The 144,179-nt window shown below is 47.7% G+C and overlaps 2 protein-coding genes and 2 pseudogenes across 2 annotated transcripts in view; 1 reads left to right on the top strand and 3 right to left on the bottom strand.

Annotated features, from left to right (window-relative positions):
- The window catches only part of LOC142584189 (uncharacterized), a 12,200-nt gene extending 1,769 nt beyond the window's left edge, over window positions 1-10,431 (top strand). Inside the window, exon 2 of the mRNA XM_075694351.1 lies at window positions 9,002-10,431. Within this exon, the coding sequence (XP_075550466.1) occupies window positions 9,021-10,334 (1,314 nt within the window). The 5' untranslated portion in view covers window positions 9,002-9,020 and the 3' untranslated portion in view covers window positions 10,335-10,431. The remainder of the gene's footprint in view (window positions 1-9,001) is intronic.
- A 15,938-nt stretch (window positions 10,432-26,369) lies between these two features.
- Window positions 26,370-79,392, bottom strand: LOC142584816 (putative RNA-binding protein CG14230). The gene is made up of 14 exons (XM_075695097.1): window positions 79,017-79,392; window positions 78,847-78,925; window positions 77,877-77,937; window positions 76,164-76,367; window positions 72,769-73,098; window positions 69,412-69,621; window positions 55,553-55,649; window positions 51,364-51,487; window positions 48,672-48,743; window positions 46,003-46,181; window positions 35,945-36,128; window positions 31,004-31,107; window positions 27,664-27,746; window positions 26,370-26,498 (listed from the first exon to the last, which is right to left on the bottom strand). The coding sequence occupies exons 1-14, from the start codon at window positions 79,201-79,203 to the stop codon at window positions 26,394-26,396; spliced, it is 2,019 nt and encodes a 672-aa protein (XP_075551212.1). The 5' UTR covers window positions 79,204-79,392; the 3' UTR covers window positions 26,370-26,393.
- A 16,239-nt stretch (window positions 79,393-95,631) lies between these two features.
- LOC142586480 (U2 spliceosomal RNA) lies at window positions 95,632-95,811 on the bottom strand (annotated as a pseudogene).
- A 7,491-nt stretch (window positions 95,812-103,302) lies between these two features.
- On the bottom strand, window positions 103,303-104,839 carry LOC142584188 (speckle-type POZ protein pseudogene; annotated as a pseudogene).
- Window positions 104,840-144,179: the final 39,340 nt, after the last annotated feature.

Raw genomic sequence — 144,179 nt, 5'->3', positions numbered from 1 at the left:
AACGTTATCTAGTGAGGCGGGTCTAGCAGTGCTATTGGAGGAATTAGCGGGCATTAAATGAGATATGATAGAGCTCAGTGAGATTAGGAGGACAAATGAAGCATATACAGCGCTAAAAAGCGGGCACGTTCTGTGCTACCGGGGCTTAGCGGAGAAACGAGAACTAGGAGCCATATTCGTGATTAATAAGGATATAGCAGGTAACATACAGGAATTCTATAGCATTAACGAGAGGGTGGCAGGTCCTTTTGCGAAAATTAATAAGAAGTACAAATTGAAGGTCGTACCGGTCTACGCGCCTACATCCAGTCATGATGACCAGCAAGTCGAAAGCTTCTATGAAGACGTGGAATCGGCGATGGGTAAAGTAAAAACAAAATACACTATTCTGTTGGGCGACTTCAATGCCAGGGTAGGCAAGAAGCAGGCTGGAGACAAGTCAGTGGGGGAATATGGCATAGGTTCTAGGAATCGCAGGGCAGAGTTATTAGTAGAGTTTGCAGAACGGAATAATATGCGGATAATGGATACCTTCTTCCGCAAGCGGGATAGCCGAAAGTGGACGTGAAGGAGCCCGAATGGCGAGACTAGAAATGAAATGGACTTCATACTCTGCTCTAACCCTGGCATCATACAAGATGTGGACGTGCTCAGCAAGGTGCGCTGCAGTGATCATAGGATGGTAAGAACTCGAATTAGCCTAGACCTGAGGAGGGAACGGAAGAAACTGGTACATAAGAAATCGATCAATGAGTTGGCGGTAAGAGGGAAAATAGAGGAATTCCGGATCAAGCTACACAAAAAGAATTCGGCTTTAACTCAGGAAGAGGGCCTTAGTGTTGAAGCAACGAACGACAACCTTGTGGGCTTCATTAAGGAGTGTGCAATAGCAGTCGGTGGTAACTCCGTTAGACAGGATACCAGTAAGTTATTGCAGGAGACGAAAGACCTGATCAAGAAACGCCACTGTATGAAAGCCTCTAACTCTACAGCTATAGAATAGACCTGGCAGAACTTTCCAAGTTAATCAACAAGCGTAAGACAGCTGACATAAGGAAGTATAATATGGATAGAATTGAGCATGCTCTCAGGAGCGGAGGAAGCCTAAAAGCAGTCAAGAAGAAACTAGGAATTGGCAAGAATCAGATGTATGCGTTAAGAGACAAAGCCGGCAATATCATTACTAATATGGATAAGATAGTTAAGTGGCTGAGGAGTTCTATAGAGATTTATACAGTGCCAGTGGCACCCACGACGATAATGAAAAAGGGAGTAGTCTAGAGGAATTTGACATCCAACAAGTAACGCCGGAAGAAGTAAAGAAAGCCTTGGGAGCTATGCAAAGGGGGAAGGCAGCTGGGGAGGATCAGGTAACAGCAGATTTGTTGAAGGATGGTAGGCAGATTGTTCTAGAAAAACTGGCCACCTTGTATACGCAATGCCTCATGACCTCGAGCGTACCGGAATCTTGGAAGAACGCCAACATAATCTTAATCCATGAAAAGGGGAACGCCAAAGACTTGAAAAATTATAGACCGATCAGCTTACTGTCCGTTGCCTACAAAGTATTTACTAAGGTAATTGCAAATCGAATCAGGAACACCTTAGACTTCCGTCAACCAAAGGACCAGGCAGGATTCCGTGAAGGCTACTCAACAATAGACCATATTCACACTATCAATCAGGTGATAGAGAAATGTGCGGAATATAACCAAGCTTTATATATAGCTTTCACTGATTACGCGAAAGCATTTGATTCAGTCGAAACCTCAGCAGTCGTGGAGGCATTACGGAATCAGGGTGTAGAGGAGCCGTATGTAAAAATACTGAAAGATATCTATAGCGGCTCCACAGCCACCGTAGTCCTCCATAAAGAAAGCAACAAAATCCCAATAAAGAAAGGCGTCAGGCAGGGAGATACGATCTCTCCGATGCTATTCACAGCGTGTTTACAGGAGGTATTCAGATACCTGGATTGGGAAGAATAGGGGATAAGAGTTAGTCGAGAATACCTTAGTAACTTGCAATTCGCTGATAATATTGCCTTGCTTAGTAACTCAGGGGACCAATTGCAATGCATGCTCACTGACCTGGACAGGCAAAGCAGAAGTGTGGGTCAAAAAATTAATTTGCAGAGAACTAAAGTAATGTTTAAGAATCTCACAAGCGAACAGCAATTTACGTAGGTAGCGAGACACACTAGAAGTGGTAAGGGAATACATCTACTTAGGGCAGGTAGTGACTGCGGATCCGGATCATGAGAGTGAAATAATCAGAAGAATAAGAATGGGCTGGGGTGCGTTTGGCAGGCATTCTCAAATCAAGAACAGCATGTTGCCATTATCCCTCAAGATAAAAGTGTATAACAGCTATGTCTTACCAGTATCCACCTACGGGGCATAAATCTGGAGGCTTACGAAAAGGGTTCTACTTCAATTGAGGACGACGCAACGAGCTATGGAAAGAAGATGGGTGTAACGTTCATCATCGTCAGCCTGGTTACGCCCACTGCAGGGCAAAGGCCTCTCCCATACTTCTCCAACAACCCCGGTCGTGTACTAATTGTGGCCATGCCGTGCCTGCAAACTTCTTAATCTCATCCACCCACCTAACTTTCTGCCGCCCCCTGCTACGCTTTCCTTCCCTTGGGATCCAGTCCGTAACACTTAATGACCATCGGTTATCTTCCCTCCTCATTACATGTCCTGCCCATGCCCATTTCTTTTTCTTGATTTCAACTAAGATGTCATTAACTCGCGTTTGTTCCCTCACCCAATCTGCTCTTTTCTTATCCCTTAACGTTACACCTATCATTCTTCTTTCCATAGCTCGTTGCGTCGTCCTCAATTTGAGTAGAATCCTTTTCGTAAGCCTCCAGGTTTCTGCCCCGTAGGTGAGTACTGGTAAGACACAGCTATTATATGCTTTTCTCTTGAGGGATAATGGCAACCTGCTTTTCATGGTCTGAGAATGCCTGCCAAACGCACCCCAGCCCATCCTTATTCTTCTGATTATTTCCGTCTCATGATCCGGATCCGCCGTCACTACCTGCCCTAAGTAGATGTATTCCCTTACGACTTCCAGTGCCTCGCTGCCTATTGTAAATTGCTGTTCTCTTCCGAGACTGTTAAGCATTACTTTAGTTTTCTGCAGATTCATTTTTAGACCCACTCTTCTGCTTTGCCTCTCCTGGTCAGTGAGCATGCATTGCAATTGGTCCCCTGAGTTACTAAGGAAGGCAATATCATCAGCCAATCTCAAATTGCTAAGGTATTCTCCATCAACTTTTATCCCCAATTCTTCCACTCCAAGTCTCTGAATACCTCCTGTAAACACGCTGTGAATAGCATTGGAGAGATCGTATCTCCCTGTCTGATGCCTTTCTTTATTGGAATTTTGTTGGTTTCCTTATGGAGGACTATGGTGGCTGTGGAGCCGCTATAGATATCTTTCAGTATTTTTACATACGGCTCGTCTACACACTGATTCCGCAATGCCTCCATGACTGCTGAGGTTTCGACCGAATCAAACGCTTTCTCGTAATCAATGAAAGCTATAGATAAAGGTTGGTTATACCCCGCACATTTTTCTGTCCCCTGATTGATAGTGTGAATATGGTCTATTGTTGAGTAGCCTTCACGGAATCCTGCCTGGTCCTTTGGTTGACGGAAGTCTAAGGTGTTCCTGATTCGATTTGCAATTACCTTAGTAAATACTTTGTAGGCAACGGACAGTAAGCTGATCGGTCTATAATTTTTCAAGTCTTTGGCGTTCCCCTTTTCATGGATTAAGATTATGTTGGCGTTCTTCCAAGATTCCGGCACGCTCGAGGTCATGAGGCATTGCGTATACAGGGTGGCCAGTTTTTCTAGAACAATCTGCCTACCATCCTTCAACAAATCTGCTGTTACCTGATCCTCCCCAGCTGCCTTCCCCCTTTGCATAGCTCCCAAGGCTTTCTTTACTTCTTCCGGCGTTACCTTTGGGATTTCGAATTCCTCTAGACTATTTTCTCTTCCATTATCGTCGTGGGTGCCACTGGTACTGTATAAATCTCTATAGAACTCTTCAGCCACTTGAACTATCTCATCCATATTAGTAATGATATTGCCGGCTTTGTCTCTTAACGCATACATCTGATTCTTGCCAATTCCTAGTTTCTGCTTCACTGTTTTTAGGCTTCCTCCGTTCCTGAGAGCATGTTCAATTCTATCCATATTATACTTCCTTATGTCAGCTGTCTTACGCTTGTTGTTTAACTTCGAAAGTTCTGCCAATTCTATTCTAGCTGCAGGGTTAGATGCTTTCATACATTGTCGTTTCTTGATCAGATCTTTGGTCTCCTGCGATAGTTTGCTGGTATCCTGCCTAACGAAATTACCACCGACTTCCATTGCACATTCCCTAATGATGCCCACAAGATTGTCGTTCATTGCTTCAACACTAAGGTCCTCTTCCTGAGTTAAAGCCGAATACCTGTTCTGTAGCTTGATCTGGAATTCCTCTATGTTCCCTCTCACCGCTAACTCATTAATCGGCTTCTTATGTACCAGTTTCTTCCGTTCCCTCCTCAGGTCTAGGCAAATTCGAGTTCTTACCATCCTGTGGTCACTGCAGCGCACCTTGCCGAGCACGTCCACATCTTGTATGATACCAGGGTTAGCGCAGAGTATGAAGTCTATTTCATTTCTAGTCTCGCCGTTCGGGCTCCTCCACGTCCACTTTCGGCTATCCCACTTGCGGAAGAAGGTATTCATTATCCTCATTTTATTCTGTTCCTATATTCTGTTCCATATTATTCTGACGTTAAGGGGGGATAAGAAGAGAACATATTGGGTGAGGGAACAAATGCGAGTTAATGACATCTTAGTTGAAATCAAGAAAAAGGAATGGGGGCATGGGAAGGGCATTTAATGAGGAGGGAAGATAACCGAAGGGTTACGGACTGGATTCCAAGAGAAGGAAAGCGTACCAGGGGGCGGCAGAAAGTTAGGTGGACGGATGAAATTAAGAAGTTTGCAGGGACAGCATGGCCACAATTAGTACATGACCGGGCGAGAAGTATGGGAGAGGCCTTTGCCCTGCAGTTGGTGTAGCCAGGATGATGATGATGATGATGATGATGATGATGAGGATGATGATGATGATGATGATGAGCGAGGCGAGCGTTTGATTAGTCTGTTCAGAGAACCCTGCGGGTGATCGCCCGATCCTTGCATCGGCGGTTACGCAAATTTGACGTCAGGAGATTGGAATAAAAACATATTGGAATAGTTTGACGTTATAGGGCCCATAGAGTGATTCCGTAAAGAGCAGAGCCGTTAACCGGCACATACGTAGCGGTGCCGCAGCCTTCTCCTGCACCAGGGGGAGATGGAGACGGGAGGAAAGGCAGATACCCGAGCGCTCCACCACAGCAACTAAACTTTCCGATGCCCCCCAAAGCTCTCATGCGACAGCACGCACACCGGCAATCGCGGCCCCATTAGCTTACATACCCAAATCTAATACGCGTCTAACAGACGAGGCTCGGAAGGCATGCGTTCGGAAGCCACAATGAAGCCGAGTTCTACCTTCGCACCGTCGCCCATTTTAACCCATTTTAAAATGAAGTTTTAAAATGGGCGACTATCTACCACCAGATGGCAGTCGCCTTCGCGCATCCCCGCCGGTGCCGTCGCAGGCAGGTATGCGTAGTTTGCAGGCGCTGGTGGTCGTGTGCTGGCCTGTGATACCGTCAATCGTCATCACCGTCAATTATCGTCAATCAAAGCAAACAGCGTACAAAGCTTCGCCTACATCCGTTTCCACAGTGCATGGGATCCGCATATTTTCTTTCATTCACAACTTCCGTAACGTCTCTCGATGTTTTAAGAAATCTGACAAGATATTTATTTTACCTTTTCGAATGTCATCACTATGGAACTCGTAAGCTTGTTTGAGAGAGTTCTTTATTTGCATAATAATAAGGTTACAAATGGGGATTATACATACATACAGAGGCAGGTCCCATAGTCAACAGACTGTACAGGTGACCTCCCATTACAAATGAGTAGGATATATAAATACAAAGCAGCTATATGCAAACACAAAAGACACCATATTAAGTTAGTCACTAGCTTACGCTGTAAAATATTTAACGACACAAAGCACTTATTAATATAATGATAAAGATCAACTTGTTATATTGAGTGCAAAAATTTACAAAGGTTTGATTTGAATGTGTAAAAATGAGAGAATATCTTAATATGACACGGTAATGAGTTCCAAAGTAGTGTGGCTGAGAAATTAGTAGTAAATTTACCATAATTAGTTCTAGGTTTTGGTAGTAAATAGCTGCTGGTAGAAGCGAAACGGGTAGACGTGGAATATGGATACTGGCTAGTAGTAAATATAGGGAATAGGAGCCTTCCGTTAACAGATTTATAAACAAGTATTCCAAGTGAGTATTTATTTAGTTTCTGTAACGATAAAATGCCGTTAGATCTGAGCGGTGGAGATGCTTCCGATGTGTAGCTGCTACGTGTAATGATGCGAATTGCTTGATTTTGGGTATGCTGTAGTGGAGATAAATGTGTGGAATACGTGTTTCCCCATGATGATATGTAATAATTAATATGCGTGTGAATAAAAGCGTAGTAGAGGGGGATGAGTGTCTTCATATTAAAGAAATTTCGAACTTTAATTAATATTCTAATTCCATATGCTGCCTTCTTTGTTAAGGATAAAACACGCTCGTCAAATTTTAGGTGTTTATTTAATATGACGCCAAGAAAAAGTACACTATCAGAAGGATAAAGTACACTCGAAGCAAAGGTTAGCGATGGATACACTGAGATATGTTTTTGTTTAGCTGAGAAGATGACGAAGTTAGATTTGTCAGTATTAATGTGTAGTCTGTTTAGTTGGCACCAGGTTACAATATTAGCCGCGTCGTGATTAACCTTACACATCAATGAATCAAGACTTTTGTCTGAGGAGAAGATGGTAGTGTCGTCAGCGTAAAGGATACAGTCAGAGAACTTTGGGTACTTTGGGAGGTCATTAATGCATACTAAAAACAAGAGAGGCCCTAATATAGATCCTTGTGTACACCAATGTTAGTTGTTTTAGGGTGCGAGTAAGTGCTGGAGATTGATACAGTGTATTCTCTATCTTTCAAATGATTACGTAGTAATTGCAGTTCCGGGCCAGTTATAGCAATATAGTCTAATTTAGCAAAAAAGGATGTTATGAACTAGTGAATAGAATGCTCTAGAAAGGTCAATAAATAATACGCCAGCGAAATTTCCAGTGTCAATTGCCTGCCGAATCTTGTCTGTTAGAAATATTAATGCCAAATCAGTTGAGTAACCTTCCCGAAACCCAAATTGATTTGGTGATAGGATGCAAAATTTTGATAAATAGGTCGATAAACGTGTTCCGATTAGTTTTTCAATAATTTTACTGAAGAATGAAAGTATAGCTATAGGGCGGTAGTTAGATGTTAGACGCTTATCTCCCTTCTTGAAAACAGGGATTATTTTGGCTTTCTTCAAAGAACTTGGATAGATTCCTGTTTTAAAGATAAGGTTCACTATATGACAGAATATTTCAGATATTAGGTACGCTATCGTTTTTATGAGAGATGGACTGAAGTTATCGAGACCAGGTCCTGTATTTTTTAGGCTGGAAATGAGTGTGACTATGCCTTCAGGTGTTGCGGGATGAAGGAAAAAGCTATGGGGCACACGGGGGTAAGTCTCGGTCAATGAATCTTCGCACTCTTCATTATCCGCACAGAAGGAATTGATGAAGGAGTTTGCAATGTCCAAGGGATTATCAAGGAGAAGATCCCCCGATTGTATCATAGTTATTTCGGAATTATGATTCGACCGACCTAAAAAAGAGTTAAATACTTTCCATTGCTTTCTGACATCATTACCTGCAGACTTAATTTCATTTTCATAATACGTCGTTTTTAGTCTGCAGACTTAATTTCATTTTCATAATACGTCGTTTTAGTCTGAGTAGTTTTCCTAGTAAGTTAGAAAATTTATTATACTTTTCCTGAAGTGCTGTGTTAAATGGCTGTTTTTTTGTTTTTCTGTAAAGGTTATCTTTTTTCCTTAAGCAATTTAGCAAACTAGTTGATAACCATGGGTTACGAGGAGCTGAAAACGTTTTTTTACACTTCATTAGTACCGTGGAACCTGAAATAGCATTAGAAATTATTTGTGAGAATGTATTATAGGCAGTTTCAGGGTTATCACATACCATTACTGGGGACCAGTCTGAAGCGGCAATTAATTCAATAAAAATTGACGAATTAAACTTATTTCTGGTGAAGCTTGCATCGGTAGTGCCAGCAGTAGAAGTTAAGCGCACGAATGTTGGGTAATGATCGGTTATTGAAGCTTCGACAACACCACAGTCAGGGTTAGTAAGAAGATTGGATACTATGTGGTCGATAAGCCGATTATCCGTGGGACAATGAGTTGGAAGAGTACTTAGGTTTCCATATCCGAACCCATTGAGGCAGCTAACGTAATCATTAAGTAGTGTGTTGGATGTATCTAAAAGGTTAATATTAATATCGCCCATGATAATGACATTTTTCTGTTCGAATGTTAAATTATGTAGCAAATTACCTAGGGCTAAGCAAAACGCGCTTCCAGATGATGAGGGTGAACCATAGATGCAGCCAACCATTAGGTTTTTCTTATCTTGTGAAAAGAATGTATCGTCAAACTCGACCTAGACAGATTCACAGAATTACATTCGCATCAAAGGTTTTTGAATTTAATATGTTTCCTGTCGGTGATAGGCAACGAACGCTCTCCGCAACTTGGTCGCTCGAGAGCACACGCTCTTTGCATCGGCACCTTTGAATTCAAAGCGACACCGAAAACGGGTGGAAGAGCCGAAGAGAGCTATTCGCTTTAATAACGCTCGCGTATCGTACTTTGGCGGGCACATAAAAAGAGCCGCAGGTGATCGAAACCAATTCCAACGGGCGCAGTGAGCGCGGACCTACGAGCATGGCGGAAGGGGCCTTCGTGGAGGGCGACCAGGCGCCCAGGGACAAGGACCCCGAGGAGGACCTGCAGGAGCGAGTTCCGTCGCGGCTTGTCGAAGAACACGGCGACGATGCGCTTCGGCAGCCGCCGCACGCGGAGGTCGATTCCGCCACGCTGTGCCTGCAGCCTTTCCAGGAGGCGGCGCTCGACGAGAGCCTCATGGTCAGGGAGCTACTGAAGAAGGGCCGCCTCAAGAACCCAACGCTGACCGAGAAGGGGGCGCCACTGCTGCTGGAGGACAGGCGCCTGTCCGTGCTCCTGGAAGCCACGCAAAACGTCGCGCTGCGCTACCAGCTGCGCGGCAAGGTCCAGCAGCAGAAGCCGCTGTCCCCGGAGCTGAAGTCGCACGATGTACCCGGAACATCCGTCGCGGCCATCGCCGATTCTCACGACACGGGCCACCTCGAGGAGAAGGTGCACAGCGTTCCAGGATCTACCGCGCGGCGGGTCGACGCCTCTTGCTCTGGCCTGCCGACCGACGGTGCCATAACCGACGAGAATGTCCGGAAGTCCCCTCCACCAGCGGCTGCCACGAAGAGCGCGCTATATTCGCCGTCGCAAGCAGACGCCAGACGTGTCAAGTCGCGGCTAGCCCAGTTGACCGTCGAGAAGCCGAGCCAGTTGCGCGCCGGCGACGAAGTCTGTAGCAAGCTCTCGAAGATTACGCAGATCGTCACCGGCGGCTGCTGCGCCGAGCCGGCCACCACTCCGCAACTTCATGAACACGACCCGCTGTCGTCGCCGTCGCGACTCGAGCAAGAAGCCCCCGTAGACCCGTCAAGCGAGGGGCCATCAGACGACCGCATCCGGGACATGCCCGTGCTCGAGGTCCTGGACAAGTGCGACCTGGTGGAGCTGTCAACGGGCACTAAAAGGGCGCGCCGCCGAATGCGGCGCTACTGCGGGACCGACGCGGAAGTCGCGGCCGACGCCGGTTTGTGCAGCAGCGACAGCGAGCGCAGCCTGGTTAAGCTGGACTTTTCTACATTGCCGACAGAGGCGAGCGAGATGGTGGCCGACCGGCGATGTGGGGCCGAGGTCTGCGACGAGCCAACACGCGCCGAGAAGTCGTCGACGTCGACGTCGTCGTGGTACTCGTTCGATCCACCGTCTGCGGCCTCTCGCCAGTCGTCCGCCGTTCGAGCTGCGGCGTCGGCCAGCGAGTCCGCCGGCAGCTGGGCTGCTCGTCGGCAAGGATCTCCAGCGTCCCCGGATGTGCCCAGAGAGCGCTTGAAGGCGTCGTCCCTGATTCGCTTCTTTGAGGGCATAAATTAAAGCCGTATTACCGTGCGGTCGTTGCACTGTGTGTTTGCCGATGCAATAATAATAATAATAATAATAATTATTATTATTATTACGAAACTATGGGCAAAATAAGGGTATCGAGAATAATTTAAGCTCCTATATGTTATATATATATTATACACATGAAAAACTATTTGAACTATTGAAGACTCAGCATAAACTGTTCAAATCTTGACCTTGCTTTGCTGTGTCGGCCATCAGTGTACGCACGACGATCATGAAAGAATCTCAATGGCATGCAGGTGAGGTCACAGAATTCTTGCTCCACCGGCGAGGTAATGCGTTGACATCGCTCTCGTCGTCCATTCTTCGAGCCTGTGTCTCTGTGATTTCGCGCTGTAAATCATTAATCTTTCAACTCGTCAAGTTTTCCATTCTTATTCAAACAGAGTATAGTAACTCATGTGCTGGTATATAGTTCTTAAACGACTTTTGTCCAGGGTTTAAAAACAGACAAGCGCGGCGCGTATGTCGCAACCGCTTGCGATCGTGAAATGGCAGCGCATTCGCCTCGTACGCGGGAGATACTATGTTCGAATCCCGGTGCCGTCAGTATAATCCACTGTTTTTTTTTCTAATGAGTAGAGATGTACCACGACCTCTTGGGCTCTAATCTCAAAAGGATGCCATGTAGATATTTTCGAGGGTCTCTGGGCACCCCTTCTCCTCAACACAGATTTGGTGAAATAGCGCAGCATACGCCACTGCTGTGGGAGGCAAACTATAGTGCTGCCGCTGGCTACCTACTGGTAAAATACGTACAATTAGCGCAGGCCCGGCCAGATGCTCGCCAAATACGGAAGTTCCAGACGCTCGAAGGACACCCACCTATAGGGAAGTTGGCCGGTATGGAACCGCCAGACTACAAACCAAGTTTAGTCGAGCCGGTCGTGCCAGCAAATTAACGAACCACTGCACGGCGTCTGTTTTGGAGCCGTGCAACAGAAATTTCAAACAGAAGCCCGTGCCTTCACCCTTTCTCGAGGGAGCCCCGCTTCCTGCCAGAGAGTCAAGGTCACGATGTTGACGGCCACACACGCAAACTCGTCGACGTCAGGCCATAACCAGACGCACTGCCTGCAAGGTCACCGATCATGGAACGTTAGTCATCCAACGAGTCAAGGTCACGATGTTGACGGCCACACACACAAACTCGTCGACGTCAGGCCATAACCAGACGCACTGCCTGCAAGGTCACCGATCATGGAACGTTAGTCATCCAACATAAAACACGCGAAACCGGCCACTGCAAGTGCGCAGCGCCGCAAGAAAGCAAGAGAATTGCGAGGCTCGTGAGGTAAAGCTGGATTACTACGACTCAAGGGATCGCTAATTCAGTCCGCAGACGAGCATGGCGTATCTCTGTGCCGTCGAATCAAGCCGCAAACAAGGACGCCGCATACAAGCTCTAGCGGCGCTGTTCGTTGTACTGCAGGCCCCTCACGCACATCTGGGGTGATGAGCTTCTAGTGCCTGCGATCGGCCCCCTCGCGATCCGCCCCGTCGTTCGAATCCAGCTTAACTTCACACAGCCTGGCCTTTTTCTTTTTTTAAAGAACAAACGCTTCAAATACCCTGAGAAATTATGTGATTTTAGACCATCCACAATTAGTTTCACTCCATCGGCGACAGATACTAATAATTCATTTCTAATTCTCCCATTTTCGCCCTGTGCGAGCTCTGAATTGACGGGCTAACAGTTCTTAGTGCACTAGCGTTCTTTGGGTACTTCACGCACTTTTCGAGGGATATCTATGTTTGCTTGTTTGTTTCTGTTTAACCATTTCCCCGCCTATAGATACATGGATCACTCCATGGGTAGTCAGTGATCGAACAGGTAGCGCATCGGGCTGCTGCACTGGGGTAATAGGATTGGAAAGCAAATATCAGACCAACTTGGCTCAGTGAGTATGTATCAATACGTGTATCTACCGCTCATCAACGAATCTCTCTCACGACGACATGGGTCCCTCTAGAACATGGACTAGCTGGAGACTGCTGTTCGAAGAAACACTTTGACGCCGACTTGGAGTAATGGGTATGTGCCAATCAGTCTGTGCTGATCTCTAATGAACCGCTTGGGCCCAGACGAGCAGCTCTGGGCCATCCGGATGGCCGAAGACGCCGCCAGAAAGCAAGGACTGGCCGCCTTCTGAGGAAGGTGGGGCACTGGAGGTTAGTCTCCCAAGCCCCGCCACCCCTGAACTCTATCAAGGACATGATAAAGTTTTATCCCTCTCTCTCTTTGATGCCAACTGACTTGGGTCACTGGGCATGTGTCACTAGGTGTGTGCCACTCTTCAATGAAACTAGGTATGTGCCATTGAGAATGTTCGTCATTGCATACAATGTCGAAAAATATCCGTTGAGTTCATTCGATGCTGAGTGGAAACAAGCCCGGGTCACAAGGGTTCCCCAAGGAGAGCAGCCCGACAAATTAGCACGCTGCACCACAAACGCACTGCAGGGTGTGTGCCGCTTTTCAATGAACACCTTCCACGCCAACGCCTTATCGCGAGCTGCGCCATTAACCCACTGGATGTGTACCGCTCCTCAATAGACCTCTCGCCATCTCGGGTCACTGAATATGTGCCATTGAGTGTGCGGCCAAGCGAGGGAACGATTCTCAGCGTTCGCAAGCACTGGCGCGCCACGCCTCCCGTCTCGGAGTCCATGCGCGGACTTCTCGGCAGTGTTACGTTTCGCCTACGACGCGCGGTTTAGCCGGCGCGGATGCAACGGACGCTGGGGCTTCGTTCAAAGCGGCAGACATTTTGGCCCGTTCGGCGCCGCCGCTACGCCTCCCCGCCAAGCGCGTCCAGGCATGTTCCAATGCCACGTGTCTTCGTGTGCGTGTGTGTGTGTATGTGCATGTTGGTGCCCACGCTTGTCGAAGCGCGGCAGCCGGGGAGAGGAGCTCCCCCAACTGTGAAGCGAGGAGGTCTGACCGGCGCCGGCCCGTCGGCTGCGCCACCTTCTCTTCCCAACGTGCCCGAGCGGCGCCGGCCCGGCGGCTGCGCCACCTTCTCTTCCCAACGTGTCCGAGCGGCGCCGGCCCGGCGGCTGCGCCACCTTCTCATCCCAACGTGCCCGAGCGGCGCCGGCCCGGCGGCTGCGCCACCTTCTCATCCCAACGTTCCCGAGCGGCACAGTCACGTGCGCGTCTATAGAGGCGTTCCTTCTTGCCCTCAACTGCGAGAGTATAAAAGCAGCTGCCCCCGGACGCCGAAGAAGGCTCCGATTTCTTCTGTTGAGTTACGTGCTCTCCCGTCTCTCTACTTCGGTCGACCTGACCGCCCACTCTTTGCGATGCTTGAATAAACAAGTTGTTCTGTTACGAGTCGACTCATGCTTTGCTGGGACCTTCGGATGCTTCCAGTGGTGCCCCAGGCCGCCAGGCCAACGCTACCCTTGGGGCTTGCGACCCAGGTGCAACAACGGGCGTCAGCGCTGAGGTTCCCAACAACTTGAGGTTCCCAACAACTGTCTGCCAGCGGTGAGATCGCGACAACGGAGGCCAGCAGCGAAGAGATGCAGTTGACTGTATGCTGAGCAGCACAACGACCATCCGGGAGCAGTGCAACGAGCCCTGTGTGATGACTGGTTGCCTGCAGCGGAACGACTGCGCTGAATTCTTGGCTGCGAGGTTTGGTGAGTGCGGGACTTTCTTCTTCTGAGTTTTTCCAGGCTTTTGTTAGTGTCAGAAACAGAGCTGGTAATTGTGGTTGTCGTTGCTGCCGGGTTAGTTTGCGGCAAGACAATAGTAGGCAGTAGAGAAAGCAGCATTCAGAGCAGCCATGGATTTGAAGTCGTTGCGCAAACCGAAATTGCTGGAGCTTGCAAGAGAGTTGGGTCTGGATGTCTCAGACAAACTCAGAAAACCAGAACTGCTAAGGGCTATTCTTGAGTTAGAGGCTGAGGATGACGAGCTGTCGGAATGCCTTGAGACCATTGAGAAGAGGGCAAAAAGACAGGAGCGCGAACTTAAAGAGCAAAAAGAGAAACAGGAGCGCGAACTTAAAGAACAAAAAGAGCGAGAGCAACAAGAGAAAAAAGAAGAGCGCGACCGTCAACACGCTTTGGAAATGAAGCGTCTTGAGGTAGAGATGGAACGCGCTCGTAATGGAAGTCAGGCACACGGTGCAGGAGAACGAGTATCGTTCAAAATGACTGACCTGATGCGGCCGTTTAAGCTTGGAGAGGACATTGGTTTGTTCCTGGTTAACTTTGAGCGAACGTGCGAGAAGCAGAGGTTCTCTCGGGAAACGTGGCCACAGCGCTTGCTCACTTTGTTACCCGGCGAGGCGGCCGACGTAGTCGCTCGCTTGAATAGAGAGGAGGCAGAGGATTTAGACAAAGTGAAATCGAGTCTGCTAAAAAAGTACAGGCTGTCAGCGGAGGCGTTCCGTCGGAAGTTTCGGGAAAATGAGAAAGGCAGAAGTGAGTCATATACAGAGTTTGCCTACAGGCTAATGTCAAACATGCAGGAGTGGCTCAAAGAAGAGAAAGCGTTTGGTGACCACGAGAAAGTTCTGCAGTGTTTCGGGCTAGAACAGTTTTATAGTCGGTTACCTGAGAACGTGCGGTACTGGGTCTTGGATAGGCCAGACGTTAGTACAGTGGCTAAAGCCGCTGAGCTAGCCGAGGAGTTTGTGACGCGTCGGGCTCGCGGAGCTAAGGACGGTCAAAAGGGTGAATTTGGCTCGAAGTTTGAGAGGCCGAAGTTCACGCCCATGAGATTAAAGGGGGACACGCGTAGTGCGGATGCGAGTGAAAGCAGTCCGACAGAACGTAAGGAGACGGCGGCAGCCGAAGCCGAACGCAGAAAGCGGTTCGAGACGAGGCAAGCGCGCGTGTGTTATACGTGCCAGAAGCCGGGTCACTTTTCGGCGCAGTGTCCGACCAAACGTAAGGAGACGGCGGCAGCCGAAGCCGAACGCAGAAAGCGGTTCGAGATGAGGCAAGCGCGCGTGTGTTATACGTGCCAGAAGCCGGGTCACTTTTCGGCGCAGTGTCCGGAAACAAAAACAAAAGTTGTGTTTTTGTCAATATGCAGCACTGACGAGAACATGAAGCTTCTCGAGCCTTACATGCGAGACCTCCTCGTGAACGGGAAAGAGTGCCGAGTGCTTCGCGATTCCGCAGCTACAATGGATGTAGTTCACCCCTCTTACGTAGAACCCCATATGTTCACGGGCGAGTGCGCATGGATCAAGCAAGCCGTGGAAGCTCATAGCGTGTGTCTGCCCGTAGCAAAAGTGCTTATTGAAGGACCTTTCGGAGCGCTTGAGACGGAGGCGGCAGTGTCATCTATGCTGCCCCCCCAGTACCCGTACCTATTTTCTAACAGGTCCGATCACCTCCTGCGCGAGAAGGGGCTTTTGTTTGGTGAGGCTAGCGTTCAGGCCTTAACCAGATCGAAGGTTCGGGAGCTCGCTGCAAAGGCGGTAGTTGCGGGGCCGACGTTGTCAAACAATGAAAAAGGGTCAGAGGCGCAGCAAGCTGATATTCAGAGCACGCCTGAACTGAATAAAATTGAGTCTGTAACGTTAAAGGCACCGGATACCGGAGAGGAAATGCCCGATAAGGGAGAGTTAGAAGAGCTATCTGCGGATTTGCTCATCGCGCCTACGTCAGACGGACTTAATAGGTTGCTAAAAGTCAGCCGGTCGGCTTTGATAGCCGAGCAAAAGAAGGATGGCAGCCTAGAAAACGTGCGCTGCAATGTCAAGGAAGGTATCGCCAGGAAAAATGTGCGTTTTGTGGAAAGAGGTGGGGTCCTGTACCGGAAGTATCTAGACCGCAGGGGAGTGGAGTTCGATCAGCTGATCGTGCCTCAGTGCTACCGTCAGGATCTGTCGCGCTTGTCGAATGGGGGTTCGTGGTCCGGACACCTAGGAGTTAAGAAAACTAAGGACCGTCTCTTGCAAGAGTACTATTGGCCAGGGTGTTTTCGGGACGCAGACCACTTTGTGAAGACATGTGACACCTGTCAGCGGGTGGGCAAACCAGGGGACAAATCGAGGGCGCCGTTGAAATTGGTACCTATCATTACGGAGCCTTTTAGACGGCTCGTTATTGATACAGTGGGACCTCTGCCGGTAACAGCCACGGGGTACAGACACATTTTGACTGTGATCTGCCCAGCGACAAAGTTCCCTGAAGCAGTGCCGCTTAAAGAACTCAGCTCAGTTGAGATAGTCAATGCACTACTGTCCATATTTGCGCGAGTTGGTTTTCCGGCGGAAATTCAATCAGATCAGGGCACAGTGTTTACTAGCGCTTTGACGACAGCCTTTCTCGAAAGGTGCGGGGTAAAGCTGTTACACAGCTCAGTGTACCACCCCCAGTCGAATTCCGTTGAGAAGCTCCACTCCGTCATGAAGCGCGTGTTGAGAGCATTGTGTTTTGAACATCAAACTGACTGGGAGCTGTGTCTGCCTGGGGTGATGTTTGCATTACGGACCGCGCCGCATGCGGCTACGGGGTTTTCGCCAGCTGAGCTGGTGTACGGTCGCTCGCTGCGATCTCCGCTTCGCATGCTTCGAGAATCGTGGGAAGGCAGGGGCGACGACCCAGTCGTGGTGGAGTACGTGCTTAAGCTCCTCGAACGCTTAAGAAGGGCACAGGAGTTGTCAGGTGAAGCAATGGCAAAGGCCCAGCAGAGGGCCAAGGTTTATTATGATCGGACAGCCAGGGCCCGTCGTTTTGAGGTGGGGCGATGAGGTCATGATATTGCGCACATCGCTAAACAACAAACTAGACGTGCAGTGGGAGGGCCCAGCACGAATTGTTCAGAAACTGTCGGACGTTAACTACGTGGTGAGTCTGCCAGGAAAGCGGAAAGCACAGCAAGTTTACCACTGTAATCTGCTCAAACCTTATAGACAAAGGGAAGCAGTGGTGTGCATGATGGTAAACGTTCCTGAAGAGCTTCCGGTCGAGCTTCCGGGACTAGGCTCAGTGACGAACAGGGAAGACACCGATCAAGTCATTAGTGACTTAATCAGTAAAGCACCGCTGTCGCCTGAGCAGAAAACCGAACTACACCAGCTCTTACAAGAGTTTCAAGGTCTGTTCTCTGAGAGGCCTGGTAGGACTTCTGTCCTTACTCATGATATAGAACTTACCTCCCCAGAGCCAGTACGATCCAAGGCGTACCGGGTGTCACCCCGCCAGAGCGATATTATGGAGGCTGAGGTAAAGAAAATGCTACAGCTCGGTGTTATTGAGGCTAGTGAGAGTGATTATACCTCCCCTTTGATTTTAGTTGAGGTACCGGGCAAGGAACCTCGTCCTTGCGTCGACTACCGCAGGCTTAATTCCATCACTAAGGATCAAATTTATCCGATCCCTAACATCGAGGAGCGCCTTGAGAAAGTTAGTAGCGCTCAGTTTATTTCCACCCTAGATCTTGTCAGGGGTTATTGGCAGGTTCCACTTCCAGAAGAGGCTAGTAGGTATGCGGCGTTCATTTCACCAATGGGAACATTCCGTCCTAAAGTGTTGAGTTTTGGTTTGAAGAACGCGCCATACTGCTTTTCAAGCCTCATGGATAAAGTGTTGCGGGGACAGCAAGAATTCGCTTTACCGTATCTAGACGACGTAGCGATATTCTCCGCATCCTGGTCTGAGCATATGGCCCACTTGCGGGCAGTGCTAACCCGCCTGCGCGATGCGGGCTTGACAGTCAAGGCTCCCAAGTGCCAGTTAGCACAGGCCGAGGTTGTCTACCTCGGTCACGTGATTGGTCAGGGTCGTCGCCGCCCCTCTGAAATAAAGGTGGCCGCTGTGCGAGACTTCCCGCAACCGCGCACGAAGACCGATATTCGGTCGTTCTTAGGTGTCGCCGGCTACTATCAGAGGTACATCCCCAGGTACTCTGATATCGCGGCTCCCCTGACGGATGCTCTAAGAAAAACAGAGCCGCTAACGGTCGTCTGGGACGAGACAAAGGAAAGAGCTTTTAGCGCCCTAAAGAGTGCCCTAACAAGCCAGCCTGTACTACGATCGCCAGACTATACAAAAGGGTTCGTTGTTCAGTGCGATGCTAGTGAGCGAGGCATGGGCGTTGTACTGTGCCAACGGGAAAATGGAGAAGTAGAACACCCCGCCCTGTATGCTATTCGTAAGCTGACCAGTCGTGAGCAGGCGTACAGCGCCACCGAGAAAGAGTGTGCGTGTCTCGTGTGGGCCGTTCAGAAATTGTCATGCTATCTAGCCGGCTCGAGGTTTATCATTGAGACGGATCACTGCCCTCTCCAATGGCTGCAGACCATCTCTCCCAAAAATGGCCGCCTCCTGCGCTGGAGCCTCGCTTTGCAACAATATTCCTTTGAGGTGCGTTACAAAAAGGGGAGTCTCAACGGTAACGCCGATGGCTTAAGTCGAAGCCCCTAACGTAGGAATCAGCCTCAAAATTGTTTGTTACTGATGTTTTTCTTCCTGAGGCAGGATTTTTAACATATTGCTTTTGTTTAGTGTTTCAAAGTGATGACATGGCTTTCTAGTGCAATTTTCCAATTTGTGGACGCGTTCTGAGTGCTGCTAGACTACTGTAAGGAACTAGGCAGTGGTATAAAAGGGGAAAGAGCCTGGCAGGGCTTAGTGAGGGTTGTGCCGTGCTTGCTGACTGAGCGGTTGAGTTTCGGCGTAGTTCTAACGCTTGCCGGGAACGAGAACAAAAATGTGAACTCTCCCGAAGTCACTTTGCAGTGTCCTGTGTGAACCTGAACGAGAGAACGAGGCCTTCTCTGTTCGCTGCGCTCAAGAAACGTCGAGGCACGCCCGACTTCGGTTATGAGCATCATCGAGCGACATCCCTCCGGACAGCGGATGCAGTCCCCTGACCATCGGGATCTCCTTCCCCCGGCGGGGCGGTCTGTTACGTTTCGCGTACGACGCGCGGTATAGCCGGCGCGGATGCAACGGACGCCGGGGCTTCGTTCAAAGCGGCAGACATTTTGGCCCGTTCGGCGCCGCCGCTACGCCTCCCCGCCAAGCGCGTCCAGGCATGTTCCAATGCCACGTGTCTTCGTGTGCGTGTGTGTGTGTATGTGCATGTTGGTGCCCACGCTTGTCGAAGCGCGGCAGCCGGGGAGAGGAGCTCCCCCAACTGTGAAGCCAGGAGGTCTGACGGCGCCGGCCCGACGGCTGCGCCACCTTCTCATCCCAACGTGCCGAGCGGCACAGTCACGTGCGCGTCTATAGAGGCGTTCCTTCTTGCCCTCAACTGCGAGAGTATAAAAGCAGCTGCCCCCGGACGCCGAAGAAGGCTCCGATTTCTTCTGTTGAGTTACGTGCTCTCCCGTCTCTCTACTTCGGTCGACCTGACCGCCCACTCTTTGCGATGCTTGAATAAACAAGTTGTTCTGTTACGAGTCGACTCATGCTTTGCTGGGACCTTCGGATGCTTCCAGTTGTGCCCCAGGCCGCCAGGCCAACGCTACCCTTGGGGCTTGCGACCCAGGTGCAACAACGGGCGTCAGCGCTGAGGTTCCCAACAACTTGAGGTTCCCAACAGCAGTTCCACTCGATGGCGCTCCGGTTGCGCTATGACGCGTTTCTCGGCATTCGTACGCAACGGCACGCCATGCGCAGGTTTCGCGGCGGCGCACCTAGATGGCGCCGAGTGTTCCTGGAGTGTTCATAGCATTTCCTTATGCCGAGATGGCGACATGCCGAAATGGTTTCGTCGGATGACTACATATGACGTGAGAATAAGGCTTTGTCTCGCTTAATTGTCGCATTCCAATTTAGGAGCTCAGATACGGCATGTCGCGAAATCAGAATATGTATTCTAAATGGAGCTATAGCTATATACGTGACGCGGTCCCTGGGCTCCGGTATGGGAGAAGACAGAAAAAGAATGTCGCTTGCGAATACGAGCACCGGTAATAAAAGGCGACAACGCACTGAAACTGCAGTAAAGCTCACCTCCAGCCAGTATGACAATGCATTTGGTTTCTCCTATATATATTTCTGAAGGCATAGGGCAGTAGGAATCGTGCTGGTGAAAAAGACGACGACGACGAGACGCGTTTGCTTGCCCGTTTCGCTAGCACCGACTTGGCAATCCAAAATTACCTCATTGAAACCAATCGATTTCCATGTTAGACTGATCGTTCTCCCTCCCAACCATAGCTTTCTTTTATTTCTTATCTACTATTAATTATTATTATTATTTTATACCCGGTTTTCTTCTGATTATTTCCTTTTTTCTCCAAACACAAAACGTTTACTTTTAAACTCCAACGCTCAAATTGTTAACTCCCTTGTTATTATTATTTTATGCACCTAATTGAACCACCCGATTCATGGCCCCACTGTGGGTATGTACCAAGGCCACTCAGGATAACAACGACGACTTGGAGCATAAATTTCCTATATATGAAATTAGCACTGAATTTGGAATAATCCACCCATTTCTTGGCCAATCCCCCATCGTGGGTAGGAGCCACACGTGTGACAGGCTACAACAACAACAACAACAACCCACTCCGTTGCAAACCAAGAACTAGTACTGCTAGGCGAACACCCCCTTCGTAACATATATATATTCTCATACTGATAATTCAGTTGCCGCTCGACGCCAGACAGCACAGAAGTTCAGGCATTCTGCAACAATGACCTGCGGGAGACAACAGCAAGAGTTGTGTGCGATGAACTACGAAATATGCTTTCAGCGTGCCAGTCCCGGATTACTTCAGTTTCTGACATTGTACGCCAGGAGATCCAGCATTCTCTAGTTCTAGAACTACAGCTTGAGCCACTGCAGCCAAAATCGAGGACGGTGACTAACGCCGTCGCCCGCCGTCACGCTCCACCTCCGCGCCTGCGTCGTGGGCCCTGCATGTATCGCCGCAATTCCGTCGTCAGCTACCGCTGCGTGCGGCCCACCCGCGGGGTATCGAACCGGAAGTGAACCGCAAACACACAAATAAATAAAAGAGACCGTGATTTTTGCGCGAACCAGAACTGAACCGGAACGTTATCTTTTTTACAGCGAAGCTATATACCTCTACCGTCGAAGGCAATTTTCGTGTCGTAAGCAAGAAACTCAGTGCCCTACCACTCTGTGAAGAAGGATGACCAGCGAAGCTGTGTATGTTGGCCCCTTATGGGCGAACTGCACCTCCGCCGCGGGTCGGCCAGGTATTGCACTATCTTCGGGATGGGCCCACGTATGGAGAGCGCTTAACGCCTGCTTCACCTCCGCCGCGGGTCGGCCCGGTATTGCACTATCTTCGGGATCGGCCCACGTACGGAGAGCGCTTAACGACTGCTTCACCTCCGCCGCGGGTCGGCCCGGTATTGCACTATCTTCGGGATCGGCCCACGTACGGAGAGCGCTTAACGACTGCTTCACCTCCGCCGCGGGTCGGCCCGGTATTGCACTATCTTCGGGATCGGCCCACGTATGGAGAGCGCTTAACGACTGCTTCACCTCCGCCGCGGGTCGGCCCGGTATTGCACTAACTTCGGGATGGGCCCACGTACGGAGAGCGCTTAACGACTGCTTCACCTCCGCCGCGGGTATGCCCGGTATTGCACTATCTTCGGGATGGGCCCACGTACGGAGAGCGCTAAACGACTGCTTCACCTCCGCCGCGGGTCGGCCCGGTATTGCACTATCTTCGGGATGGGCCCACGTATGGAGAGCGCTTAACGCCTGCTTCACCTCCGCCGCGGGTCGGCCCGGTATTGCACCATCTTCGGGATGGGCCCACGTACGGAGAGCGCTTAACGACTGCTTCACCTCCGCCGCGGGTATGCCCGGTATTGCACTATCTTCGGGATGGGCCCACGTACGGAGAGCGCTTAACGACTGCTTCACCTCCGCCGCGGGTCGGCCCGGTATTGCACTATCTTCGGGATGGGCCCACGTATGGACAGCGCTTAACGCCTGCTTCACCTCCGCCGCGGGTCGGCCCGGTATTGCACTATCTTCGGGATCGGCCCACGTACGGAGAGCGCTTAACGACTGCTTCACCTCCGCCGCGGGTCGGCCCGGTATTGCACTATCTTCGGGATCGGCCCACGTATGGAGAGCGCATAACGACTGCTTCACCTCCGCCGCGGGTCGGCCCGGTATTGCACTATCTTCGGGATGGGCCCACGTACGGAGAGCGCTTAACGACTGCTTCACCTCCGCCGCGGGTCGGCCCGGTATTGCACTACCTTCGGGATCGTCCCACGTACGGAGAGCGCTTAACGACTGCTTCACCTCCGCCGCGGGTCGGCCCGGTATTGCACTAACTTCGGCATCGGCCCACGTATGGAGAGCGCTTAACGACTGCTTTACCTCCGCCGCGGGTCGGCCCGGTATTGCACTATCTTCGGGATCGGCCCACGTACGGAGAGCGCTTAACGACTGCTTCACCTCCGCCGCGGGTCGGCCCGGTATTGCACTATCTTCGGGATGGGCCCACGTATGGAGAGCGCTTAACGCCTGTTTCACCTCCGCTGCGGGTCGGCCCGGTATTGCACTATCTTCGGGATCGGCCCACGTATGGAGAGCGCTTAACGCCTGCTTCACCTCCGCCGCGGGTCGGGCCGGTACTGCACTATCTTCGGGATCGGCCCACGTATGGGGAGTTTTTTTTTTGCTTACGACATGAAAATTTCCTTGGACGGTAGAGGTATATAGCTTCGCTGTAAAAACTCCCTACAAAGAACACAAGGGCTGCAACAACTAACGTTTAACTCGCCTAATGCCGAAATATTTAAATTAAAGGCCACTTGAATTTTGTGGTGCTCTCGTATGGAATGAAATTCTCAATAATACGAAGTTCAGTAAGGATCTTGGGTAACCATTTAAGCGTTAGTTATTAGGCCTCTAAAAAACTAGGAAACTACTCAATGAAATAAAAATTAGAATTTTTCACTAGTTTAGTGTACAATTTGAATATTTCAGTTCTGGTGCGAAGCCCGAGCTTTTGCTTTCCTCACTGGATGCAAGAATATTTTATGCACATGTGATGTCTATCGCCACCCTTTTATTGTTTTGTGTGCCTATTTTGCCATATATCTACTAGCTAGCCTTGTGGATATGGGTAGACACTTGTATGTTCTGAGTTTGTGCAAAAATATACAATACAGATATACTAAACTCTGAGGAATAACTGAGGGAGAAATGTTCCTAACATTCTCGCTAAGACTGTCAAGATGATTTTAAAGAACCGTAGAGATTTTAGCACACTATAATATAGGCTAACATGATCTGAATCATCTACCGAGTAGTTTCATGTTTATCTATGTTTGCAGGTGACGATCAAACAGTTAATCTAACAGCAGGGTGTAGAGGGCTCCTACCTTGCTAATATGTTTTTATAATGGATGATGACAGCTTAAATTCTGTGTTTGCCTTCAGACTGCAAGGTTACAAATACAACCTGGTGCAAGAGAACACAATTAACCTAGCATTTCCAGCACAACAAAGCACTTAGTCTACATTATTCCTCAATTTCTCATGGTGCATGAGCGTTCGTGTGTGCTTGAATTAAATACCGTGGAACACGCTTAGCAGTTAACACAGCGATGACTATTACCCAAGTTAAAACACGTTGGCGGTCTAGTTGGTTAGAATCCATGGTAGAGCGTATAAGCGCGACTGGACGAGGACGAAGAAAGAAACAGAAGCGCTGTGTCTGTGTATCTGTTTCTTTCTTCATCCTCGTCCAGTCGCGCTTATACACTCTACCATGTATTACCCAAGCTTTAATTATACAGGTTAAATACTATGCTTCCGGATCTACCCGAAAGCTGCCATGTAATACTGATTGGTCCAAAGGCCGTGAGAAATGGAAGCGATTTGTTCAGATTTAAGTAAACGAGCTCAACCGCTTTGATATCTACACCTTTCTATGCAGCTGATCAGTGTTATTCACCATCTGTGTTCTCGTCAATTAATTTAGTCCTACGCTTGCGAACATCCACCAATTGACCAGAACCCGCAGTGCTTACACCCATTTATTCAACATCAATTTTATGAGTGCAATGTGAATGAAGCTTAAAACGACAGAAAGCTGAGCTAGTTGGTAAGTATTCATTATGCAAAATAGAAGTGAGGCGCGCAGACAGGACACGAGTAGAGAAGTGGCGTTCGTGTTGTCCACTTCTCTACTCTTGTGTCCTGTCTGCACGCCTCACTTCTATTTTGCAATGTGAATGAAGTCTGCGATGACTACTGTGTTGTGAATTGCACAACAATGTGAAGACTACCACAGTGAAGGCAACTGTTGCATTATCATGCAAAAAGCCTATGCGTCGAGCAGCAAGGCACGGCTCCTTACATGTAGTTCTTCAATAATAAAGTGCTTTCTAGAAGGACATTTTTTGGGCAACTTTCCTACCTTTGAAGTCACTAAAATGATGTAAATTGTTCATTAAAGTTGCTAAACAGAAAACTTTGCTGCTAAACATAAAAGAAAGTCACTAAATCTAGCAACAAAATTGCTAAAATGGCAACACTGATTATTACAGAGCGGTAAATTATCAAAAGCAATGGTGATTTTGTGTTTTCAGAGATAGTTCAGAGCACCGCACACAATATGCGAAGACGTGGGTTCATGCCCCATCTGCAGCCAGTTTTTTCATCCACTTTCCATTAATTTATCATTTATTTAATTCAATTAATAAGTTCAAGCAGCTTCCCCTATGCTGTCCTTAGTATCTTTGTTTGTTGGCTTATGATATGAATAATAAATATCAGACCCACGGTTTCTTTTCTTCTCATTCAGAGATGGTTGGGTTACACTTGGCCTCAGCTGTTGTTTTGTTGGATTTGCCAGTGTGCAGTCAACAGTGCCCCTTTTCAAAAGTAGCGGGAAGGGGCGCAAATTGGCTACCTTGAGCCCCCCCCCTTCCCCTCTTCGGATGGTGGTGGTGGGGAGGTCAAGTGCCTCCTCTGCCTCCCTTCCCCTCCAGTAAATACATCTATGCCCATGCATAGTACATGGGTGTTTTTACATTTCGCCTCCACCAAAATGCGGCCACCGCGGCCAGTATTTGATCCCGCACCCTCGGACTTAGCACGCCAAAGCCACTATGCCACCACGGCAAGTGTCCATATGTAACACGAAGTTAGAAACATGAAAGGCATGGCAATTGTTTGTTATTTAAAGGAGTGCTGACATAATAATAATTTTGGCAATTCGATTTTTTCCTTTAACCAGAGATCAACAAAAAAATTGACAGACACTGCTTACCTTTGGGAATGTGAAAGCATTACAGTCGCTTTGGTGAAATGCTTTTTTTTTTCTGTGCGTTCCTTGTCCACGCAAGCACTAGCCTGCGTTCTAACTGTGCCTCGGTAAGGTCAAATCAAAATGCGCTAAGAGTGTCAACGTGCTCACTTAACCTCGAGGAGTTCATAACTCGAATGACTGCTCAGTGGCCTTCAATTGGAAATTAATGCTTTTTATTTTATACACTCATCTTATAAACTCAGTACATGGTGCCACCTCCCCCCATTGGTTGTGCCATCACGTGCCCAATGATGCATGCTCTAGGCCGCACCTTTTGACGTGATGTGTACAATAACACACGCTAGGCACACCTTTGGTTAACCAGAACTGTGGAGCCGCCATGGCGTCGGGGAAGCGTGCTCATTCCGCACCCTGGAGACCCGGATTTGATTCCCAACTATTCCGACATTTACCACATTTCCTTTTCAAAGCCATTCATTTACTTTGTTTACAGGTACCTTCCTCCTGAGAAATTTGATGTCAATTCGAGCATTTTTGATGTGTTTTTGCTCTTTGCGGCGCTGGCCCTTTTTGGTACTGTTGCTCGGTGGCGCCGCCACTGCCGCCACCACTGCTGTCACCAGATTTTCCCATCATGGGACATATGATGCTTTCGCACTAGAACATGTAATGGGTCGCAGGTAAAAACTAACATCTTAATTTTGATGTTACATTGTCATGTACATCAATTTAGGCCGTGTACCATGGTTTTCCTAGCTTATCCCATCTGACAGCTTTTAAACAAATGACACACTCCTCAGCTGGCATCCTTTATTATTTGTTACTTTTTTCGTAGTTTGCCCAGCCTCCATTGCTGGCTGCCAACCTTCTTGCCAAGTTTTCGTTCAAGCGCCCTCTTGGCCATCTTGCGCTTGGACAGCAAAAGCTGCATGTACAAAAGACTCTCATGAGCGCTGCTGGCCAGTCAAGTAACCGGAGAGATGTACCATTGAAATGTGAACACACAAAAACAAACCAGAAAGCGCACTAACCTTTCCACATTTGCAATTAATTTTGTACAGTTTTGTTCACGTTTCATTCCAACGTGATAGTAGACAAAGCAGTGGCCCTATTTTAAGCAAAGCTATTTGCTACACAGTTGTCACAAGCAAGTGCTTCTTTGCACTGCGAAAGGGTAAATGAGAGTGCTCACTGTTGCATCATAACAGTAAATATGCATCCATAGAAAAAATTGCTTTCCTACTTGACACACACAATATGCACCATTTGGCATGAGTCATGTTAGATAACAGAATCCATTATGTGAAAAGGGCCAATGGCTTCCTCCTGCCCACTAAGAAAAAGCAGATCTGCTTTATAACAAGTGGTATCTGTACAGCTCTCAAATGACTATGAAAGATGGATAAATTGAAGGGCTCATGCACATCAGTGAAGTTACCTAATGGCACCAAATAATTAATGCGAGTTTCCAACTCTACAATAACGAAATATTCTTGAGTGGTTCTGTTAAAGCCTTTGGTAACATTTCAGGTGCTTAGATGGGGCTAACATCAGCCGATAAAGGCACCAGAAGGGGTCAGGTGGTTGAACTGGAGTTAGGCCCTGTCTAGTAAGTGCACCTTTGTCCACATTTTGGTACAACTGCTCTGACTTCGCGTTTGATTCACATTCAGCAGTAGTTGGCAAGCGTGCTTCCTGGTACAAAATGCAACACTTTTAAGATAGTGGACCCTGCTTGAAATACATATGACTACTATCACTAATATTCACTCCCATTTTAACTGAAAGTGTTTATTTATGAAAATCATTGCTTCAAGCTAACAGAGCTAATATAAAAGTGTTGTGTCATTAAGGTGTATCATAGCACTGGGTCTAGCAGTAACATTATTAAAGTACTTTAAGACCTACTTAATGTCATAAATGTCAAGTTACAAGGCACATTAAGTTTACATTCTGTAGTGTTCGCTAATGAAAATTATAAAATGTGCAAAACGTGATCAAACCTGCATGCATTTACATGCCTGTTGCCTGCAACCAAAATTTTCAGCTGCAGCAACGAAGAAGCTTAAGTGTGTCTTTTCATTGCTCACCTTGACAAGGCCAACCTTGTTATCAAAAAAGTTGTTCCTGATAGTCTCTGGATCACTTTGGCACCGAAAGAACTTGGCTCCCTCTGCAATCAAGGGCACCGGGAATTAAGCGATGTGTGTGTACTTGCTGCGTCTCCTAATTAACATCAAGGACAGAAATTTTGCTGCCGACTTCAAATTAAGTTCCCATATGTAACGTAAATCACCAGCATACACTGCATTAACCCTTAAAACACCACAGCTCATTCCTGGAAAAGTGCATTAGATTTTTCTAATTCTTTTACTAAGACAGTTTCTAGAGCACCTGTTCTTAACGAGAAATAATTATTGCAGTCGAGGTTCGATACACGAATGTAACAAATTATTGTATATAATGAACATATGCTTATAACACACGTCAGATATAATGAAGGTATTTTTGTGTCAGATGCGACTTCATCAGTTGGACATAAAAATGACTCCATTATGTCCGATATTCATCATAAACACATATTCGGTATAAAAGATAATTTGTTATATTTGTGAATTGCAATCGGGAGGTTCAACTGTAATTGTAAGGGTTGTCCCTTGTATTCAATGTAAACACTGAGTATGACAACAGCAGAGAGTTATCTTTTTAATTACATAAATGTATGCAATAATATTATATACACTTATATGAGCAACACAAATGTAAACTACAAATTGACAGGCATGAGTGCCTATTGATAGGAGCTACTGGCAGAAAGAGCTTACTTGCATGGCTCATTACTGCAGAGCAAAGCATAGAAAGGCGCATTGTGGTCTATTACGATTTATCTTTGGCGATACCAGTATAAACTGGTAGGAAGAGTACAATCCAGGATTTTGGTTTAACTTCATATGTAGTGCAATAAAGAGCTTTAGGTCAAGGGATTCAAGTGCCTACATATGCAAAAAAAAAGAAAAAGAAAAAGAAAAAGTTGCGGTGGAGGCAATGCGTACGCATGCAACTATCAAAGGATAGAACTAGCTGCATTGGGGACATTTACAAAACTAATCAACAGTCAAGTGGTACCAAGTTGCCAGAAAAGATATTCAAAAGCATTTGTTTTCTTGCACTTCATAGGCGAAGAAAACATAATTTAGGCCTCACTTTGCGTTCCATAATTTGTATGTTGCAAGCTAATAGACCACAGGCTTTAGGTGCCACTGTCCAATTTAGTATTTTACTGTAAAGTTGAAGTAGCTTGCAATTCAATTAAGCATATTCACCCTACTTGAACAAATCAAGGTGTTGAACCATGACCAGAGCTAAACTGCTTAATTTTTCCGAACTCGAAATGAACTCAATGTGTCGCCATTTTGTAGCTGAACCTAAACCAGTACAAGATGACGGAACCATTTCTGACAGGTTTGGCCATCATTTGAGAATGGTTCAGAACAAAATGAAGGAACTGTCCCAAGCAGGTCTAGTAACTGGTTGTGCATAGTTCGGAGCAAACTAAACAGCCATTTGGAACCAATTTCGCACGTGGTTCCAAATTGCACAGGAAATGGTATTTCTTTCCCCAGGAACTTGTGGTTTCACCCGCTGAAATTACCAGCTAAACAGAACACTCTGTTGGCCATTGCAGAAATACGAGCATACTCATTTTTTCTATGGAATGTTCAGGAACAATTTTCCTAGGCACAACCTGCGAACTTCATTTTAGAGCATGGGATGATCGGTAATCAGGCTTTCAGATCGAGTATGACAGCTGTGTGCATCAATGCATGGCGTAAAAATTTTATTCAGCAGGTGTTTGCAAGATCAATACCTCACATGGTATTTTATGCAGTAGCAAAAAGAATTCTTTCACTGATCGCAGAAGTGAAATGATACTCGACACTGGTATATGGGCAAACTGCGTTGTTAGCCAAGACCATCGATGCTGTTTTGCTATATTTTCCAACTTTGCTGCCAAGTTACAGTGCTCCTCTTCCTATCCACTGTCCTCCCAGCTACTTCGTGCAGAATCCAGCAACAGTAAAGCTAAAGCTGGCACAACTTTTTCAAATACAACTGAGAATTGAACATATTCACACTGTGACATTACAATGCCAGTAGTATGCTGGCCACATGAGCAACCCCTACTAAACCAGAAATTGAAAAACTCGGACCAAGTACTAGATTGTGCATAATTCTCTGCTGTGGTGACTTCGTAATGCAATGTCATGCTTTTGTCACCTTTGCTCATGATCTAGACGGCACCAGGATCGAATGGCATACATTGAATAACGTCTGCATAACAGGGCTGCTCTTAAATGGTTACGAATGAAAAAGTGAATGGACAGCTTCAGTGCACCGCTGTATCAGTCTATATACTTTTAGTGTGTTGCCACTTGTAAGAAATTTTGTCATCTCAACCAAACGCACCTTTAGAAACAAACCGCACACTCATCACAAGCTGCACGCAGTGGACGTCGTGCAGCAAGTCATGCTTGGTGTATCCGCAGTTTTATATTGTAAACACTGTCGCCAATTTGATAACAAAAAAGCACATCTAGCCAGATGACATACACATGGCGAATACTGTTCTACAATCTCGAACCTAAGTGAGCATCAGTTACACCGCTACAACGTATGGTGATGCATCATGCTTTGTGCTACCATTCTCATCCTAACATTGCATTGCTTTCCGGACAGTTTCATCCAACAAAACATTAAAGGGACACTGATGAGAAACACTAAATCAGTTCAGATGGATAAAGTATTATTTGAAACCTCTTATTACTGCTAATTTCATAATATTTCTTCTGTTCTTTCTCTATTTCTTTTTCTATTTCTGTTAGTATTTGGGCCATGTTGACTCAATGAAAGGTCCAGAAACTTACCATATTCAATGTATGGCTCTGTTAAAACACAGTGCAGCCCATTTTCAACAATAAAGAACTAGGCCCTGGGAAACTCTGCCTGAACTCACGACGTCATGGTGAGCTGATACGGCCTTTCTGTGCCCTTCCTGGCTTACTGAGCCTCCCGGAGTGGTGTTCCTGGTATGTATTGTGGAAGGGTAATTTACTAACACAGGCGAAAACATTTTTCTCTTTGGGTCCCTTTAAATTCTCTATTAGATTTTTTTGGTAGCAACTGTGCTTCAGTACATTGTGACAATACTGACGGCAGTCCATCAAGGCTTAGAGCTTAGTAGTTCTCACACAAGGGGAATGAGGCAACTGCTGTTTACAAAGACAATATCACACTCATCCTTAGTGCATTCTATTAGCTTCACTTTATAGCACACAAACAAAAAGTGACGAATGTAGACACCATCGAAATATATTTTTCTCAACTTGTATGTACAACTCTATCGTGACAGACAAGCCAGGATAGACTCACCAAGGAGGCGGCGATCACCAGGAACAAAGAAAAACAGGGGCCGGTCCACAACAGTCGCAAAACGGTGGTCGTCCATCCTCCGGAACATGTCGCTCATGGGACCCCTGCACAACATTTGCTCAACCACATGATACGCTTCTGCCATGTAGAGATCACATATGCAAAAAGTTTAACAATGATTTTGACAAAGATGATCATAGATGCACACAGTTACCCAGAGTTATATTAAACAAGTAACAAATAAATTCAGTGGACATTTAATGGTATCTGTGAGAGAAATGTGTTCGCATTACGTCGCACCTCTTTGAGGTCCCAGATCCATGATTTAAGCCGTGTTCAACACATTGCAAAGCGTTGTTCAGGAGCTCACATGACGCATCCTGCCTCTTCAAGGAGCAAAGTGCAACTGATAGTGGTCCGGAGCAGATCATGATCAGTTGTTATATATATATATGGTAGACTTTCATTACTTTGACTCTGGTTAATGTGATCCCGAAGGAAGGTCCTAGGCAGTGCCTATGCATTTCTATGGGCCTGTTATTTCGATCCTAAATTTAGCCTTCAATGGATTTGAACTTGATTAGTCAGCATGCACACTCCTGACCCCTATGGTGACCCAAAAACAACCCATTTAGTGGCAGCGTTTCTCTTGATGGAGCTTAGGGGATAGTGAATGTACCGAACACATGTCATCTCCTGTCTCCCTGAAGTCTCCACGCATGCAGGAACAACTTGTCATGGACATGAGTTGCCTAGGCAATAAAACTTGCAAACTGCATCACCGCACTGTGCTGCAGTGGTTACCAGCCCACTGTGGAATACGAGGCAATGTCCAGGCTGACCGTGCTGCCGAAGCTGGACACGACACTTCAAGAGAAATGGTTCAGATTCCTTTCTCAAGAAAAGACATGGCAACACTGGTATCTGCATGCGCTTGGTGCTTCTAGTGATCCCTCTCGACAGATGCAAGCCATCAGTTTGTACCCCTACACAAAATTCATCCATCGTGCGACTTCTACATGCTGCGAGGCCTCAATAAACAAGACCAAACATGCCTACACTGCATCAGACTCAATGTGGCCTACACAAACTACAATAAAATCTTGTTTATTCAGCCCTCGTTATTTCTGAAAACCGGACAATTGGTACTCATTCTTTCGTCCCAGCAGGCATATGCATTATTTAATGCAATTAAACTCTCATTACTTTGGATGTATTTGGCCACATATTGGTTAATTTGGACAACTCTCGAAGCTCGGCGCGCACCGCAAATGTGCTACACAAAAGAGCAGAAACGGCGGAGTTCGCATCGCCATGGTCATCAGTGGAAATCGTGCGTGAATGACAATGCCAGAATGCTTCGTGCCTATTTGTGCCTTTAAAGCATTTATGACTGCGTAGTCACCATCCACAGTTGCGTCAATAGCGACTGCGGTTTCGCCACAGTTGCGGCAAAGGGTAGTTTCGTTTTTACTGAGTGGAAGGCTGTCGAGGATGAAGAGCACACTCTACATTGCGATGGGTGGCGACACTGACCAAAAAATAATTGGGATGTGCAGGTGGTAGTGAAAAATGGCTCTCAGATGAAGACACGTGCTGTGGCTCCGCTGTAAAGGAAGTCCCAAGGCCTTCACGCTGCGAGCGCTAATCAGTAATGATGAAGAGAAGTGCAGCTTCCGCATTGCTTTTGTGCAAAACATAAACAGGATTTGCAGATTAATCCAGTAAATAAAACTGTGTAAAACTGTATTAAGTGTTTTCTTGATACTCTCGGTATTTTGAGATTCGGACGTTTTTTTTCCCGGTCCCACGAGGTTTTACCGTCATTCATCATGTGCAAGATGCAACAGATGGACTCGCCAATGTGCTCTGAATGTAATGCCCCTGAAGACCTGCAACCTGTTCTTTGCAACTGCTGCCGTTACGTGTCAGAGAGACAGTCTTTGAAGGGGGCACTACATCTGCAATGGGACTTGAGCTTGGAACTGCGGCACATTCTCATACAATGGCAGAACCCCACCTGCGCATTCTTGCAGGCCACGTTCTTGCCGGCCACGAGCCTTAATGAAGCTTTGTAAATATCTCTATAGTGTATATGTGTGTGGGTGGGGGAATGTATGTGCTGTCAAGTGTTTATCACTGTACAAATCATAATCATCACCCAGCACCTGGAGTAGCATGTCAGGCAAACAGTCAGGCTAACCCCCACTCCAGCACATACCGTATTTATTCGCATAATAGATGCACTTTTCTTCCCGAAAAATATGCGCAAAGTTGGGGGGCGCGTTCGTTATGCAGGGTGAAATTCTGCGTGTTCTTTTCTTCTTGGCCACCTCTAAAAACGTCAGTTTCACCCGAAATGCGAACCATCGATTGCGATAGCAAAGGTGTAGTGTTATGAACGGCCCGCTGAGGTGCGAGTTTTGCCAGCCAGTTGCAACAGTGGCGTCGACTTTTCCTGGAAAGCCACCATCATCCTCTAGCCAAACGGCGTCACTAAGTCTACTGTGTACCAAGGACAATGCGCTGCGTCCGCCACTCTGCGTCGCGGGATTGCCGAGATGAGTTCGATGAACCAGGCTTTGTGACGGAACACACCACCGCCGACCCGGTCTGCTGTGAGCAAGGGAGGTCCCGAGGGAACGTAGTTGGAGGCCCCTTCCCACGCACCGTTCCTGATGTAAGCCTTGAGTTCCGCGAAAACCGTCTGGCCTCGGTGGGGTCCGTGAAACCGGTGCGGAAGTGTGTGTTTGTGCCCTCCCGCTCAAAGGCGGCTTGCTACGTCTACTGATCGAACGTTTCCCTCACCTAGAGATCGAGGGAGGACTGCATGTTCATAAACCGCTGTTGTGCGGCTGCTCAGTGTACTTTCTCGTGCAGTTATGTTAGACTGATGAACTGTAACGTCCTTATTTAGATACTGTAAATAAACCCACATTCCTCATTCTCGATAAGAAGCAGTCCTTGCCTACAACAACGTCCTCAGCGTGGATAAGTTGGACGACGACATGGGCTAGCTACCATCTAATTCATGCCCGACTGCAATCTTGACAACGGGTTACGAGCAGTGGGATTGACCTCCCAATCCTTACAGTAGACAGCTATGACAGCCACACGAAGTAAGGATAGTAGTTTTATTGGCCATACAAACATGCAAACATTCGCTTCAATGCAAACTGAGCGGCGAGAACACAGCACGCACAAAGGTATGAGCAACCATTGACTCAGCCTGCTACGCAGATCGCTTTCAAGATAGGGCACACAGCAGCTGCGCAGTTGTTGCCAGAGTAAAACGCCGCACCCCCGTCCCTTCGCCTTAGCACCATGCATGCATTGAAAGACGGCATGTTTCCTTTCCGCTTTCCTCCCTTGCACGCGGGAGATTCAGCTGCGATCGTGGGCGCCCCTCGGGCGCAGTTGTGCTATACGCAGTTGCTGCCAGAGTACAATGCCCCTCCCCCCCCCCACCGGGGGCCTTTTGCACAACGAAAGACGGCGTGCTAGATTGAGCCGCGATCATCGGCTTCCCTCGTGCGCTTTCACTCACACATGCATCATGCTGCGTGTGGCGATGACCACGATGACAGCAAAAAGGTGCCTGGAGCATAAAGTAAGAGACACGGTACAATATTTATTATTTTCAATTACAAACTGCCACGTTTCTTAAAAACCTTGAATCTAAGCTGACCCAAGACTTTGGTATACGATTATCAAAATGAAAAGAAAACTATCGGCCTAGATTTGAATAAATACGGTAAGATTGCACATGTCTCGATTTCTGGCATGCCTTGTGGCCGTGGCTGCACATGTCTAAGTGTGACTGAGCGCATGCACAGCTGCGCACCCTGCTTAAGGTAATGTGCTGTGTGTGCAAACAGTAGGTGTACTGAGCCAGCATGGCATCATGTAAGCTGTCTTCCCATGCGTTTAGTATTGCAGATTGCATAATCTCGAGTTTCGGTGACCCGTTGGAGCGAGAGGCAGACGAAGCATTTGCTCCCCATTACTGGTGCTTTTCATGATAGCGTCGTCCCCGTGCGGGCAACGCTGGTGTGAAGGTATCGTCGATGTGGATTGAAACTGTATCATTCGTTGCCGATACCCAAATTCATCAATATTAATTGTTTTGTCATTCAAGTTTACTTTTTTTGACTGCCTAATAATTCGGAAAAGTCTGCGGTCCCTTTCCTTGTAAGAAAAATCTATTGGCGACTGTACTTATTTGCATAAAAGGTTCTATTTCAATACAACAATACTTGATATAATGAAGCAAATTGCCGATTTTATCCACTTCTTTATAACGAGGTTTGACTGTACCATATTCAGAGCTGCCAACATTACAATCCGAAGAGTATTGCAGTCCAAGCCAGAAAATGCTGAAATTTGGTGATAAATACAAAAATTTGTTTTATTACTCGCGATTGACAAATGTTCTGCAGTAGCAAAACTGTGAACAGGCTTAGTGCTTGATATCGCAGATAAAATTTATTTGAGCTACACATGAACAGGAACATAAACATTCATGTAACAGCTTATTCATGACAAATTCACGTAGCAACAGCCGGCATTCTGATTGGTTTGAATACGTTGGCTGTACAGAGTGACTGGCAGTGTTGCAGAAAGATCCAAATAATTGAATGGGGCTGAGAAATCAGTTAGCGACTGTTTGTGTTTTTCTGAAACCAGTTTTGCCCTAAAGCTAAATCAAATACAAAACTGTAAGGTTACCCATAAAGACAATTGTAAATATGCTCTAAATGTATGGCATACTATCCTAAAATTGTAAAGCTAAGCAGGTATGCATTTTCAACATCTCCTCCAGCTTCCAAAGTTCAGCTGCCTCTCACTGGTTTCATATTTCACAGGTTTTCATATCTGTATGCGTTTGCCCAGGAGTTGAAATCCGGAGCGAGTGATCAGAAAACTATTTTGAGCACTTACTCATCATCGCCTGTCTCGCCAGCTACTGCTGATGGGAGGACATCTTCACCCTCGCCGGTGCCAGGATCGGTGCGAAAGTGTTCCTGGAGGCCAGCCTTCTTGCCTTTCACCTCCTGAACACGGCTGCGATACTTAGCCTGCTCATCATCTGAGGCCTCACTTTCACTGCTGCTGTCAAACGGCTCTGCAACAGGGGTCGCCAGGGGCCGCAGAAATGTGTCACATGATCAACGAATTGAAAACAAGACAAACGATGATAGCAAGGTATTAACCAGACTGCACAGCTTCTGAACAAGTCAGGGCAAGACAGCTCCGACTGACGCACCTATGTTGAACTGTCCCCAAAAGCTTTGTACACACAAATTAGCTTCCGGCTCCCTAAACACGATGCAAGCTCCTGGCCGGTGCAGTCAAACCTGACATGTGAACTCAAGTACAGTGAATCATGCTCTATAATGTCAAATTGTCCAGAACATTTTGTTAATATTCATACAAAATGAATCCCTTACAATAGACTTAACCGGACAAATCAAACATACTATGTCATATAAAAGTGCATACGACTAATGTCATAAAGCCACCCGCACAAGACCTCCGCCACAAGCAGTTGGTTCTTTCCTTCTTTTTTTCATAATTTTGCCAGGTTGAGCATTTTATTATTTTTAATGTTCTATCCACTGCATTGTTTATGCATGCTCCTACTGAGTCAGGTCACTGTGCCATTTCTACGTTGCTACATGGTTTTGTTGCACCGACATACAATTTGTACCTACAATTGGGTTGTGCTCAACTGCAGGTAAAGAGCATATCCATAACGAATGCAAGCTTGTTACAACTGAGATCAGAAACATCATACTCAATATATTCAACTCTTTTTACTGCCATAACCAGTTTGTTATAAGTGGGTTTGATTGCAGAATGGAAACAAAGAAAAACAAATGTAGGAACATCTGTGAAGCGTGGCTTGGTGTGTCATGAATGAGAGAAGAAGGGGAACGAGAAGCTCGATTTTGCTAATCATGACCCACAAAGCCAACAGACAATGAAGCCAAGAGAAGCATCGGGAATATTAACTGTGGTTGAAATTGGAATGTAGAAAATAACAAAGAAAAGGCGAATGAAAGTAGACAAAAAAATAGGTAACTTGTCGCCGGCAGGAGCCAAACGCACAACCTCTGCGTTATGCATGCGTTGCACTACCAATTGTGCTACAATGACGGCTATCAATTTGTCCACTAACTTGGGTGTATATGTTTACTTGATCTAGCCCTAAGAGTGTGAGCCAGCGCCAGGTAGGCTCTTATGATCTTATAGGTTAAGGAGCATTGTTGTCTAAAATATGCGATACAACATCACATTATTATACCATTTACTCATCCAACACCCGCAATTCTTTTTCCTAATTTTGGAGGATGTGGAACTTACAAGAATTAGGCATACAGAACTACTCACTCATAATGATTCCAGATAAAACAATTTATCGGCTATGCATTACTACCACATTTCAGTGAACATATGATTTTACGACCTTACCTATTTAAAGGGACACTAAAGGTTACCAGAAACTCAAGTTAAAGTGGTAGAGCAATGTTCTAGAACGTCTAAGGCGTCAATGTAATCGCGAACAGAGCTTTAGTAACCGAGAAATTGAGGTAAATGCATGACACGATTTGAGACCCCCCAGCGACATTCCGGTACTAGCCCGGTGACGAAAGGACTCCTCATAATTTGTGTTACTAATACTCAACTACTCGTATTAAAAATATCATTTCATTCGATTATAAGACGGAAAAAAATGCTACTTGTCTACGTCTATTCGATTCTAAGAAAAAATAACATTTTGACGTTACCCTTCAGTAATATGAGTGTTCGAAAGGTTTCGTTTTCGCTCGACTCTGCGCGCGCGACTCTGCGCCGCGCACGCTTTGGAGTTTCAGTAGTTTCGTTATCGCGTCGTGCTGTGAGGGTTCTGCTGGCTCGCGAAACTTTCATTTGGAACAACCAGCGAAAATGCCACGTCCATGTGATGTCGCGGGAAGCCCTCGTTGCTTTCCCGCTCCGGAGAGCCGGTGTCGAGGCCGCCGTCGTAGTACGCAACGACGCGGCAGTGCGAGCCCTCAGCAGCAGGTCGCGCTCGTCGGTGCTCAAATCGCTGAAGTTGAGCCCACCATCGCGAGCCAATCTGTAGGTGTCAGGGTCCATTGCGACGAGCGTCGAAGTTAGCGTCATAGAATGAAGGACCAGCTTATGGGCGTCTTGCGCTGGAGTTTGAGGCATAGTAGCGGCGCCTGGTGGCGGTGCGGGAAACGACATCTGGGTCGTGCCAGCTTGGGTCGTATTGAGCCCTGGCTGTGGCGAAGCACGTTTCTAGGCCGAGTTTTGCGTCGATTCGCACATTTTTATGCCCTGTTGCGAGTGCGAAAAGGCTCGTCGCTTCTCACAGACCACGCCGACCACACTGCGAGCTCGCCGCAGCCTATAGTTTAACGAAAACGGACTCTCCGTGTGCCGTGGGACGTAATGTGGGACGTAATTCGTTTCTCCTTCCGCTAGCCACCATACTCCCGATTTCGCTCTGCTGTCGGCTCTGTCTTGGCTCTGTTTCTGGCCGCGCGTTCGCGTTTTGCGCAGAAAAGCCGTAGCGCCGTCTGCGGACGCCGTTCTACTCACCGATGGCGCAACGTCACTATGAGACCATGATGTCAGTACTCCTCGATCGGAGGGCGGGCGATTTGAACTGGGCTAGAGGTACGCGGACGCTTCAGAACGCATTTTCTCTTAAAATAAGTCTCTCCTTGGCACGAAACAAGCGTTTCGAGGTTTCTGTGATGGTATTTCAACAGTTTACGTTGACTTAATAGTAACCTTTAGTGTCCCTTTAAACTGCCTCCAGATATAACAAACATATGCAAATTCGCTGTACTGTTACAACGAACACTTAAAATCTAGTGGCTGTAAAAGGAAGGTGCATGCTAAGTGAAAAAAAATTAAGAGAAATCACACTACTATATTTTTGGGCGCATAACCTGCCACCGCGTACAACTTACAGCCCCAATTACAACTGTCTGAAAAAAATAAAAATCCGCGTGTATAACCTGCGGAAATAACTGAATACAACAATGCTAACGTCTTTGCAAATGCAGTCTCCATTAGTGGCTGTTGCTTACTGCATCATTATAAGGAGATTATGGTTCATCAATGCTTTGTTGGTTGCTGATAGCGGGTCATGACGATACTCTACCTTTCAACTTCATACTTTCTGGCCAAAGTGACATGGAAAACACAACTCGAAGGCTACTGGTGTACTCAGTCATTACAGCGGTAATGTGGTGGGCTGCGCTGTACGAGGTATATCTTCCGCTTCTGCTTGCCCAGCCGCTCGTCCCACTCCCGCAGCCATTGTGTGAAAATTTCTCCCGTCATCCAAGCCTACACATAACTCAGTTGGAGCTTTTGTTCGCCTTTACAGCATTGTGGTGATGCACTTTTGCCGACCACGAGGGCCGGCACCTATTCCAACCCATCCATGTTGGCACAAAGCAATATGGTCACGTGGACCTTGATCTGCTTACCGTCCTGGCAGCGTCCACCTTTGAGGTCCAAGGTTTTTTGCAGCAGCAACTGGTAGAGCAGTGCGGTCTCATCCGCGTTGAACAAATCCTTGGCACTGTATTTTTCTAGCAGCTGTCCAATGTTTGCCTGCACCCAAGCCATTGCAGCTTCGTGGTCGACAGACTGCACTTCCCTGCTGACAGCCCTGTCGACAATGTCGTGGCGCTCCTTGAAATCGTGCAGCCAGCCGACACTTGGCACAAAATAGTCGTGCCCCATGATGCACGCAAAGTCCCTCGCTTTGCGCTGCAACAGTGCCCCACTCGGAGGAGTGCTGCTTGCTCTTGCGTCCAAAAACCACTTGAAGACCACCTTCTCTACAGCTTCAAAAGTGGGGGCTCGCAGCTTCTTTCGGTCGCCTTTTACGTCACGTGCAACAGCACCGGTGACAGCTTCTTTGCTGCTCAAAATCGTCGTCAGCCTGCTCAACGCTATGCCGAAATCTTCGGCCACTTTTTTCTTCTTTATGCCAGACTCGACGCCTTTCGGCATAACCACCTTCTGCTTGACTGATATCGTTTTGTGCTTCCATTTGCCGTTGCCGTCATTTATCTCCTTTCTGGCGGTGGGAACTTGCATGAATGAACCGAAAGAAACACCGATATGCTTGATGCGCACGCAGACGACAAGCAACAACAAAACCACAGTCGGTGCTGTCCCATGCACGCAGCGCAACAGCGGGCAGGTCCATCAGTTCCATAAGAAAGGGGAGGTCGGGAGACGCGCACGGGTGACGCGAACGTCGCATGCTATAAGACATTGACCTGATGGGTACCAAAATGGTCAGTAAATGCTCATTGTGAAAAAAAAAAAAAAAAAAATGCCGACGATTATGTTACTTCCTAATGCGAAATTTGAGTGCAGCTCTTCAGCTGCTTCGGCTTTTCTATATACTGAGGCAAATAATTCGAGCAAGACATGTATGTACAGGTACAACATTTTATTCTTCCCTTCTTTAAGAAACACTCCACTCCTGCTTCTTGATTGTAACGAAGGTAGCTTTGTGGTCGGAGAAATAGATGGATATATTGCGAGACAGCTGTTAAGCCTCAACGGTTTATTTTGCAGCTCGTGCGCTGAACACAATGACGCTGGCCAACCTGGCCGCTGGTTATGGCGGGAAATGCCGAATGAAAGGCTTTAAACGCAAAACATGCACAATCTCTGTGGCACGGCGGCGGCCGTCCAAAGGCGGAACAACTGGAGTGACACGATAGTTAACTGGCGAAGTCAGTTCCCGAACAATGTAGGGCTCAATAAAGCGAGACTGAAATTTCTCGCACAATCCAGGAGCGCGAACTGGGGTCCACAGTAACACTTCGTCTCCAGGGTGGAAGGAAACGACACGGTGAGATGCATCATAGCGAATTTTGCAGTCTTGTTGACTGGCGTCGGTGTTGAGGCGGGCACGTTCGCCACACCGGGCAATGCGCGAAACGAACTGCTCACACACTGATGTGGACGAAGGCACGGGGACACCGAAGAAAGAAACGTCGAGGATAGTGAGCGGTTGGCGACCATACACACGGAAAAAGGTCGAGTACCCCGTAGTGCGTTGGACGGCCGTTTTGTATGCGAAAGTGACAAATGGTAGAATGACATCCCAATTGGTGTGGTCAGGGTTGATGTACATAGATATCATGTCGGACAGCGTGCAATGAAAGCGCTCTGTAAGACCATTAGTTTGCGGGTGGTAGCTGGAAGTCGTTTTATGGGTGGTATTGGACGCATGGAGAACATCGTCAAGAAGTTTAGAGAGAAAGGTCCTGCCTTTCGCGGTCACTCAAAAGGACACATGGGGCTCCGTGCCGTAAAAAGATGGCTTCCAAGAAAAAGGCTGCAACCTCCTCTGCGGATCCCGAAGATAGTGCGGCTGTTTCAGCGTACCGTGTCAAGTGGTCTACAGCTGTGACGATCCATCGTTTACCGCCAGTGGTTAAGGGTAGCGGTCCATAGAGGTCGATACGAATGACTGCGAAGGGAGCTTCAGGACATGGGACAGGTTGGAGCAGTCCGGCCGGAGGTGAGGTCAGTCGTTTGCGGTGTTGGCAGAGTGAACAGGAAGCCACGTATTTCGCTACGCTGGTTGCAACTCCAGGCCAAGAGAAGTGGCTGCGAATTCGCTCATAGGTTTTATGGAAACCAAAGTGACCGGCAGTGGGATCGTCGTGAAAGGTCTCCAATATCTGGGCCTGAAGTGATCGGGGAACGACAGGAACCCAACGGTGTCCTTCGGGATGAAACACGTACCGGTATAACATCGAATTTTCGATCTTGAAGTTCTTCAACTGCCGACAGAGCCGAGCGTTAGGTGTGCGAGATGATCCGCGAATACGTTCTATAATGGAGTGGCAGTAGGAGTCATTACGTTGGCTAGAGGCAAACGTATGAGGATGGCTGGATGGGAGCCGGTCGAGAGCTGCGAGCGAAGGGAATGCAGGCGACGCGCCCTACGGTTTGCTCACGAAAGATGGTAAGCAAGCAGCGTTTGAAGATGGTGGTAGGAGACGATGAGAGAGAGCATTGGCATCCTGGTGTTTCTTTACAGACTTGTAGGTGACGTCGAATTCGTATTCTTGTAAACGAAGTATCCAACGGCTGAGACGTCCCGTTAAATTCTTTAGCGTCGCCAACCAGCACAAGGCGTGGTGTTCAGTAACGACTGTAAAGTGGCGGCTGTGCAGATAAGGCCGAAATTTTTGGACGGACCAAACAACAATGAGACGCTCTTGCTTGGTAATCGTATAATTTTTCTCTGCAGCTGTTAGCGTGCGACTTGTGCATGCAACCACGCATTCTTCAGAATTTTGCTGATGTTACAGAAGAACAGCGCCGATACCGTGTCCGCTGGCGTCAGTATGTAGGAGAGTGGGTGCGGTGTTGTCGAAATGACAAAGCACAGGTTTGGACGTGAGAGCACGCTTGAGGGCGTCAAAAGCAGTTTGGCATTCGTCCGACCATACGTAGGGAGCTCCAGAAGGAAGGAGTTGATGGAGCGGCGCCGCGATGGTGGCAAAGTTACGTATGAAGTGCTGGAAATATGAAGCTAGGCCAGGGAAGCTACGCAAGTCTTTGGTGCGTTCAGGCATGGGAAAGCGGAGGACAGCGGTAATCTTGTCGGGGTCGGGTCGAAGGCCCTCCTTGCTGACAAGGTGTCCGAGCACTTTAATGGTTTTGCTGGCGAAGAGGCACTTTCTTGTATTCAGCTGAAGGCCACCAGCTGAGAGGCATGTCAGGACTTCGTCGAGGTGCTGCAAGTGCTGATGGAAGGTCGACGAAAATATGATGATGTCGTCAAGATAGCATAAGCAAGTCTTCCACTTTAGGCCCCGTAGTACGGTGTCAATCGTCCGCTCAAATGTGGCGGGAGCATTACACAGGCCGAACGGCATTACGCTAAATTCATAAATTCCATTGAGTGTGGCAAAGGCGGTTTTCTCCTTGTCTGCTTCGTGCCAGTATCCGGAGCGTAGATCACGGCTGGAAAAATACTCCGCGCCTTGTAATGAATCTAACGCATCATCTTTGCGGGTTATTTTGTTCAAGGCATGGTAGTCTACACAAAATCGCACTGAGCCGTCTTTCTTACGCACCAAAACGACAGGTGACGACCAAGGGCTTGAGGATGGGCGGATTATGCTACGTTTCAGCATGTCGGCAACGTGGTTATCGATGATCTGGCATTCAGCGAAAGAAATGTGATATGGCCGCCGGCGCACGATGGAAGTTCTATCTGTGTGTATGCGATGAACCGTCGCAGAAGTCTGTCCCAGAAGAGGAGAGTGGATGTCGAAGGAGTCTTTATGCTTGGATAACAACGCCAGTAACTCCCCCGTCTGCTGTGGCGTTAAATCGGAGCTGATGGTACTAGCGAGAACAGAAGCAGGGATCGGATCCATAGCTGTGGGTGGTTGTGAAACAGCAGTAGTTGAGGTAAGCACAGAGACAGGCTGTGTGTTCAAGACGCACATGAGAGCGGCACCTTTAGGAAGCAGGACTGGCTCAGTGGTTGTGTTGAGTACAGCCAAAGTGGCCGTGCCGTCGGTGAAGCGAACAAGGCTGGGTGCAGGAGCAATCCCTTTGGATAGGCAACGGGCTAATGGTACAACTAAAACGTCACCATCGGCGACGTCAAAGTTAACTACAAGGAGTTGTTCGCGACCAGGGGGCACCATACAATCATCAGCAGATCATAACCGAAGGCGTGGATCGTGCATGTCGTCGGAATGGTCGGTCTCTGTCAAGTTAACGAGACGTTGACAGCACGAGATGAAAGCAGATGCCGATGAGAGAAAGTCCCACCCTAGTATAAGCATGTGAGCATAGGAAGTCAACACTGCGAACTGGATATGGTGGCGTATCCCGTCGATTGAAACTCTAACGGTGCATTGCGCTGATGGCTGAATCACAACATTATTTGCACCACGAAAAAGAGCTCCACTGTAAGGTGTAGTAACTTTGCGTAGACGAGCGCGTGAATATTGGAAATAGCTGCTCCTGTATCAAGCAATGCTTGGACTGGTACACCTTCTACACACACGAATAAAGTATTGGCCGGGCACGCTGGAGGAATTTTGTAACAACTCTTTTCTGTAATCTTGCATTCCCCTTACCCCCTTTCCCCAGCACAGGGTAGCCAGCCTGTCTGAGAACTGACTAACCTCCTTCTCGATATCCCTTCGGTAGCCATATGAGGTGCCCAAATCAGGCATTCGATTGTGGCCAACATGCTCTCCTTTACGTTTCCTTATTTCGGTGCGCCTGCCCCACAAAAGAAAAAAAAGAAGACACTGTTGCAGTGCAGCAGACTGTCGCATGGTGAAAGTTCGCTTTTGTTACTTCTTCTTTTGCGGAAAGTAATGGGCCACAGGATGTCGGGAAGCTTCGTGTAAAGCATGCATGGCTGACGGACATAGGCTTTTCTCAAGCGAACCAGTGAGAAGTACGTGGTGAGATGCCTGTGGCGGTCTCTCCTCAGCATTTCTTCTGGATTTCTCAAGCTGACAGGCTGCCGCGGCAGCCTTCTTGCAACTTTTAAAAGGCCCCTTTGGGGCCACCAAAGTGATGCCTTGGTGGTGCTTGCATATCGCTTGCCACTCGTGACACCTCTTTGCAGTTGTTATAGCAGTGCCATTCTTTAACGCCGACAGCCACGGTTTGTTACATGCGATCGGAGCACCCAGGAAGCAGTTAAACAAGCGAACACAATCAGCAGCCGGGTGGAGGAAGGTGGTCTCCACCATTATAGTTTTCTCACGTCAGCTCTGCCATTCTCCTATTTTGATTTTTTCATGCAACCCGGTTATAACAATTATCGGTTGTAACAATAGAATTTTCGCAGCACTTGAATACTGTTATAAGTGGGTTCAACTGTATCGTGATAGCAATTATATGGACACTGCAGGCGCATTCCTGCCGTCGCCATCATGTTCTGTATAAAGTTCACGGGCGATAACATAGTTTTTTTTGTAACATATCTTTTCTGTTATCTTTCCCCAGCACAGGGTAGCCAGCCTGTCTGAGAACTGACTAACCTCACAGTTTTTCCATCTATTTCTCCTCCTCCTCCTCCTCGATATTCCTTTAGTAGCTACATTAGGTGCTCAATGTAGGCATTCGATTATGGCCAACATGCTCTCCTTTGCGTTTTTTAATTTCGGTGCGCCCGCCCCACGAAAAAAAAAAAATAAATAAAGAAAGGAAAAGAAAAAGACATTGTTGCGGTGCAGCGAATTGTCGCATGGTTAAAGTTAGCTTCTGTTACTTCTTCTTTTGCAAATAGTGATGGGCCACGGGACGCTTCAGTTGCCGGATACCCATCTACTGAGTTGCCCCATCTACGGAGCTGGTTATAGCGAGGGTCGACGGCGCCACGAAACGCAGGAATGTGCACCAAAGAGCTGCGCTCTAAAAAAAGGTTTGTTATACCCATTATGAGGAAATTTTAGCTTCCTTAAAATGGGGTTTTCAATACATAAGCATCTATTGGAATTTCAAGAGAAATCACAATTGCTTTGCTATATCTATTAGTTCATTACATCCTGTTTCATTATAACGAGGTTTTACTGTTATGTATATTGATAACGTCAAGTTGGCTTGATGTTCAAAGTATGCTGAAACAGCGCCGTTAAACAAGGACAATGAATCAAGCATGCAGCGCAGTGCATGCGCCAACTACCAAACTTTCTTTTTAACAAATGGCAGCATTTCAAAACATTCCAGCAGTGCAATTTTTCTGCATTTTCCTTGCTCGCTTGCACTGTTGCAGCTTACCCGGAGCCTTGCCTCAGAGTCCATGGTTTTAGCATGCTGCAGTATGTAAGGCCCTGTACGTAGTGTACGAACGTTTTTGTCAGGCTGCACGCAATTTTTTTTAGACTTGGAAAGGTCGGTGGTGTCATATTATTCAGGCTGCCTGCATCTAAACCAGGCACAGAGTTTCCTACCTTCTTGTAAGTCGTCGTCTTGTAGCTGGCCAGCAAACATCTGGGAAAGACTGAACCCCGACGTTCGGTTCTTCAGAGCATCCTGCAAGTCGGTGGTCACCTCGTAGAACTGTTCACCAGACACCTGTGGCACTGCTGCGGCACTTTCCTCCTCTGCCTTCTTCCTCTTCTTTGACGCCCTGCGCCATTCACAGCAGATGAGTTTTCAGCGATGCTAGCAGACCGACAATGCTCGATAGGAATAGCAGATCGCTTTACACCATGAGACACACATACTAGCTGTCTATCATCTGCTTTGTGCGTGGAAGGCAGCAAATTTAAATTTTGTCTCTGCAGGCCAAGCTTTCAGCTGTTAAATGTGAGACGAGCCTGGGGCCAGGGGACGTCTGCACTGACTAAGAAGACCAGTCTGCTTCTGGTAGTTGCAGAGTTTAAACACAGTACCATAGAACTATTGCAAGTGTACACATTCAATATACACTGGGAGATTGATTTGGAAATATATTTTTCAAAAATAGAGATAGGTTTAACCACTTGGAGGATGCTTTCTTCACTGTCCGTTTGTGCAACAGACAATAGATAGATATTAAGCCAATGCAATTGTCTAGCAGTTACCTAAGTAAAATTGGTTAACCTTTAGTTAGTGATTTTTAAGACCCAGGTTGCAATAGCAGTATTGCAGGGGGTGCCATGAAAGGTTAAAACAATTTATGATATTTAAAATTGTTGATCGTTGTAGGTATTGACAAAGATTCACATTTTCCTGCATTCAAGACAAGGCGCTTGAAGAGTACCAGAAGCACTGCCCATGTGATGCTTACCATGTCATTCGGTTCCTTCGAACCAGCATGCCTGTGCACATGCCTGACCTTGTGAAGCTCAACTGAGGGCAACCGAGTGTAATTTGCAGTACAAGCAAGCAAAACTGTATTGGATGCATCAGTAGGTCACCAGAATGAGTTGCCTTGAATCATAACAGCATCGATGTTATCAACAGCGGTAGAGCAAGGACTGTCACTAAAGTCATCAAGGCTTCAGCAACATTCCCTTGTTCAACTACTGTTAATCACTTCATAGCTCCATCTTCCTGTGAACCTCTCTCTCTCTCTCTCTCTCTCTTGTTTTCGATGAAAGCATTGAATATAATGTGGGTAGCATGCACAGTGTTCTTTGTGCACATTACTGAATATCACAGCAGAGCAAGGTAAATTTTTATTAAGGAATATTTCAACAACAGACGATGCTTTTAAAACTGAGTCACTTGCTATAGCTTCCTGCGGCAGCCTGTTCGAATATTGCCATTGCCACATGGGCCTTGAGATCGCCAATGAAAAATTTCATTAACAAATTTCAGTTAACGAACTGACTGCAACAGCTACTAGCCAATCTCGTGTGAATTGCACTGGCCAGATGTGTAGTGAAGAAGACATGCTCACAGCACTATATTCTTTTCTTTTATCTATGTCTGCTTCCACTAAAAAATTTCACCCGGCACAGAATGATCATCATAGTATTTGCAGTCAATCAAGACCTTACCTGAACCAAGAGGATAGCTTCATTTAACAAATGTTCAATGATAACTATTATGTATAACCATAAACTTCAGCAAATTGCATGAATAAAGAAACATCTGCAGATTACTAACTTGAGCAAATTGGCTAATTTGCACACGCTCCTAAAGAACTTTGCAGCCTTTGGGGCTTATCTTGACCCACAGCAATAATCGTCATCTATCTTGCCTAAATTTCCTTTCTTTAACACTGTAAGACTGGCACTTTCAGGTCACGAATGGTATGTGCGTTATCATTGTGACATAGTACGTATTCTTGACAAGAAAGTGGTTGGTGAAGATTTTTGAAGAAAGGAAATGCAAGCAAGACGGATGATGATTACTATTGTTGAGGGACAAAATAAGCCCCAAAGGGTTCAAATCTTTTTAAGAGTGCAGTAAAACAGGAAGATGTGTGAAAAATTCGCACCTCGCCATCAAAAAAGCTCTCTAAATAAACCATGAAGCTTAACGGTAATTGAACGTCTCCTATAACAGGGCTGCCATGTGTTAAAGCTTAGCTACATACAGCTCAGTGAAAAGGTTGCTGGAGAACTGTTAAGTGCAACAGGGGTCCACCACCTCACCTCGCAAGCTTTTTCAGTGACTGCCTCTCATGGTGCATACACCCATTCTTTCTGTTTGTGAATGTCCTGCATTCTGACTGCATGCACAAACAAGTGAAAAGCAATCAGAATGTTGGGCATTCTAATTCCTTCTTGCTACACCTCTTTCACATGGCCCAAGTGAAAACTTGGACATGTTGACAGTTGTGCTATTGTAACTTGTCTTTGCCTGTTTAGGCACTTACACAAGGCCTGTAAATTTTGTGCAATGTGACCTGCAGTGCTCTATTGTGCACATACGCATGCTGCCATCCATGGCATGAGGAAGAGGCTCTTCGCGGATGTGCCACCACTCTGGATGCTTGTCGTGTTAGGGCGTCTATGTCTCATTCAATAGCAAAGCTGTCTCGGTGTGTTCAGGATCATTTGCATGATTTTGATATCTGCAGAACTCTGCACTGGAAACATTTTCCCATGGCTCTCTCGGCACAATCGACCTGGGCAGAGCCTCTTGGGGTCACCACCATGAGAAGGGCTCGTGCAGAATGACTTACTTGGACTCGGGCTTGATCTCAAACTTGGCAGCACTCTCCTTGGTCGGGTCAAAACGCAGCTGCGTGGCATCCCTGCAAAAAGAATGCATTCATAATTACTGAAATGACACACTAATTGCACAGTGATTAAGCGCAAGCACTGCTGCGCCAACAAAGTCTGCAAGCGAAAGTACCTTATAAATCGCATTTGTCGACAGCCTCCACATGGCAACAGCACAACTCTGTGGTGCCTTTTGTTACCTATCACAACAGCATTGCCAACTGGTTCTCGCAAAAAGACATTTCTGCATTAGTTATTGAAGTCGTCTCATACGTGGGACAGGGGCTACTTGATGACGATGGCATGGCAATTATGGCGTGGCTAGGACAGCAAGACCAATGATGGCTCACACAACGGGCTCATCTTGCACTACACAGCATTGGTAGAGATCAGATAAACCTGCAATGCTAATGCACATGTACCGTGGCACACACTTGCTTTGCTCTACTGGCTTCTACATTGTGCTGCACATGCCGTGAGAGTCACAGGTCTGTGATATGAATGTCCAAAATGAGGGCAATAGAAGTAGAAGTTAACATGGTAAAGGCCAACCCACAAGGTCTTGCTAACCGGATAAGCCTTACAAGTCCTGCCTGCACATGGGTAGCACTGCAACAACCTGGATCTGCCACTGCATGCTTCTTCAGATTGTCGAGGAGTGTTTCAGGTTCGTCTAAGAGTTTGCAGAAGTCCTTCTTCAGGGTGAAGCAGGAGTTTTTTTTCAAAGTGTTCCGGATGCAACAGGCAAGTCTCTTAAATTCCTGTGGGAGGGCCTAAACTTATTGATGAATTAGGATATTATAAATGTGGTTCCGATACACGAGTCGACTGTGCCAACTTCGGAGGGGTGGAAGGGAGACGGGCAGGCAAGGCCCGCAACGTGACGAAGGCGTGCTGTGCGGGCATAGCACAGCATAGCACATAGCAGAAAGGCTGGTGTGGTGCGGCTGTGTGGTGACTGGTGTTTTTTCTCTAAGGATTCCACATTCTTTTCCATTTTGGTGCACACACACCCAATAGCCAGATGTAATTGTTATAACTAATGATGCAGCATGGGAACATTGTAGTAAGCAGTTTTTCTCGCCACAGAACACCTACAAAAGTTGACAGTGCATTAGCTGCTTACTGTTATACATCTGATATATTGTTAAAATTTGGTAACATTGTAAGTGGGTTCAACTCTACTTGCAGCAATTCAGTTAAGGTAATAAAAAGTAATTGAAGCTTGGGAATTTTATTATTTTTTTTTCATGCTCGTCTTTGTGTCTGCCAAGCCATATGGCTGGCAGACACGAAGGAACGTAAAATTTAAAAGGGCCACAAATAGAATTGTAGTACTAAAGTCGAGCATTTATTTATGACGGCCCTACTTAAGACAAACACTCACTAATGGCAAATAAAACTGGCACGATGATCATAATACTACACATTGGGTCTACAAACAATCTCCTTGAGAATGGGCAACCTGTCACAGTGAACGCACAGCTGCAGCATGACACCAGTCCACCCACTGCGCTGCTCATGAGTGGAGGCATGATTCAACATAATAGGTGGCCTAGCGATGCACGTAGGGCGTTTTTCCAAGCCTCCTCTCAGACGGGCTAGCACTTTCCTGTGCCTCGTGCAGGCAGGCTACCCTCTCTCCACGATGGCAGCTGCTGCCCACAAGTGGTGGCGGCACCGACGCCACTTGTGGGGAGTTTGCTGGTGGGTACGGCCCTTGTCTGGCGAAACATCACGAGAGATACTGCAAAATGCAAAAAGGGCCTCTCTAGACATCGCACTGACCTTCACTCACATGACTCTCATGGGGAGCCTTCATACACACACACACAACATGGGCATGTGAGTATGAAGGATTCGTTGTGTTCACGATTTATTCAAGATGGCAGACAGGAAGTCAATCTTGCCTGCACCAACTGTAAAAAGAATTTGACGCTTATCGACAATACCAGTCCGGCTGCAACTTATGGCAGCAAGTAACAGAGTCTGGCATGAGGATCCATGGTGGTGACCGGGATGGTTTTCATTTGTGGGAACGATGGCATCGTCCAAGTGAAGTGTGGAGTGTGAGTGGCACCAAACCATCAAATGGAACCACGTGGTGCAAGTTCTCAGACAATTGATCGCTTTGCTGTGCCTGCCAGGCAAGTTGTTCCCTTGCCAGAAATAACTGTTATGTGTGCTTCTGACAATGCTCACCACCTATGGGTGGTTGTGGTGCGCACTTTGCAGCTTTCAGCGAAGATACTTGTTCCGAAGTGAGGAAAATGTGGCGTCAACTGACGGCATTTTTCTCGTGCAGGTGCTCTTGCATTCGTGGCAGGGCGGGTATTTGGCGCATGGCAAAAAACGGGCCATGCGATTCCAGCTTACTGACTTCTATACATCAAGGACTACAGTGAACAGCATTATTGCACTAAATAAACTTGAGAGTGCCATCATCAGGTCTGCTATAATTGATTTTCTTCCTAATAAACATCACATTTCCAGCTGGCGACTTTGGCATATTTTTTTCCTTTCTCAGTAGTACATTTATATTACGAACATAGGGATATAATGAATGAGTGCTGCATGATGCTGAGGTTTGCTATAAGTGAACTCTACTGTGTCACTGTAGCTGCAGCATAATACAGAACATGCAAGACTCACTTGAAGATGGCCTTGGGCCGGCTCTTGGTTGCTTCTGGCCCTAAGACGTCCTGGAGAATGTCGAGATTGCGCACGCGCTCTTTATCGGGGTCCAGCGAATCATCGTCCCCAGAAGCTCGATCACCTAAAGAACATGGAAATACATAGAACCTACTAACTCCTTTCCTGAACAAGGATCATAAAAGTCCAACAACAAAACAAAAGCAAGTTTTCTATTCTTTTTTGTTCATTTGTTTGTGTGCTCTTCGTCTCATGCTCCTCCTCCTCTGCGTCACCCTCGTTGCTCTCCCCTCCCAATGTCCAATGCTTATCGTTGAAGTGTGTGCTCACTACGACGCTTGTCAGCGTGATTTTCCCGCTGAAGCTATATCATAACTGGTACTTCATCCCGCACAGCTGCCCTGTAATTGCTATGTATATATACACATAGTTCTATGGGAGGGCAAATGGGAGTCTTATAAGGCCGCGTTACAGCCAGTTCTGTGCTATAAACGGTTATGTTATAAAAAGAAAGCAGCAGCAGCAGCAGCAGCACAATGCGGGTGCACGGTGGTTGCCTAAACAATGGAGAAGCCTTTTGCTCGGCTGCTTATCAGCGGTGCGCTCTGCGCTGAACGCGGCTTCAGTTTCTGTGCATCCGCTGCGATGCATGTCGTCATGGTGTGCAGATACCGAGTGTGCAACCTTGACTGCTGTTAGTTTAGGCAGTGTTCCACAAATTTAGTTTGGAGCTATTAGGCTTTATGTGCACTCGTAAACTTGCCCCCATTCCTGCTAAGTGTGCACACATACAAACTTGGTAGGCATTCACAGTAGAGTCGGTGACCAATAAATTGGACACCGATAATCCGGAAATGCTTGGCAATTTGGACGGCTTCGCCAATGGCCCCAAAGACTTAATGTGTAAAGATGGCCAATATTTCAGACAGCCGCCAGCTCTAAATTCAATTATCTGGACTTTGTCCGCGGCTGTAGTGTGCGCCGACTCTGGTGACATTATCTCCTCTGGCAACTTCGACAAGACAGCAAGTATGGCCTCAGAGATTACATGTTACGTGGTAATCCCTGACACTTTGCCTTGGTCACAGCACTGTGCCTTAGAAATTTAACTGCAAATTCTAATCTTGTAGGCTTTGCCTGAATTATAGGTCGCATCAACATCGCGATCATCATATCCTATTCCGGTAACCCGACACATGGCCTGCTCTCGCCGTTCTGTTTGTTGAGTTTGCCTTTCGGACACCGTTCCGCTATTCTGTGCTTGTTTGTTTAGTGTGCGTTCTAGACAACGCTCTGCTGGCTCCAAGAAGTCTTTCTCGTGAACTTAAGTCCGTGTCAAACGGCACCAATGGTGCCCTTGCAGTCCGGCTCGGAATGAGTCTCGAGTCGCAGTCTGAATGACTCCACAATTGAAGAGCCTGAACCTGCTGCCTACCATAATGTGCTCAAATGCGGACATAATTGCTGACCTGCTGGGCTGCGGTGTGCAGATTACTGCCACCGTTACATTTGAAGACTTTGCAAACGTTGACAATGCGGTGTTGTCGTAGGCTGAACTGAACGATGACGAAGTAATTGAGCATGTTCTCCCACCGTCAAACAGCGACTCTAACTCGGATAATGATCACGTGCCGTCTGCTCCGGAGCCTTCACATGTGGACTCGAGCCTTTGCAGTTCTTGCACTGGCGTACAGCGACTGCACAAAACTGGCAGTGATACAGGAGTACTTGGTTGCATGTAAACAGAAGTACATGCAGCAAAGAATCGAACACTTAGTCCTTGCACAGGGGCCTTAAAACGTAAATAAAATCATCTTTTTTGGATACATTCATTTTTTTTTTCCGAACACTCGATAGTTCGTACTTATTTTTGTTCCACGTAGAGTCCGAATTATTGGTCATTGACTGTAGTTACTGCGGCTGATCGTCCGAGAAACCAAGCTATGCTTTGCATGCACTGCTGTCAGTTCAGACCATGCGCCGGATCGCATGCATAATCTCGATGTGACAGTCTGCAGTCATGAACATATCAAGGGCGAGCTTCCCGGGACAGCATACCACTTGACACCCCCGCCAGGCAGGCCTAATCAGTGCGCATCTTTGGTGACCAAAGTTGTGGTTTGATGCCGAGTCAACGAAATGCATTGTAGTGGCCGTGCGCCACGTGGAAAATGGAGAAACCATGTTGATAACAAAAGTCAGGGCACGGGCAGAACGGCAGCAACTTGGTTCGTGGTTGTCATGTTTTCGACACCGTGCATATGCCAATCAGTCCAAGAAATCGGACAAAACACTGTACTGCATCTGAAATTTCAGTTGCTGTTTTTTTTTTAAATTATTGTTAGTTTCTGTACTTGGACATTATACCTTTCAATGTTCGTAAATTTAAACAGATGAAACACTCCCGGTCGCATGCTTTGATTCTCGGATACACACAGCTTTTTGGGCTACATGTTTTCAACATGTGCAGTCTTCGAATACTGTTGTTTTGGTTATATAGTGCAGTACCACTTACAGTGCGGATATTCGCGATTCCAGCAGTTTACACATAAAGTGGTCTATGCAATGCTGTACGTTTGTGCCGAAAGATAATGTTTTTTTGGGAACATATTAAGTGGTAAGGGTCTGTGTTTCTGTCACCTCCTTTCTGAAGAGTAGGCAGGTGTTGTGCCCCTTCCAGTGGCAGTTGCCAGCCTGCTCCTCGTGTTCCCTTTCCTGTTTGATGTATATGATTCGAAAACAAATCTTAATAAGAATAACTGGTAAAAGAGAAGCATATTGAGTCATTTTCCATTTTTTATTGTGAAAGTTGACATTGGGAAATCTTGCGAAATGGGATTGTATCAACCAGGTTTTATTATATGTACTGTATTCTTGTGCTCCCTGTAACAATATCCAATACAGACACCAACCGAATTTTTTTGGATGTCCGAATTTTCGGACTTTCACAATTACCATATTTACTCGCATAATGATCACACTCGCGTAATGATCGCACACCTGAATTTTGTCAAAATTCAATTTTTAAAATTTCCCATGTAATGATTGGACCCCGAGCTTGATGCAGCGATATGTCGTGTGCCAAGTCTAGCTAATAATGATCGCGCTTGCCGTCTGTCGAATGCTATGCGAACAAGACATCAAGACAAACCCAGCGGTCTGCATGCACCAAACATTCTTAAGTAGATGCCCCATTTCACTACTTTCATCACTTTCCGCACTTCCATGACAGAAAGAGGTACTACCAAACTTGCCTTTATTATGTGTAGGCTTTATAAAGGCTGTGTTCAACAACAACAAAAAACGCACCTTACAAGTCTTCTCATCTGCACTCGTGGGCATGCAAAAAATAGCGAGCGGCAACGATAGTAGCCAAGTTCACACTGATACGTTAGAAGTGTAGCCTATTCATATGCCGACGCTTGTAACAAGAGCTAAGATATTCACCCACCGTTAGCGGAAACATGCCGTATTAGGATAGTAGTGAAGACGGATGCCGCAGTTTCCGCAGCATGCCGGCCATGTGTTTCTATGTCACTGGCAGCTAAGCGTGCCCATCTGTTTCTGTCCCCTCAAAGTGGACATGGCTATGTTATTGCCGCAAACTTGCTGATATTAACGATACTATTCATTACTGATACGGAAGAAACTGTTTCAACGCACGTAATGTACTCATGAGAAGAAAAAAAAAAATCGCGTTCGGCTTGCTCCGTCGGCCGCCATTTTTGTTTTGGTGTCCCGCACTACGTACAGCGGCAGCCGCCTATTTGTTGACCTGTTGTCATCCCGCAGCAAATGCGGGATGAAAAAAAAATTTTTTTTCGCTGGAAATTTAACCCATGTAATGATCGCACCCCTGAATTTGCATCAATTCTTTTGACAAAAAAGTGCGATCATTATGCGAGTAAATACGGTATGCTGACTCTCTGACAGAATCGCCACGAATTTCTAACGTCACACAATGTTTCGGACATGAACCAGATGGCCATGGTGGCCATAAACAAAGCTGCCACTATGTTGACTAAGCATGAACCCCAAATTTGGTTGCCGTTTCCTAACAAAGTGGCTTAAGCAGCGCAGCTATAATGAGTTAGTCCACGGCCAGTAAAGTGGCTAGTGACAAGCTGTCATAGGAAATTCAAAATTATATATATAAGAAATTGCTTGCATACTTATTCCAAGGCCTTACCTTTGGCACTGTCAGACTCTTCGTCATCACTCTCCAGGAAACGCTCACTCATGCGGAACCGCTCGTCAGTGCCAAACCTGGACTGCAGTTCCAGTACCTGTCCCACGGCAGGGAAAATATGTAGAGAGACCTTTATTATGGATATGCCATTGATGACTACTCCACATACACCTGGCAAGACAACCTCCACGTTGCTGACTGTTAGGGTTGCCACATCCAGCAGGTGCCAAATGTGCTCAACAAAAGCTATGAGAAATGTTAGGAAGCATGCAGCAAACACTGCGAGTGGATGACCTAAAGCTGCAATGTGGAGTTGCAGTCTTTCAGTGCCTGGAAAGCATTGTCGAACAGATGGTCAATGATTCTCATCTTTAAATGGCTTGAGACGCCATTGAAACTGTGCTGAAAAGTTCTCAGCATGTTCTGAAGATTCGGTGTAGTGCTTTTCCATGTACACACATTCATCGTTGAATTCAAGAAGGCTACGTGATAGAAATTACTGAAAGAAAAACGTAATTGCAATTCAAATTTTCAAGTAAATGAAATGGACAGTAAGTGTGGCCCTTTTCACTATTAGAATGGATGGAAAGTGGCTGCAGTGCTGCATTTGTAAAACAACATAGGGCTAGCATCATGGCAACAAATCGATAAGCCACATGTTAGTCATTTTATTACAAGCTCCTCAACATGTGTTGAAGAAAAGCAGCCTCAAATGAAGTCGTCAGTGGCAATGACATTAGAGCCAAATAACCTTAATTGACGCTTACTCCCCGTGTCTGCAGTGGGAGTAAATGAAAGTTAAAAAGCAAGACGAACACGCCAAGCAAAAGCAATGGTTAACATTGTGGTAACACCTGCAGTCATTCAATTCAAACATACTTGAAAAGTGCGTATTTGATTTAATTGTGGACCCCGCATTATATAATTGGGTTGGTGGCTCAATAAATATGTTCAGTGGTTTGCGAGTTCTTTTATCTGTTCACAAAGAAAGACTTCAGATTCCAACACGTTTTTCTTTTGTTCTAATTTGCATGTCGCTGACAGTGCTTGTGGCCTGTACCTATTGTGTTTGGTGATCACGTAAGAGCCATATTAAGTAACAATTCTTTTCATTCGATTCTAATTAATTTCATCCATACCACTGAGTGGCTGATCTCGGCAATAGCAGGGCCACGGCTTTGTATGAACCAATAATTAGGGTGCAAGCAGAATGGAAAATGCAAAAAAAAATATGCAATGCTGTCTACGTTCGTTACAACGGACCCAAGTACAACAGACTTTTGGATATAACGGAGCATATTTCAGTCTTAGTTTGTTCGACCTATTTTAAACAAAGTTCCTTTTAATGGACTGTGCTACAATGGACTATTGGCTATAGCAGACGAAATTAGCAGCAATGTTTTAGAAAATCAGGTGCATAAAACGAACTTTTGCTGTGTCGACACAGGCAGACAATTGATTTGCGAGGGTCAGCTGACTATCGCGGCTCAATATCGCGCGTGCAAGGGAGGAAGGCGGGGCAGAAACGCACCGTCTTCTATTGCGCGTGAGGCATGGCAGGAGAGGAGGAGAGGCGAGAAAGAGGGGCTCTACCACAGTGGCTGCTGCTTACGGTGCGGCCGTCGTATCCCGAAAGATGTCTGCAATGTGGACAAAGTGCGCCCAGTGCCGGTAGCTACGTATGCGCTGTACTTTCAACATTTATGTCGTGTTGAAGTGAGAAGGCCAATTCACTCGCTGCTGCTGCTGCGCTTATTTTGCTTAATTTGCTATCGCAATCGATGCTTCACCTTTCGGGTGAAACTGCGACTCCTTTTGTTTTTTTACTTTGGACATTTGTCACTCACTCTTTGCAATAAAGTGACGAAAGTTTCGGAAGCGAGGCGTCTCAGATATTACGGACTTCGGATAAAGCAGACATTTTTGTCGGATCATCAGGGTCTGTTGTAGCAAGACTCGACTGTATGGGCCCAGATTGTTGTTTTTGTCACCTGCCGTGGTGGTGTAGTGGCTTTGGCATTGCGCTGCTAAACCCGAGGGCGCGGAATCAAATCCTGGCAACAGTGGCTGCATTTTGATGGGGGAAAAATGCAATCATGTCGTGCATTGGGAGACGCACATTGGGTGCAGTCAAAAAAAAGAAAATGAGGCGGTCAAAATGAATCCGGAGTCTCCCACTATGGCGTGCTTCATAAATATATATAGTGGTTTTGGCATGTGAAACCCCAGAATTAAATCTTTTCGTTTTTGTTTTTCTCATCACATGGCCGTGTGCTGATTGCAGCATTCGCGCAGCACAGGTGTCCGAGCTTGGTCCCAAACCACTAAACGTTGATGGCCCGCAGGTCGTATTGGCGGCGAGGAGTTACGGAGTCGCCATCTATCGGAAGCGCCTCGCTGGCGCAGTATGAGGGATCACGTGGCGCGCTCCTCATTGGTATTGCTGTCAGCGCTCACTGAAAACACCACGCGCGAGCTCTCCCGGACATTTCTGTAAGTACTTTCGAAACGAGAGAAGTTGTTTACTGTCTAAGTAATAATCTTGGGCAAACTGAAAGCACACAATCGTTTACAGACGCTATCTCTTTACCGAATACGTACAGTGAACGCCACTGCGCGCGGTCGCCGCGATGGAGTCTCCCGAACCGGCTTCTTGCGTGAAAGGTAGGTAAACGCTGAGAGTAAACTATGTGAAATATGTTCTTATAGTGTTTGTATAACTAAATGAAGCGTAATAACAAGAAGCCTCAATGCAGCGATCGCGCAGATGCGCAGCGACAGACTGCGCTTCTGCATGCTTGTCCGCGCACTGTTTCGCTTTCTGCGCGCGCGCGTTCTCGCACCGTTTCATGAACTTTAGGCCGCAGAATATGAGCATTTGACAGTATACAAGCAAGCATTGTTGCGTGGGAGCTATCAGAGCTGTTCAAAAATAACTTCATTGTAGAGACTTCGACGCCTACAGGGACCATGATGTGCCGTCGCGACGATTCAATCTTTTTTCTTCTAAATTATTTGACTTTTCAATATAATTTTTCGAGTTGCTTCGCACTGTATGTTTATCGGTGTTCTCAGCGTGCAATTTCCCGCTTCTCCTTTTTTGTAATCCAGTGCATTAATTCATAACACAAACATGACCATATGCCATGCTTTTTTAAAATGTGCTTCTTACCGCTGCCGTTCCACTCCACTGAACTTGCCAGTATCTATAGCATCGACAAGTTAATAGACCAAACCGTCATAACATTAGTCGTGCAGCAGACTCGGGCGAGCGTCTCAGTGCGCGTTTTCAGAACATCGCAGACCGGGCGCCGTAGCAGAAATCTTCCTCGCGTCTGTGCTTGCTGCATACCCGAGTTGCAGCCGATGACTGTTTGCCGGTTTTATGTTTCGCGAGCCAAGCTTCACGCAGCTTCTTGTCCTGCGGCTACGTGTGAATAAGGCTGACACCGGCATCCGTTACGTGCGTCCGGCACTGCAGCACCGAACAGTAGCCTACCATGTTGCGCGCCTTCAAAGGCAGCCACTACCTATTGTAGTGCTTTCAAGCGTTGTACAGGAGGCACTCGAAGCGGGAAAATTTCGCCACTAAATGAGGACCGCAGCGTACGAGGGAATTCAAACTCGTTTTCAGCTCGCTTCGGCGCTCCCGAAGCAGCCGACGCGGCCGCTATGTCCACGTGATCCCTCCTAGCACGTCACGCCGACGGTGGCGCCAGCTTTTCCAGTGGTGGAGCTCGAGGCCAATGTTGTGAAGCCCTGGTACAAACATTCTGATCTCTGATGTTGTCTAGTTTTGTGTTAACTTGTGGACCACTTGCTGTACATTAGGTGTAGCCGAATGAGTGTGCTATGCATGTTTTATTATAGTGTTCTCCATCTTTATTTTTAAACTTGAAATGCTTTTAGCTCCCATTGTCAGCGACCTTCAAGTCACTTTGAGCCAAAAGCCAGAGCTGTTATTCAGTCACTCAAACAAGAACATCCGGGCAAGTTGCGAGAACAAAACGAGATCATCCAAGCAACCAGTCAAGACCGCATTACATATGCTAGTTACGTGCCAAACAAGTTACAAAAAATATTGCTTGCAAGTTCTTCCAAATGTTCGTTCACAATATCATTCAAGCTGTAACTCCTAGTACACTGAAGTTTTATATGCCATTTCCAATAGCAAAGTTCAAAAGGTACAGTAAAATCTCGTTATAATGAAACAAGATATAATGAAGCAATCGTGATTCCCCTTGAAATTCCAATAGATGCCCATGCATTAAAAACCTTGTTTCAGTGAAGCTAAAATTTCCTCGCAATGGGTATAACGAACCTTCTTTAGAGTGCAGCTCTTTGGCGCCCATTCCTGCATTTTGTGGTGCCGTCGGGCCTCACCATAACCAGTTCCGTAGCCGGGGCCAGTGCACTGTTCTAGCTGCGTGCACTCCTGGCGCCATCTCTCGCGCATGGCACGAGCCTTGCTCCCTTCGCTCCTCCTCCAATGCCACACATGTGCAGCGGCAATCAGAGCACCGGCTTGGTGGCGGCTGATCGCGACGATGTACTGCTGCCTGAGTCGAAATGCATAGCTGCCACCGTTCGCCACTGTGTGTACCCCTTCCCCCCCTCCCTCCTCCGTGGCGGTGACCACGCAAGAGCAGTTGCTGAAGCGCCGGCTTGGTATCAGCGAATCACGGTGCGCACTTCCCAAGCCGAAATGCAGAGCCACCTTCAATGGACTTGCTAGCAGCATCAGCGGCGACAGTCAGTAGCTGCCATCTCTTCGCCACGCAATGTTCCTATGCGCCTACGCGCTACCTCCCACGACCTCCCGATAAGCGAGGCAGTTGCCCCAAGCTTTGCGCCGTTTACGGTGGCTGGTGCGAAATGTTCCATACCAGATGGATTGTCCTAAGCTCACAGACGGTTTATATTGTTATGGTGAAGGGAACGAAGAAGTTGAATTGGACTAGACGAAGACGAAGTCTGACAGTTGCCTGAATGCCATATACGCCAGTTGTAAATACCTATACGTTATTTTACACTCGTGGGCCTGCTTTCTTCCTGCAACATTTTGGTGGAAGGTGCGGGGTACAATCCCAGAACTTCGCAGCGGACGTCATCTACCTGCCGCCACAATGGCAAATCAACCGACACAAGTAACAACGCCTCAGCACCCCATGCCAACGGTCATCCTCACTCATTCGCGGCACCCAGGGACATTTTGTGGCACGGACAACGCCAACGTCGAGGACTGGCTTACGATGTATGAACGAGTGTGCGACAACAACAGGCGGGATCCAACAATGATGCTAGCAAACGTGATATTTTATCTAAGAGAAACTGTGAGGCAATGGTACGACACACACGAAGCTGACTTAACGAGCTGGGATGTCTGCAAAGAAAAAATGCGAGACCTGTTTGGCAGACCTGTCGGTCGTCAGCTGGCAGCAAAAAAAGAACTTGCGTGTCGCGCTCAAACATCCACAGAATCCTATGTCGTCTACATACAGGATGTGCTGGCCCTCTGTCGCAAGGCTGATAATAACATGACCGAGGCAGACAAGATTGGTTACATATTGAAAGGTATTGCAGACGATGCCTTCAATCTCCTGATGTGTAAGGATTGTGCCACTGTGGATGTAATTATAAAGGAGTGCCGGCGCTTCGAACAAGCGAAGGGCCGCCACGTCGCTCAAACTTTCGAGCGATTGCCCAATACCGCCGCGACATCTTCTTGCGAAGACCCGCTGCGCTTCGTTCAGCCCACAGGACCGGAAGAAATCACGCGCATCGTTCGCCGTGAGCTTGAGGCCATGGCTCCGGCTCCAGTTCGTTCTGACTGCTGGGAAAGCGTGCCCGCTATCTCTATTATACAAGCAGTCGTTCAGGAGGAAATAGCAAGTTTGGACATTCCACTTCTCTGCTCGGTCCGCCATACAAACACCTACCAGATTTCTCCGGCCGCTCGCTCCCAGACGCAAAGCTTTCCGCCCCTCCGTCGCAACCCAGCTGACTGACGCACAGCGGATGATAAACCTATACCTATGTTTTAATTGTTCGGGTATTGGACACATCGCCTGTCATTGCCGCAACCATTGGTCGTTGCCTCCTCGGTGGTCGTCTCCGAGTCACTACCGCCAAGTACCAGACAATTGTACTTTCTCGCCCTGTACGCCGACTAGGAACACCAACGTCGACAGTGCTCCACCAAGATCCAGCCGCTCCCCGTCTCCATAAGGTCATAAGTCCCGTTTGTCTCTCGTTCACCGCTCTTCGTCCCCTTCTGCAACCGGTTGCTTCGCTTTGGGAAACTAGGTGGTGCAGCTCCCGGAGGTGAAGCTGCAACTCCGACCCGTCCACAAATCCTCTGTTGACCCTGCCTACATGTGGAAACCTACTGGACATTGAAGTTGATGGCGTTCCTGTTAGATCTCTCGTTGATACAGGAGCGCAGCTTTCAGTTATAAGCGCTGCTCTCCGCCGAAGGCTCAAAAAGGTTCTGACACCCGCCGTACTGTGCACTGTGCGAGTCGCCAATGGGAGTACTTCACCTGTCCTTGGAATGTGCACAGCACGTGTGACCATTGGGGGCCATTATACCGTTGTGCTATTCATCGTCCTTGAACACCGTCCACATGACCTAATTCTCGGCCTCGACTTCCTTTCGAAACACTCTGCCAAAATTTACTGCTCCGCAGGTGTTGTACAGTTGGATCTGCCGCTTCCTGCCGACGCAACAACTTGTGCTTCACACCACTTATGTTCTGCTGTGTTTGCAAGGCTGTCTCCACAGGCGGCTACAAAAGTCCTCCTGACGCCCTGTCCTCCCGTACCTGATGGCGAGTATGTCGTGTCGCCGCTTACTGACGTGGTTTTGTCGCGCAATATTGCCCTACCGAGCACCTTAATCCAGATCTGCGAAAACTGCGCTCACGTGCCCATCCTCAATTTTGGATTTTCGTCGCATGTGCTGCCACACTGTATCGCCATAGCGCATATCGCTCCTTTGGAAGAATTTGAGATTTCTTCTTTGACCTCTGAATCCTTCTTCAGTACCAACGGACCTTTGTTACCCACTCCTCCGTACTCGACGCCTGCGGACTATGTTTCTAAGATGATCGCCCCTGACCTTCCTTCCGAGCAAACAACAGCTCTTCGTCACCTCCTGTTATCTTTTCGGGACATCTTTGATTTGGACGACCGTCCACTTGGCCAGACATCTGTTGTCACGCATCGCATCAATACCGGTGACGCCAGCCCCATTTATAGGCGGCCCCCATATCGTGTCTCCGCAACAGAAAGGGCTATCATACAGAAAGAAGTAAACAGGATGATGGACAAGAACATCATTGAACCTTCCATTGAGCCCGTGGGCATCACCGGTTGTCTTAGTAAAGAAAAAAGACAACTCGTGGCGCTTCTGCGTTGACTACCGTCACCTCAACAGGATAAGAAAGAAGGATGTTTATCCCCTGCCGCGCATTGATGATGCTCTTGACTGCCTTCACGGATCCCAATACTTTTCATCAGTTGACCTCTGCTCTGGCTATTGGCAGATTAGAGTCGATGAGATGGACCGCGAGAAAATCGCCTTCGTCACACCGGACGGTCTGTACCAATTTAAAGTCATGCCCTTTGGATTATGCAATGCGCCAGCTACATTCGAGCGCATGATGGACTCTCTTGCGTGGCTTGAAGTGGTCTACATGCCTCTGTTACCTCAATGATATGATTGTGTTTTCGCCGAACTTTGAGAGCCACCTGCAGTGCCTCACAACCATACTTTGCGTGTTTCGCAGGGCTGGCCTTCAGCTAAACTCCTCCAAGTGCCATTTCGGTCGCCGTGAAATTAACATGCTCGGCCATCTCGTAAACGCCGCCGGAATCCAACCTGATCCACAGAAAGTTAACGCCGTGCGAAATTTTCCTGTACCTTGTTCAACAAACGATGTCCGCAGTTTTCTGGGCTTATGCTCTTATTTCCGGCGATTTGTGAAAAATTTCGCCGACATCACTCGCCCTCTCACTGACCTTCTTAAGAAAGACGTCTCTTTCTCTTGGCGACTACTGCAGGAGAAAGCCTTTTCTACCCTGATTGAGCGGCTTACAACTTCCCCAATTCTGTCACACTTTGACCCTTCTGCGCCCACTGAAGTACGAACTGACACGAGTGGTCATGGCATCGGCGCTGTCCTCGCTCAGCGTCAACAGGGCCAAGTCCGTGTCATCACTTACGCTAGCCGCCTTCTATCTACGCCCGAGTGAAATTCCTCCATTACTGAGAGAGAATGTCTCGCGCTCGTATGGGCGGTCGCGAAATTCCGGCCGTACCTTTTCGGTCGGAGCTTCTGCGTCGTAACCGATCATCACGCCCTCTGCTGGCTCTCCTCTTTGAAGGACCCAACAGGACGACTTGCACATTGGGTATTGCGTCTACAGGAATATACATTTTCTATTATGTATAAGTCAGGGCGCCTGCATAAAGACGCTGACTGCCTGTCCCGCAATCCCGTGTATCAACCCGATACCGATGCAGACTCGGACATCAGTGCAGTGTTCTATTCATCTCCGGCTTCCTCCATTTTGGCGAAGAGCAAGGCAAAGATCCTGTTATTCGAACACTTATGGAATGCCTAAGCTCCTCGACCAATGACCCGTCCCTTCAGATGTTCACCTTGCGCGATAGAACTTTATACCGTTGTAGCATTCGTCCTGACGGCCCGGAGCTCCTCCTAGTCATTCCCAAGCACCTTCGACTAGCCGTGCTCCAGCAACTTCACGACGCTCCTACTGCTGGACATCTGGGCATCACTCGTACATACAACTGCCTGCGGCGCCGCTTCTTCTGGTCCGGCATTTATCGCTCTGTGCGCCGTTATGTCGCTTCTTGCGACCTGTGTCAGCGACGGAAGACGCCTGCTATGCCTCCCGCTGGTTTGCTTCAACCAATTGACATCCCCACAGAGCCTTTCTTCCGTGTGGGCCTAGACCTCCTCGGCCCCTTTCCAATTTCTATCAAAGGAAACAAATGGATTGCTGTAGCAACCGATTATGCCACGAGATATGCCATTGCATGAGCGCTACCAACCAGCTGCGCTACAGATGTCGCCGACTTCTTACTACACGACGTCATCCTCCACCACAGCGCCCCTCGCCAGTCACTGACAGATCGCGGCCGCTACTTTTTATCGAAGGTCGTCGATGATCTGCTCCGCTCCTGCTCTACAGAACACCAGATTGCTACCGCGTGCCACCCTCAAACGAACGGCCTCACCGAGCGACTCAACTGCACGCTAACTGAAATGCTGGCCATGTACTTTCCGATGATCATCGTGACTGGGACGTCGCTTTACCATACAGCACTTTCGCATACAACTCGTCCCGTCACGACACTGCCGGATTTTCACCATTTTACCTTTTGTATGGCCGCGACCCCACCTTGCCCTTTGAAACGTTGCTACCTTCCGCAGTACAAACACCCAGCACTGGTTACACTCGCGATGCTATCGACTTAGCTGCCCAGGCCCGAGATGTCGCCCGTCATCGCCTCACAGCCTCGCAAGCTTCTCAAAAGCGACGCTACGACATTTGGCACCAAGACTACCATTTTTCACCTGGTTCCCTTGTCCTTCTCTGGATGCCTTCACGTCGCGTCAGCTTGTCGAAAAAACTACTTTCCCGTTATTCTGGTCCGTACCAGATCTTACGCCAACTGTTCGACATGACATACGAGATCACCCCAGTCGGTCAGCCTTCAGTGAATCCCAACGTCACCAGCAATGTTGTTCACGTCGCCAGGCTTAAGCCCTATGTCCCCCCATTAAGTGAGGCTCTATAACTTGCACCGGGATGGCGCTACTCCGCCAGGAGGGTGATGTTATGGTGAAGGGAACGAAGAAGTTGAATTGGACTAGACGAAGACGAAGTTTGGCAGTTGCCTGAACGCCATATACGCCAGTTGTAAATATACGTTATTTTACACTCGTGGGCCTGCTTTCTTCCTGCAACAATATTATAATATAATCCGTCTGTCTATATAAATAGTTTATTCTGAGCCAGTTCTTTCTGAGCCATGAGCGAGGCAACCGGTGGAAGTCCTCCGTCTGCCGCTGCTGCTAAATGAGCTGCCCAAGTAGAGGCCTCGCGCCGTTGCTGCCAGAATCCAGAGGTGCGCGATGCCGAACCAGGCATTCGTGCAGTGCGTCTAGCATATATCCATCTATTTCTCCGACCCCAAAGCTACCTTCATGACAATCATGAACTGGGATTGGAGTGTCTCTTGAAAAAGTGAAGAATAGAAAGTTGTAACTGCACATACATATCTTGCTCGAATTATTTGTCTCAGTATGTGGAAAAGCTGAAACAGCTGAAGAGCTGTGCTCAAGTTTTGCATTAGGAAGTAATGTAATCATCGTAATTTTTTTTTTCCACAATGAGCATTTACTGACCATTTTGGTACCCGTCAGGTCAATGTCTTATAGTGCGAGACGTTTGCGTCTCCCGTGCGTGTTTCCCGGCCTCCCCTTTCCCATGGGACTGGTGGACCCGCCCACTCTTTCGCTGCGTATGTGGAACAACGATATCAGTGTTTCTATCGGTTCGTTTGTGCAAGCTCCCACTGCCAAAAAGAAGATGGACAACAGCAAACGGAAGCGTAAAACGATATCAATCGAGCAGAAGGTGGCTACGCTGACAGCTGTAGAATACGGCGTGAAGAAGAAAAAAGTGGCCAAAGATTTCGGCATAGCGTTGAGAACACTATTGATGATTTTGAGCAGTGAAGAAGCTGTCACCAGTGTTGTCGCACATGGTGTAAAAGGCGACAGAAAGAAGCTGCGAGCCTCCGCTTTTGAAGCTGTAGAAAGGCGGTCTTCAAGTGGTTTTTGGACGCAAGAGCAAGCGGCACTCGAGTGGGGCACTATTGCAGCACAAAGCGAGGGACTTCGCGTGAATCACGGGGCCCAACGATCTTGTGGCGAGTGTCTGCAGCGTTTGCGGCATGTGTCTGCAGCGTTTCAAGGAGCACCGCAACATTGTCAGCAGGGCTGTCAGTGGGCAAGCACAGTCTGTTGACCACAAAGCTGCAGTGGCGTGCGTGCAGACAAACGTTGGACAGCTGCTATAAAAATACAGTGCCAAGGATTTGTTTGGCGTGGATGAGACAGCGCTGTTCTACCACATGCTCCAGCAAAAAAAAACCTTGTCCCTTAAAGCTGAACGCCACCAGGGCGGTAAGCAGAGGAAGGTACATGTATACGTGAACATGTTGCTTTGTGCCAACATGGATGGGTCGGAAAAGGTGCCGGCCCTCGTGGTCGGCAAAAGTGCGCCACCACAATGCTGTAAAGGCGAACGAAAGCTCCAAGTGAGTTATGTGTAGGCTTGAATGACAAGAGTAATTTTCGCACAATGGCTGTGGGAGTGGGACGAGCGGCTGGGCAAGCAGAACCGGAAGATATACATGGTAGAGTGTATAAGCGCGACTGGATGAGGACGAAGAAAGAAACAGATACACAGACACAGCGCTTCATCTGTGTATCTGTTTCTTTCTTCGTCCTCGTCCAGTCGCGCTTATACACTCTACCATGGATTCTAACCAACTAGCCCGCCAACGTGTTTTAACAGAAGATATACCTCGTACTGGACAACTGCGTGGCCCACGACACTACCGCTGTGCTCAAAAACATCAAGCTATGCTTCTTGCCGCCAAACTGCACTGCAGTTGTGCAACCCCTCGACCAAGGAGTTATCATGAACTTAAGGTCGGGCTACTGCAAGCATGTGATCGATCGGATTCTGCTCAATATGGGCATGAAGCGTGAGTCCACAATCGACTTGTAGACGGTGATCGAGGTGCTACAGGCTGCTTGGATGGCTGTACCGGCAAGCACAATGGCCGCTTGCTCCCGGCATGCCTCATTTGGCGTCAGCAGCGGCGGTTACAGTGAAGATCTCGGTGCTTCCAGCTAGGGTTTGGCCGCCGTGGGCGACCAAACCCTAGCGTTGTGGGACGCTCTCCTTGACGCCAACGTTGTGCCCGACTATGACACCTTCTGCACGTACATCAGTGCCGATGCTGACGTGGTGACAACGGAAGAGCTAACAGAGGCGGAAATTGTTCGCACGGTGATGGGGTTGCCTAATGACGACAGTGATGAATGTGTCGACGCCAGCCCGGAGCCTAATATTGGTAAATCCAACGTACCAACGCCAGCACAAGTGCTGGATGCGGCAGACCTGCTGTGCCACTTCTTTGGTGCTCCTGATGACAGCAAGGACGGACTAAACATAGGGGCTGCAGCTCAAAAAGTCATCATTTGCCTGAAAAAGACGCAGCAAAAATCTATCAAGGACTTTTTCTGCGTAGTGAGCCGCCAGCTGGGGTGCTGTTGATCAATCAGTGATGAGCTGTTTGGCGTGAATAAAGTAGCAATTTCTTGCCGTCTTTTTTTCGCTCGTTTTTTTCCGTGCGACGGCTGTTTTCTTTTTCGCGTGGCATGGTGCTGTGAGATTTGGTGGTGAGTACATCCTCTCTTGCTTGTTAACTGTGGATAGAAATGCATAACGAACAAACTATAACGAACTAATGATTATAACAAAATAATTACGACCCCCCCCCTTCAACTTCTTTATAACAAAGCTTTACTTTACAGGGCACTACACACTTGATTGCCATCTTTTGGCACTGAGACAGAGTTGTCTGTGCTCTTTTCAACACCAGCTGCCCGTGAGGACTGCGGTGTGTCCGGCGTGCCGGCAGCGCTGGTACCATCCGAGCTGGTAGTGTCCAGTGCGGCGTGAATGACCGTTTGACTGAGACAATACTTGCAATCATGGAGGCTTGCAATGAGGTTGTCTGTGACAGGAAACTATTGTGTCCATGTCGATCAGTGCACAGTACAGCTTGGTGTGGTGTGGTGGCTAGTATCATCTCCAACTAATCTGCTTTGCTGGTAGCCATTTTATGCTTACATCTACTCTCGATTACGGGAGAGCCAGCAATTTTTTATTTTTCGATTCTCTCGTCCTCCTTCATTCACTATGCCCCCACCCCCCCCTTTGTTCTTCCCTCAATGCCCTTTTTCCATGCACCATTCTCCTTCTAAAGCTGGCAGGAGTGTTGCTTCAAGCGATAGTTCCAGCTAGTTCTCTTTCTGTCTCCTCTCTGTGATGATTTTCATGTATAGAAACCTCAATAATAATAAAAATAATAATGAATAAATGCAAAAGGCTCACTTGGAAAAGGTTAGGTGGACACTGTTTTCTCAAGTTCGACTGTGACCTACACTCCTACACCTACACACCTACATACCTACACAGTCAGGTAACGTCACACTAAGTCAATTTGGCCAGGATGAACGAAGGCAAAGGGTTAGAAATGATAAGGCTGCCACCTGTGCAAGTAAAGATTACGCAGGGGCTAAGAAATTATGATATTTTGTGTAATTTACCGTTGGCAGCCACCTGCATTCTACAGGAACCTACATAGTTGACAGTCAAAAGGCTGTTTAGAAACTTGTAGGTGCAAGTCATCATTGCAAATGTGAGTGGCTTAAACTGTGTGTGTGTGTGTGTGTGTGCGTGTGTGTGCGTGTGTGTGTGTGTGTGGTGAAGGGGAGGGTGGGGGTGGTAACTGCTTGGTTTGTTCACAGCTGCTCCAACTCCTAAATGTTCAATGTTAGCTCAATGCATATGTGAGCAAACAGACTCCCTTCGGTGGCCTTAATAATGCCTTCAGCATGGCGGCACTGAATCAAGTTCAACAATGTCAACAAGACATGCCACAAACATGCTACAAAAATACTCATCTCATTCAATGCACCAAAAGCAAGATCAACACAGAAGATGAACAAAGTGAGTGCACTGACCTTATGGCCTTTGTGGCCCTCAAACTGTGGCCGGAGCCTGAAGTCAATTTCGTGACTTCCTTCCTCCCCCTCTCCCTCTTGCTCATCGTCATCATCGAAGAGAGTCAGCTTGCGCTCTCCCACAGGGACCTTAACAGGGGGTGCTGTGAAGCCCTCTTCATCTTCGTCGCTGTCCTCGAAGACGATGCGCCGTTTACGGTCTGAGCTGTCCTGAAAACATAAACAAGTACGAGAGCTAGGCACAGCACTGCTAGGCAAGAGTGCATAACGCACAGCATGCAAGCGCTACTAATCTAGTGCAGTTCTTGTAGGAAGGAATGAACCACTGTTGGCAATATCAGTAAGCTTGTATTTCAAGGGTGGCATTTGTTACCATCAGCAACAAGCAGGTAGCAACTCACAAGATGCACAGGTCTACTAACGAGAATTTAATTTTGCTTCATTGGTTACAAGCTTAGCAAGAGAGGCTAAATGTAGAACACCACCCGACCAAGGCATGTCTTTACCGAACTGATTGCCCCCAACAAAAATTGCAGCAAATGCACATGTCGTAGCTATGTCACCTGCTGCACTGTTAAATTAAACCTTGGCTACGCCGTAACATCCAACACTGACACCACGCAAAATAGATCAACTACCACAAAAGCCAAATACTAATATGAGAGGCAGTTTAACACCGAGAGAAAACAAGAAAAAAAAAAACTATCAGCCTAAGCACTCTGTACAAATAATTAACCAACGAAGCTGAAACATGCGGCCCCGGTGTTTATCACTGGGTAAATCCTGATGATTCATTAAAGTCTTTCTCAATTACTGATTATGTCTTTGTGTTTCTTAATGAGGTTACACACACATTCGGCTGCGACGGAGAGAACGTCAGTGACGACAGGCCCGCAGTCCGCCACTGCCGCTTGCGTTCGGTGTCTCCAGTTTGCTCGGTGGCGTGGTTAGGAACATCCGCCCAGCATTGCCACTTGTGATTCTTTAAAATTCAATTGTTTCAAAATTAAACCTGTTCACCATGTAGGACAATGAATGGCTCATGCCTCCTTAAGCAATGGCTCACACCCCCGTAAATGCAGCCTCCCCATTACGACGACAGAAGGGAAGCGAAATTCTACGCTGGAATGACAAGCTGCAACGGAGCCAGCATCAGAAGAAGACGACGATGCTCGAGTCATTGCTGATGATATTTTTTTTACATGCAGACACGATAGTGGGGAAACTAGCCCTTAACAGCTTTGCTGTAAAAATCTTTGTCTGCATATCATACGTTCCTTGAATGCTTAGCATACCTTGGTCCTATTTCTTCATTAAAGCCACACAGCGTGGTCATTCACACAGACTTTCCGCAAACAATGCATAACTGGAGAGGTCCATTAAGCTGTACAGTATAACTGTAGTTATGCGTCCCCCAATTATGCAACGTTCTGGGTTTTGTGACAGATAAGCACATTCCCGACGAACTCCCCATAAAGTCAATGCACGAAAAAACTTCCTTATATGACCCGAGATTATGCATGTCCCATCTCATATGACAACCAGTGGAAAGCTGGGAACCCAATGGCAGATGCATGAGAAGTGCTGCCAGACTCCAGCAACTCTACCACATCATCTTATCTGACAGGAGGGGCGAGCGCCCAAGCCTAAGCACACTGCAGTCCACACTGGCGTGCTGCGGATTTCATGGTTGCAGCAATGCAAAAACACAGGAACTGAGTGGGCTTCACTCTGGCACTGGCTGTGCTGCCTCATTTACTTGTTCATCCTTCTCTCTATCTATCAGCTCATGCATGCTAGGCCTGGCTCGGCACTGACTGTGCTATCCATGCCTGCTATCACTTTGGCTCGTGCAAGAGCGTTGAGATGGGAGTTGCCCCTGTGCACGTTGTGCTGTCTTTCTCCTCCTGACTTAGAACACTGTTACTGCCACATCAATGTGGTTAAGGCGTATGAATCGCAGCCTCAAGCAACACGATCAGGGATGTTGTGCAGGCACATCAAGCAAGCAGTTTTCAGTCACATAGTGGCTCACCGTGAAATTCGTGAAAAGCTTTGCTGCATTCGGTTGTGTCGCGAGAATTTCTGATGTGCTGCCTGTCCAATAGCCTTGGTGGTTGTAACAGAGGATGACACTATTCTCACTGACGCGGAGGATGACACTATTCCCACCGACAGTGACGTCCTCACACGTCATCAGCAGTTGTCCATTTAATTTTATTTTGTGATGGCAGTTAATGATAAGGCCCTGCGGGCATCCGCATTTACGCATCGTTTCATGTTTCACTGCAGCTTCGCTTCGCGTTATGACAATATATATTATATTTTTTTCTGAGAGACTGAAATTTCTGTCTTGCGTTATATTTGTGATCGCATTATTTACATGAAAATGCACTAAAATTTCGTTTAAGCTTAAGCTCCTCGCAACTCTACCACACGAAACCATATATTATAGACAAAATTTTTGTTGCGCGAATTATATGACGCTCGGATTATACCATGTTTTTGACAAAGTTGTATAATCGGCGTTCAACTGTATTCATTCATGCCATTGAGAGTGTCTCATATTCAGTACTTCTTAAATACGTGCAAATCAAGTGCATCAATGCGGCCCATAAAGCAGTGCTAAGTGATGTTAAATGTGTATCACAATGCTGTGATGCTCTAACTGAATGAGCTCAGAAAAGGTGTACTAAAGACGTGTAAGTAATGCACATGTTTTTGGAAAAATGCTAAAAGAGGCTCACTTCCGGGGAATGAAAGAGAGGAACAAGTAGCTGCCAGCACGGGTTGACACAGGCGACATTGTGTCTTTGTGCTTATAGCATAGTTATAGTACACGTGATGCAGTGCGAAGCATGGCCAAGCCAGAAGTGTCTTGCCTATGCAACAATGTTCATATGCATCATTATGCTCGTTGCTGCCAATTTTGCTGCTAGCCCTGGCTGCCCCGTCTGCTCTGTTTGTACAATCCAAACTGTTGTGCTGTGGCACTTGCCAGTATCCTCATCAGCCACAATCGCTCTCCGCTTGCTGCCTCTATGATGCTGCCATCATGCATCTCGGTAACAGGGAAACAGGACGATCAGCAGTGTATTCACTGGCATGGCATGCAATACGCAATCATCGACAGAAGGTGTTCTGTATTAGTTAAGGCACGGTTAAGCACGGTTAAGTTTCAACAACTGTGCCTAACATTTTAGATGGTACATTTGTAGTGTGAACGGGTATCCTGTGATATCGCCGTAGGGGGCGGGGCTACTGTCAAGCTGCCTACAAGGGGCTTTTTTTACGCTATCCTCTCCCATCTCCAACTCTCTTTAGGCAGGAAAATGTCAAGCACATGCAGTCACTTACCACAGAAGTTAGTGCCGACTGGAGCAGACGACGCTGCGTGTGGCTCTCAGCGAAACGCTGCTTGAGTGATGCCAGCCGCTTGGCATTAGCTGCCTGTCGCTTCGCTTCTCGCTCTTGCTCGGGATCTCTGCTGGGAACCACCTCGAAATCGTCGTTGTCGTCGCCACCGCTGTATGCATTGTCTAAGCCGGTACCCAGGCGGTAACCCCAGGCATGACGTAAGAGGGCCACGTCTGCTTGACAATGTGGCGTGGGCCTGCTGCTGCTTGGCTGCTGCCCGTCATTGTCAAAGAGGAATGCTTTCTCATTGGCAAACTCGCCTGTGGGTGTCTGTAAGTTAACACAGAATTGCAATTACTGTAGTTGCTTCCATTAGGTGAGTTCAGGTAAGGAGCAAACAGTTACATATGATTAAAAATTCAGGAACAGCAAGGCAAGATATTATTTCTTGCTCGAAAAAATATAAGACACAGTTGCGCATCTGTCCTGACATGAGGAAATCTGTTTGCATATCTGTTAGCGCTGTGACATCTGACCTGACAGTTTGTGCAGTCAGTCTTGCTGGCCTGTTTTTGTTCACTTCTTTTTAATATCTTTGTTAGGTGTTCATTACGTGTTAATGTTCCCCTTATTCATCAATCACATGAAGCTATATAATCTGCTGAGAGTGCTCCATGTATCATGCCACATTTTCTCTGTGCTTTCTCCTCTTGGAGGGGTCCTGAACCACATTTTATGAAAGTTGAGAAATGCGTTTGACTAAAATGCAATATTTCAGAAATACTTTGAAGCAAAAAGTACTTCAATATGTTAAGCAAAAGTGGAGTTATTGGCAATCAAAGGTAGACTTTGATCCCCTTTGCCGTGCTTCCAGTCCTTCTTCAATGCCTTGCCCTGCAAAGGCTATGGCAGAACGCGCTGGTGCCCGCAATGCCCAGCCTACTGAACGTCGCCGTGGCCCGTAATTCAAATTTGATTTTGGATGTTCACAGAGACGCCGCTACTTTCGATTTTGGTGCCCATGATGCACCAAACTCGGGGGCTATCCCTCAACTTATGGTTGAGCTCATGGTGTCTCATCTCTTTGCTGTGCAAGGCATACTAGACAGCTACGTGCGACTATTTTTGCACCGAGTGACATGAGTAGCACATTTCATTTTGCACTTATCTCTATGGCAAGCACACAATTGGCCAGGGTTAAACGCATTTCCCTTTTGTGTTCACTCGTGCAGCATGCACATTGGCTAAGCGGTGAATGGTGCACTCCGGACTTGTGTTGTAAGGATTCCTAACGTAACGAGCTTTGACCATTATGCTGATACACCTCGAGGGCGTGCAACTCAGGAAGCAGACGACCCGTTCATCAGATCTTGGCACTCTGGCCTTCATTTACGCTGCCCACAGATAAAAGTCGGGGCTCGTGGTTGTCCTCGGCGAGCAAGGTCGTCACAACACCCCGCAATGGCCGCGATATCTGCGCTCTGCTGCCAGCACAGCCACATGCAACTGTGGTGGCTAACTATGCACACAGCAGGGCAGGAGCACACGCTCGTGCTCATATGCACCAGCTTGACCGATGACTAGTAGCGACATCCAAATTGCACATATTATGCAATAGCTCAATACAAAGTGAAGTCTTCCAAGGCGTCTAGCCAGGAGCAGCCAGGAGAGTGCACGCTGACAAGCATACGTGTGGTCTTACCTTAAGGTTTGCATGGTTGGGGGCCAGTTGAATGTTCAGAACTAATTGAAATCAATGAAGCCCGACGGCTACGACACTAATAAGCAGTGTGGCCAAAATTTCATTCCTACAGTGGGCACGTGCAACTGAGCATTAGCAGACGATGGTATAATAGTCATATTTCAGGAAGTATGAGCAAAACAAGGACAAGGTGTAAGTGGGAGCCAACATTTCGACAAGTGTACTCGTCTTTTTCAAGGCCTACTTTGAGGAAGCATGTAATTTTTGTTGAAATTGGAAATGCATATTTTTTGCTCACTTCATCCTGCTTATTAAACTGCATCAATAAATATACACAGTAACAGAAGGAAGAAGTACGCTGATCCAAACACCCTTATTTATTGATGTCAGGTATTGGCCAATAGCAGCTACATTTGCAAATTTGCTATATGACGAAATGTGGCAGCCCCAAAAAGAGCGAGGAGAAGGCTTCTGTTGAAAAGAGTGTATCTCAGGAAAATGGGACTTGCGAACTCCACGTGCGATGCACGAATGCAGAATTTGGTTGTTCACAGCAACGCTATCTGCAAGCTGTGTTTTCTTCAGCAAATCCGAAGGGTGGTTGAGGATCCCCTTTGAAACCAAAAGAATGTCAGCTGCCATTAGCATGTACCATGAAAACTTACAATAAGTGCATGCTTTTTACTGCAACAGCTGTTATGGGTCTTTCCTTCTTTTGAAGTTATGCGCTCTCTTTGGGGGGTAGGGGCAATGGTAGTTTGTTAATTTTGGTAATTTGGAGAGATCACATTCCAAATGAAACATTTTTTTTCATGTAACCAATTGCCACTGCAGTTTCTTTTTTTTTAACAGTGCATAACAGTTTTCAAGTTCTCACTTTAGTGACTGGCCTTAGTTATGCCGCCACAACTCACATTATGAATTAAGAAGTACAAGGTATGGACCACGAGCTTTCTTCTTAAATCAGTATTGGCTTTGAGGCGTGGGAATCACTCTCTGTACTAAACAAACATATACACATTCGGGAAAGGCACAACTCTTCAGCTGTAGTAATGATGTGGAACGCTCAAAGACATGAACCGATGGTCATTACAAAATGATGTAGTGCAGAATTGATGGCATTGATCTGTAACATGGTAGCACCCAAGCACTGTGAATTGAGGTTGAATAAGAAAAGATGGGGATGAGTCTACAGGACAAATGCAGGATATGCAGGGAGCTCCTGTTTGCATCTAGGTTATTTGCCAGTTCTAGCCCTGCGACTACTACCACGTAGGAGTTATCAGTGCAGAAGGTTAGCGGGCAGACAACAACAAGGTCATGAAAAAGCCAGCACCTTTCTTTGGATAAGCTAATCCCTGCTGCATAACAAATGTACTAGAGAGCGCCATCAATGTGGCGAGCAGAGTAGGCGATCATCAAGTCGAATTACACTGCTGGAAAACTGTACCTTCTTTACAGTGCATTATTGTACTCTTTGGATAAAATTAACACGGAGAAGCAAAAGTGTGATAACATGACTAATATGCCGAAGTAAATGACAATGGAAAAAAAAAACATAACTTGCGAAGAACAAGTGGCACTTTCTACACGTATTAAGCAATTCTTATGAGCTGCTGCAGAAGTTACATGCTGTATCAGAGACACCAGAGGCAGACATAGGGGATACACTGTACTTTTCACTAAAACACACCTTTTGTTCCATTGAGGGTCCACGGGAAGCCCTGTTGACTTGCCACGACTCTCCATCAGACCGGTTTTGCTTTTCCTTTCTAATGTATGCTGACGTGTTGTCTGACCAGTCGGACTTCTCTGCCTTGAAACCTGCGGATTTCTCCGTCCAACTGGGCTTTTCGACCTTGATCTGTATGGGCCTCCCAGGAGGAGCTGGCTCCGCCTACAGCACACGTGTGTAGTCAAGTAGCCTCAAGAAACTGAGTTGCGATTATACTTTTTGTCACTTCTCATGGCTATCATCACTGTTTCTTCCACAACATTTTACCGCGAACACAAAGTTTTGAGCTACAATACAGGCCAATCATGTTTGTTTATTCAGGCACAGCATGTCACAAAGACAAAATTTAAAGAAAGCAACAAATGGCATGACAACAATGAGAATGGCTTGATAGACGACAATGACGAAAACAGCAACATGACAGCCAAGATGATGGTGAAATGAAAACCATGATGGTGATAGTGGCATAATGACAACAATACTTTGTTGACTGGCATCTAAGGCAGTGATCACACAGGATTCTGAAGATCACCTAAGTCTCGAAACGTACAGAGAAGTTGGAGGCTCATAACTGCTGTTTGCAGCCTCTGAGTTAGGAGGATTACAGGGGTCTGGGAACTCTCAATTTACTAGAGAATAATGGCATAAAAGCATACTTGGGTAGTACAAGAAGCCTTTCACACACACTGACACACATATCAACTACATGACGGCCCTTGCTAATATAACCACCTAAAAACTGCATTCAACATTCAGATGAAGACCAACTTGAGAATGCCCCAAAGGAAGCAAAGTAGAAATCAATAAGCAATCATCTAAAGGCCTCGAACAAATCACATGCATAACATAGTCATTTAGACAAATGTAGCTCTTCTAGCGCTTTCAGCGTTATAATGTGAATGAAACAATATTGAGTGTACACAATGGCACAGAAGCACAGTGCACAAAATCACGTAATTTTTTTTATTACAGTACCGGAGCTCCCAGAACTTCACTGGATGGAGCAAGAAAGTTTAACATTAAATTCCGGGGTTTTATGTGCCAAAGCCACGACCTGATTATGAAGCATGCCGTAGTGTGGAACTCTCGGTTAATTTTAACCACCTGGGGTTTTATAAAATACACCCAATGCATGACAGATGCGCCTCCATCAAAATGCAGCAGCCACAGCTGGGATTTGATTCCATGACCTTTTGCTTAGCAGTGAAACGCCAAAGCCAGTAAGCAACCACACCGGGTAAGAAAATTGTCTTGTTCTCTCCAAATTAATCACACATACTTCAAGTTCAGCCATGAAATTAGGATTCTGATAAAGTTTGTTTCACTTTTAGCAGACTAATGTTTAACCTCCTTTCACAAAGAGGAATGCTAAAAGTTGATGAGCCATTTAAGCAGCTGAAGTGGCGCATGTGCCATCTAGTAAGCTAGTGCCACCTGTTACCACAAATGCTACACATGCAACTGAGAAGCCAGAAGAAATCAGGAAGAAGCAAGGGCTAATGATGTATTATCTGCACACAAATGAGGAAACAAATGAGCTAGTGATTATGTGACTTATGTAAAGGTAAAAGCAAAGAACACATGAGATAAATATTAAGCACTTATGAATATTTCCTGTGATGAGCATTACACTGCGAAATCACACCACAGTGGGATTCAAGGCAAGGATACGGCATCAGATGGGCCACTACTTGTATCCTGAGCAGCACGAGCCTTGGCTTCACGCTGTATCCTGCGAATAAAATGTTTCCACTATTTGACAGTGAGCTGGGCTCATTTCAGATCTATTCTTGGACTTCTTCTGGAAGCATACGCATGCCAACAACAAAGTGTTCCGAGCGAAGTTTGACGCAGCTAGAAATGATGTTTCCAGAAACACATTGCACACAACAGAACAACAGAATGTACACTGGGCCTGAGAAAAAGAAAAAAAAAAGCATGAACCAAAATGCACGCAATTTCTCATTTGTTCCTCCACCTGTATGACCGACTTTTCTATTATGCTTAAAGAAATGCAGCCACGACCCTAATGAACTTTAAGCAACAGATGCGATCTAGCGGCGAAGCACGGTGCGTTAGTATTGTCACCAATCCCTGTCGTGCCTTTGTGTGCATGGTATGTCAGAAGACGAGCATTATCACAAGCGACCGCCGCTGCCGGGAATCGAACACTCGACCTCGCCCGCTCAGCAGCTGAACGCGACGTCCGCTGGGCCACCGTGGCCGGTGATAACACTCGGGCCAATACACTTCAATTTGACAACAGATACCTGTATAAGTAACATCTATCTTTTGTTTGACGGATGTACTGGCTACTTCTGTTGTAGACAGCAGCCGGAACGATGCAGTCGCTGGCGATTAGTTTCGCAAAAATTACACGTTCCCACTGCGCACAGGCACTTCATCGCACCGCACTTCAGGGGCGCGCAATTAAGCGATAAGTATAAACTGCGCACACTCCGGCAGAGGGTGAGTGCATAGAAATCTATCTAGGAGGCTGCGGTGAGTGGCAAGAGCTTACTTGAACACCGCCACCCACGTAGTTCGGTCCCGTCTTCTCTAGGATGCCCCGAAAATACCGCGTCTCTGCTATCGATGCCTCGTTTTAAGGAAAATTGTCTGTAACATTTTGAGCGCCTACCTTTGGATGTAGCTTTCCTTCGCTACTTGCACAACAATGGCACTGCCTTTCCATTTGGCGTTGTTGTAAGTTTTAATACCTGCAGGAGAAATAACGAGACGATAGAACACAAGAGAAATCAGAAAATGAGACACGGACTAGAATCAGAGTATCACATGCGGACTGCTCACAGTTTACGAGCTTTTCTTGATCGATGTTCAAGTCCAGGTAAGCGAAAGTCTTGAAAGGCTTTCCCGACTCGTCCTTTTTCGTATGCAGCTCGACGTTTTCGACATCGCCGAACCTCGCGAATTTCTCCTTCAGGTCACTGTCAGTCACGGAGGAACCGAGGTTTCCCACGAAGAGACGTTTCTTCATCGCGGCTTCTGGACTGAGGGCGTTGTCTAGGTGTTGCACGTAGCTATCCAACCGAAACACTTGCACTTTTCACGTCTGAAGGCACAATCAAGAAAGCCGGGTAAGCCAGAAATAGCAGACAGCATCACAGCACAGGACTACACGTGGAAAACGTTGCGAGGCGCCATGTTTACACTGATGACGTCTTCAGCGTTGCTAGGCGACAACTCTTGGCTGACAACGGTTGACGTTTTTAGATGCACTTCAACATTATGTTTATAAAACATTCACATATACTAAAAGTGAATAATATATAATACTGCGCATTATAACCAGTGCAACCGGGAAAAAATGATGTTCCACATTCGCCCTTCATGGTTCTGAGAGGCGCTGGCTAACACTCCTAGGGCTACATTATATACCATTGGCTATAGACTTACTAAACATAAATACACTCTAAAAAAGTTTATACCCTTTGGTTTGTATTTTGTCCGTAAACGATAATCGTCATCTGTCTTGCCCGCATTTCCTTTCTTTAACGCTGCGAGCCCGGTACTTCCTACTCACGAACGACTAACGCGTTATCAACTTGACACAGCATTCTCTACACTCTAAGAACAGTTTACACCCTTTGGCTTGTCCCTTCTGCCACACAAAAATATTCGTCATCTGCCTTGATGCGTTTCCTTTCTTTATCGCTGCAAGCCCGGAACTTTCCAGTGACGAACGGCACGCGCGTTATCAGAAGGGGCACTCCAAAGAGTGTAAACTGTTCTATGCTGATAACGCGCGTGCCATTCGTTACTGGAAAGTTCTGGACTCGCAGCGATAAAGAAAGGAAACGCATCAAGGCAGATGACGATTATTTTTGTGTGGCAGAAGGGGCAAGCCAAAGGGTGTAAACTGTTCTTAGAGTGTACAAGAAAGTAGCGAGCGCCGAGTTTTCAGAGAGAAAACGCAAGCAAGGTACACTCTAAAAAAACGTTTGCACCCTTCGGGGTGTATATCTGCCACACAACGATAATCGTCATCTGCCTTCATGCGTTTTCTTTCGTTAACGCTGCGAGCCCGGTACTTTCCAGTAACGAACAGCATGCGCGTTATCAGCATGACATAGCATTCCCGACAGGAAAGTAGCGGGCGCGGCGTTTTCAACAAAGGAAACACATCAATGGAGATGACGATTATTGCTGTGTGGCAGATATATACCCTAAAGGGTGCAACCATCTTTTAGAGTGTAGATGACGATTTTTGTTTGGGGACAAGATAAGCCTCAAGGGCAGTGGCGTAGCAACAGGGGGGCCGGGTGGCCGTGGGCCCCCGGTGCAAGGGGCCAGTGAGGGGGGGGGTGACATATACGTCTGAAGACACCTCTCTTTCCGCCGGCTACACCCGGGGAGTGGGGTGACAGAAGGTCTATGGGCCCCGGGTACCAGACGACCTAGCTACGCCACTGCTCAAGGGGTCTAAACTTTTTTTTTTACAGTGTACCCATGCGGAGGTGAATTTTTCTCCCACAGGCAACGCGTTATCTTTTCGCAACTTTCATTTCCTTTTTTCCCTTTATTATTTTCTGCACTCTTAAGCAAAATTACACCATTTTGCCACCCAACGATACACTCTAAAATTTTTTACACCCTTTGGTGTGCCCCGTCTGCCACACAACGATAATCGTCATCTGCCTTGATGTGTTTCCTTTCTTTAACTCTGCGAGCCCGGTGCTTTCCAGTAACGAACGGAACGCGCGTTATCAGCGTGATAGCATTGCAGAAAATGCTATCATGCTGATAACGCGCGTGCCGTTCGTTACTGGAAAGTACCGGGCTCGCAGCGTTAAAGAAAGGAAAATCATCAAGGCAGATGGCGATTATCGTTGTGTGGCAGAAGGGGCACTCCAAAGGGTGTAAACTGTTCTTAGAGTGTAATCGTCATCTGTCTTGTCCGCATTTCCTTTCTTTAACGCTGCGAACCTGGTACTTCCCAGTAACGAAACGCATGTGCGTTATCAGCATGACATAGCATTCCCGACAGGAAAGTAGCGGGCGCGGCGTTTTCAAGAAAGGAAACGCAAGCAAGGCAGATGACAATTATTGTTGTGTGGCAGATATACAGCCCAAAGGGTGTACTTTTGCCTACACTTTTAGACAAAGTTACACCCTTTGGGTTGAATCTATGCCAGAAACGATAATCGTCATCTGCCTTGCTTGCGTTTCCTTTCTTGAAAACGCTACGCCCGTTACTTTCCTGTCGGGAATGCTATCATGCTGATAACGCGCATGCCGTTCGTTACTGGAAAGTATCGGGCTCGCAGCGTTAAAGAAAGAAAACGCATCAAGGCAGACGACGATTATCGTTTTGTGGCAGAAGGGGCACTACAAATGGTGTAAACTTTTCTTAGAGTGTACATCTCAATTTCAACCACACTCTACATTCTTGAATCGGTTGCATCCTTTGGGGTGTATATTTGTCCCACAACAATAATCGTCATCTGCGTTGCTTGCGTTTCGTTTCTTGAAAACTTGGCGCTCGCTACTTTCCTGTCGACAATGCTGTGTTACACGGATAACCCGCAAGTCGTTCGTGGCTCCATGGGAAGTACCCGGCTCGCAGTGTTAAAGAAAGGAAACATGGACAAGAAAGATTATGATTAAACACTCTAAAAAGTTTATACCTTTTGGGGTTTATCTTGCCCCAAACGATAATCGTCATCTGCTTTGCTTGAGTTTCCTCTCTTGAAAACTCGGCGCTCGCTACTTTCCAGTCGAGAACGCTATGTCAAGCTGATAACGCGCAAGCAGTTCGTTACTACACTCTAAAGAAGTTTGCACCATTTGGGTTGTATATCTGCCACACAATGATAATCGTCATCTGCCTTGATGCGTTTTCTTTCTTTAACGCTGCGAGCCCGGTACTTTCCGGTAACGAACGGATGCGCGTTATCAGCATGACATAGCATTCCCGATAGGAAAGTAGCGGGCGCGGCGTTTTCAAGAAAAGAAGCGCATCAAGGCACATGACGATTATCGTTGTGTGGCAGATATACACCCCAAAAGGTGCAAACTTTTTTTAGAGTGTAGGAAGTACCGGCTCGCAGCGTTAAAGAAAGGAAATGAGGGCAAGACAGATGATGATTATGAAGAAATAGTGGTCACTGACCAAGTCATGGTGAAAATAACTGAGAGATGTTTCGGGACTCGTATGGGTTCCTTCATCACACATCGTTAACGTAAAGGATCGGCTTGAAAGCAAGAATTACGCCGGTGTCATCTACAAGGTACTATGCACAGACTGCAGCTGCAGTTGCAACAGCGAAACCGGCAATTTCCCGAGAAAATTAAAAGAGCACCAAAGGGACGTCTCCAACAAGAAAAAAGACTCGAACGCCCTTGCCGAACACGCTGATAATCGCAGTCACCGCATCGATTGGGAAAACGCTGCTATAATTGCTATGGAAAAGAATCTGATGACGCGACTCTTGTTAGAATCTTTATTTATTGAAACTACGGACAACAGTATCAATAGGACTGATGGAAATCTGCCTGCCAACTACACTCTTAAAGGACACTAAAGTGAAACAATAAATCAGTTTCGACTACTGAAGCATTGTTTGAGAACCCTGTAAGCAGTTATTTCAAAAAAATAGTTTGATTATTAGATGAGAAAATGAAGGTCCAAGTATCAGTATTTCAATTTCGCGCCGAAACCCCAGCGCCGATAAGTCAGCGTGACGTCAGGGATTCCAAAGTATGTTTTCGCATTTGGGCCGCGTTGGCTGAAAAAAAGGTTCCCGAAACTTGCCATGTTTTGTGTTTGGTTCCTTTAGAACACAGTGTAGTCAATCTGTAACGCTATATATAATTAGTAGGCGCTAGAAGATGCCATCAAAATCCACGACGTCACAGCCCCCAGGTGCGGAACTTAAGTAAGCGTCACCACCCGTATTTCGTTCTTGCGCTTTTTCTGGCTTACCAAACGTCTTATCGTTGTAAGAGTGGTGCTTTTAGTGTTGTGGAACGGTAATTCACTGATCCAAAAGAAATAATTTTTTTTTACTTCAGTGTCCCTTTAAGCAAAATTACACCCTTTTGCCATACAACGATAATCGTAATTGGTCTTGTCCGCATTTCCTTCCTTTAATGCGGCGAGCCCGGTACTTTCCAGTTACGGACGGCATGCGCGTTATCAGCATGACATTGCCTTCCCGACAGGAAAGTAGCAGTTGGGGCGTTTTCAAAATGGAAGTGCAAGCAAGGCAGATGACGATTATTGTGGTGTGGCAGAGATACACCACAAAGGGTGTAACTTTGCCTACATTCTTAAAACGGTTGCACCCTTTGGGGTGTGTATTTGTCCCACAACAATAATCGTCATCTGCCTTGCTGGCGTTTCCTTTCTTGAAAACTCGGCTCTGGCTACTTTCCCGTCGAGAATGCTGCGCCACACTCATAACGCGCATGCCGTTCGTGACTGGGAAGTACCGGGCTCGTAGCGTTAAAGAAAGGAAACGCGGGCAAGACAGATGACGATTATTGTTGTGGGACAAGATACGCCCCAAAGGGTGTAAATGTTTCTACGAGTGTACGCTCTAAATAAGGTTTGCACCCTTTGTGGTGTATATCTGCCACAACAACAATCGTCATCTGCCTTGATGCGTTTCCTTTCTTTAACGCTGCGAGCCCGGTACTTTCCAGTAACGAGCGGCATGCGCGTTATCAGCATGACATAGCATTCCCGACAGGAAAGTAGCGGGCGCGGCGTTTTCAAGAAAGGAAACGCATCAAGACAGATGGCGATTATCGTTGTGTGGCAGAGATACACTCCAAAGGGTGCAAACTCTTTTTACACTCTTAGAAGATGTTACACCCTTTGGGGCGTATTTTGTCCCACAACAATAATCGTCATCTGTCTGGCCCGCGTTTCCTTTCTTTAACGCTGCGAGCCCGGTACTTCCCAGTCACGAACGGCATGCGCGTTATCAGTGGGACGCAGCATTCTCGACAGGAAAGTAGCGAGCGCCGAGTTTCAACAAAGGAAACGCAAGCAAGGCAGATGACGATTAATGTTGTGGGACAAATATACACCCCAAAGGGTGCAACCGTTTTAAGAGTGTAGAGTGTAAGAGAGTACACCCGTTCTCTACGTCACATTTTGGCATAGAAACGACGTGCGGCGCTTGCCCGCTTTTAGTGTGATCAAGGAACCCGTACGGGTCCCGAAACGTCTCTGTTATTATCACCTTGAGTTGGCCAGTGACCGTAATTTCTCCATCATCATGTTACTTGACCAGACTAACTTTCGTCGAACTCTTGACTACAGATGACGATTATTGTTTGGGGACCAAATACAACCCAAAGGGCGTAAACGTTTTTTAGAGTGCACTCTTCACTCTTAGAAAAATTTACACCCTTTGGGGCTTATCTTGTCCCACAACAATGATTGTCATCTGTCTTGCCGGCGTTCCCTTTCTTTAACGCTGCGAGCCTGGTACTTCCCAGTCACGAACAGCATGCACGTTATCAGTGTGACGCAGAATTCTCGACGGGAAAGTAGCGAGCGCCGAGTTTTCAAGAAAGAAAACGCAAGCAAGGCAGATGACGATAATCGTTGCGGGACGTTTTTCGTTGACTGAAGTAAGCGGTTATGCTTGTAGTGAAAAGTTAGAGGCAATTGAGTTTCTACACAGTAACAGTTGGAAGAATTCTAGTGGGACTGTGCACCGAGATATCCAACTCCAAACTTTAATTGTCGTTCGCATGATTACGCTTGCAACAGAGTGAGGATCGATTGATGATCACTGAGGCTTCAGTGCGATGGTGCAGTGATTCTTATTGATCGAGTCAAGATGGTCGGCCCCACTAATCCGGGGATTCCGTCGGCCGACGTATTGCTCTCGCAGAGAGACAGAGAGAAAAGCTTCATTGCAATGATGTAGTGATTCTTATTGATGAGTCGATCACGATGGTCGGCCCCTCTAGTCCGGGGATTCCGTCGGCCGACGTATTGCTCTCGCAGAGAGACAGAGACAAAAGCTTCATTGCAATGGTGCAGTGATTCTTATTGATGAGTCACGGTGGTCGGGCCCTCCGGTCCGGCGATTCCGTTGGTGAGTGAGTGAAGTAACTTTATTTCGGTCCAGAGAAGAAGCAGGGGAGACCCCGCGCCACCCGACTAGTCCCACGTAGGGACAGCCAAGCCGAGCTTGACGGCCCGATCGCGGGAACTCTGGACGGCGAGGGTTTGGTTGTTGAGTTCGGGGCTGCCCAAGAGCGCAGCCCACCTATCCTGGCTGAAGGAGGAGCCGATGGCTTCACACTCCCACAACACATGGTCCAATGTTGCCCTTAGTCCATAGGCAGGGCAGTCCGCACTGGGATATCTTTCAAGGTATATGGCATGAAAAACCGCGAGATTCGGGTAGGCTTGTAAAAGTGGAAGGGTAACCGCCCGCGCCCTGCATAAGGCGGGGTGCGGGAGGGGGAATACCCGTCTTGACAGATAGTAGTGCGTGGTGATTTCATTAAACGTAAGCAAGGGTTCCCCGCGGGGCTGGGGGACTGCTGAGGCGGCGCGGTCAGTGAGTCCTCGCGCGGCTTCGTTTGCGCCCTCGTTAGGGTTAGAGGGACAACCCTCAATCGACCCCGAGTGAGCGGGAAACCAAATGAGAGAATGCGGAGAGATATTTTTGGCACTTTGGAGAATGGGAGACCATACCGGTTTGGAATCATTATATATTGCCTCCAGTGGCGTAGCAACAGGGGGGGCCGGGGGGCCGTGGGCCCCGGGTGCAAGGGGCCAGTGGGTGGGGGAGGGGGTGTCATATACGTCTCAAGACACCCCTCTTTCCGCCGACTTTACTGGGCGCAAACTGCAACAAATGCTCCGGCATCCAGTAGCCCGAGCTCATGCACCCGATGCGTTACGCCGCAGAATTGTCGGCTGACTCTCTATCAACACCCCACGAAATAATTGCACGAATGTGCGGGCTAAAAAAAATTTAATTCGCGAAATGGTCGCTAAACTACTCGCTTTAGCGGAACGTTTCATGTGGGGTGCGCTCGCGTTGTGCGTTCATGCTGGGAGCAGGAGTCGCTAAACACACAGTGAGGCGTTGTAAGACGTTGGGGCTCTCGGGTCCCTCTTCCGTTCAGAACGCGCAGCGAAGACGAACAAAGACAGCAGCAAGAGGGCGTTCAACCAGCGCGCCGGGCGCTTGCGTTTACGGCGAAGCGTTCGTTGAGAGCGATGTTGCATAAGTGGGGCCGTCAAAAGTCGCGTATGGGATTCATGGGATCGTCTTCAGACTCGGTTCGGCCGAAGAGTTTGGCGGCGTACGGCTCGACAGGCTGTAGTCGCGGGTCCGCCGCGATGTCTGGCTCGCTTTTACTTCCCCTTTCCCGCTCGCTCCGAGAAGCCGTTGCGAAACCTGCCGTTATGTTTCACGCTTTCCTTCTTACTCTCGAAAGTTTCAGAAAAGTTGTTGTGTGACTTCATGTCACAAGTAGAATGTCTGTATCAGCTGCACAGAATTTTATTAAAGAAAAGGTGAATTTTGTTAGGATATTTCTCGATCGAGATTCTATGAAGTTATCTCTTTTTGTGATTACTAGGAACTCGGTAGCGCGAAAAATATGGTAGATAAGTAATAACCATATCCTTAATAATACCGTAATAAGTACTTATAGAGGAAGCACTTCATTTCGAGTATTGAGGACTCAAAGTCAAAAACTTCTTAAAGAAAATCGTTTTGGGTGCTACAACCAACAGTACTTTGGCACTGCGGACGGCGCCTAGCATATGGCAGCAGCGAAAGAAATATGAAATAGTGGACCAGTGACGTTGATCCCTTAATCCTCTCCATTACGAGTGCAGACCAACAGTATAGTGCAAGCTTTCGCTGGCACGGGCTTCATCACTGCCTTTTCCTTCTTTTTTTATGGTGACGCCAAGAATCGACGCGAAGCGTGCTCTATTCTGTTCCCAATCTTGTGCTGGTACCGCAGCTCGGATAATCACGTTTGTCCGTATAGCAGCAAATGAAAACAAGGCTTTATTGATCAGAATGAAGAGAACTCGTAATTGTCGTAGCATTGGCGCCCGCGCGGCGGGGAGGCAGGTAGAGTTTTCTAATAGGGTGGGGAGATCAGCGTCACTGACAAACAATTTAATTTTCGTTTTCGTTCAGGGCTGCCCACAGACAAAATACTGCGTACCATAGTACCTACGATGATTTTTGTGAAGTTGTTGTTGGGAAAGATATGAATGTCGGGCTTCAATTTTGCAAAAGCAATATTGCCGCTAAAATTAGTAATTAAAACTCTATTATAAAGATATTTTTGTTACTTGTGACGTGAGTCATGTTTTCCACGATGCTGCATTTGTATTGGCTGCCAAGCCTTACAATCTGACAGAAGATGTGCACATGGGCTTATCAAACGTTATCAGCGCAGCACCCTGTGTTATTTGGCGCAGGAAAAACAGCGTGTATATTTGCTGCATTCGCGATCTCTGGGAAATCAAGCGAAGGAGAGGGGGACCGGGGGAACGTGCGCGGAATCCAAGGTGGCTGTACTGGAGCTGAAACCCGGAAATTGTCGATATCCTCGCGTTCCTCGACTACATCGGGGGGGGGGGGGGTGACAGAAGACCTATGGGCCCCAGGTGCCAGACGACCTAGCTACGCCACTGATTGCCTCTCTGCGACCATCGAGCACAGCCAGCGCGATTGCAACCTATTCGGCTACCACGGGCCTCGAAGTGCGTACCGTAGCGCAGCAAGTGAGTCTTGAATTGAAGTCTACGATGGAGACGGCGAATGCCTCTTGTTGGACGTATGCCGCAGCATCCACGAAGCTTGCCTCAATGTGGTTATTGCGGACATGCTCGAGTAGAGCTGTACCCCTGGCCCGACGTCTGCCGACGTTGTTTGCGGGGTGCATATTGCGGGGAAGGGACGCGATGTGCAGTTGACACCTGATGTCGCTAGGAATCCGCACGGCGTCAGGGTCGACAGGATTGAGGCCCATCTCGTCGAGTATCTTGCGGCCCGCCGGGGTACCGGATAGCCTGAGCAGCTGTGAGTGCTCTTGTGCCTCGATAATCTCTTCGAGCGTGTTGTGGACTCCGAGCTTCAACAGGTTTTCGGTGTGGGTGCTTGCCGGCAAGTCGAGGGCAAGCTTAAAAGCCTTTCTGATGAGTGAATTGAGCTTGTTTCTCTCTGCCACATGCCAATTATGCATGGCCGCGGAGTATGAAAGGTGGCAGAGAACACAGAACACAAACATGTATAATGCGGATCAGATTGTCTTCCTTGATCCCCCAGTGTCTGTTGGCGATCCTCCGAATGAGGCCGAGAGCACTCTCCGTCTTGGCGGTGATCTTTCTGAGTGCGGTTCCATTGGAACCGTTAGACTCGATATACAACCCCAATATTCGGAGCGAGTCCACTTAGGCACCGGAGACCCGTCACCATTTCGACGGAGACCCGTCGTCATTTCGCTTTCGGACGCCGGCTTCCAATCACGATGGCCACCGCCTCTGCGACTTTTCTTGTAGAGAAGAAGCTCAGATTTTGATGGAGAACATCTGAGCCCAGTGGGGCGGAGGAAGCGCTCGGTCGCATCGATGGCGCTCTGCATGGCGGCTTCAACTTGGCCGTCGCTCCCGCCGACGCACCAGATGGTGATGTCATTTGCGTGGATGGTATGGTTGATTCCTTGAATCTTCGCGAGCTCCTTAGAAAGCCCTATCATTGCGATGTTAAATAATGTCGGCGAGATGACTGAGCCCTGAAGCGTGCCGCGTGAACCGAGGGTGATCTCTTGCGAAAGGTATCCTTCGATCTTGAGCTTGGCAGTTCTCTGGCTAAGGAAGGATCGGACGAAGTCGTAGGCCCTCTTCCCGAGCCCGAAGGTGGCACTAGACTGGAGAATGAACTCGTATGAGATATTGTCGAACGCCTTCTGCAGGTCTAATCCAAGGATGGCTCTGGTATCTCCCGTGCTCCAGTCGATGATCTGATGCTTTATCAGCTTCATGGCATCCTGTGTCGAGAGGCCGGCTCTGAAAGCAATCATGTTGTGGGTGTACATGTCATTGGCCTCGATGTGCACCTTGAGCCGGTTGAGCAGGGCATGCTCTGCAACCTTACCGACACAGGGCGTCAGGGAAATTGGTCTTAGAGTCTCGATTCCTGGTGTTTTACCGGGTTTGGGGATGAGTACCGTGCAGACTGCCTTCCACTTTGTGGGGACCTGTCCACTGCGCCAGACTTCATTAATCCTTTCAGTGAGGAAGTCGATCGACTCATCATCGAGATTCCTCAGCATCCTGTTAGTGACGCCATCTGGCCCAGGGGCAGATTTGACGTTGAGTGAGAAGAGACATCTCGGATCTCGGCCGCGGCAAAGTCCTGGTCCAACTCCGGCACCGCACACCCCGCGTAGTCCGGGAACTGGGTAGGGGCAGAGCTATCCGCGACCGGCAGGTACTTGTCTATGAGTCAATGTATTCCTCTCGCCGAGAGACAGAGACATAGAGAGAGAAGCTTCATTACAATGGTGCAGTGATTCTTATTGATGAGTCCGGGGATTCCATCAGCTGACGTATCACTCTCGCCGAGAGAGAGAGAGAGAGATAAAGAGAGAGAGAGAGAAAGCATTATTGGGGCATTGATTTTTACTGTTGAGTAGCGATGGTCGGGCCCTCTATTCTAGGGCTTCCATTGGCCGATGTATCACTCTCGCCGAGAGAGAGAGAGAGAGAGAGAGAGAGAGAGAGAGAGAGAGAGAGAGAGAGAGAGAGAGAGAGAGAGAGAAGCTTAATTGCAATGATGCAGTGTTGTTGATGGGTTGATGGGTCACGATAGTCGGGCCCGCTAGTCCGGGGATTCAGTCTGCCGATGTATTGCTCTCGCCGTGAGAGAGAAAGGAGCTTTATTGGTACAGTGATTCATACTGATGAGTCACGATGGTAGGGCCCTCTATTTCGCGGCTTATATTGGGAGAATGAAACTATTTAATAAACGTTTTTCAGTCTCACTCTCGAGTTTAATGTGAGTGAAAGACAGTTTATTTCTGTCCTCACGCGTTGCGGACACACGTATATTTAATGCATTTAATATTACGCAAGAAATTGAATACCCTGTGACCCGAGGCGCGCGCGCGCGCAGGCTCACTGTGATTTGTTTTGGAAGGGCCACAGTGCACAATGGGTCAAAAACAAATTTAATTTTATTTAATTGCGCGGGAAAATTGCTTTGCATTTTCTGTCACCTTGTGCGTTGAGGCTAGAGGACCATTAAGTGACCAGTAACTTAATAATTGACAACGACAAAGGGCTGGGTGGTAGGTGTTGATCTTCCAAACGTTGTTCTGTTTAGTACAGCCTATTACTGAGCTCTAACGATGCACCCATGAAGATTTCGCCATTTCAACGACCGGGAACTCGGACATTATTACGTTTTTGCAGCGAAGGCGTTAGCGCGATTACAGAAGCTTTCGATAACATGCCTCAGAATTCTCTAAATAACAATGAATTGCGCACGAAGTTTATATTTTGAAAAAAATGCGAGAAATTTTCGGGGCATATACAGATACATTTAAAAGCATCTGGGTTATTTGGGTGATAAGGGAAATTTACTAAAACTTTCGACAGGCTTAAATGTAATACTTCTACAAAGTTTCCCGCTGTTTTGGAAGGAACAAGGACGGCGGCTATTTCATACTTGGAGAAAATAAAAATAAGGGCTATGCTATGTGTGTCGTGTACCAAAAGTTGGAAGTGCGTAGAATAATTGCGCATTGAAAAGAATTACTGCACACTCGTTTTCTCTCAAATGTCATGCGTTATATGAGCTATGTATTTTGTTTTCAAGGTATTCTCCGTGAACTGTGCTAGGCATGTTGCTTACATTTCGTTGAAGTAGGAATACTATTGTGGGCTATAAGTGTACGGACCATAGATCCAAAGATGTTAGTCAGGTGGGCGGCTCGGGTGTAACCCCAATTTTTAATAATAGTGGAGCCTTGATCCATGCAGTCCGGGACAATTTCGCAAGAGGCGCGGTACAGCTGCGAGGATAGCTGGGTGAGGGCAGGTGGGACAGGTCGCGCTGAATGCTGGTCTACGGTCCGGAGCCCATAGACAGGTTTGCAGCGGGCGTCAATGAAGCACTCACACGTATTCTTCTTAACGCAACCGGCCTCCTTGCTGCGGGAGAGGTCGGGTGGGAGGTTCAGATCCACTCTGAGTTATCAATGCTTGTGTGGAGCTGCGAAGGAATTCCTTTTAATGCGTTAGTATCGTTATGATACTTTACTCACTTTCTGGGCGCCATGTATGGATGTCTTTGTTCGTTTATATCTATGTTTGCTAGCATCTAACCGTTTTCCCTCCTACCTGGGTTACTGGGTAGTCCTTGGTCGAATGGGTAAAAGGGTGCGAAACCAACCAGACTAATTTGGCTGTCTGAGCATGCGGCAATGTGTACGCATGTGCTAGCTGCTCTTCAACAAACCTCTTTCACGCCGACTTAAATCACTCCAGATGCGGGACTGGGTATACGTACCGCTGTTCGAAGAAACTCCGGAGCCAATCTGTAGTATTGGGTACGTGCCTCTCGGTCTGTGCTGGTCTTCAATGAGCACCTTTAGTGGCTTTGGTGTTGCGTTGCTAAGCACGAGGTCGCGGGATCAAATCCCGGCCACGGGGGCCGCATTTCGATGGGGGCGAAATGCAAAAAAACATCGTGTACTAAGAGTTAGGCACGCGGTAAAGAACCCCAGGTGGTCAAAATTAATCCGGAGTCCCCCACTACGACGTGCCTCATAATGAGAACGTGATTATGGTCCCCATAATACTTTTTTTTTCAATTAAGATCTTTTATGTCAACTTTGTTACTATGTATGTGCCACTGTAAATGTGCCGCTCTACAATGACGAAATAAATTGCAGGACTGTATCTTATGTGACCGTAATATTAACAGGGAAGCGCTGGCGACGAACACTATGCACGAAGGCGAGCTTTCTGGTAGAAACGCGGCCTCTTGCGTGGGCCGATCCCCGAGGTCGTGCACAGCCGCGCCAAAATATTACATCACTTTCGTGTTTCTGTTATTGTTTTGTGTTGTTAATACTTAAGTCTGAGAAGATTTAACATAAAGGTCATTCGCTGTCGGTGTTTTGTTTCATGGTATTTGTTTGTGGGCTGTCATTATCAAAATTCCGAGGAATAACTTTGTCAAGAATGTAAGACGAGGTATAAGCGACTGTAGTGATAGAATGGCGTGGCAATATATCCCGCACATGCCGTATGTCATATAACAAGGCATGACATATACGTACGGCAATTTTCGCTCACGGATTTGGATTGGAGCAAACTTTACTTGTGCCTGCAGTTGGGCTCTCGCGCGCCCCAACGAGCATCCAACGAAGGCCTACGTCATCTACGAGGTTGCCGTTACTCGGCGTGGGTCTCCGCCCGCCGTTGCCGGCTCGCTGGGTCCCTGCCTTTCGATCGCCCCGATGACCTGCTGGACAGCCCAAAGCTACTGGTCTCGGTCGTAGCCCTTCGCGGTAGCCTCGAGCCGCGGCGGGATCGTTCTTGCTTCCTTTGCATATTTGATGCAGTCCCACAAGATGTGCGTGTGATATGCCGTCTCCCTCCAGCAGATCCTGCACTTATCGGTCGGGTATGTCTCGGGTTACATGCGATGCATCAGTCCTGGGCTCGCTAGCGATCCGGTCTGCAGCTGCCTCAGTAGTACCACCTCCGCTCGACTCACCCTCGGGTACGGGGGTGGGAAAGTCCTGCGAGCCAGGAGGTAGACCTTCGTGATGTCGTTGTAGTCCGTCATGCGGTCTTTGGCTCCGAACCATGTCGGAGGGTCTGTCGCCGGGGCGCGGTTTCACCGAAAACTCCGCCGACGCCGGCGCTGACACCGGATTTTCTGCGACATGGGGCTCTAAGCGCTATCGCATTGAAACATCCTTTAAGTTTCTCCGATGCTGAGCGGAATTGAACCCACGTCAGAATGGTTCCTCAACGACAGCAACCTGACGCTTAAGGAGGTTTCGCCGTGAATGCACTGTGTATGTGCCGCTCTTCAATGAACCTCTCGCCAATTGGGTCACGGAGTATGTGCCACTGAATGTGCGGCAAGCGATGGAACAGTTCTCAGCATGCGCAGGCAGCGGTGCACCACGCTTCTCGTCTCGGAGGCCACGCACGGACTTCTCGGTAATGCCACTAGATAGCGGAGCGTGTCCAGAAAGAAGCCCGAGAGGGAAGCCTGGTTGCCGCATGACGCGTTTCTCAGCGTTCGCACGTACCGAGTTGCCATGCATTTCGGAGGCCACACGCAGGCTTCACGGCGACGGCACCAGATGGCGCTGAGCGCTATTAGGGGAAGCGCAGAAGAGGAATCCCGTTGCGGTACGCGCCTCATATACATAACTCGTTTCGACGGTGGTGATAAATTATGTCGCTATATGGATTCAATGCTAAACTCTACCAGCGGCAGTCATCGTGAGATGGGTTCGACCGAATTCTTTTGATAGTCGTGAAAGCGTGGGGTGCTGCGATAAGAGCTGAAGTGGACATATCACTGGAGGTTGGTGACTGGCTCCGCCTGCCTGGATCTGTCCTGGTGAAGGTGAAGAGGGTATACAAACTATTCGCACCGTGCGCGCGAACGTCGACACTTCAGGTTACCTTTTTCGGCGAAAGGAGATCCGTTTAATACCTGGCGAAGGTATTTCACCGCGAAGATCGGATCTGTGTTTGTAGCTAGCTTTGATGTTTCTTGTGGTGATTTTGATCGCAAGGTGCTCAATTCGTCAGCCTGGAGCTCGGCGAATAAAGACGGCGGCGCAAGTGGAAAATGATAGTGGCATGGTTGAGGCAGGATTAAGACAGGACAGGTTGGGACAGTAGCAACTAGCTGGCATCGGCAAAAGTGACACTAGCATCGGCAAAAGCCCGGACTTCTCCGTTGTCTTCCCTCGCAGATGGCAGCCACGGAGTCGGTCGCGGGTTGGGACTGCGGATGCGACCAAAAAGGTTGCAGCCTGTTAGTTGCTTGCGCAAACATAGTGGTAGGCTGATATGGTCCTGCGATGGAGGATCGGCGTGTTTTTCTATGTAACGCTGTAGGGCTGTTTCTGTTATATTAGTTGTCTTATTTTGCAAAGTTACACCAAACTACATCAATTGCCTGGTATCACTCCAAGTATAACTGTATACCAAGTATAGCAAACTAAAGCCACCCTGAAGATTCCTGGGGTTTTAAATAAATATATTTATTTCTTGGTCACGTACGTATTTGGTCAGTACATTTTCAACGGAGGACTTTCCATTCCTGATTCTTTCGCCGTCATTGTCACACCGTCATCGTCACATGAACCATTGACGTCACTCGTGACGCCCAAATCAACCGCAATGACCACTATTAGATTCAACGCTATAGATTTCTCTCAGGTGTATAGTTGGGTTACAACTGCACAAAGCGCCCGCCTTTTTTATCGCATAAAAGGTAGCGTTGGTTCCACAAAAATGAACAATATAATGAATATCAGAACTGAGTTGAGGTTATTTGAAGTAATTTGAGTATTAGCATGAGAATCGTTTGCCGACTACAGGAGGATTCGAACATTTGTCCAGCGTTTTTCCTATGACGTGCTCATCACAGGGTACAGGGCTTTCTGAACCCTCTGTCAAACCGGTTCGGAACGGTTCCTCTAATTAGTTCCAGTTCGGGTTCAACTTCACGATGACAAAAAAATAATGGTTCAGCTCCGGTTTTCGTTTCACTTCCACTCCGTTTCGACACCCTTCGCAGTAGTGTGAGCCTGACCACTTCGGAGAACTGGAGACGATGCAGTTGTATGCATAGATAGGTGCTTTACTAAATTACGCAACGTGTAACTGCGTCTCTCTAATTTCGTGCCATGAAGTTGTGCTTCAACAAGACTGGAGTTTATTTCCGTAAGTTGCACATTTTCTGCTGAAGGTGGTAACAAACTTCTCACCGAGCTTGGGCGCATACTGAACTTACAGCCGTGCAAATTACATATATAAGTATGTCACAAGAATATCAGCAGAGAACAGTCTCAAACTGTAGTTACGGTACTCTTAATGATTGAGGACGCTCAAAGTACGTCGCGTTGCCCAGATGCGCTCGTTTTCTGTCGGTAGACCATTGCGAGACCACCCGCGAACACCGCAAATGTACTTGCGGAGCTTCAAGAGGGCAAAACATTCAGCGGCCATTCCAGTGTACCGTCGCTCGCAGGAAACAGTAAAGATTTGAGACATGATGCACCGGGCACTAGCTCCTTACACGAGCAGTCAGCCAACAAAGCCCAATTACTTTTTACAGCGACGCTGTATATGGCTAGGTTCTGGAAGAAATTGCGTGCGTCGGTTGAGCGGCGTAAATCGAGAATTCCTTCCTATACGTGTGCCGCTCCCGAAGATAGTGCAATACAGGGCCGACCCGCGGCGGAGGTGAAGTAGGCTTTAAGCACTTCGCCAGATTGCAAAAATAAGTTTAATATCTTAGGTTCAAATAAAACCCGTATCAGATATTAAGCTGATAAGAACAGATACTACACTCTGACCCGCGTCGGCCATGTTTACCTTCGCACCGGCCTCCCTTTGTGGGCGTTCCAAGCGCTTGCTTCTTATCTCCTTCCCTTTCCTTCCGCTCTCCAGTGGTGGTGGTCAAGTCAGCGCTCTGCCCGCCAGGACCGTGAGGCGGAAAGAAATACGAACCGACTATGTGGCCCTGATCCCGAAAACTTGGAGTGGTTTCAGAGAGAGAGTGTGTCCTGTGTTGTGTGTGACCGCTTCTGGTTTTCGAGTGACCTCACAACCACTACTGCATTACGGGACGTCTACCAACGCACGATTGCCTTGGCTACGGCGAAGCAGTGTGTGACCTCGGAGTGCGGTGAAGTGCGTCTCCTACGTGCCGGCAGCGCTGGTTTAAGGGTGGGGGGGCTAAGGGGGCTGCAGCCCAGGGCCTAACCTCGGACAGTAGGAGAAGGGAACCCATTTATTCTAACCAGCTTAGGTTATGGAACCATGGGCAACGGAACTTCAAACGACATGTATGAAGCGAGAAAACCAGAACAAGCAGACGGGACCCCCGCCTAATGTAACAGCATGCGTTTAGCCATATCATTTGGGGAGAGCTTGTCGAGCTGCAAGAACGGGAATCCCCCGCCAGCCCGGCGCGGCCCTCTTTCTAACAAAGCGAGGAGGTGCGTTTGCTTGGAAGACGTTTTGTGGTTTCCTGTCAGTCCGTCTGTCCAGTGCTGTCTGGAGAGGAGGGGAAAGGAGGAAACACCTAAAACATGTAATGTGGGATGAGGACCTAAATCTCCCTTGCCCCTCGTCCCCACTGCGTCACCCTCCACCACTCAAATAGTTCCGCCGCTGTCCTTCTCATAGAAATGATGTGCTGCAGTACCCAACAGTGCCTCCCATTCGACTTTTCTTTACCGTGATGGTAATTGGGGCGGGGGAGGATGAGTACGATAGCAGATGATGAGTCTGATCGCAGAGTCTAGGCAAGAAAGGAAAGAAGACGTCACACGTGCTTTTGACCGCGTGCTGTGGGGCATGGAATGTTCACTGTTCGGGCTAGGGTGGTGGAAGAGTGAAGGGGGAAGTTGGAGAGCTGGACACAAAGGCCTGTCTTCAGGGCCCATTCCTGCCTAGTGGCTGCGCACCCTCGCGCGCGCTCGACGGAAAGAGTAGGTCAGACTGGCCGCCGAACTTTCCAGAAAAAAGTAGAAAAAGATGACTCAGAGGCGACGGAGGGTGCGTAACTTCGCCCGCGCTCGGAGTCACCCTCTCCCCTTCGTTCTCGCGCTCGGCGTCGACGGGGCGAAAGAAAAATCGAGCACCTCGCAGAACAGGCGATTGCTCCTAGCCAATAGGAAGACGAGACCGGAACGGGAGAAGGAGTGAGTTTGTACGGAGAAGGAGGGAATTTGTACAAGGAACTCTATGCGTATGTGAACGCCTGCTCTGGCGCTAGCAACAGACAACAGAGATAGAAAGGAGGTTGATCGCGCGCTGCGATTTAGCCCCGAGCCGCCGGTTAAGCTTGCATAATCGCGCCCGCTGAGGAGCTCCCGAGGGACGCACCACTCTCGGCCAGCCACGGACCATCCAGGCAGCGTGCGCCAGTCATCGGGACAACCACCGTTGGACACCTGCGGCCGCGTCGGATAGACGAAGTGCCCGGTAAACAATTAGCATCCATTCATGCGAAAATGCTCGGTCGGAAGCATCAAAGTGGTGCGTCTAAACGAAAGGCGAAGTTAGAAAGACAAGAGCGTGAAAAGAAGCTACCAAGGATCACAAAGTACCTACTGAATGCAGCTTCCGCGGAGCAGTATTATCGCTCTACTCAGAGTCCGTGTCAAACTCCCAATAGTACCGACTGTGCTTCTGTGGAGGACTTGCTAACTCCATCACCACGGTTTCATGGCAAAAAGCAAGGTTTCACTCATCTTGGTTGTCTGGATCCTGTGAAAACGGAGCCAACCTCGGTCGTCCATATTTCTGAGAAACCGACGCTAACCGAACCCTGTCCTTTTCCTGAGTCAGCAACGTCTACGCTACTGGGCCGGGCCCCTGCCACAGAGCTCCAGGTGTCCGGTCTGCCACGCCCGATTTCTACTACTGCTGATCAACAGGTGCCAAACCTCCCCGATGAGCCTCTTTCTACTGACGAGCGCCAGGAAACAACGCTCCAAGAACCGACTCACTTGTTCCGTGTTAGTTTGGCTTCAAATAATCATGTTCGCACCAACAAAGTTTGCCTCGAGAGGACGAATGAGACGGCTTCTCGTTGCGGCAACAGAGAAGTACAGACACCCCCGCAGCAAGAGGTACGTTGCGAGATTCTCCGAAGTGACGCTGCTAAGTGGCCGGACGTTATTACTGACAGCTTTCAGAGTGTATGCGTTGAGAAAGGGCCATTGTATTTTCAAAATCGGGCAGAAAATTTTCCGTCTTCTGAAAGGCAATACAAAACTCAGAAACGCTATATGTCACCTCGTCTTTTCGTGCGAAACGCTGTAACACGGGAGGCGTACGAGCGACACTGGTTAATGTACTCGGAGTCCAAAGGTTCCGTTTACTGTTTCATGTGCAAACTATTTTCGATTTCAAGCAATCCCAGTGCTTTCACCATGCACGGCTTTTCTGATTGGAAAAGAGCAGAAGAAAAGATTTGCGCGCATGAAAATAGCATCGAGCACCGGAACTACGTGGCAGCATGGCTCGCCCGCTCTAACACGAGCAGCGCAATTGACAAGGAGCTGGTTAAGCATTTTGTCACTGAGACCGCTTACTGGACAGAGGTGTTGAAGCGCGTAGTCGTTGTAGTTAAGCTTCTAGCTGAGCGCAACCTAGCGTTTAGGGGCTTAGGGTTTATATGAGGAGATTTGTGGTTCACCGAGAAATGGCAATTATATGGGAGTGCTTGAGGCCATTGCCAAGTTTGATCCCTTTCTAGAGGAGCACATCGAACGCTACTGGAGCAAAGGAAAAGGCCACCCATCGTATCTGTTAAAAACCATTTTTGATGAATTAATCGAACATATGGCAAAGGCTGTCAAAGAACGTCTCGTTGACGAAGGGAAACGCGTAAAATACTTCTCTTTAATTGTTGATTCGACTCCAGACCTTACTCACGTTGATCAGCTGTTAGTTGTTTTATGATACTATTTAAATGGGAAAGTGTATGAACGCTTTCTTGGATTTTTTCCAATTGAATTGCATACCGGCTTGTATCTTTTCGATACCGCGATGTCCCTCTTGACGACCAATGGCATCTCAATTGATGATTGTAGGAGCCAAGCTTATGATAATGCGAGTAATATGTCAGGAAATAGAAAGGACTGCAAGCTCAAATCAAACACCTGAACGAATTGGCAGTCTACGTCCGGTGTGCTGGTCATTAACCGACCTTAGTTGGCCCGTGTAGCGTTGACAGTTGCCTTGAGGCAATCAAATTTTTCACCGTAATTCAGAGACTGTATGTGTTCTTTGCTGCCTCACCTAAGCAATGGAGGTATCTTTTGGACAGCATGGGCGGAATTGGCCAGCAGCTTGTTTTGAAAAGTCTCTCTGAGACCAGGTGGTCAAGACACGCTGAATCATGTAAGGCCATTCTGAAAAATTTCAATGCAGACTTGTGTTGCCTTGAAGCTATATCAAAGAACGAGGAAGAAAACTGTGAACTAGGAACGAAGCGCACTCTCTCTTCAAGAAAATGACAAAACAAGAGACTGAATTCATGGCAATTTTCTAGAGTGACATCTTGGAGCCCTTCGACAAAACGAGCGTAGCAATTCAGAAGCCCGGCCTAGACATTTCAATTGCTGTAGGCCTGCTGAGCTCTCTAGAAGGCTTTGTTAATTCTTTGCGACCTCTCTTCGATACCTTCGCAGAGAGAGCACGAACGCTAAATAGCAATCAATGTTTCAGGATGAGGGCAAACGCATCGTTTTGAGTAAGCACCCGGACGGAAAAAGCAATAGTGCGCTACAAGGTAGAAAAAGGTTTATCGTAGAGACCTACAATGTTGTACTTGACAGTCTAGGTTTTGCTCTGCGAGTGCGAAAGGCGGCTTACACTGAACTCTGCGAAAGGTTCGGATTCGTAAAATTGCTGACAGAAGTTGGGAGCGAGGCCTGTCTGGCACAGCAGTCTGAGAAGTTGGTAAAAACCTACAAAAATGATTTGGAGCCAGCATTTTCCGCCGACATCGTTCAGTTTGCGAACTTTCTGCACAACTCTGTGTGCCAGGACACAAGTCCCCTGGGAATAGTGAAGTTGCTGCACGAAAGAAAGCTTATTGATGTGTTTCCGAACCTTTCTATTGCTTTGCGAATGTATTTAAGCATACCCGTGGCAAACTGTGAGACCGAACGATCGTTTTCGAAGTTGTCGCTGATAAAAAATCGCCTTCGTTCGAGCCTCCTTGACGACAAGGTGAACTCGCTTACTATCATGTCCATTGAAAGTGACCTCCTCCGCGATCTATCTTTCGAACAGACTATATCTGATTTCGCCAAAGCGAAGGCGCGAAAGATGCCATTTTAAAAAAGGACTGTTTGCGCTATACATGAATAGTTCCAATAAGTTCGTTGTGTCGCCTCCCAGCCTCCCCGTTGCCAATGAAACGCTGAGCAGTGTAATTCAATATATGCAAATCTTCATTGTTCGTTTCTTGTTTGTTCTTGTGATATTTAGCGTGCTTATAAAGAACTGTATTTTAGGTGTTTTTGATAGTGGCCACGTTTATTTGGTGTCGTCCTTGCTTGTCTTACCTTTAACCAAAATATTTTCAAATAATGCTTTGTAATTACAGTTGGTAATTTTCATCTGTATTCTAGTGTATTTTTATGGTGTTTGCATTGCCTTAAGTATTGTGTATATCTATTGCATATTCATAGAGTAACGTGTATAAAGATTACTGCAGTCTGAAGCTTGAATTTTAATAAAGAATGTTTTGGATACAACCATGCGTCACAACCTCACGGGATTAAACTTAGTGATGCAAACAAAGCCTAACTTCAGAAGGATCGACATCTGAGCTGTGTTGTCTTTTCTACGTTCTTGTTCATCTTGAGTGCACTAAACCTTTCCTTAAAGCCTAGCTTTTGCTGAAAACAGAATGCAGCTTAATCACTAAGTGAACACATGTGTTGGTGTTTACAACAGCACGCATTTCAAGCAAGTTTTGTTGTTTTCCTTATAATAATAAATATAATAATAATGCCGTTGATCGCACTTGGTTCTTTCTAATTTGGTGAAATTAAAACGAAACATGGCATATTTCGAATAGCGTAGCAGGCGAGAGGGGGGTGGGGAGGGTCAGTATAGGGAAAGAGGGCCTGCATGCGCATTATCCCAGGGCCCCGTTTTCCTTAATCCGGCCCTGCGTGCCGGGATTCGTTAGTAAAATGTGTCGTGCCGCGTTTTGCAACAATATATGGGTATGTGTCTCCAATGCTATTCAATGCGTGTTTACAGGAGGTATTCAGAGACCCGGATTGGGAAGAATTGGGGATAAGAGTTAATGGAGAATACCTTAGTAACTTGCGATTCGCTGATGCTATTGCCTTGCTTAGTAACTCAGGGGACCAATTGCAATGCATGCTCACTGACCCGGAGAGGCAAAGCAGAAGAGTGGGCCTAAAAATTAATCTGCAGAAAACTAAAGTAATGTTTAACAGTCTCGGAAGAGAACAGCAGTTTACGATAGGTAACGAGGCACTGCAAGTGGTAAGGGAATACATCTACTTAGGGCAGGTGGTGACCGCAGATCCGGATCATGAGACAGAAATAATCAGAAGAATAAGAATGGGCTGGGGTGCGTTTGGCAGATATTCTCTGATCATGAACGGCAGGGTGCCATTATCCCTCAAGAGAAAAGTGTATGACAGCTGTATCTTACCAGTACTCACGTACGGGACAGAAACCCGGAGGCTTACGAAAAGGGTTCTGCTTAAATTGAGGACGACGCAACGAGCTATGGAAAGAAGAATGATGGGTGTAACGTTAAGGAATAAGAAAAGAGCAGATTGGGTGAAGGAACAAACGCGAGTTAATGACATCTTAGTTGAAATCAAGAAAAGGAAATGGGCATGGGCAGGACATGTAATGAGGAGGGTAGATCACCGATGATCATTAAGGGTTACGGAATGGATTCCAAGGGAAGGGAAGCGTAGCAGGGGGCGGCAGAAAGTTAGGTGGGCGGATGAGATTAAGAAGTTTGCAGGGACGGCATGGCCACAATTAGTACATGACCGGGGCTGTTGGAGAAATATGGGAGAGGCCTTTGCCCTGCAGTGGGCGTAACCTGGATGATGATGATGACGATGATGATGATGATGATGATGATGGGTATGTATACCTCATGGTGCCTCATCATCTTCCGAGGCTCAACATCATGGAAAAGCGACTAGTCGCGCCTCGCCATCAATTTATGTGCATACGGCTTTTGACGCACGGCAGTGGATAGTGCTGCATTAAGGGGCTCACATACGCAGCTTTGCTGGTCATCCTCCTTCACAGAGTGAAATGGCACATATTTTTTTTCGGTTTGTAAGGTGACATGTTACGACATACCGGCTTATTCAATATACAGGGTGTTTCACATAACTTGAACCAAGGATTTAAAAAAAGTGGTTAGCCGCAGCTGAATGAAGCCAGTGGCATATGGTTTGCCGGCATGTGGCGCTCCTTTTTTATATTACATTTAACTAGCTAATTAACTAAGGTGAGTTATGCAAAATTTTTAATTTTTAATTTTGGCGCCAAGTGCATTTCGTTTCGTTGTAGAGGGGGTTAAAAAACGACCGATGAAATTTTTTGTGGCAACGTACATGCTGCGTGGCGGTTCTTTTTTTTTTGGCGTTTAAAGAAATCCCGCGAAATATGAAGTAAAACCACGTGACTGCGCTGGTGCGCTATCGTATGGCACGACTCTCAGCCGTTAGTCGATCCTATCGCTTATCAAGACAACGGCGCTTCCTTTCCGTGCGCCACCGCCAATTATGCTGACGCACTGTAAAGTCGATGCCTAGAGCTGTGGTGTCACGTGGTTTCATTTCATATTTTGCTGGCTTTCTTTAAACGCCGAAAAAAAATCTCCACGCAGCATGTACGTTGCCAAAAAAAAATTGGATCGATAGTTTCTGAATGCCCTCTACAACTCAAATAAACACCAAATGGCCAAAGAGTGAATATAGCAAAATTTTCATAATTCATCTTTGTTAATTAACTAATTAAGCTGAATATAAAAAATAGTATAAGGAGCGCCACATGACGGCAAAGCATATTCTGTTGGTTTTATTCAGCTGCGGCTAACCACTTTAAAATCCTTGGTTCAAGTTACGTGAAACACCCTGCATAGATGTGCAAATATTCAGATCTTTCGAATGGAGCCGTTCAGTGCAAAGTCACTGCGGTATGAGCTTCTTAGTTCTACTGTTGCAATATAGCTATACAAACTCTTTAATAGCCTTATCAATCTGAGCCCTGAATGCCGAGAAGATTGCAGTGGGCTACAGGAGTCACAACAAGAGCGACAGAGCGAGAGAGAATCTTTATTTTGCTGACGCAAAGGCCATGGAAGCTTCTTGTGCTAAACGCATGCGTTCCAAAAATTTGTTTCGCGAATTTTAGCTGTCGTGCCAGTCACCGCTTTCTTTTTGGGTAAAGCATGGACAAAGTTCTTCAGAAGCCAGGTGAGGTGTCCATGGCCATTCGTTGTCCCGTGATGCACTGCCTCACCTTCTGCACTACACGGGCGAACTCTGTCGGGCAGAGTAGTCCTCTGCGAGTCCCGTTCACGAGGTCCTGCTCCGCTTCGACGGCGGCTCACCGCGCTCGTTGATGAGCGTCACCAAGAGTTGTTCCAGCAGCTCGATGTGACTCTTGCAGATGGTCGCCCACCCCGGCGTCTCGACCACGTCGTCGATGTGCGAGCACACGAAGTCAAGAGCCCGATTGCGCAGCGTGAGGGCCTCGTGCTGGTGGGCCAGGATGAGCGCGTCTGCTGCCGTCTCGACGCTCAGGCCGGAGATCAGAGTCATCTCGCACGACGCCTTGAGCCGATCCAGTTTGTACCTGTCGGCGGCCCTCAGAAGAGAGACCGGCTTCGGGATCGGTTCCGGCACTCGACCCGTGTAGACGAACAGCAGGAGAGCGGCGAACGCCTCAGGTTCGACGTCCGTGATGGCCACCTCGGGGAGCGCATCCTCCGCCGACGCGTTCTCGAACATGGCCCGAAACACCGGCGACCGGGCAGCCAGGATGCCCTTGTGAGCCGGGAAAGTCTCGCTTCCAACCCTCAGCATGACGTCAGCGTTGCTGCTGCTCTCGAGGAGCCATGCCAAGTCCTCGGAGAGGCGGCACTCGGGCAGCGCGGCCATCCCGCTGCTCGTCCCAGGCGTACTGGTGGTGCTGCTCTCCAGGGCGATCACTTCGCACTTCAACGTCAGCGTGTCGTTGGGCAAAAGGTTGCCGCGGTCCTGCTTCAGCGCCAGTCTGCCGACGAATTTCCCGAACCCCCAGCCCTCGCCCTTGCGCCGAAAGAGGCGCGTGTCGGTCTGTTTCTGGATGGCCTCGTTTCCTACGGCGTCGATGACCGAGAACCTCGCCCTAGCGGCGACCCGCCTGGTGTTGCAGGATACGAGGAATAGGGACACGAAGTACTCGTAATCTTCGCTCGATCCCCTCGGGAAAAGCTTGAGGTGCCACGTCACGGGCTTGGTCTCACCCGCGGAGAAGGTTGAACTGAGCAGAGCCTGCCCGGTACGCTTATGGCACAGATTGAAATTTGTGATTGTCCACAGGTACGACAACTTGACGACTTTCTGGTTGGTTAGGCAGAACCCCTGTTCGCCGCGATCGCTGACAACGCTTTCGGGAGGCTGTACCTGTGCTGACACGTCAGTGACGTCACCGGCATCCATGTCCATGCAAGAGGACGGACCGTCAGGCAAAGAATCGGCGCGCAATAGAAGGGCGGTTATACCGGCGTTGGTAAGTTGCCTTTCGGTACCCTTGTTGCAACGCCCATCATGACGGGAGCAGCAGCCCGGCCGCCTTTAGCTTTCTTCTTCTTTTTGACCTCGCACTGTAGTCCCTCTTGCGGCCACGGCCCGCACTCTCGATGGCACCCAAAGACACGTATACCGTATTTACTTTAATCTAACGCGCACTTTTTTTCTGATAAAACGGGTCCAAAAATTGCGTACGCGTTAAAATCGACTAAGACCCTAGATCTGCGTTATCGCCATCGGCGTTTCAAAATGGCCGCCTCGTCAACGCTTCGAGACTAGCCGCCTTAGCTTCCTCCATGTGCTAGCAGTAGTACGTGTGCTTAGGTTAGTCCGCCCTCCGTCCTTCCGTTTTCTGCGTTCGCTCTATCAGAAATGTTAGAGGTGGGCAAAACGGCTCGCTTCACTGAGTGGCTCGGAACCGCTCAGCCCACTGAAATGAACCTGTTCATATGAACGGCTCACCAGTTGACTTAAATTATAAACTGTGTTATGCTGCGTGACGCATCCACCCTGTCTCGTTTTCTTTTCTTTTTAAGCCGCCCTTCCATCCTCCCTGCCGTGCGTACCTTTTTTTTTTCTTGAGCACACGCGCGATACTGGCGATCATGCCATCATGCGGCAGGACAAAAAAAAAGATGAGTCGTATTACAACACAACAGATCATTGGCTTCATTTTATTGACGTGCTATTGATACAGGCTCAGGAAATGCCCAGAAGTGGATGACATGGGCGACAATTTCATGACTACACTGATTAGTGTAGTGTAGTCAGCAGAAGAATGAGACAGATGTCAACCCATATCACACCAGACGCAAGACCCTTTATTCATGCGAGCACCCATCTATATACCCGGCAACAGTGGTGCCATCTATGGCTTTGATAGTTATGCAACTAAGGGCACCTAGTGTCGCCCTGCGACACTACATCTACCCCTTCCTTAATACAGACATATTTACAAGCCAGTCACAAGCACATAGTCCTGCAACCTTGCCGGTGGTCTTCTATCCCGTGTGGACCGACGAAACGCTGGCGGCTCGCCAGCAGGTTCGATCACAACGGAAGCACTGTCACCACCTTCTGAAGATAATGACGGGGATAGCTCCAACTGCCCAGGGGTTCTGCCAGGTGTCCGTGGACTTGGCAGCGAAGAGGCTTGTGCTCCGTGTAGCGGCGCAGTTTGGTAGTCGTCATCCCACCGTACCGCATGTTGTAGCGATGATCCCGTTGGGACTGCAGTCAGCTGTGAGGCATTCCAAGTTCGACCGTCTTCCAGGCAGAAGGACCAACGCCCGATGCGCTTAAGGATCTTCATTGGAGGTCCAAAGCTGGGAGTACCTTTCGGACCAGGAATTGGTTTCTTAACGCGCACATACTTCCCGACTTGGAACTGCGGTACCCGGGCTGCTCTTCGTCGGTCAGCGTACACTTTGTTTTTGCGCTGGTGCTCTTTCACCCTCTTCCGAAGTGAGGACATCTCTGGAGCGGGGTCCGTGAAGAAGCTAGAAGTGGGATGTCTGATGACGTCCAAGGATGTCCTGATGTGCCGGCCATGCAGAAGCACTGCAGGAGAAAGGCCAGTGGTACTGTGAGGAGTAACTCTGAAGATCCCCAAGTACTCTGTAACAGTGTTCTTCACTGGTCGCTGCTCCAGCAAGGCCAACTGAATATAAGATTTGAGCACACGGTTGAACCTTTCCACCTGTCCATTTGCCTGTGGGTGATACACAGCCGAGAAGCTGTGCTTGATGCCCTTGTCTTGAAGAAAGGACTCGAATTCTCGGGATGTAAATTGTGGTCCATGATCCGAGACCAGTTCGTCGGGGTAGCCTTCTCGTGCAAATATTGACAGGAGGAAGTCCATCACTTTAGTGGGAGACACATCCCTGCAGAAAGCAACTTCTGGCCATTTGGAAAAATAATCAACAACCGATATAACGAAACGGCAATCGGCTGGTGCACGCTCAAATGGGCCCACAATATCAATAGCTATCTTGCTCCAAGGTTTATCTGGAAGGGCCACTGGCTGTAGTGGAGTGGGATAGCTCTTAGCACTTTTGTCTGCCGACTGGCAGACCGTGCAGTTTCGGATGGCAGTCTCTACTTGTTTGTCCAGACCTGGCCACCAGTACTTTTCACGAAGACGTTGCTTGGTCTTCACAATTCCCGGGTGCGATTCATGGGCAAGCTGAATAAACGTAGCAGTGAGCTTGGCTGGAACCACAATACGCTCCGAGCGCATAAGCAGACCATCTGCTACTGACAATTCCTCCCGGACCTCATAGTAAGGAGTCAGTTCAGCAGTCAAAGATTTCTTTGGTGGCCATGCTGTCTGAACAAAATGAACAACCTCCTGGAGTTTGCAATCCTCGGCTGTAGCAAGTCGAAGGTCATTGACATGAACTGAAGATGTGACCAGAGACACAACTTCCTCTTCAATCTAAAGGCAATCTTCTGTTTCTGGAACAGGCAGCCGGGACAAAGCGTCTGCTACCTTGTTGTATTCTCCACGTCTGTACTGAACTGTGAAATTGTAATGAAGCAAACGAGCGGTCCACCTTGTGATGCGAAGTGGTCGCTGTCCTGTGCTTTGTGTCGAAAGTAGAGATACTAGGGCTTGATGGTCCGTTACCAACGTGAATGGTCGTCCCCAGAGATAAGTGTGCCATTTCTCGCATGCCCACAGACACGCCAGGGCCTCCCGCTCTCCCGCTGAGTACTTCCGCTCCGTTTCTGTCAGAGTTCGGGATGCGAGGGCAACAGTCCGAGTGTGTGGGCCGTGAGCCTGTTGTAGTACTGCTCCCAGGCCATAAGCAGACGAATCTGTGGCCACAATAACAGGGAGCGTCGGATCGAACATTTGCAGTATCTTGTGCGATGATAGGAGCTTCTTTACCCTTGCAAAGCTCTTTTCGGCAGCGTCATCCCATTCAAAATGTACATCCTTACGAAGCAACCTACGCATAGGTTCTACCTCTTCAGCCAGGTGGGGAATAAACTTAGCATAGTACTCAACCAAGCCCAAAAATGAACGCAGCATGCTTGTGTCTGTGGGGGTGGCAGCGTGAACAATGGCATCAACCTTGGCTTGAAGGGGAGCTATTCCTTCCGAGCTGACGCGATGCCCAAGAAATGGTAACTCTGATGCATTAAACACGCATTTATCATTGAGCTTAAGTCCAGCTTCAGAGATTCGTTGAAGAACTTGCTCCAGATTTCTCAAATGCTCTTTTTCAGTCTTGCCAAAGATAATGATGTCGTCTAGGTAGCACAGTACCCCTTTGCAGCCTCGCAGGACCGTTGTCATGAGGTGTTAAAACGCAGCTGGGGCTGATGCCAGTCCGAAGCACACCCTTTTGAAACGAAAAAGGCCATCGTGCGTAATGAAAGCAGTGAGGTCTCTGCTATCTGGGTGAAGCAGCACCTGGTAATAGGCAGAAGCTAAATCGAGCTTTGAAACGTGGCGTGCTCCATTCAGAGAGTGTAGAAGCTCTTCCGTATGGGGCAAGGGAAAGCTGTCGACTACAATCGCTTTGTTAGGCTCTCTTAAGTCAACGCAGAGGCGGATACTGTCGTCCTTCTTGCGGACTATAACGATAGGAGAAACCCACTCGGAAGCGTTAACCCTTTCAATGACATCATCAGAAAGAAGACGCTCAAGCTGGTCGCTAACCGGCTTGCGCAGAGAAAGTGGCAACCGTCTGAGCTTTTGCACGACTGGAGAGGCTGACGACTTTATCTTGACCTTGTGCTGAATGCCCTTGGCAAGTCCAAGGCCTGGTGAGAACAAATGGCAAAATTTTGCCCATAGCAAAGCTGGCATACCGAACTTTGATAGACTTAGCGGGCTGTGCTGTTCCTGTGCCGTTTTGGCTGCTCCTTCCAGCATGGCACCTGAACCTTCTTCGGCAGCCGTGTGCAGGCAACGTAGCTGTGCGCCCACAATATGTAGCTCTAGAGCTTGCACAGCGTCCAGACCAAGAAGAGAAGTCCCTCCGGGTGCGACATGAATTGCTATAACGGCCGTTTTTTCCTTGTACGAGATTCCGGTTTTAAATTGTCCCAGCACAGGAATCTTCCGGCGTTGGAAGTCCAACAATGTAAGTTTAGAGCTGGTCAATTGTATGCTGTCTTCGAACACGCTTCGGAATTCTTGTTCCCATATAATTGACACAGCGGATCCAGTGTCGACCAAGAACTTCACAACGCGCGGTTGCGATTTGGAGTTGATTGGCGTGACTGCCACTTCAATGTAGACACATGTGGGCTTATCTTCGTAAACAGTGAGAATGCTGATGGCGTCTGACGTGTCCTGTTCAGAAACTACTTCACGGACGCGAGCCGGGCGTCGTCCTCGTGCGCTGCGGCCGCTACGGCAGACTTGCATGAAGTGACCACGGCGGCCGCATGCGAAGCAGGTCTTACCGCGAGCGGGGCACACAGACGGCTCGCAACCTGCTGTGCCGCAATTACCGCAGACACCTGAAATTCCGCTGTACGGAACAACGGCGGTGGCCGTGTCTGAAGTTGGCGGGAGAGCATGACGAACGCTGGCTTGACTTGGGACGCGTGTGTCATTGTCGCTGAAACGCCGGTTATCTTGTCTGGCCATTCCAAAAGCGTCACGTTGGCGTGGCTGTTGTATGATGCGCTGAATGGGGTTAGCAAAGGCTTCAGACTCGAGCTGAGCTCGCTCACGAAGTAGCGCAAGTTCGACGGCACGGTCGAAAGTCAGCGCGTCTCCTTCCAATAACAATCGTGAACGTAACTGCGGAGATGCAACGCCAGTGATGAACTGCTCGCACATGTTTTCGTTTGCTTGCTCGCCGAAATTACAAGAGGCAGCCAGTTCTCGAAGCGCGAGGGCGAAGTCAGAGATGGACTCGCCGTGTAGCTGACGGCGTTCGCGGAAGTGGTTGCGTTCCAGCCGAACGTTGCGCGTGTCGGCGAAATGTCGAGCCAGCGTCTCGCGGGCCACGTCGTATGCGTCTGGGGAACTAGTCGCCGTGGCGTCTTGCACGGAGGGCGCGGCTGAAGCAGCTTCGTTCGGCGCAGTTGGCGATGGAAGTGCATCGAAAATGCGTTGTCCTTCTGGCCCCAAGCAGTGTAGCAAAAGAGCTCGGCGGCGGGACGCAGGCAGGTCGGCAGCTCCAGACGCGAGAAGGAAATTCTCGAAGAGGCGTATCCAGCGGGGCCATGGAATGGCTGGAGTGCCCGGGGAAGCGAGGAATAGCGGCGGCGGCGAAAGTGCAGCGGATCCCATCCTCGTCGCCAAATTGTAGTGTAGTCAGCAGGAGAACGAGACAGATGTCAACCCATATCACACCAGACGCAAGACCCTTTATTCATGCGAGCACCCATCTATATACCCGGCAACAGTGGTGCCATCTATGGCTTTGATAGTTATGCAACTAAGGGCACCTAGTGTCGCCCTACGACACTACAATTAGCACAAATGAAGACTTCGTCTTCGAAGTGTTGTTGCACTAGCGCACGATGCGCGATCGGTGAGAGCCGTGAGACGTCGTTCGAGGAGGTAAGGAACGGCGTCATGCTTTGCCAATTAGGGCTTCTTTTAAGGATTAATATTTTAGGATTAAGGATTCTTCGGTTGCATCAGGTGCCACACTACAGGAAACACACCAAACACCAAAGCGAAGGGCCTACCGCGCACACCGCGTACAGCGAGCAAGTATATACGAGTATCGCGAGTCTGCCCACGCCGGCCACCACTCGTCGGCTGGGAAACGAAACCACGAAACCCCGCAGAAGACCCGGCTCTGACGGAGCGGTGCGGCACGACTCACTGAACGGGGGAACCAGCTTCCTCTCTCCGAAAGAACCGCCGCTCACTTTTACTGAACCACGGCTCACTCGTTCTTTGAAAAGAGTGGCTCAAGAGATCCGGCTCGCTCCTGAGCGACCCATCTGTAATCGGCATGCAAATGCTAACTGCGAAGACACGCCGCGTTCATCATGATGCCGCAATTAAAAGGAAAGTGATCACGTGTGCGGAGACGGATGGAAACAGGACCGTATCACGGGCGTTCGGAGTCCCCGAAACTTGCGTGCGGGACTGGCGCAAACAGGAGAGGCGTTCTACTCCGGTGGCTGCTGCTTACGTTGTGGCCGCGCGGCCCCTATCTTGAAAGCGATGTGTGATGGGGACAACAGAGAGTTTTAGATTAGGGGACGCAAGTTGTAGATTAAGGCGCAGACCCCTTCGTCTGGGTCTGCGCATGCGCAGCACCATCGCCCCTAGTTCTTGCGACTCCATTACCTAAAGCTCTCCGGAGTCTACGCGTTTAGGCGCACCGCGATGTGTTCTCGTCGCAGCGCGAAGGTCAATTCGCTCGCTCCTGCTGCCGCACTTACTCATTCCAGCATTTTGATAGCGAGTTTTCCCGGTCATTGAGTGAGACATGTGCATGCCTGCTTGTGCGCGCGTGACACCATGCTTGTTAATTTAGTTAGTAAGCGAATGCTTACAAGTTTATACGGCTGATAAAATTGCTATCCTTACTTCGGACAGCTGTCTACTAATTCGCTATCTCAATCGATGCTTCGCCTTCCGGGCGAAACTACGACTTTCTTTTTATGTATCGTTACTTTACTGCATTGGGAGTAAATATTTGTTTTTCCAAATGAGAGAAAGTTGTATTTCTATATGAAAAAAACTAGGTTCGCGGTACTGCAAAAGACTTTTCTTTTTTTACGTCACGGAAAACGGGTGCGCGTTGCAATCGAGGGAGCGTTCCAGTCGGGTAAATACGGCACGTATGTGGTAAACTGCCAGCTTCACGAGTTCTTCTGCTTTCAAGATAGACACTTGTGGACGTGTGCTACCAACGCAACCTCGCAGAGAAGTATGTATCTATTCTGCTCAAATTACAACAGAACGATAACGCTGCCGGATACTGTCAGATTGTGAAAGTATTTGTGCTCATCCTTTTACCTTTGTGCAGGGTGGCCAGTCAGGACTCTGCATGAAGGGTTAACCTCTTTGCTTTTTTTTATATAGCCGCTCTTTCTGAAACCAAGAACTGGACGGAAACCCGTCTGGTCGGGAATAAACATTACAACAGTCAAAGGCGGACACCGACCACCAAATTTTATGAAAGGGAAAGACGCACGTTGCCTACGTCACACCTAAAAGCCTACATAAACGGACCCTTTCCGCCGTTAACTTCATTGTGAACGTGGCTCCCATGCGAGAGCCTAAACGTCTTTTTATAAACTTTCGTGGTCGGTGTCCGCTTTTAACGCGACAGCGTTAAGGAGCTCGTGTCGCAGAAAAGCCGGTGTCGTCGGTGTCGGCGTCGGCGGCGTTGGCCGTGAGCGATAAATCCCGGCAGGCACTTCATGAATAAAAAACAACTTGCAAGATGGGCTGGGTGAGAATCGAACCAGGGTCTCCGGAGTGTGAGACGGAGACGCTACCACTCAGCCACGAGTTTTTTTTTATTTATTGCCTGTTTTGTACTTCTATATCAAACAAGAAATGACATTTGAGAAAACAAGCCAAATTTGCAAGTTTCCAGCACCAAGTGTCAGCCTTATAGGGCTGACTATTTTAGAATTCTTTGAGCGCGGTCAAGGGTTCCACCCTTGACAGCCACGCAGGTGCACAATCTTGTGCTTTCTGAATTTCCACAAATCTCGACATGCATTCTCGGAAAAGCATTCGTGCAGGCCGAGCATCCGCATCGCAGTGATACCCCGCCATACGGGCGCGCCATAGACAGTGAAGGCCAACTAGCATAATAAGGTCGAATGGCAGTCCATCATCGTTTTCTATAGATAAATATCTAATACCCTGTGGATCTAAAGGAAAGTCCTTTTTGATAGTCCTCTGAAGTACATCCCAAAAGAAGACACCCGCCCAACAATCTAGAAATACATGATCTATTGTTTCTGGTTTCTTACAGATCAAGCAATGCGAGCCCCAGGGTAAGAAAAACCCACGATCTTCTAAAAAGGTTTTGACATTCAACGTACCCGTGTGAAGACTTGGTCTCTGGCGTTACTTGCATTCTTTTCACCCGCTTAAGCACGTCTTGCCCTTGACCTCCACTGTATATGGCCCTGTACATTGGCACAGGGAGAACTACATCGCATACATCTTTGTACAATGTTTTACGTTTCACTGAAAAAAGGTACTCATTTGAAAATCTAACGGACAAAAACCGTACACTTAAAATAACTTCTTTAAGAAATCCACAAACAGGACCGCTCATATTGTCTGTGCAGACTACATAGCCAGATAACGCGCTCCTTAGCCTCACTTGGCACACCGTGCGCAAGAAAGGATCGCTTAAGTCGCGGAAAAATAACAATCGGTTTACGACCTGTGCGTCAAAAAGGTGCGTCATTCCCAAACCTCCGTCTTTAACTCGCCTGAACAAATTCGTTCGACTGCATCGTTTCCAATTCGAAGCCCACACAAATACTGCGAATACGCGGTGCAACTTCTGTATATGTACCCTTGAACAATGCAATACCTGCATGGCATACCATAATTTTGCGACAAAACATAGATTGCAGACTGTAGCTCTTGCAAACATTGACAGATCTCCACCTTTCCACTTGTCCGCTTTGATCTGTGTTTCTCTTGTTTGATCTTGCCAATAGTCATCGTTATTTTTGTAATATTCCAGCGGGACGCCTAGATATTTAACGGGTGTCGTCAGCCACTTGACGTGTTGGCGAAAGTGACCGGGGTGGAAGGCCATTCTCCGTGCCAGAAGCCAAGACACTTTCCCCAGTTTACCATGCTTCCAGTTACCTTGCCAAAACCCTTCACTACAGCTATAGCTGCAGCTACACTCTCTTTATCTGTACAACAAACTGCGACGTCATCCGCATACGCCAGAATTTTAACTTCCGATGCATTTAATCTGAAGCCGTGAATGTTGCTGCTTTCAATGATAGCTAGGCACATTGTTTCTATGTATATACTGAACAGAAGGGGATTCAGTGGGCAGCCCTGGCGTACAGAACGCTTTAGGTTAATGGGGGCCCCCACTGACTTGTTAACAATGAATCGCGTAGTGCAGTTCCGGTACGCCAAAGCTACCCCATCTGTAATGATGGATCCGACATTAATGTCGTCTAGGATGTCAAGCAAAATACCATGAGGTACACAATCAAACGCTTTCTCGAGATCGAGCTGTAGAATTGCTACTCCTGCTTGCACAATGTCGCAGCACTCCATCACGCACCGCATCTTATGTATATTAGTCACAATCGAACGCCCCATAATTCCACATGTTTGGTGAGGACCAACCAATTCCCTAATTACTTTCTGTAGCCGCCTTCCTAGCACTTTCATCAATATTTTATAATCACAATTAGTTAATAATATAGGCCTGTATGAGGAAACCAATTTTAACTTCTCGGTCTCTTCTGTCTTTGGTATTAATACAGTATGTGCTTCCCCAAAAGACCGGGGCAGGACACCTAGTTCGTAAGCCTCATTAAAAAGAACTGTAAGCAGATGAGACAATTCTTTTTTAAACGTCTTGTAAAACGAAGCGCTCAGACCGTCAGGCCCGGGAGACTTGCCGAGATTCAGGTTATCTATAGCCTTTTCTACTTCCGTTTGTGATATGGGTGATTCCAATTCTGTTCTGGTGTCATCTTGCAGTCGTGGCATTCTCTCAAGAAATTCTTCTTTAAACCTCTCTGCATTCACAGGTCTAGAAGCAAAAAGCACTTCGTAATGTCGAGCAAAAGCACGTCCTATGCTGTCATTGTCTGTCATTACTATCCCGTTATCTTCAATGACATCTATATGGTTCCGCCGGGCGCGACGTTTTTCGAGTCCAAGTGCGCGTTTTGTTGGACATTCATCTATAGCCATCGTGTCTACCCTTGCTCTCACTTGCGCTCCGCGATAACGGTTCTCATCATAAAGCTCCAGTTTCTGTTTGATACTACGCAGATCTTCGGCATACACACCTGGCGTTTCGCATTCAAGCGCTGTTAGCTTTTCAAAAATCATCTTAAGCTCTTTCTCTTTCTTTTTGGCTTCAAACAATAAAATGCTGGATCTTGCTATCGCTTTAATTTTTATCTGTTGTTTAAAAATTTCCCACTGCTCTCCTATTCTTTCCCCACTATCTTCATGGATATTCTTAATTGCACGAATCACAGCTGCATTGAAAGATTCATCCCTTAATAAATTGGAATTCAATTTCCATTGCTCCCATGAAAAACTCTTGCTCTCTTTCCTTGATCCTATTTGACATTTTACAAGGCAGTGATCAGTAAAAGAAATTGGCGAAACACCATAACTGCGGCACTTTGGGATCGTATCCACTAACAGGTACAGTCGGTCCAAGCGCGCATGGCTGTTGCCCTGAACATGAGTGTACTTCACAGCTCGGGAGCCCTCCAGGCACTCTGCAATATCCTCTAGCTCATGATCTGCAATCATTTGTGACAAAACATCACTGCTTTTGTCTCTAACCATTCTTCCAGTTGACCTATCACTTGAGTTCAAAACGCAATTAAAATCCCCAACCGAAACAAGCTGCTTATCAATGCACAAATACTGTCTTAGGTTAGAAAGGAAATTAACGCGTTCCTGCGCCACACTTGGAGCATAAACACACATAACACGCCATGCAATATAACTATATGTGAAATCGCACAGCACAAATCTACCGGAAGAACACGAAGAAACGTTTTGCACTGACAGTCCTGGATTCCTTCGAACGAGGAGGACGCACCCACCGGACCTGCCGATAGCGTGGCTCACAACGGCGTGGTACCTTGCAGCGAACCCCCGCAGCATGTTCGCCGTATCCTCTTCTCCTTCCACTTTCGTCTCCTGCACAGCCAAAACGTCCAGATCTTCTTCCATTAACAACCGGTACAGTTGACTGTTTTTTCCTAGAGGCGAGACCTCGAACGTTTAAAGTGGCGAGTGTAAGTGACGTTTGAGAAGCCATCGTTGATTTCTGGAAACGGTAGGCCCGGAGCGTGGCGCTTACATTGCGCGTCTAGCTCAATTCTAGACGCCTCCGGGACCGCCCGGTGAGACGGTCTCACCACTTTGCGAAAGTGGCTTGTCGTCAGCTTTCCTATCCGCTGTGCCTCCAGTCCTTGCCCTGAGGTTCGTGCGTCTACCCGTAGGCGTCTTCGCAGGCGGTCCCTCGATGCTTCGCGCGCCGACCTTGTCTCCTTGGCTTGTGGCGTCTTCCAGGGGGCTTTTAACCTTTCTCTATGTTTTAACTGCCGAGCTGACGCCAGTACTCCCCGCGACGCCGCTGGCGTTCGGTGACTCGCCGAAAGCGTCCATGTCCGCACTTGAACTACGAGGAACGCTTTTCACGACCCCCCTTTACTTCGTGTGTGGGAGTTTCGGCTACTTGAGAACTTCTTTTGCCGAGTCGTCTGTTCCCTCAGCCGTTTTTGTCGCATAGTCCGGCGGGCTGTGTACTGCCTCTGATCGATCTTCACTTGCTGGAGTTGAGCCATCGCAATGTGGCCCAGTTGTGCTCACATCCCCGCTACCTTTCGCTGAGTCCTCCGCCTCGGTCACGTCCATAATGTGCACCGTTCAATCCTCATCACCGGCCGTTGCGGTCACTCGCGGAGTAGGAACGAACGCACTCGGCGTCGACGTGAGCGAAACGCCGGCAGTGTGAGCAACGTGGCACCTTGCACTCGCGACGCACATGTCCCGAACCATGGCAGCGCAAACACTGCATAGGCCGACCTGGTGCAACCAACAGCGCTAGTTCACCGGCGACGCGAATCTGGTGTGGCAGGTCGTCAACCTTGAGACCACTCTTGAGCTTCAGGAGCACAGTCCGAGTAGTCGAAGCTTTCCCGTTCACTCCTTCCACACTCCAGCGTCCCCGAGTAACCTCGGTCACTTTGCCAAACGCTGCCAACGCCGTACGCACGTCGTCGTCCGCCACGCCGTGTAGCAACCAATGAAGCCGAACCCTCACCCGCTGCTCCTGCGGGTCGATGACGAGACAGCGTCGCCCTTTGACCTGAAGTTCTTTCAATCCAGCCAACTGCTTCGTCGCCTCTGGGCTGTTTAATGTCACGGCCCACACGTGGTTGATCTGGTAAGTACCCAAAGCCACAACGTCAGGGAGCAGCCGTTCCTTGTGCAAAGCGTCCCGGAAATCTTCGACCCTGAAGGGCCGCGCTCGTACATCTCCGTGCAAGAACAATGTGTTCAAAACGACGCGTCCTGTTGGCAAATGCGGCAAAATAATCTCAAAATCCTTGTCGTCGTCTGCTACCATCATGTTACCGCGTCCCGGGTGGGCCGCTGAGACCGCTCGTGAAGAGCCCGACATTCCGCGTCCACTCACCTCGGTGGCTGAAGAGGAAGTCCCTCAGCCACGAGTTCGATGCTTCAAAGCGGTACAAAAGCGCCTCTAGTGAATGCGGTGTTGCCTTAGAAACGAGCTGTTTCTAAGGCTCAGGCGTGCGCCGCTTGCTCAGGCGCACGTTTCGTTGCCGCGCCGAACGCTGTGTTGCTCGACGCTCACCGCGCCCGATGCGGGGCGCCTCGTAAGTGATCGCTGCGCCGTAGCCCATTGTCTTACACCCCTTGGCGGGTCGACGGCAACGCTGTCGCGTTCCACTCTTGAAGGCGAAGCTTAAGCGTCCTCCAATTTTTAACTGTCGTCATCCGCTCTTTCTCTTTATGAACCATTACTCTCGGTGCCTGTGCTTTGTACTGTTACACTTCGCCGTGAAGATCGAGGGGTATAAGCATAAATTTTAAGCACCGGCGTTGATTATCAGTATCGCGGTCATAATCGTCGGTGCTGGACAAATGATGACGCCGTATATCTAATTTTTTCATGACATGACCCCGCCTAATGCACCGTCGCTTCTCGATTCTCTATATCTTTCCTGTGTTGCAGAAATTGCGGCATCAAAAAAAGAAGAAAAAAGGAAAATAAGAAACAAAAGGTCCTTTCTGTTCTCGTGCACGAAACGCTGTCTTTGGAGGCAGCACGGGTTCGGCCAATGCAGCACCACTATCACGCCGTGACTATACGTGAACCGCAGGCGGTAGAAAGAAGCAATATGTGATGAGAACTGCCAATTCTTTTTTGAGCTATACACATGACACACAACGAACAGCTCTCGCCGCAGTGGAACGACGACGCCGAGGCGAATACACTTTTGGGTATACTTTGTGGTTTATTTATGATTGTTGACGAGGCCTTCAACGGGCACACGAGGAAACTTGTCAGAATCTATCGTAATGCTGCGTGAAATACGTCTTTGATCACGGGAAAGGAATCTGCTGAATTACAGCAACATTTATTTATTTATTTATTTATTTATTTATTTATTTACATATTTATTTATTTATATACTTTCAGTGCCCTCAGAGTATAATACGTACAATATACGCGGAGTACATTGGTGCAATAGCTTGCGGCAGTGGACCAGCCGCTCTGCTATAGTATTCATGCGACGAGCATTCGGAGCAGTGCACTCACTTTGCGGTGCGTTTATTTGCCAGTATCTAACCACTTTCACATACGCATGGTGACCCAGGTTGCCCACGAGCTTGGGCCGCTCTGTATACTATGTGCTGCTGCTATCTTGCAGAGTAGACAGGCAATTAAGGTGGGTCACTGGGTCATCATCTGCCGGCCTTGAGTCCGTTTCTCTTTCTTCAGCACTATTACATCGCTCTCATAGACGACCAATCACGTGCTATACATTAAATAACCTTCTCAACTCCACTTTCCACTTTTTGTTTTAAATCTCAACTATACCATCAGCTACCCACCTGTGCTAATATACACTGCAACGTTTATGACACTAACGCCTATCATTTTCTGTTCCGTCGCTGGTTGCGCGTTCTTTAGCTTCCCGAGCTCCTTTGTTATCCTTCAAGTTTCAGCCATACATAGGGAGAATGCGCAAGGATTATATGGTTGTCTTCGCGAGTATACCTTAAGCGGCCGTTCATTGTACCTAATGGCTTTCTCACCAGCGGCCGGGGCATTTCAAACAGATAAGCGTGGTGCACATGACCAGGCGGTGACGACCGTGTTTGCAAAGTATCACCAATGTACTCCGCGAAAGAAGCTGAAAATTCTAAAGAATAGAACACACAAATTCTTTTTTTTCGGAGAGGAGCCACTTTCCCCGCCAGCAGAGATGACATCGCTTCGGCATCAAAGGCGTAGCTATAGAGTAACACCTAGAGTGTCGCACACTTTATCGGGGACTTCCGAGGAGCGCATAGCCCGCAGAACGACCTCCTCGCCGCGCAGTAAGATAACGGGAGGAAGGGCGTAAACTGACAAATTCTAGCCTAGGAGTTCGCAAGGCACTTGGAACGAATTCTCAGGATGACACTCGTTTTAAGATATTAATGGCCGAACTTCGCGGAGAAATGCATTGGCGTTCCAGTTACTTTTGTGCTTAAATGCATAAAGCGACGTTTTGTTGGGAAAGTAAGTGCATACACAGCGCATATTTACCGCAAGTATGACGGCGCATGTCTCGTAAATGGTGTCATTCACACAATTCTTCTCTAGTGGATACGCCGGGCAAAGGAACAAGAGTTCAGGATCGCCAGTCGGCCTCTATAGTCTGTGAAGGAGTACGTTTACCCTAGGTCAATAAATCACAGGGAAAGCTGATCATGAGAAGGAAATTAACAGAATAATGAAAATGGGTTGGATCGCATACGGCAAACATTGCCAGCCTTTGACTGGAAGCTTACCATTATCATTGAAAAGTAAGGTGTACACTCGGTGCATTTTACCGGTGCTGCCATATGGCGCAGAGACTTGGAGACTGACAAAGAAGCTTGAGAACAAGTTAAAGACCGCGCAAAGAGCGACGGAACGAAGAATGCTAGGCATAACTTTAAGAGAAAGAAAGAGAGCGGTTTGGATCAGAGAGCAAACGGGTATAGACGATATCCTAATTGACATCAAGAGGAAAAAATGGAGCTGGGCAGGTCATGTAATGCGCCGGTTGGACCATTAGGTTTACAGAATGGGTACCAACTAGGTGGAGCGATGAAATTAGGAAATTCGCGGGCGCTAGTTGGAATTGGTTGGCGCAAGACAGGTGTAATCGGAGATCGCAGGGAGAGGCCTTCGGCCTGCAGTGGATATAAAACCGGCTGATAATGATGATGATGATTATTATGATGCTTTGCAGTGTCACCCGCCAGAATTTGTAAATTGCAATATGTGCAATAATGTATTTATATAGTTAAAACCTGAATTAGTGAAATTTTGTTAATTATTCAATTATGCATATCAATTTTTTGTGGAAGTGCTGTCCGCCTCTTCGAGTAGACCGGCTCATGAACTATAACTGTGCTACCTGCCGTAGGTAATTTTAAAAATCTTTTTGAAAGTGTTCGCTGAGGCACTAGGTAGGCATCGATTTTCGACTGACATGATTTTTCAGCCCTGTTTCCTGCAATGCGCATAGGCGAAATTCAGAAATAAAATTGAAATTTACTCTCTTGATATTTAAACCCGACTCCAGCAGAGGGTAAGTGCCAATGGTAACTGGCACGGCATTGTTGTTTGGTTCTTTGGATTATACCGTTACCTAAAGAACTGGGCGAGGGCAGTACCGTAGACAACATCAGACCAATCGCCCTTACATAAAATTTTGTAAAGTTGATAGAAAGAGCCCTACATGTTCGCGTTCTGAATGTTATTAATACAAGAAAGCTTCTTATAGTCCATGTCAAATTGGATTCAGGCCGGGGTGCTCCGTGTGGCAGGCACATATTGACCCGGAAAGTCGTATACAACTTGAATGGCGCCATTGCAAAGGTCAGTATGCGGCATTCGTTACGCTCGATGTCACCAAGGCATACGGTGACGCCAAACACAAGATATTGGTAAGCCGACTGCGAGAACTTAAGTTCCCCAACTATTTGCAAGCATGGATTACGCAATTTTTAAGTGGCAGAAAATTTTATTGGTTCCAGAACGGCTTTTCATCCAGTACACAAAGACAAGAAAGAGGAGTTTTACAGGGCGCAGTGCTATCTCCGGTTTTATGCAATATTTTAGTGAGCTCAATTCCATCCCAAGAGGACGTGTACACGTATGCGGATGACATCGCATTCTTCTGATCGGCAGAATATATTCAAACAATTTACGAAAACCTGCAACGGTATTTATCTGTTCTATATAGAAGCTTGGCTAAATTCCATTCGTCTGGCTCTAAACGTGAACAAGTGCTCATTGCTGGTATTTCCTCTGAAGGACCCAGTACATATATCTCTGTCGTACCAGCTCGATTTCATTCCACAAGTGGATGCTGTTAAGTATCTTGGTGTTATATACCACATCTCTCTTTCATGGCGTGCGCACATAGATTATATTGCAGCTAAGGGCGCTCGAGCGGTGGTTTTGTTACGTAGACTGAGCAACAGTCGATCAGGGAAGCACAGGGTCACCTTGTTATCAATCTACCATATGTATATACGCCCTGCCTATCCTGGAATTCCGCTGTGTACTATATACTCTGGGGCGCCTGCATATAAGCTTCGCCCGCTTGTTCTTCTAGAAAAGCAGGCATTAAAGCTATGTTTAGGGCTACCTAAATTTGTAGCAAATACTATTTTGTATCTAGAAGCAAGAATTCCTTCTCTTGTAAGTCGGTTTCGTGTGCTCGCGGTATAAACATTTTTAAGGGCGTACGAATCACCAATAAGACGTGGCCAAGCAATATTCGTTCCTCAGCCTAGTATGTTTTACGATGCACATTGGTCTCGATTCCACATTCCTCAAGGTAATTTTGTACGAACTCTTTTAGATCCGTTGACCGTTAGGATCAGAGAGGTAAAGCCGATTTGTGATAGAGAAAATTCTCTTAACATGCAAGCTGACAATGTTTTTCCAAGCAACGGAAGCACCTACCTTCCCGAATGTTAAGAGCTATCTTACGGGATTATTTAATAAAATCACAAACAAATGTAGTCATAGAGACTGGTGCCACGCAAAACCAAGAAAAATGTGGTTTGGATACATTCAGCTCTATTTTCGATTGCTCATTTTCCCTGCGGCTTCCAGACTTTGTACCTATATTTCTTGCAGAATTTTGCGCAGTCGTACTGGCCCTCCGCTAAGCCCAACAATAAATTATGCAATCATTGTTACTGATTCTTTGTCCTTGTGTACTTGGCTCACAGCACCTAATGAATCTTAGGTTCTGTGAGTGTTTAAACCCTTAGTACCTCAACACTTCACTAACTAATATCCATTTAGTTTGGGTACATGGGCATACAGGCCTAGTTCTAAATGAAATGGCTGATTCATTGGCGAAAGTGTCGCTATCTGCCCCAGCCATTGAAATTATCCCTACATCAGCCTTGATCATATCTGCAAGATTTCGAGAGGCAAATGATGATGCGAGAATTATCTGTGCCATTTATAACAAATTCCTCAGATTTTAAACACTTATTGTAGCCCTGGAAAATCACTCTTCGCCAATTTAGAAAAATTGAAGTGACTATTAGTAGACTGCGCTGTTGCATACCTTCTGTAAATTTTTATTCATACAGGGCTGGTCTGGCACCCTCCCCAATTTGTCATGGGTGTAGGGAAGATGAATTCATTCTTTTTAATTTCTTGTCGACGATCTATTAGCTTAAGAAAGCGAACCCTAGAAACACCGCTCCGCCTTTTTGGATTAGATTTAACTGTTCAAAATGCGCTTTCTTTCGGTGCCTCTACACTTGAACATAGCGACGGGAAGGTTAGCGCTGCCATCAAAAATTTTATTTTAGGATCAATGGGATTTAAACTCTGAATACATTTTTAGCTTCCTTTTCTTTCACCAAAATTTATCTTGAATCCTTTGTAGACCCGCCGTGGTTGCTCAGTGGCTATGGTGTTAGGCTGCTGAGAACGAGGTCGCGGGATCGAATCCCGGCCCCGGCGGCCGCATTTCGATGGAGGCGAAAACACCCGTGTACTTAGATTTAGGTGCACGTTAAAGAACCCCAGGTGGTCAACATTTCCGGAGTCCTCCACTACGGCGTGCCTCATAATCAGAAAGTAGTTTTGGCACGTAAAACCCCATAATTTATTTTTTTGAATTCTTTTTACTTTATGATTTCATGGTAGAATCTTCAGTTTAATAAAATCGTGAGGGCTCTACAATATCTATATTTCGACTATAACTTACCTACTATTATAAAATTTTAACTTATTTTACACTTCAACTGTCCAATTCTTGGCCAATCTCCCAGAACGGGCACGTGCCAGTAGATCACAAGGATCTATATCTTGTCTTGTCTTGCATCCTAAATAGTGGCGCATACCCACTATGGGGGATTGGCCCATGGGCAGGCGGTTTTCCGTATGCTTAGAAGTAAAGCAAAACTAGATCTGAATAGTAGAGCGTGGGACTATAGGACTGTATTTTAGAAGTGTAACGAAACTATCGTTAAGAATTTTGATAAAATAGGTTAACGTAAAGAAATGAATTAATACGAATTATTGATAATTTTAGAAATTCAGCAGGGTACTCTTTTCGTCTCTCTAATGAAATTGCAAGCTGCAAGAAAAGCATCCCTGTGGCTGGATCTCAGTGAAGTCGCCAAAAAAAAAAAAAGAAAGAAAGAATGGTTGGCTAGGATAGCGATATCCCACGTTCTCTGGTGTGGAAGGCAGACGACGAAGAAGCAGCCTGCCATTTTGAGGATCAGTCGTGCATCCACCCGGTCTCGGATGGCCGACGCCCGCGCGGAGCCTAGCGGCGCGGCTTCCGGCGTTCAATTGCGCCAGCAAAGTCATGACCTTCCGTGCACAGCGCAGAGGTAACGATGTGTCGCGCTTCATCGGCTGACGCGTTTTGCCGTTCACCCGAAAGCAGGACTACCGCTTTGCGCTGCAATCGTCGTTCGTTAGGCCTATGTCAATACTGCGATAACCCGTCGCCAAATTAGCCGAGTTTTTCAAATTTAGCATTCAGGTGATGTAGACGAAACGAGTCCACGCGCACGAGTGCAACAGGGAGAATTGTAGTTTAGAACCTTCTGTTCCTCGAAGCGGCCGTCTTGGTTTACTGCAGTAAATTTGCGTTTGAGCATACCTCCGCTTCATGCGAGTTACTCTTTATGCGAGTGCTGCAGGCTCCGATTTATAGATCTCTATACGAAGCTGCCACATCGATATCGCAAATTTGCCGCTGATACTCTTAACATCACTTTTCTTTTGGGGGTATGCGAGTGTTCTTCCTTTTTTTTTTAAATGCGAATCGCGTGCTCTTTGCTATTATTACGTATTCATTTCGAGGATTCGCTATTCCAAATTGCCGAATATCTGTTTATGTTCACATATAAAGGATCACAAAACGTATTGGAATCTTGCACGGGATCAAATCAAGATAGACGCATGTGGGCACTGTTCCAAATGATTCTACTGCTACAAAGACCCGCCGTGGTTGCTTAGTGGCTATGGTGTTGTGCTGCTAAGCTCGAGGTCGCGGGATCGAATCCCGGCCACTACGGCCACATTTTGATGGGGGCGAAATGCGAAAACACCCGTGTACTTAGATTTAGGTGCACGTTAAAGAACTCCAGGTGGTCGAAATTTCCGTACTCCCCACTACGACGTGCCTCATAATCAGAGTGGTTCTGGAACGTAAAACCCCATAATTTAATCAATTCTTACTGCTGCAGAGACACACCAGTTCCTCAGCGAATGCTTACTGCTTACGTCTGTGCAATGATTTTCTGTCATTGGATAAGAAAGCCTCGTCTGATTGGCAGTCTATGAATTTGCTTTCTCAACTTATGCGAAGCAATCTTTTTCACATGCTTATCCCTGTCGCATCTCTTTGAACCGGCGTGCAGTGTTGTAGTATAAGTAATACACTTGGCTCGTTCAATGTGGACAACATTCTAATATGTCCATGTCAGGCACGTACGCAGGATATTTTTTCAAGGGGGGGGGCCCAACCTAAGGTAACATTTCTATGCAAATGAGGGGGAGGGTACTTTTACTAGTACAAATGTGAATAATGCCCACCAGTCCCCATAAAGACGCGTAAACCCGCAAAAGAGGATTGAAATAACGTGTATCTCACAGATACACCTGTGAGATACACCTCTTCTTTACTTGGCAAACAAAGAACCACATCAAATGGACTCGCACATGAAAGATGCGCAGGAAGAACCTTGCCAAGAACAAGTTAACAAGCGAAAGTGCCAAATAAAGGCTTCTAGTAGCGTTTTTTTTTAATTAGCTCTGGAAGAATTATAGAGAAATGTATATTTGCGGAACAATCGCAGTTCTCTTGCATCACTCGTTTACTGCATGCTCTACCAAGTGCCAAAACCGATCCGTGTTGTTATTTGGGAAGTTGCGTAATGATTCGTGGTCCCCGGTCCCGTACAACCGCGTAGAGCACAAAACGCTGTGGGGTTCTAGACGTACTGAGGCCACCGCGGAAGGTTAGAAAAACACGCCCGTTAGCACAGCAGGGAATTGGATACGTCAAGCGGCTCGATTCATAACTGTAGAAGCGTCATTCAACACACGGAATTATTCTCAACTTCCGGTGGCGTTTTCTCTACTTCCTTTTTAAATAAAAAGATATTGATCCATAAATATTTTCACGAACAATTTTCGCTTTGCCTCCCTGTTTGGCTGTTGCCGTGGCTTTCTCCCTAAGTAGATCGCTTAGTTTCTCATCTCCTTGCGACTCTTGTTTCCAGTTGCCAATTTTGCACGAAAACTGCTGTACAATTAGGGAAAAACCAGACGAGGTAACGGGTGACAGTCATATTGCTTATGAGGTCAACGGTTATTGCGGGGCCTGATGATGGACGCTGTTTCGCAATATCTAATTTTCCACCTTATCTAACCCATATCGCGGATATATGGTTACGAAGATCTGCCAGCGTCGCGGCGAGCCGTCACTCGAGGAAATAATGAAGCAAAAGGAAAAGTTAAACGCAACTGACAGTTTCTCCGGCAAACAGCTCATTCCACGAGCATACATACCAGCTGACTATGAACCGATTCCATTTCCTGGCCCCTGGATCAGTCTAAATAAGGAAGGTTGAACTAACGAAGCAACAGCGATGCGCGTGATCTTTGAATAGATGGTCAGATGAAAATTTTGTTGGGCAATAAAAATAAAATAAAATATTATAATTACTTTCAACAATAACCCAATTACTTGAAGTAACGCATGACTTATCCCAAAGCATTGATAATCAAAAACAAGTTGACTTAATAGCATTAGATTTTTCAAAGGCGTTTGATAGAGTAACCCATCGAAAACTAATCAGCAAACTGAAAACAACTTTAGGCGATGGTTCTATTGTCAATTGGATTGAAGATTACCTAACCAATCGGTTTCAGTATGTTGTTGTTAACAATGAAATTTCTTCCATTGTACCAGTTACATCGGGGGTGCCTCAAGGGTGTGTCCTTGCTCCCACTTTATTTCTTATATTTATTAATGATTTACCCTCTAACATCCGCGTTAAAATGAAGCTTTTTGCCGACGACTGCATTCTTTATAATGAAATTAACTCTATGAATGACCACGTTGATTTAAACAGCGCCCTTCACGAGGTAGTGAAGTGGTGTAAAAAGTGGCAGATGGAGCTGAACATTAAAAAAACTGCCTTTTTATCTATAACCCGCAAAAAACATAGGTCAGACTTCGAATACACAATCAATAATATACCGCTCACCCGAGTTCATGAGCTTAAATATCTTGGCTTGATCATTTCACATGACCTAAGATGGGAATCTCATATTAACAGTATCATACCATCTGCTTTAAAACGGCTGTTCTTCCTCAGAAGAAGACTTCGAGCTGCGCCACCGGAAATTAAACTGCTATCATACAACGCATTTATTCGCCCAGTTCTCGAATATGGTAACACAATTTGGTTTCCTTATACACAACAGCTTATTAACAAACTAGAAGGAGTGCAGCGAAAGGCAATTAGATTCATCTTTAACAAATACAAGAATAGCGATTCACCTACCCAACTGCTAAAACAAGCCGGTATTCCTACTCTGCGAAACCGCGCCAAGCTAGCAAGACTAAAATTATTGTTCCAATTGATACACAATGCATTACGAATAAATACTTCGTTGTATATATCCCTAGCTGACACCAGACCTTCCCGCCATAAGCATTCATTAACACTTAAAGAATATGCATTTCGCACTGACTATTTTAGATATTCGTTCTTTCCTCTTGCAATAAGAGAATGGAATAGCCTGGACCCCTTCATAACGACTAACACATCGTTGCCGAAATTTATAACCCTTGTAGAAGAGCTGTTGTGCAATAATTAGATTACGTTAGCCGGAAATAACACCACTCAAGTCATTGTATAAAATGAAATCTGTATGAGCATTGTATTTGCCTATGTAATTTCACTCCCTTTTGCCAAATGAAATGTACCCTTGTTTTATTTCCTACCATATGTGTAAATCTGCTTTGTGTCGATTGCAAATATTGTTGAAATCATGTAAACCTGTTTTTATCGCTATTTGTGAGTGTATAATATATGCCCAACCTGTAAAAATCCCGCTGGGATTGACAGTATCTGAAATAAATAAATAAACTACGCCCTGCCTGCTGCAACAGATGGTGACAGCTGAATTCTCTTGAGTTATAGTAGCGCGGGCACCGAAACGATGAGAAAACTGGTCTTCACATCCCAGGAGATGCTGATAACTACCGCCATCCAAAAGGAGTGCAAAGATTGACGACCATTCCACTCTGTGAAGATGGAATGGCAGCGAAAGCTGACGACAATCAAAGCTCTCAAGCGAAAAGCAATGCGTTTCACCTCCGCTGCGGGTCGGCCTGCAGATAATGCAACATTGGGCCAACCCGAGGCGGAAGTGAAGCAGGCGTTAAGCACCCCGCATATGTGGGCCGATCCCGAAGATAGTGCAACACCGGGCCGACCCCCGGCACAGGTGAAGCAGGCATTGAAAACTCCCCATTTGTAGGCCGATCCCGAAGATATTGCAATACCGGGCCCAACCACGGCGGAGGCGAAGCAGGCGTTAAGAGCTCTCCATACGTGGGCCCGTCCCGAAGACTCCGAAGGGGGCGTTGTTCCCGAGTCCAAATGGATATGTGCCATTGATCTTGGACCCTTTCTTCACTATCACCAGGATCGGTCCACATGATGATTTTCTCTGTTAACGGACACCGAAAAAAACTACAGAAGTTAGTCATACATTGCTTTCGCTGTAAAAGGCGGCAAAATGTTGACCGCCAAGTAGATTGATTTGTAGGCGCTTTAGGAAAGTGTGTGAGGAGTGGTGGCGTGGGTTGATAGGGGGGGGGGGGTCCCCTTAATATCGGGGGGGGGGGCCGGGCCCCCCCCCCTTGGTACGTGCCTGATCCATGTGGTCATGTGCTGTTCTCTCGTTTAATTACCGTTACTATCCTCGCGCACCAAATAACCAAAATAATTTTATAGTTTAGAAGCTCCACAATTTAACGGACGTCAATTTGTGAATGTCATTACCTATATTGTGTATTAAATAGTGGAAGCATATTTTTTTATCAGGCGGACTTCACACAAAATTTGCCTTTAAATGTGTTTTGAAATTTAAATACATGTGGTGTTCGATTCGATATTGGAAAGTCGTTTTTGCAGAATATTCGTATTCGATTCGAAAATTTGATTATTTGAACATCCTCGTAATGTGTTTCCGGCAGTGGTGCAAAGGCAGCGACAGCGGCTCTCAGCAGTGACGTCATCGCTGTTCAGGCGAACGCTGAGACAAAGAAGCGGAGGAGGAAGAAGCATCGACCCAAGGATCTCAGCAATTTGGAATCGCTGTCGGGATCTCCATCCCCCGGATGCCAAAGCAGGAGGTACGGATTAAAGAGATTTTATAGAAAGGTTTCCTTAGCTGACTTTGCACCGGTTTGGCGTGTCTTGGATCTAGGTTTCTTGTAACCACTTCCAGAAAAAAGACTCTTGCGCCTTCAGAGCGTCGTAGCTAATCGCAAGAAACAACAAAATGTGGGTTTCAACGAGATAATAAGCGAGAATTAGTCGCAGAGGAGGTAAAATTAACGGCACAGGCGTAATTAGCGCCAATATATAAAAAATTATTCACATTGCGAAGTACCGATGTAAATGGCGCAGCGCCGTAGGTATAAACATGTCGAGGCAAATACGCGTTACGGCACACTTTGGGAAATGGAGCGAGTTTGTTTGGACTAAGTAGGGCTCATGCGAGGCAATAGCGTCTGCAAGGTTGCTACCGTGGTACTCGCAAATAGAGAATTAATCGCAGAGTTGGTAAAATTATGGGCATGTGCGTAATTAGCTCTAACATACGCGAAAATTAATCACATTGCAACGTACATTGTGCCATCTGACTCACCTGACCTCTTGGTAAAAAAAAAATGTCAACCAAGTCTCGACGCTAAAAAATAGAAGGTCGACGTAATTGGGCATGAAATACGATATGAATAAGGTACGACATTAGAGACAGAATATATATATATATATATATATATATATATATATATATATATATATATAATCATTGAATCATTTTAACCACCATGTGCGTCGATCCTGTCTTCTTTAGCATCGACATACGCAATTATTTGCGTTCTCTCATGCCCAAAAAGTGGAAAGGAGAATGGCGCCGCGGTAGCTCAATTGGTAGAGCATCGCACGCGTAATGCGAATACGTGGGATCGTTTCCCACCTGGGGCAATTTGTTTTATAGCGGAGCTGTATATGGCTAGGGTTCCGTGCATTTTTGTTCTCCGTGAACAATAACTATCACCATCAATGGCTAATACCCCCGTAAGCATTCATGCTCCCGTAAGCAAGCAAAAAATGCAATGGCTCATAGCCCCGTAAGGCAGAGGCTACAGGTACTCAGCAAAGTGAAGCGAACAGTGCTTAAATTCTCCCTATTCACGCATACAACATACAGAACAGCATGTCGAAAACTGTCATCAATGGATCATACCCCCGTGAGCAATGGCTCATACCCCCGCAAGCAAGCAAAAAATGCAATGATTCATAGTCCCGTAAGGTTCATGGCCACTCACTTTGCGCTGTAATGGTTGGGGTCGGGCATGAACTAGATGGTAGCTGGCTCATGCCGTCGTCCAACTCATCCCCGCTTAGGACGTTGTTGAAAGGAAGGACTTGTTCTTATCGAGGACGAGTAATATGGGATTTATTTACAGTATCTACATGAGAACGTTACAGTTCATCAGTCTGGCAGGATTGAAAGAGGAATTCACATCCAGCAGCCGCTCCATGGCTGCTTATAAACACTCTGTCCTCCCTAGATCCCTAGGTGAGGGAAAACGGCCGTTCAACCATCGACCAATTCGGAGCGTCCAAAGTCATCGTAACCGACGCGCCTTTGAGGGGGAGGGTGTACACACTCACTTCCGCACGAGTTTCACTTACCACACCGAGGTGAGAGGGTTCTTGCAAACACGGGTCATGCCCTGAGCAGGCGTCTGTTGGTCCCAGAGTTGACACCGCAGACAGTGGCCGCCGCGTCTGTCCATAGACTGACGACTTCTAAGACCCGTGAGACGGCGCCGCAAAACACCTTCTTCCCGGAGTCCCACCGCTTCAAACAAACTGTAACGCCGACTGCGTCTAGACGTCTCGGCGCCTCACGGCAGGGGAAGCGGCCCATTGTGGTCCTTACGAAACGAGTCGCCGCAGTAGACATGGTGGCGCCGTTCGCTTGGGACTGTCGCTTCCCCGAAGATCGCCAGCCTCCGCAGGTCGAACGTAACAGCGTGAATTAGCTGCGATGACAGTACCTCTGTTGTCGCTGTCAGTGATTTTATTTTGGATGGGTCGGTACCGAAAAGGGAGCGGTTCACGCGTTCCGTGTTGCAGACATATCCCTTGCGATGCCACACCGATCCGGCCCGTCCGACCACCCAGCGGCGTACGTGCACCCATTTGACATTATCAAAGAATGTGATTGCAGTTGCGAGTGAAATAATGACCACCGATCGAGACAGTAAATGAGTGTGCATACCTTTCGTCACGATGACCACCCATCAAGACATATAAATGAGTTGGCACCTTTGTTGAAGATTGTGTCACCTCTGTGTCGTGTGCAAAACAGCTTCGCTGGTCAACCACCTTCACAGAGTGGAATGACTCATGATTTTCTTTTCCATACGCTTTCAATTCCATGAATATATAATTTCTGCAATTCAGTTAGTAAGTAAAGTAATTTCCCGTGTGTTTGCTTCTTACGATATGACTAAACACAATAGGGCTCCTCGGTTTCCTTCCTTAATTGTCGTTCACACACACACACACACACACACACACACACACACACACACATATATATATATATATATATATATATATATATATATATATATATGTGTGTGTGTGTGCTGTGTCTGTCGGTCTGTATATATATATATATATATATATATATATATATATATATATGTGTGTGTGTGTGTGTGTGTGTGTGTGTGTGTGTGTGTGTGTGTGTGTGTGTGTGTGTGTGTTAATGTTCGCCAAGCTGTTGAAAGCCGAAAAGGATATTCAAATAAATGCAACATCTAACGAGTTGGAATCTATATAAAGCGAATCTTTGTGTGAGTGCATAAAGATTCGAAACATAAGTGCACACGCACACACACGCAAGCGCGGGAACAGACAAATTACACCGAGTCTTTTGTTAAGCGTAGTTGCTGACTACCAGCGAGTACGACGGACGCCTCGAACGCAACCTGGTTTCAGAGGAATCATCCGCATAGGTGCGTAGCGCAATCCGAATCCATTTTATTCGCAAGAAGCGTTTACTTCCTGATTACCAAGCAACCGCGGATGCACGCAGGCGAGCTTTCTGGTTCTTTTTTATTTATTTCCCCCTCACGGCCGGCGCTGCCGCTGCCCCGGATGCGCGGAGCCGAGCGCCATCGTGTGGCGGTGCAACGAACCCAGTGGCTTGGGCGGCGCGCGTGCTCCGCTGTGTCTGGTTGTTGGCCTATTGAGCAAGAGAACACAGCCCGGCGCCGCAGCCATGTTCGCGAAACCTGGCGAGGTTCGCAAGATTCGCTTTTAAAACAGCGTTTTCTTTTTAAATTTTGCACCCTGTTTTCTAAATATTTTATTCCTTGAACAGCATGGCTAACGTTAGCTGGACACACGGTATGTGCGTGCATGCGTCTTCACTGCAAGCTTCGAGCGACGTCACGGTAACGCCCGGTTCCAACTTATTCTCTACACCTTTGTTACCCGGGTCCACAGTGACGCGAAGGCAGCGTCGCCGGTTCTTCGAAGCGACGTAATCGCCCGTCAGGCGAGCACCGCCGACACAGAAAAGCGGAGGAGGAGGAAGAAGCACCACCAACACCAGGAGGATCTCGGCAGTCCTTCATCTCAATCTCCATCGGAGCTTCCGTCCCCCGAATATCGCAGCAAAAGGTAATTGCAACTCTCGAAAATCAATATAGTTATGCAATTTCTAGGCTATACAAATAATCCTTTTCAGTGGATTTGTTAAATTTTGCAAGTAGCTTTTAAAAATGATGGCTTACACATCGGGTTTCCCAACAGGAAATTCTGGCTCTGCGCTAACGAGCTACCATGAGATACGATGTGTATAGATTTACGTATGTAATTTGAATGCTTGCCGCTTCAGACGTTCTTGCGGCTTCATTTCTGTTATTCCGCATTTACTGGTCTAGATTCTCAAGCAGTCATACATTTTCTATTAGCCTAAATGCAATAACCCTCAGCGCGCATGCTTATTTATTGCGATTTGTCGAACTTATAACGCGATATATCTTGATGAATACGATCGACGGACAGCCAAAATATCTTCTTTAGCTAAAACGACCATGCACGTTTAGGCAAATCCATGTAAGGTGGGGACAAAAGTAACTGAAATTTCTATTATCGATGTCCTGCGCGCATACGTAATCCATTTTTTTTCGCTTTCCCTTGAGGCTGCTAGAGGGCAGTGGGAAACAGTTCGGCAATAGCTCCCACGTTCGTTTTTGTCTGCACCTGTACAACCTATCATTCTTGTAGCTAGCGGGAACTGCAAGTATGGCGACTCCCGTGGCCACAGAGCGATTCCCCTCTGGTGGTTTTGGTACAGAACTATATTGCTGCAGCATGGCCTCCAAGGTCATGGTTTCAAGTTTCCCGACAAGTTTCGCGATGTTGCGTAACAAAGTTTGAGTTCGCCGGAATATCCCTATATATACACATATATATATATATATATATATATATATATATATATATATATATATATATATATATATATATATATATATATATATATATATATATATATATATATTATGGTTCTATATCATGGTCTTGATAAAGCGGAAACACATTTCGTTATTCTCAGTAAAAGTCAGACCACTGGCGTAGACTGCGACGTTCGTTCTTCAAAAGTGTTTTTGTGTATTTCGGCCATGCGCACGCGGCATCGTCTGCCGTGGAGGTCACTGTACTAATGAAGATAATCAACTTCAAGAGTTAATGACCAAAAACTTAAAACTTAAACCAAACAGATAAGGAATGAGAGCAGTAGAGATAAAAAGTATAAAGCAATGGTGCTCACGGAAAAGACAATTTTAGGATGGTTTGGATCACCAAAACACTTTTAAAGTGCTTTACCGTTCTTGTATTTTTCTAAAAAAAAAACTTCAGAGCAAATTTCTACATTTACTAAAATGCTGGGTGTATGCGAATAAAACTTCGTGATAATTTAAGTTAGTGCCTAGCACACATTACTGCTACAAAGATGAGTAGCCAGCTGCCATAATAGCTGTTTTGCGCACAAATAAAACGTACTCTCTCAGTTGCCGCTTGAAGTAACAAAAAAATTTTGCTTTAATTTCACAATGTATCTACGCAGGTCTAGTACCACATGTGTCTCAAGTCAGTTTTCTTATTCCTTGAAATGTTGAAAACTCTGTGACTAGTGTGTTTGTATAAAAAGTTACATTTTAGAAGAAAAAAGGCAACAATAAATGTAAAGCTGAAAGAATGAATATCTAGGAATTTTGTGCTTTAGATAGAAATTAATCAGTGATGCTGTATAAGGTACAGAAAAAGCCTAATCGTGTCCATGGCTTCTCTGGTTAACGGAAACTGGCGCGGATTTTGTGGGAGAATGCCGTTACGTTATTCACAAAAACCAAAAAGAAGCATAATTAAAAAACGTCCGAATCGTAATCTGCGATGGAGAATAATAAAAGATGGTAGGAGAATGCGGGGCGCATAGCAGAATGAAAAGAACATGACATATTTAGGGCAATAAGATACTCTAAGAGTGAATGGCTTGGTAACACAAAATATGGACCGCAATTAAGGGCTTAGAATATAAGAAAAGGGTTAAAATAACTAGCTCGTTGGCGTATACGCTAGCATTCCTGCTTTAAAGGGGATGCTCATGGAGTCTATCCACTGATGCGTCCATCTATAGATAAGCACTGGAGCTCTCTTTGCGAACTCTCATCTAGGTGGTTAGCTGTATAGGAAATGCGTTGTCAGGTGCTTGGGAAACGAATTTGTTATAGGAAATTTGGGTTTCATTAGCGCTAATTTTCACTCCGAAAAGCGAAGATCATAGCAGCAGTTCTAAAGTGTATAACAAGCAAGAATGTACGTATGCACTTCAACTTAAATATCAGCCGCACGTGTTTATTCACTAATTTATGTTGTACCGTCATATCTCTTAAAGTTGTGGTTATAAATTTCAGTTCCATCGTTCGTCGCAAGTATTTCTTTCGAGTGGTGTTGGTATCCTCGAACATTCGGCCCTATAGGCCCCTGAAAACAGCCCATTGCCTTTTTTTTTCTTTCTCTCTTTTCTTTACGTGCAGAAAGAAGAGAAAGAAACATCGCGAGAGACAGACTGACGCCAACCAACGCGACCCAGCCGATGTGCCCATCGGCTGGGCCACTCCTGCCGAGTCACTCCCGACTTCCTCTGAAAAGGCCTTCAGCTCTTTGCTCGCCGGCCCCGAGAGCTGTGCGACCCCCACCTTCACGGCGAGGGGTCCGGACTCGCATGAGCGGAGCGATAACACCAAGGGGACTCCGGGAGCAGCCGAGGCGCTCTCCTCGATCGCTTCGAGTCCGATGGTTTCAGTCTCTCGGCGATTGTCGACGCCCACCGCGACTGCACGCGAAGCCGACCGAACTGCGACGACACCTTTTTCTCTCACTTCGCCTTTGCCGAGAGTGCCGCCCACGCAGGCTCCATGCGACGCCAGCCGGACACCTGCTGGCGTCACGACGTGCGACAACTCGGCGCCGCAGAACGCAGCCTGCGACTCGGCCCAGGTCAAGAACACCTACCAGGCGCTGATGTTAGCCTGCGCCCAGGTGTCGCTCAGCATTTTAATGATGCACTACGCGTCTACGGTAATACTGGCGGCTCCCGTCGACCACTGGTGCAAGGCGCCGCGCGAGTTGGGCAACGTCAGCGCCAAGGAGTGGAAGCGCACCGGGATACCTCTCGAAGCGGACGGCACTCCCAGCCAATGCTACGCCTACGCTGTCACTGCTGCTCCCGTGACGGGCACAGCACGCGGCTCGCGCGCTGAAGCCGCCACCGAGAGGCACCGAACGAAGGTTCGTTGCAGCGAGTGGGACTACGGCGTCGGGCGTGGGGTAAGGACGCCCGTCAGCGAGTGGAATCTCGTGTGCGACGACGCCTGGATTTCCGCGGCAGCGTTCACCCACGACCACGTCGCCGTTCTCGCCCCTGTGCCGTTTTTGGGTCAGATGGCTGACAGATTCGGCCGGAGGCCGGTGATATTTGCGTCGGTGATCGTGGTGCTAGCCGCCGACATCACGACCGCGTTAACCAGTTCCTTCGTAGCCTTCTTTGCGGCCCGTATGTTCGCCGGTGCCTCGTGCAACGCGCTCGCGCTAGTCTTCTTCGTGATGTTGTTCGAGGTGCCCGGCAGTGAAGTACGACAGGAGCCCGCCTGGGCCGCATTTCTGGCACCGATGCTGGCGTCGCTGTTGCCGACGCTCGCCGCTGGCGCCATACGCGACCGCCGCGTGCTGTCCTTCATCATGCTCGCCGTGGCTTCGCTGCTGATCCCTTCGTTCTACTTCGTCGAGGAGTCCGTGCAGTGGCGGCGCGCAGTGGGCGGTAAAGTTGAGCGCCACACGTTCGTCACATCGCGCGTCACCAGCATTGAGCCGAGCTTATCGACGAGTCGTGGCAGGCACAGACACGGTCGGGCAAAGAGTGGGCGACCGCGGGCGTTCACTGCAGTCGACCTACTCGTTGAGGAAGCGCTGAGGCCGCGAACGCTGACGCTTTCATTCCTGTTCCTCCTCCTGTTCGCCGGTCTGTACGTGACGTTCCCCGTAACTGCGTCTGGTCTACCATCGCGGTCCGAAACCGCCCTGGCCTGCTCGTACAGACTGCTGCTGGAACTCGTCGCTCGTTCGCTAAGCCTATTCGTTTCCGACTGGCTTTTGCGGATGCCTACCCGCCGCGAGGCACTGGTGCTAGTATTCTGCACGGTTCTGGTGGCTGGATGGGCGAAGCACGTCGCCAAGCGCATCGCCTCGCGTGACGACCCCGGCGAGCCGCCGCTCGTAATCGTTGTGATAGGCGAGCTGCTGTTCAACGCCATTCTGGTCGCTCTCGTGTTGGTCTTCGCCTGCACCTTGGAGGCCTATTGCACGGAAGTGCGCGCCACTGGTCTGTGCGCGGTGTACTTCTCCGGAGGCATCGGAGCCACCCTTTCCCCCATGCTGGCGCACTGGGAGCCGCATTCCCTACTGCTGTTCGGCGGCACCGTTGCCGTGCTGGCCGCCATTTCTGCCACTCGCCACCTTCCACATGTGGCCGACTACGAACTCTTTCTGGCACAGATTCAGGCTCACGAATCTGAGCGCTGGAGCGTTTCTTCGGTGCGCTCCTCAGTGGCGTCCAAAAATGATCAACTTAATGACCAGCATCATATATTCCCATAAGACAGAGCGCGATTTGTCATTGAATTGGCAATTTCGTCGACCAGTTTTAGAGCGGATTCTCATGCAGACAATGAACGATGGACGCATTATATGCTTGCAGTTTTGCAAGCTGTTCAAAATCATGTTGAGCAGAGACGAAGTGGTAATGCATGCTAATGGATAATCTTCTGTGGTACGGCCTGCTGCGTCTTGATGTAACGCGGTTCATTAGTGTACAAGCTGTCAGGGTGTTAAGAAATGTGTATTTGCGTGCGCGTCGTATGAACTTTATTGGCCACATCGATTAATTACAATCAAGAACGCTGCGCAAATGAGGACCGCGATTACGTGGCTTCAGAACTACAGTGCAGTCAGGTGTCTGCACGCGTCAACCGATGTCCAGGGCCAGTTCGCACATTATGACGGTGATAAACCAAATTGCTTGTAGAGAAGTGCCATGCGTAGAATCGGCAGTCGAAACACGTATTGTAGTTCAACGCGTGAAGCGACTTGCTGTTGGTTGAAGAACCACTCCATATAAGCTCTGCCATTCTGCGGAACTGTTCGGTCGTGGTTGGATAAGTGACGTACGAGTCACATCCTTGGAACATGAATCTTGCGTCAAAGCCAAGGTGAAGAGATAAAAGACTTGAGGAAAAACACTTAAGCACACAGTAATTTGAATGTACCCATGCATACTTAGTAATAGCTATACGAATTCAGCACCAACTCCTTCCACTCAGCCGCACCATACCTGCCTCCGTTCCAAAATGTAGACGATATTGAAAAGTTTGCTTCTGTCGTGAAGTCGCGCAAGTGATCTGTCGTGATTGGTGGCCCGTCTTGTTTATTCAGGAGATTCGTCGCAATGTATATGTCGTAAAAATGACTAAGGGGGCGTAAAATAAACGCATGCGGCCATCTGCGTTACAAGCACTGCAGCAATAAGTTTGCGCATTTGTTGACCGTTATCCAACGGACATGGTCACCGGGACACTACATGGTTGAGTTAGGCCTCCCTGAGCCTCTTGCGCCTGTTACGTTTCGCCTCCGACGTGCGGTATAGCCGGCGCGGATGCAACGGACGCCGGGACTTCGTTCACAGCGGCAGACATTCTGGCCAGTTCAGCGCTGTCCCAACGCCTCCTGCTGAGCGCGTCCAGGCATGTTTCAATGCCACGTGTCTTCGTGTCTCTGTGTATGTGTGTGCGTGCGTGCGTGCGTGTGTGTGTGTGTGTGTGTGTGTGTGTGTGTGTGTGTGTGTGTGTGTGTGTGTGTGTGTGTGTGTGTGTGTGTGTGCGTGCGTGCGTGCGTGCGTGCGTGCGTGCGTGCGGGGGGGGGGGGTTGGTGCCCACGCTTGTCAAAGCGCGGCAGCCGGGGAGAGGACCTCCCCAACTGTGAAGCGAGGAGGTCTGCTCGGCGCCGGCCCGGCGGATACGTCACTTCTTGTCACAACGTGTCCGTGCGCCGCCGTCACGTGCGCCTCTTGCGAGCCGTTCCTTCTTGCCCTCGCCTCCGAGAGTATAAAAGCACAGAACACCTATACAAACTTAGAGAAGGGAAACTGTACCTTCCACAGTGCTACGGAAATAAGCGTAGCGGTGGCGTCGTGAACTAAAGTATGTGACCACGGGTGGCGCTGTACAACAGGAAACGGAAACTGGGTTTTGCACAGTATGGTCGCTTTACCTACTGGGTTCTGGCTGATGCGCATCGATCGTGCTCCCGCCAGTTAGGTTGCTTTGTGGCAAACGTAGCGCCTACATATGTATGTAGGCGCCACGTTTGCCACACAGCAACCAAACTGGCGGGAGCACGATCAAGGCGCAGCATAATATATGTAGCGCTGAGTCATATCGAGTTAAGGCACACTCTGAACTGACTTTTAAGGGCATCCCGAGCGGTTTTTCGTTTTTTACGCCGCCGTTACCCCGAGTTGTGCCGCCGCGCTCCAGCTGTTGCATTTCGTGTAGGGCTACTGATAGAGTGCGGTTTCCAGGTGGCACGATGGCCTCGACTGGAATAAACGCACACACCAAAGATTGAGTAAGCTTGAAAATATTTTATTTGCATTTTACAAGTACAACAAAGAGCACACGTCTACGCATCCACACAAACGCGGTTACATAGTCAAGAACATAGTCAAGAAATGGCTCATTAATAAGGGTAGCACAAGCGCACAAGAAAGAAGACCTAAGCTACAAAACGTACGTACGGTCGGCTGCTAAGTATAATAATTTCCCTGTCACCGCGTGTCACTTTTGTACAGCATCTTTACAGCACTACCAGGCCGGGTAGTTTGGCGGAAAGAACGCAACAGCTTACGGCCGTCAGCTGCCTCTTCCTTACGGGTGTCATAATTATCCTAATCTCCGCATCAACGTCGTGCAAGTCCGCATACAGGTATCTGTATCTGAACCACATGTGCCAGCTTAATACATGTGTAGTGAAATTATGATAACCACTGCGTCTTATCAAACGTATTGGTTTTGCAAATGCGCATTACAGCTGACGGAACGACATACTGTAAGTGAAGCCCAAGAGAACAAGGACAAAAGGAGGATGCAACACTTGAAGAAGAAGTGAAGAATTAGTAGGCGTGCAGCAAACAAGCGATGACGGAGAACACACAATGATGCATCGGGTGTTCTGTGACATCGGTTTGCGTACTTACGGTGTTATGGAGATCAACGGCATAAAAACGTACCTTCAAGCGTATTCCGTCAACCTCCGCCGCATTCATTATGATAATCAGCGCCTAAACAAAACGAGGCACTATTTTTTGCCAAGAGTAGACCTCTTTACAGCAAGTCTGTGTAATGACTCGCAGACGAAACCAGCATGCTTTCGAAAATGTTTTACCGCCGTAGTATTCGAACGCCAACGGCCAGGAAACACATCGATACCAATAGGCTGTCGGCTGTCGGTGGTTAATCAAGTATAAAAACCTTGACGCTATGACTGAAAAGCAGCTTGAACAATCAAATTAAAAAAAAAATCAACTGCCTATTTGCCTGAGGTAAAAAAACATCCTTAGACACCTCGATTGTTCATGTCAATGGTTTGTGTAAATTAAAAAAATCAGCATGTTCAGCGCCCCTAGCAGAGAAAGCACCAATTAAAGTATTCGACCAAATTACAGTAGCTCCACTTGCGCGCTTACGCTGAAACGCGCCTCGATTGATTTTTCGCCCTCTGTGGCCATTTGTTGAACTTGAGAGTGTGCGGGGCCTGATAAAAGCAGCTGCCCCCGGACGCCAAGAGGGAAGCTTCGATTTCTTCCGTCGAGTAACGTGGGCTCCCGTTTCTCCACTTCGGTCGACCTGACCGGCCGCTCTTTTGCGATGCTAGAATAAACAAGTTGTTCTGTTAGCAGTCGACTCATCCTTTGCCAGGACCTTCGCATGCTTCCAGCTGTGCCCCAGGCCGCCAGGCCAACGCTACCCTTGGGGCTCGCGACCCATTTGCAACACGCCCAATATCTTGAGAGAGAGAGAGAGAGAGAGAGAGAGAGAGAGAGAGAGAGATAAAACGTAGTTATTGGAAAGCCCCTGCTGGGTTTAAGAAGGGAACGGGTACCAGGGCACAGCTACATAATGGTATAGACGTCGGTCGTAGACACAGGATCTGCGCACTTAAGACACGTTTCAATGACAGCTACCTGCAAACGTGTGTACCTGCAAACGAATTGTTAGGTTGTTACAAATAAAATGACGCGGCTTTTTCAAGTGGTTAGTCCTAAATGGGAAGATTTCTTGGGCAGGTTGTTTACCTAGGAAAAAGCCTATTTCTTCTTCCACGGTTCCTGGCCTACAGGCTCGCGAGCACGCGCGCTAAAATAGGGAAGTTCGTTCATTTTATTTCTTTACTAGGGAAATCCTAACCACTGCGGTGGAAGTCTGCATTAGTGCGCATGCCCCACAAGCTAAGCACTATATATATTCAAAGTTGTGTAGGTTGGGAAGACGAAGAAGACGAGTTCTTGATCAGCTCCTGCTTCGCTCTGGTTTTTTCGGTTAAATTTGTGCGTACCGACGCCCCCGTGGCGGGTACGATATCAAAAGCAATGACGGACGTTCCGCCTCCTCTGCCGCCAAGGTTGGGGGCTGGCCTCGAAGCTGCAAGTCGGTCTGCTGTGCTCGACCACCTCAACGCGACTCTGCCAGGGTCATCGAGCTGCTCAGACGTCGACGACATAGATTCTGACGGTGGATATACCGAGGTCACGAATCGTCGGTTGAAGAGGAAATTTCGTATAGGACATCAAGCGTGAGTGAGCTTAACTACGATAAGCCGCCCACACATAAAGCGTACACAATCGCCTACATCCCCATCGCTGCTACAGGCAACCTCAATTCCCTCAATAGGCAAACTCTCACTGTCTATCTTGAGAGGCTGGCTCCAGGGCAAATCAGAGAGGTCCGAATTAATCCCAAAAGAAACATACTTACTGTTGATGTGACCACACGAACCATCCTTGACACTTTGAAAGCTGTAATTGAGCTAGGAAATATGCTTGTCCGCTCATTCATCGTACATGGAGGCAGCACCACCACCGGTGTTATCTACGATGTCGATACAGATATTGGTAATGACGATCTCTCAACGCTAATCTCCTCAACTGTCCATATGACAGACATACACCGTTTTGGACGGTCGAGGTGCATAAAACTCATTTTTGAGGGAGAGACCTTACCAACACATGCAAAAGTTGGTTATGTGCGACATCTTGTCCGTCCATACATCCCTAGGCCCTTGCAGTGCCGTAAATGCCAGAAAATCGGGCATACTGTGGTATAAAGTTTGTAAACAGGGATAAGGTGCCTCAGAAAGGCTGGCCAACGTTTCGATAGGAGGACCTATCTTCGTCAAAGGCGGCCTCGTCATCCTCGGCGTGTTAGTTTTAAAGGGTTAGTGCAGTGACGTCACGTGCGGGTGTTGTCGCTGGCGGCTGGTTTTAAAGAGAGAGACTACCAGAGGAAACGAGCGCTGTCGTCCGACGTCTGTGAGCTTCATTCCCAAGACGAGGGGACAAGAACGTGAGAGTGGGCACGCGGGGAGAAAAGAGAAGAAATAGAAGCTGAAAAAAGAAAAAAAGGGTGGTTGGGGAAGCCAGGGCGGCACCAAAACAGACAAAAAATAAGGGGGGGGGGGAGAGTGAAAGGAAAAGAAAGAGAAAAATGAAATTTTTTAAGAAATACGGGGGCTTGGGAGCGTGTTGGGGATGCGAAAGGTTAGGAAGTATTCAGGGGGAGTCGTTGGCGGCATGTTTTTGAGGCATTAGAACGGCCGGTCAAGCTGTCAGTGCGCGAGTAACACAAAAGACAAAAAAAAGAAAGAAAAACAGACACACACACAAAAAAACCATGAGTTGAAAGTGACTTAAGTAGCATAGCAGCAATACGTCGAGTAATTTTGAAATAGTTAAGATGGCGACGAGGAGTCTGCGGTGCAACGTATGGGGTGATTGAAAGGCAGCGGCATGGTCTTTCAAGGGGCACTGCCCCAGTCGCTCATCATAGGTGTCGTTACGGCGGCATCCAGAAATGGCGATACTCAGGGTTGAGGCGCCGAAAAAGGCATATTGACTTCGGAATGTGTTGTCGAGGGGGTTTAAAAAAAATAGATTTAAAAAAAAGGGGGGAAGGGAAGGGAGAGGAGGAAGGGGGACCGAAACCGGAATAACAAACAGGCGGGTGACGCGCGCAGAAGCGGGCGGGGGCAAGTGTACATGGAAGAAGGGGGTTGTACAGTTGGTATAGACGTAAAAACCTGAAAGAGTACATTAAATTGAGTAGTAGGCAGGGTAAAAATTTTTTTTTGAAATGGAAGAGTAGGTGAGGTTAAGAATTAGTTAGCTGGTGGCCTAATGTGTTTTGCGTCTTGATTGATGATATGAGAGTTTCAGATTTAAGTTACCGCTTTTAAAGATTCTAAGTTGCGGCGTGCCAAATTAATTCCTGTCGGGTGTAGGCAATTAAACTTGTGTATGAGGTATGATTCCGTATACTTCCTTTCGCGAGGAAAACGGAAATTTGTTTGTAGTATATAGAGCCTTGCTTTGTCAAATATATGACCATGTTTATTAAAGTGGCTGGCTACTGCTTTGGGTAAATTTGTGTTTTGTGTCCGCGCGGTGACCATTGAGTCTTGTATTAATTTGTTGCCCAGTCTCACCTATGTATTGTTTGCTACAAGCGGCGCATTCTAGACAGTAGACTACGTTGCTTGATGTGCAGGTGAAAGCCGAAGTTACCTTGTGTGTGTAATTCCACGCTGTACTTTTTACTGTAGTGGTAGATTGAATGTGTTTGCATGTAGAGCACCTGGGGCGGCCACAGGGATTGGTTCCCAACTTCCTCTTTTTCTGTAGTTTGGCGTGCACAAGAACATCTTTAAAATTATTGTTGCGTCTGTAGGCTACTCTGGGAGGGTCGGGAAAAATCTTCTTAAGTTTCTGGTTGCTGGTGAGAATTGGGTAGTGTTTGGATCTGACTGGGATCGGACTGCTGGTACGATCTGTTGGGAACTCGGCGCTGACGCCCGTGGTTGTACCTGGGTCGCAAGCCCCAAGGGTAGCGTTGGCCTGGCGGCCTGGGGTACAACTGGAAGCATCCGAAGGTCCCGGCAAAGCATGAGTCGACTGGTAACAACGAAACAACTTGTTTATTTTAACATCGCAAAGAGTTGGTGGTCAGGTTTGACCGTAGTAGAGAGACGGGAGAGCACTTCACTCAACAGAAGAAATCGGAGCCCTCCTTTTGGCGTCCGGGGGCAGCTGTTTTTATACTCTCGCAGTTGAGGGCAAGAAGGAACCCCTCAAAAGACGAGCACGTGAATGTACAATGGGCTAATGGTGACGCACACTGTCGTAGCGATGCCGTAGCACCATGTCGAGCACGATCTCGTAGCACCCTGTCGTGGCGCTGCCGGTCGGACACAATGACTGTAATGAGAGGATGGTCCCTGCTTTGGCATCGCCTGTTTCGGGCACAATGACTGGAACGAGATCCCTGCTTTGGCATCGCCTGTTTCGGGCACAATGACTGGAACGCGAGGATGATCCCTAGGCGGTCGCATCGCCGCAGTCGCGCCTGGAAACACCTGGCGATGAGTGTTGCGGCGACGACGATCGGGCCAAAATGTCTGCCGCCCCGCCGCAGTCGCGCCGGCAAAACCACGTGTCGCAGGCGAAACGCAACAGACCGCCCCGCCGGGGGAAGGAGATCCCGATGGACAGGGGACTGCATCCGCTGTCCGGAGGGATGTCGCTCGATGATGCTCATAACCGAAGTCGGGCGTCCCTCGACGTTTCTTGAGCGCAGCGCACAGAGAAGGCCTCGTTCTCTTGTTCAGGTTCGCACGGGACACTGCAAAGTGACTTCGGGAGAGTTCACATTTTTGTTCTCGTTCCCGGCAAGCGTTAGAACTACGCTGAAACTCAA

The sequence above is a fragment of the Dermacentor variabilis genome, chromosome 6, assembly GCF_050947875.1.
Source record: "Dermacentor variabilis isolate Ectoservices chromosome 6, ASM5094787v1, whole genome shotgun sequence".
Lineage (NCBI taxonomy): Eukaryota > Metazoa > Arthropoda > Arachnida > Ixodida > Ixodidae > Dermacentor > Dermacentor variabilis.
This window is presented reverse-complemented; position numbering and strand designations above follow the sequence as displayed.

Bases quoted from the DNA above. Each gene is read 5' to 3' on its own strand.
- LOC142584816 (XM_075695097.1), bottom strand. From the start codon at position 79,203: ATGAAGAAACGTCTCTTCGTGGGAAACCTCGGTTCCTCCGTGACTGAC. The intron at 77,938-78,846 runs GTAGGCGCTCAA...TTTTATTCGCAG, and splicing joins AAGGAAAGCTACATCCAAAG to GATACAGCGTGAAGCCAAGG. The intron at 46,182-48,671 runs GTAAGTCATTCT...TGAATGGCGCAG, and splicing joins GAGATCAAGCCCGAGTCCAA to GGCGTCAAAGAAGAGGAAGA.